General features: G+C 46.4%; 1 protein-coding gene across 1 annotated transcript; it reads left to right on the forward strand.

Annotated features, from left to right (window-relative positions):
• The first annotated feature begins 27,043 nt into the window (after window positions 1–27,043).
• On the forward strand, window positions 27,044–113,959 carry BAALC (BAALC binder of MAP3K1 and KLF4). Its single transcript, XM_043601520.1, has 3 exons — window positions 27,044–27,262; window positions 98,865–99,031; window positions 112,831–113,959. Exons 1-3 carry the CDS (start codon window positions 27,103–27,105, stop codon window positions 112,939–112,941), a joined length of 438 nt encoding a protein of 145 aa, XP_043457455.1. The 5' UTR covers window positions 27,044–27,102; the 3' UTR covers window positions 112,942–113,959.
• The last annotated feature ends 30,220 nt before the right edge of the window (window positions 113,960–144,179 follow it).

Below are 144,179 nucleotides of genomic sequence, written 5' to 3' on the forward strand. Positions count from 1 at the left end.
GGACTCTCTAAGCCATTATGAAATAAGCTTGTCACAGCTCCGGAGACCCCAGAAGAAGAGGCTCGGGGTGCAGCGTGAGATAGCGGACAGCAGCTCTCTAGGGCGGGAGCCGTTGCACTGTGAGGTGCCGCTTCTGCCCCTTTGCTTGTGACGGTCCCCAGCCCCTTCCCCACATTGAGCCTGGTGAGACTCTGAGGCTTGAGAGTGCCCACAGAAACCAGTCAGGTGCCCTCTGGAGTTGGGAGGGACAAAGGGACTGACCCTGAGCCACATTTCAAACCATGAATGCAGAGCCTGGATGGAGTGGCCCATGGTGGCAGGACGAGGAGAGAGCTCAGAGTGGGGGGCTTCTCATAGCTGCATGAGGACCCCATGGAAGGGAGCTGGCACTAAGGTACCTTTATTTTTTTAATGTCTATTTATTTTCAAAAGAGCGAGAGAGAGGCAGAGCGCTAGCAGGGAGAGGGGCAGAGAGAGAGAGGGAGACACAGAATCCAAAGCAGGCTCCGGGCTCCAGCACAGAGCCCGATGCGGGGCTCGAACTCACAAACCGCGAGATCATGACCTGAGCTGAAGGCCGACGCTTAACCGAAAGATCCCCCCAGGAGCTCCCTGAGTTACCTTTAAAGGGACTCTGCCTTGAAGGACCATCTGCAAGGCAAAGTGACCCCAGCAGAGTGACTCAGGATGGGGCAGAAGTCAGGGGCCAGGAGGGTAGTTATGAGTGGTCAGGTCAAGGAGCAAGCCCTGTGTCTAGTATTCCCTCACAGAGAGACCTCCGAGGAATCTGCAAAAGCTCCAGGTGGGAGAGAGTCAGCCTTGGGGCAGGTTGCACCCCTGAGTCCTGGTTCCTGGCACGGCCTGTGCTGGTCAAGTACCGTCCTGGGGCTTGCCGCCCTTACCGCTCTCCCCTCCCTGCTCCGAGTCTGGGGGAGGGGCAGGACAGTATTTGATGGAGGTGAGGAGTGGGGGAGAAGCCCACCATGCTCTTCCTCTTCTGTTTTGAGTTGTTTTTTTTTTTTAATTTTTGTTTTTAATGTTTATTTATTTTTTGAGACAGAGGGAGACAGAGCGTGTTTCGGGGAGGGGCAGAGAGAGAGGGAGACACAGAATCTGAAACAGGCTCCAGACTCTGAGCTGTCAGCACAGAGCCCAATGCGGGGCTCGAACCCACGAACCGTGAGATCATGACCTGAGCCGAAGTCGGACGCTCAACCGACTGAGCCACGCACGCGCCCCTGTTTTGAGTCTCTTAGCCTGAGTCGGTCCTGAACTTTAAATTGGTTGTGGGATTATAGCTTTGACAGTAGACTGAACTGGACTTTCCAATAGCTCAAGAAGGAGCCTATTCACTAATCAACAGAATGACTGGAAAAGCTGTGGGACTTTGCTTAGAATTCATCCAGGGACAGGGAGGAACAACTGGTCAGCAGTTGCTTAAAGAAGCAGTGGTCAGGAAGAATCGAGATCTTTTTCTGTTTGTACCATATTCCCTCCTACTCTTTTAACAGAAGTTGTAGTTAGATAAATGTTAACCTTGGAACCTCCTCTCCTGGAAATAAAACAGAGCCCACTCTCCTTATTGTAGCTAAGGGGCTATCTACATAAAGGGCATGTCATTAACTTTATTTAGGTTGAATCTCAAGTTAGCAATAAAAACATAGATTTCCGTTAAGGATTTCTTTTTGCATTGAAAGAAGAAGAGATGACTGTTCCTTCAACTGTACTTTGCACGATGTTTGTGAGATGACTGGATAAGATTACAATTAAGTGAGATAGGTTTTTAGGAATCTTGAAATGGGTAGGAATGCATTAAACCACAAAATAGCGTTACAACAGCCGTATAGTTTACAAAGAATCTAATGTATCTTGAGTACCGCAAATTCTATGCTGGAATCTGATGATGTTTTACTGCTGGTGTTAGTCAAGACTTCTTTGGTGGGGAGTGACAGAAACCCAACTCCGACGAGCTTAGCTGAAGGAGAATGCCTTGGTTCATATAGCTGGGCAGTCCAGGGGTGGGTCTGGCGTCACACATAGCTGGTGTAGGGCTGCTTCTCTCTCCCAGCTCTGCTAGTGACGCTTCACTTCATTCAACAAACTCTCCCCCGTATGACGGGCACAATGTCTCCCGGCCCCCTCCATCTCTCATGCTCAGCAACCACAGTAGAAAGTGCACTCGTGTCAGCTGTGTCCGCATAGCCATAAGCCCCCGAGACAACCCAGGTCACATCCTCCCGTGAATCGACCTCTTTGGCTAAGAGACGGGAAGCTCTGATTGGCCGGCTTGGGTCATGTGGCCATCTCTATAGAGAGAGGCTGCTGTATAGAAAGAGGTGGACAGTCCAGTAGGACCTCCCAGAAAGGTCAAGAAAGTACTAGCGGAAGGGGATGGAATAGCATGCTGTCTTGGCATACGGCAAGCTCCATTTTCTTCCTTATCCACAGAGACTATTCAGTTGGCATTTTCTAGGTCTGGAGTTGAAGTGACATCCCTTCACCCTGTGCCCCTGTTCTCTGACTCCACTCGGAGTCAGCCGACCCATCTGAGCCCAAGTCCTGCAAGTACTGGCCTGGGGAGAGGACCTATTTGGAATACGTATCAGACTTTCTCCTTCAGGTATCAGACTTTATTTTTTAAACCCACCTATCATTTATTTATACATTATTTGTACTCGTTTTGAGCTTTCTGCTAGAGCAACTCATGGAGTTTCTGTTTTCCTCATTGACGCCCAGTTGGTTGATACGCGTCCCTTTGGGACTGATTTCCATGTGTAGGGTTGGCTGTGAATGATGAGGTTTGTTCTTGGATCCGGGACACCTCCTTTCGGGGCTCTGACTCCCAGATGCTCCCTGCGACTATGCAATACCCCAGGCTGCACACCACCCTGCCAGCCTTCCATTCTTTCCTCTCGATCGCCCACACCCTTGGGGTTGCATTCCGATAGGTAGCAGGACCTGGTCACGGGTGTTGGGAAGATGGCCCAATCCCCTAGTATACTAGCTAGTTGAAGTGTTTCCCTCCCAGATAACCTGCTTCCTTGGTTTATATAAATATGCTTCTTAAGGTCTTTGGTGGGGGTGCCTGGGTGGCTCAGGAGGTTAAATGTCAGACTCATGGCTCGTGGGAGCTGAGAGCGTGGAGCCTGCTTGGGATTCGGTCTCTCGCTTTTTCCTCCCCTCCCCCACTCTCATGCACGCGCGCTCTCGCTCTCTCTCTCTCTCTCTCTCTCAAAATAAACAAACGTAAAAAAATTAAAAAAAAGAAGCCCTTTAGAGGATGTCAGAAGTGGAGGAAATCACAGTCCCAGGGGCTCACCAGTCATTTCCACGCACACAGGCATAGACATCTCCTCTGCCCATGCGTGAGGCAACATGAGGGTGCTCGTGCGTCCCTTCCTCCTTCGACACCTTCCCATTTAGGCCCGTGGGAAGGCTGGAGCACAATCAGGCTAATGCATGCTAGCATTGGTTACTATGACAAAGCAAGGCTTGCCAGAGCCTCAAAGACATTATGTGTTAGAAATAGAACAAATCATTTTTAGCGGGTGCAGATAAATTAGTTTAATTTTCTCCAGCAGTCAGTTTAAACAAAATTTGGTAAGCTTTGTTTTGAGTAATTGAATGCAATTTGAGCTGTGAGTGGTGTGTAACTGTTGTACATTTGATAATGAGCAACTATCCCCGTGTCCCCTTTCTGCGGAAAAGGATTTTACGTTCTGTGATTCTTGCAGATCCCCCATATCACGTCTATTTTCAGGCTCAGCTCCTAAATCTACAATTAATTCAACCAATCCAGTGCTTTAAAATATTTCTAGAGGGGCTTCTGACTGGCTCAGTCAGTTAAGCGTCCGACTTTTGATTTCTTAGGCTCATGTCATGACCTCCCAGTTCATGAGTTTGAGCCCCACATTGGGCTCTACGTTAGCAGTGTGGACCCTGCTTCGGATTCCCTCTCTCTCCCTCCCTCTCTGTCCCTCACCTGCTCACACACACTCTCTCTCTCTCTCAAAATAAATAAATAAACTTAAAAAAAAATCTTTCAAGAGGGTGCCTGGTGGTTCAGTCAGTTGAGCGTCTGACTTCTGCTTGGGTCATGATCTCATGATTCATGAGTTCAAGCCGCATGCTGGGCTCTGTGCTGACAGCTCCGAGCCTGGAGCCTGCTTTGGAATTTGTGTCTCCCTCTCTCTCTGCCCCTCCACTGCTCACGCTCTGTCTCTCTTTCTTAAAAATAAATAAACGTTAAAAAAAAATTTTTTTTTTAATCTTTCTAGATAGTATATGGAAGTCACAAAACACACAGCAGGTGCTCAATATACGGTAACTGTGATAATACTGTGTCAGACTGTTTTTTTCCAAAAATGGTCATAACAATCTTTCCCACACCACATATTCTTTTAGAACCTTGCCACCCCCCTATCAAAAGGTGAGGACTATGCTCCCTCCCCTTGAACCTGGATGGGCTTGTGTGACTGCCTTGACCAAAAAAGTATGGAGGAAGTGATGCCTTGAGACTTCTGATGCTACGTCAGGAAAGGTCAGGTCTCTGTGTCTGTGTCTGTGTCTCTGTCCACTTTCCCTAGAGCCCTGAGCCTCCATGTGAGAAGTCTGGCTACTTGAAACCACCATTCTGGAGAGTCCATAGAGCAAACATGTATATATCTCATGCTATAGAGACAGAGTGTGACGGTTGGGGAGCCATTCAACCATCAGTTATTTGTGTCTTCTTGGCCCCAGGTGCCAGACATATGGGAGAACCTTCAGGGCGGTTCTAGCCCCCTCACCATCTGACTGTTAGTACATGAGGGACCCTAAGGGAGAATCCCCAGATCTGCGAGGAAATAATAAATTATTGTTGTTTTAAGCCCCTAACTTTTGGGGCGCTTTGTCCTGTCACAATGACAGGATATTTAACATTTGGCAAGTACTGACTGAGTCAAGTACTGTGCTAGGTGCTTTGCAGGGATTACCTCATTTAATCTTGACTGTCCCTATGAGATGAGCATTTTTTTTTAAATTTTTTTTCAACGTTTTTTATTTATTTTGGGACAGAGAGAGACAGAGCATGAACGGGGGAGGGGCAGAGAGAGAGGGAGACACAGAATCGGAAGCAGGCTCCAGGCTCCGAGCCATCAGCCCAGAGCCCGACGCGGGGCTCGAACTCACGGACCGCGAGATCGTGACCTGGCTGAAGTCGGACGCTTAACCGACTGCACCACCCAGGCGCCCCTGAGATGAGCATTTTTTACTCACCCTCAGAGAAGTTGAGTGACCAAGGTCACACGACAGTGGATGACAGTCTGTTCTAGGGTCCAAACACCCAACCACTAAGAACTGCACATTCCCTTTACTCATGACTTTTCTGCTGGGTAGCAGCATCTCCTCTGACCTCGCACACACGTTGCTCTGTCACCCAGTAGCAGAGAAGATGAGTGTTAGCAGAGGAGGGGCCAGTGGGGCCTCAGAGACCCGAGATGATCCCTTCCAGCCAATGCCTAAACCCCAGTGTCACAGTTTTATTCCTTTAGCTTTAAGACCGTGCGTGGGGTTTTAAAAAATCCCCACTGGTGGTGGCAGTGGTGGGTGGAGACGTAATATGTCCTCTTAGTCATTTATGTTTAGGCTGAGTTTATTGGAAGCTTTCTTGTTGGAAGATTTTATTTTTCTTTTTAACGTTTTTATTTATTTTTGGGACAGAGAGAGACAGAGCATGAACGGGGTAGGGGCACAGAGAGAGGGAGACACAGAATCGGAAACAGGCTCCAGGCTCCGAGCCATCAGCCCAGAGCCCGACGCGGGGCTCGAACTCACGGACCGCGAGATCGTGACCTGGCTGAAGTCGGACGCTCAACCGACTGCGCCACCCAGGCGCCCCTCTTGTTGGAAGATTTTAATGGCAGCTGGGGGTAAGGGAGGGAAAGCGAAAGAAAGGAGGAAGGGAGAGGGGAGAGAAGAAGGAAGGGAAGAAAGGAAGGAAAGAAATAAAACAGTGAAAATGTGGGACAGATACCCAGAAGGGGTATCAGGGGTTTAGGGGCTGGAATGCCAGGGACCAAGATGCATTCCTGTATGAATGTATTCATTGTCATTAAAAAATTGTGTTGAATATCCACAACATACCAGACTGTACATTGAATGCGAGGCATCGGTACCTCCTACCCTCATCTCAGAGGAATAGAAATGCTTACAACGTATTCCTGGAAGCTTACAATGATTACAATGCGTACAATGCTTACTTCTCGATAGGCAGAAAGATCAGGGAAGTCTTCCTGGAGGAGGTGACAGCCGAGGCTTAAAAGACAGCGGTTAACCGGGCCAACAGGAGGTGGAAGGCATCAGGTAGAGGGAAGAGCGTGAGCAAGGGCATGGAATGGTGGATGTGGGGGCCATGTGCGGTTCTGAGGTGCTGGAAGGTCAAGCACAAGTCAGGTTGTGCTGAGGGATGAGCCTGGCTTGAAGGTCACTTACAGAGTTTGAATTTGGTCCTTGGAAGGTGGGTGTGGAGCCAGCAAAGTGTCTTCAGGGGGCTCCATGAAATCACTCTTGGCCAGCTCTCCCTCCTCACTTCTGACAAGCTCTGCCCAGCAGGATTTGTTGTTCAAATTCTACAAATTGAAGACGTCCCCTTAAAACCAAACTTGTTCAAATGCTAGTGGCAAAATCAGTGGGGAAAATGACCTAGCAGGGTGAGGAAAATGTCCCCACAGTGCCTGCAAGTCTTCATACGTGGGATCAGCCCTCCTGGCTGGGTGTTCTCCTGGAACAGACGGTGTTTTTACTACCACCAGCATGTGTCTCAGGGCAGGACTTAATTCACTTTCACAGCATTCAAACACTTAGTTAGAAAACCAGAAGCAACAGTGAGATGAGGAAGGAAAAGTTGGCCCATGTCACGCTGGGTCCAGAGAATCAGCCACACACTGACCCTGGGAGGGCTGGGTAGAGGGAGGTAAGGCCCCAGCAGCGGGCCCTACGTGATCGGGGCAGGGTGGGGGGTGGGGGGGGTACCTGAGAGCTTTTCTCCTCCCAACTTCCGAGGTGGCCCCCATGGTCTAGGCCACATTCCTGCAGTGATCAGACATGTGGCCAATGGGATGGGCCTGCTGAAGAGGCAGGTGCTGCCCTCCAGTGAACTTGAACCTGGGAGGGAGTAAGGCAGGAGCTGCTCTAGCAGCAAGCTTCCGGTGCCAGAGCCTGTAATTCTATCTCCGCTGTAGTCAGTCCGAGCTGGATTTTCCAGAAAAACCAATAGAAGGGGCATCTGGGTGGCTCAGTCGGTTAAACGTCTGACTCTCGGTTTCGGCTCAGGTCTTGATCTCACGGTTTCTTGAGTTTGAGCCCCGGCATCGGGCTCCGTGCTGACAGTGTGGAGCCTGCTTGGGATTCTCTCTCTCTCTTTCTCTGCCCCTCTCCCACTCGTGCTGTCTCTTTCTCTCTCAAAATGAAATAATTTAAAACAATAGAAAATGTGAGAGAGGGGTGTTAGGGGATTATGTACAATCTACATGTCACAAACGTGTGTGTGTGTGTGTGTGTGTATGTGTGTGAAAACGAGAGAGAGCGATGGCTTCTGGGAAAAAGTGGTACCTGAACTGAATCTTGAAACACCGGTGGGAATCCACCCAAGCTGTTCAAGGCAGAGTGGCAATCTGCAATTACATCCCGCCTTCAGAGTAGGTGAAATTGCAGAAGGCTTTAGAGACTCTGCCCTGGATTACAGTGCTTCCCCAAACATCTGTGGACAGGAAACGTTTCTAGAAGATGTTACTAGATAGACGTGCAGAGAGAAAACTGTGAACAACATCGCTCTACTTTCTGCATTGCTGGATTTCTCTGGGGCTTTAATATGCTAATGAGCATCAAACAGCCAGATCCTTCTTCTGCTGAGCACAAATTGTGCTCTCTGCGCTGAATAGTTTTGGAAAATGTATAAAGTGCACTTTTCTATGAGGTGTGGAGCGATAAATCATTCAGCAACGCATCCTGCCATCCTGGGTGTAATTGGTGACCCGGTTGTAAAACCAAACTACATTGTGCCGAAGACAATATGAATGTGACCGAGTGGGTAAACGACAGCGTGTTAGATTACTGGACACTTGTCAGTAGTTCGTGCACAATGCAGTCTTTCTCTGTGTCGCATCTGAACGCCTCTCACCCAGGCTTTATTCTGTGTCACTGGACTGCAGTAGAGACGACCTGGCTTAGCAGCATGTGCCATGGACAGAGGATACTTATTGGCTCCATTCGTGGAAACCTCCAAGAGCTGAGCCTATTTTTTATTCATTATGCTACGGGCTGTTGCAGAGACCCAGCAAGAGGTGGCACGGAGGGACAGGCAGTGGCAGTCTCGGGGACTTGAGATTTCATCCTCAAGGTAGTAGGAAGCCTTCGGAGACCCTTAACCAGTGGCATGTGATGATCAGGTAGATTTCATTTTTACTTTGATTTCATTTATTTATTTATTTATTTATTTAGAGAGAGTGAGAGGGGGAGAGAGAGAGAGAGAGAGCACGAGGGAAGGGCAGAGAGAGGGAGAGAGAGAATCCCAAGCAGGCTCCACACTCGGTGTATAGCCGAACCGTGAGATCATGACCTGAGCCGGGACCAAGAGTCGGACGCTTACCTGACTGAGCCCCCCCCAGTCCCCCTCCCCGCTCGGGTATATTTTAGAAGGCTCATTCCCAGAGAGAGAGGATCTGAAGTGGGGGCTGATGCCGGAGACAGAGAAACTAGTTAGGAGGCTTTTTCAGTATCGGGGGAAGCCGTCATTTAGGGGCTGAACTGAGTGAGTGGTGATGGGAATGGAGAGAAGGCACGACCTCAGAGACCCTCAGGAGGCAGAATGGACTGATTTGGCTCTGGAGCAGCTGTGGGGCAGGGGCGGGGTGACGGAGAGGGAAGCACGAGTAAGAGGGCGCCCCACGACTTCTGGTTCATTCGTTCAACAGGATGGACAACCGTGGCCTGCAGTTCCCGGACAGCCTAATGTGGGAGCAATGCGCCACAGAGCTCAGTTTGAATCCCGGCTGTCAACGACTTAGAACTACGGCCCTGTGCCAGTAAGTTAGCATCTCTGTGCCTTGGCTTCTTCATCTGTAAAATGGGATCACGGTACCCCTGTCTTGCCAACATACAATGGCACATGGTGTGCTTGAGCAAGGGAAGCTACTGCTACTGAGAAAGCACAGAGGAAGAGGGGACGCGGTTTAGGGAGAAAGACCTTGAGGTGACTTGGGCGGCTACGTGGGGGCGTCCGGTAGGATAGTAGATAGACGAGCATGGAACTCGGGAGGAAGGCCTGGGCTGGGCAGAGAAACCGGGGGCCATCGACCTTTCGGAATGAGATTAAGGCAAGGCAGTGAATGAGAACAACCCGCCCGAGCACAGAGAGGGAGGGGAGCGGGGGGCCTCCCAGAGAGAGCTGGGAGCACCGCCATTGGGGAATGGCAGAAACTCAAGTACAGGAGCCCCCCTTATCCGTGGTTTCAGTTCCCGCAGCCCGCCGTGTCCAGCTACAGACCACCCTCCTCATGCATCAACACAAGGTCAATGGTAGCCTCAGGCGGCATCACAACGGTTATGTCATTCCCGTGCCTTCATCTCGTCACGCACGCGTTTTATCATCTCCCGTCACCACAAGAAGCGTACGTACGGTAAGATATTCTGAGAGGGAGGAATACCGTGACTTTTATTACAGCGTATTGTTTTTTATTTTTAATTTTTTTTTAACGTTTATTTATTTTTGAGACAGAGAGAGACAGAGCATGAACAGGGGAAGGTCAGAGAGAGGGAGACACAGAATCTGAAACAGGCTCCAGGCTCTGAGCAGTTAGCACAGAGCCCGACGCGGGGCTCGAACTCACGGACCGCGAGATCATGACCTGAGCCGAAGTCGGCCGCTTAACCGACTGAGCCACCCAGGCGCCCCTATTACAGCGTATTGTTATAATTGCTCTATTTTACTATTGTTGTTAATCTCTTACTGTGCTTCATTTACAGGTCACATAGGTATGTCCGTCTAGGAAACAACGCGGTGTATGTAGGGGTCGGCACTATCCGTGGTTTCAGGTGGCATTGGGGGTCTTGCAGCGTGGGCCCCACTCATAAGCGAGGGGCTACTGTAGCGACGTGAGGAATCACAAGGAAGCACCAAGTGGAGTCACAGGGCCTGGATTTGAGTCTCAGCTCCATTGCCGACTGGCTGTGTGATCCCAGGTAACTCATACAACCTCTCGAGCCTCGGTTTTCCTCATGCATAAAATGGGAACGCTACTGATAATAGGCGCTTCAGGAGACTGTGGTGAACTAAGGTACGTGAGCTTGTTTTTTAAGCTAGAAAGCCTCACCAATGGTTGCCTGGGATCATTTTTCCCCCCAGACTGAAACAGCCTGGTTCTAAAAACCAGGTAACATTAAGAGAGCCTCTGACTCCGGCCTCACTTGCTTGGCTCACTCACTTAAATTGGTTCAGCTCACTTAAATTCCTCCCCGGCGGTTCTGAAATCGCTGGGCCCGAGGTACCGGCAGAGAGTCTGTTTTGCTCTGAGCAAGGAACTCCAAGCCTTTTCTGGGGACATGGCCCTTTATGCACAGGCTCTCCCATTTTCACCCACTTGACCCCACTACCTTTTCTACACCTGGTGGGACTAGGGGTGGAATGTGCTCCCAGGGTATCTGACGGGCCAACAGCTCCCCAAGCCTCCTCAGGCATCCACGTGCCGGAGACCCTGCCCCTCTCCTGTGCCGAAGTTTGGACTCCGGGGCACAAGATGGGAGAGGGAGGCTTGGGAGCAGAGTGAGGGTAGCTGATGGCACACCTCACCCCTGCCGGGGGCAGAGGTGCCCGGTGCCTGGGAGAAGCTGTTCTGCCTCCTGCTGTTCTCCAGCTGTGTTCAGTTCCCCTTCTTTCCGGCCTTCCCTGTAAACTCCCACTGGTTAGGGCAACCCGAAGTATTGCTGTGTCTCTCAGCTTAGAGGAGCCTGATTGCCATGGGAGGATCTCAAGGTCCCTCCAGAGGGAGTGGAGTTTGCTCAGAGTAAAGTGCATCAGCTACTCTATTTGGAAAATGGAAACACCTGTTAAGTCTACTGACCAGGGACTGGTAAACAGGACCTTGGCATCCACACCACAGTGAGATCCTACAGCTGGAAAATAGCACAAGGAGGCCCTTTAGGTACTGATACGGGGTGCTTGCTCCACAGGACATTTTCCTCTGCAAAAAAGTGTGAGGTTCAGAACAGTGTGTGTAATCTGCTGTCACTTGTGCAGCAGATCAAAGACTAAAATATCTCTGGAATATCACATATAATCTAACGGCACTAGCTGTCCGTGAGGAACGGAGCCGGGTGGCGGTGGTGAGGGAAGGAATTTTCACTGAACATCCTGCAGTGACTTTTCTAAATCGAGAACACTGAAATTTAATCACCTGCTTAAACAGTCCAATCAGAAAAAAAAAAGCTCAGAACTGTGGCTTGTGAGGTTGAGCAGTCCTGCGTTCAACTTTGGCTCCACGGTATATTGCCGTGCATTAGCGAACGAGTGGCTCAACCTGTCTGAACTCGGCTTTCTTATCCGTAAAATAATAACAGTAACGCCTGCCTGATAGGACTGTCATAATACTCTACCCTTCTTGGCCCATAGTAGCCATTCAACTTTGATTGGCTATTGTTGTCATTGCCAATTTCCTCACAAGGCACTTAACATTTCCCCTTAGCTTGCCCCCTGCTCCTTAAGATACACGATTTCAAGGCAGTGTTATGTTTTGTTTGCATTTTTTGTCCTTTTTCTTGGTTCGTTTTTGTCCAATACTTTCCCCAGGATAAGGGCCTTGCGGGTTGGGCCAAGTAAATTAGAATCAGCTTGTGTTGTACTCAAAATTAGTCCTCTATTTGAAATGAGCGCATTATTTGGACCCAGCCTATGCCTATCTTCCTTTGCAGTGAGTTCTCCCAGTCCCTCCTGTAGTCTCCTGACAGCCCACTGTGGATCTTCTAAGCACTTCTAAATGCCTGGTGAACACAGTCTACGTTAAGCTATGACATTGGTGGTTATTATGGTCCCCAATTCCCATCGTCTTCAATCACAGTATCGTATGCACTACAGTCATGGACATGTGACCAGGATTCCAGCACAGTGACGGCTCCAAGGGCTCAGGGGCTGGATAGACGAGGTCCCTGCTGCTTCTAACAGGAGAGAAACAGCATCCAGGCCAACTTGGTCCCTGTGCTGGCACTAGGGGGTGCTCTTTTGTTTAGCTATTTTCTTAAGTTTCCCTTTAGGTTTTTGAATGGATGGGCCTGCTGTGATCATTTCTTGATGAATGGGTGAACAATAAAAGCTGTAGGCATGTGATTGTGGAAAGGAAAGCCAGGTCTGCGTGTCTGGTTTTCTTTCTGTGGGGAGTGAGGGTTAATGCAGATTCCCAGGCTCAAGTGCCAGAAGCTCCGTGAGCCTGGAATGGGGCCCAGGAATGTGCATTGTAGTAAGAACTCAGCCGATTGTGGTATGCGTTCCGAAGGCCAAATGTGGGTAAGCAAGACAGGGTTTTGTTGTTTTTGTTGTTGTTGTTGTTTGTTTTAATCTCCTTTTCCTGTCTTTTCATGAAGATGTGCCTGCTGACTGTCACTCATGCTCATTGTCGCCCCTCCTTGGCCTGCCAATCTCTGCGTGTGTGTGTGTGTGTGTGTGTGTGTGTGTGCGCGCGCGCGCGCACGCGCGCGCTCACATTTGTTAGATCTTCATCTGTGGGAATCTTCCAGGTTTAAACAGGGCGGGGGCGGGGGTGCTCTCTTCTGGAAGGATTTGCTTCTGTTTCTGCTGAGCGCTGCTAACTTGGAACCACTCAGACCTCTTCCACAGTTGTGGCCTAATGGAAGAGTCCAAGGTTCGGCTCCCCCTCCAGGCTGCTGGCTCAAGGGTATCTGCATGGCGCCTCGGCTACCACCATTTGCTCTGGGGACAGTTCTGTTCTCCTGCCTGATCCCTGCTTGCAGCTCTAAGTTCCACTTATGGTTTGCTCTTTTTTTTTTTGCGGGGAAGGGGTCCCTCAGCAATTTCCCTGATTTCCTACAAGCCCAGTGTTGCATCAGTAAGTATGCTTTTATCTGGGATGTAGTCGTTTTGCAGCAGGAGGGTTTCCCCAGCCCCCCCACCCCCCGCCCCGGAAAATTGAATCCAGCACCTTACCAGTGGACATCTTTATTTTCAAAGGTAGACGTGCTTGTTCCTGTGAGATGAAAGGTTAATACATCCATTGTGGGAGAATTACTCATCGAGCAGAGGCAGTTTGGCATCCCACACCGTGGGAGGGTTGAAAGAACCAGGAACACGCCTGGAGATGCTGTGTGTGTTACTCCTCGGATAACTGCCAGTGTCTTGCATTGGGTTCCACTCTGGGTATCTTGTTGAGGCCTGACCAGGCAAGAGGCAGGGTCGCAACAAATTCTGCAATGTTATTTGTGTCTGCGTCTATCTTTTTGTTCCCTCTTATTCCAGGGAAGGAGGTGTTCCTCCCATATCAACACCTGTCCCCACCCTGTGGGCTTTGGATCCCATCCCTCTGATCTCCCCAGGGACTTCACTCCTTCTGGAATCCTCCCTCTGCTGCACCACCAGTCTCTCTCTTGGTAGACAAGTCTCATGCCAAATGTGCTCCCTGTCCCATCTTTAAAAAACCCACCCTTGACCCAAGCTACCTCACTTTTCTGTTCCCCTTTAGAACCAAATATCTCAAAACACTTGTCTACACATGCCACCATCACTTCTGCACTTTCTGTTTACCTTCATTTCTCTTTGTTTTCTGTTTTTGGTGGGATGGTCCACACAGGTTTTTTTAAAGAATCAAACGGGGTGCCTGGGTGGCGCAGTCGGTTAAGCGTCCGACTTCAGCCAGGTCACGATCTCGCGGTCCGTGAGTTCGAGCCCCGCGTCGGGCTCTGGGCTGATGGCTCAGAGCCTGGAGCCTGTTTCCGATTCTGTGTCTCCCTCTCTCTCTGCCCCTCCCCCGTTCATGCTCTGTCTCTCTCTGTCCCAAAAATAAAATAAAAAACGTTGAAAAAAAATTTTTAAAGAATCAAGCAGTTCCATAAGGCTTATGATGAAAAATAGTCCCCTGGTCTGCTTCCCGCATCAAAGACAGCTACTTATAACTCCTTTTGCTGATTCTTTCTTTCTTTCTTTCTTTCTTTCTTTCTTTCTTTCTTTCTTTCTTTCTTTCTTTCTTTCAAGTTTATTTATTTATTTTGAGAGAGAGAGATGGAGAGAGAGCAAGCACAACTGAGGGAGGGGCAGAGACGGAGAGAATCCCAAGCAGACGCCATGCTGTTGTTGTGGAGCCCAACGCAGGGCTCAGTCCCATGAACCTGAGATCATGACGTGAGCTGAAATCAGAGTCAGACACTTAACCAGCGGAGCCACCCAGGGGCCCTGCTGATTTTCTTTTTGGCATTTAACTCTCTGTTTTTTAAATAAAATGCTAGTATCATGCTACTTCTTGATCCCGCAATTTTAGGCACTTTTATCTACTTCCCTTAGAGAGAGTGAAGATATGACTCTCATTTTTTGCATCATCCCTTCCTCTTCCCTGCAGCACTCACATATACACTTACATCAGGGTGAGGGCATGGTGACATTATAGTTTTGCTTCGTTAAAAAATCAGTGTTTCTTTTATTATGATATTGAGAGCTGAGGCATGTCACAAATCTAGATGACTTTTTCTTTTTTATACACCCTTTAATTTTCCTGGGAATGCCTTTTTTCATTTACTTAGTTTTCCATGTACTCACCACCAGTTCCACTAAAGGCGGTCACTATTTAGCTCTCCTCTCAAAATGTTTAGATTCAGCTATCAAATTTGTTTATCCTCTTGAGGAAATCTCTTCCACAGCCTTCTGACCACCTTCCTCATGTAGATCGTCTCCAGTCTGTCTTCCTGAGCTGTTGTAGGTGGCACTGTCTCTTAGGAGGTTCCTTCACTATCAGCCTGGGATTCTCTTCATCTTTTTCTTCGATCCCAAGTCCAAACTCTTCTCCTTTCCTATTTTTGTGGGACATATCTTTCAGTCACTTCTTGAGAAGAGTGGATGGGTGGTAAATTAGGGGGGACCTTGCAAGTGAAACTGTCTGTCTTCTAAGCTTTTACTTAATAGATGGTTGGGCTAGGTATAAAAAGAATCTAGGTTGAAAATAACTCCTTCAGAATTTTGAAAGCAACATTGCCTTGTGATCTAGCCTCCAGTGTTATGATTGAAGAGTCCAAAGACATTCTTTTTTTTTATGTCTATGTATTTATTTTGAGAGAGAAAGCAAGCACAAGTGAGGGAGAGGCAGAGAGAGAGGGAGAATCCCAAGCAGGCTCCATACTGTTAGTGTAGAGCCCGATGCAGGGCTTGATCCCATGAGCTGTGAGACCGTGACCTGATTCAAAATCAAGAGCCAGGCGCTCAACTGACTGAGCCACCCAGGTGCCCCAATACATTCTGATTCTTAATCCTCTGAATGTCATCTATTTTCTCTAGGGAAGCCTGCAGTCTCCCCTCTTTGTCCCTAGTGTTCTGAAATTTTACAATGATGTGCTTGGGGGTAGGTTTACCTTCATCCATTTTGACAGTTCAACTCTAGAAAATTTTCTTAAATTATTTCATTGACGATTTCCTCCCCTCTGTGTTTTCTTATCTCTTTCTGGCATTCCTATTATTTGGGTACTGGAACTCCTAGACAGATCCTCTAATTTCCATATTTTTTTTTCCTATACTCCATTTTATTGTTTTTTTGTTTTTGTTTTTGGTTTTTCTGTGTTTTTTTTTTTTTTTTGCCAAAGTTTTATTTTTGTAGCCCTTCTACTGAGGCTTTCATTGCTGCCTTCATAAATTTAATTTCCAAGGTCTTTAGGTTGTTGTTTGTTCTCTGAGGGTCCTATTTTTACTTGCAATCTGTTCTTCTTTCCTGGTTGCACTATCTCTTCTAAAAGCTGTGAGGATACTAAATATATCATTTTCTGGAAGTTTTCTTCCTCTTGTATAGTCTTTATTTTCTCCAAGTGGCTTTCTTCAGATATCTTTTAATAGCTGCCTGCTTATGCTTGGTAGTGGGGGCAAAAAAAGCTGATTTGAAGCTTTGTTCACATGAATGGAGCTTGTCAACTGTGAGCTTCAGAGGAGGGCAGTCTGCCCTGGCTATTTCCTTGGGTAACCCTGATGCAGGTATCTTGCCTCTGGGCTGGGCAGTTTCCCAAGAGAATCTTCCCTGTCTGAGTTCTGGAAGGTGAGGAGGGGAGGAGTCTTGAGGAGTCTCAGCACACAAAAGCATACAGGCTCTTAATCTTCCTGCTTGGTACCCCAGTCTGGAGACTCATGGTCATATCTTTCCAGAGAATGAACCTGTCTTCTGCCAGGCCTGGGGAGAGCAGTAAAAAAGACCATTCAGGACGTGGTTGGTGGGGGGGGGAGGTGGTTGCAAGTATGATTACTTTTCAGACTGCTTTCAACCAGTTTCCGTTGCTCAAATGCCAATTCCCAGTCCTCTGACCTCACCTCTACTTTTAAAGTTTCCTGGTGCCACCATTCCCTGAGACTTTGAAAATGTAAATTGTGTTAGTTTGAGGCTTCCTCACTACTGACTCAGGATCTGGCTTCCTTCAGTCTGCTTAATCAGTTACAGCTCATCTGTGTGATTTTTAGCTTGCAAAACATTGTGGTTGTTGTGTGTTCGTCCCTTCTCACCATCCTTTTGGGTTTATGGTAAAGACGATCACATTATTGTTGTTTTTGTGGCGTTTCAAGAGGCAGTAAAGTTGAATGAGCATGTTCACTTGCTCATTAACCCACCCACTCTGGCTCCACCTCCACTGACATCTCTCTCACCAAGGTCACCATTGACTCCATGTTCCGAAACCCAACGCAATGTTCTTCATCCTTGACCTGCACAACTTCTCAGCAGCTTTTGTCAAAACTGACTGCTCTCTTGGCTGGTCCTCTTCTCTTGGCTTCTGGGATGCCACCTCCCACTTCTCTGATTTCCCCTTCTCCGTCCTCTTCTCAAGTTCATTTTCCTTTACCCGTCCTCTGAAGAGTGGTTTCTTCACGGTGGATCCCAGGCCACCCCTTCCCCTCTCCCTCTGCACTCACTTCTCTCTCCTTGCGGAATCCCACACTTTTGTTCGTGGCTGCAGCACTGACCTTCCTTTGATGTTCTGTCTTCTCTTAACTCCCAGACATGCTTAACTTTCAAGTGTCTAAAACAGAACTCCTGATTTTTTTCCTCTAAATTAATTTCTCAGCAAGTCTTCCTTACCCACCCTGCTAAGCAAGCAGAAATCAGAGTCATTCTTGTTTTCTCCCTCTTCCTTACCCTTGACACCCAAAACATCAGCCAGCCTTCCTGACTCTGCCTCCGTAATGTGCCTCCAGTCTATCCGTTTTTCCTCATCCTCCCTGCCACCTTCCTTTGTCTGTAAGCTGCTGTCATCTGTCTCTTGCCTTGATCATTGCAACAGGCTCAAAACTGGTCTCCCTACTTTTTCTCTTGGCTCCCTCAAGTCAGTTCTCTACACAAGTGCTCTTTAAAAAAAAAAACAAAACCCAAAAAGCAGATTAGTGTCTCTTCTGAGAAAAATACTTTGTGTTGCTCTTATAACAAAGTCCCGCTTGTTACCATGTCTCCACCAGATGTCTGGCTTTTCTACTGGGCACCCTTGTTATCTCCCTGGGGGTCTCCACGTCTCTTCTGGGTGCTGCAGTCTCCTGATAGGCATGGCAGAGCACATATCTCTCCTATTTTTCTATATGTTTCATTGCTGAGGGCAGTGCCAAAGGGGTGACATCTATGCCCTAATATCGGACAGCTTTAAAATTTTTTTAATCTTATTTATTGAGGTATAACTGACACGTAATATCACATCAGCTTCAGATGAACAGCACAGTGATTCTGTAATTGTACGCATCGTGAAATGCTCACCACAATAAGTCCACTTCACATCCATCTACTCTCTTAGCAATGTCCAAATATGCAATACAGTGTCGTTACCTGTAGTCACCATGCTGTCCCTGACACCCCCAGGACTTATTTATATTCTAACTGCAAGTTATACCTTTTGACCATCTTCACTCGTTTCGCCTACTCTCCACCCCAACCTCTGGCAAGCACCACAAACAGCTCTGAGTGGGAGTATTTTCTAGTTTTGCTTACAGCCTCCTCCTTTCTACAGGCTTTGGGTCCAACAGGTTCATAGAGGGGGAGGGTTTGGAGGACCAGGGGCATCAGCAGGGCAGGCGGTGAACTGAATAACCGCCATGAGGCTGCACTAAGAACCTTCTTTCTTTCTGACTGCTCAGACCTTGCTTTTTGAGCAAGCTTGATTTCCCCAAATCTTCTTCCCAGGAGGTTTCTCAGTCTCCGAGGCAAGTAGAGCTCTCCCCGGAGCTTTGACCAGAGAGGTTTAGATATTTAGCTTTAACTCATTCCTCATCATGACCACTGACTTTTCTTTCATTCTCTAATCACCCCCCACACCTTGTCCCCCTAAAATGTCCCCATACATTTTTGAGGACCCAAAAGAGATTCACTGTTCTTTCTGTATAAGGCTTATCCAGTAAGGTGGGGTTTGTCCTCTTTTCTTTCCCCCCCACAGTCCTAATGCTATTCTTATTTGAGATGCTTTGATAAGAATCAAACTGCCTGCTCTCTGGCCTGTGGTGGCAGCAATTCTGAGATTCCTCAGTGCGTTGCTTGCTGTTAGCTGAGAACTTGAAAGGCGCATCAGTTAATTCAACCTAATGAAAGAATCTGTCAGGAGGTAAAGTCAACAATGCGGATAATCAAAACATTCCACCGGCCCACACATAATTTTTACTAGCTCGTTTCCTCCCAGTGCTGCCAGGGTAACACCCTATGCAATGTAGATAATAAACATAAAAATCAAATCATTGTTCTTATATTCATGGCTTGTTCCTGGATTTGGTCACATGATTATTTATGAGGGAGTTCTAAAGTGTGGATGGAGTAATTTTTCACCCTATTTCCAGTAACCTCTATTTTTCTCAATTCCGAATAGGATTACTGACAGCATACACACGGCGTGGACCTGGAACATTTCTCCAGGCCCTTAATCTTCCCTTTTCCCCTTGTGAATAGTAGGAACACAGTGTAGCTTTTCCACAATGGGGTTGCCCTCGGAGAAGACCCCTCCCTAGATGCTTGCCCGGCCCCATGTGAACAGCTCTCAAACGGAAGACCGGCAACGTGACCAATGTGTGCACTTTGGTGTCACGTGAACCTGCATTGAAATCTTGGCTTTGGTGTCACGGTTGACATCGGACGAGTCGCTTAACCTCTGTAAGTCTTAGTGTCTCATTATGAAAATGGGGCTTTTAATAGCACCTACCTCCTCATGCTGCTGAGGACTAAATGAGCTAATCCATATGCAAAGTGCTTATTACACAGAGGCTGGGGCATAAAAGAGCTCCATAAAGTTAGCTACAATTAGTCATAGGAGCTGGGTGGAGGACCGCTGCCTCCCCCGCGCCCCCCCCTCCCCGGCCCCCGAGTGGACCTGTTCCAGTCTGGGAGGCCTGTCTGTGTGCACCGAAGGTCCATCTGATCCCCTGTTTATCAGAAAGGGCGTCTTGCAGGGATGGCCACCCTCCAGAGTCCCCAGTGGTTTCCATGGTCGCCTCTGGGTACAAAACTCAGCTGCACCTTTGCAGAAAGCTTGTGCTGCCTGTGAGCTCAGTCTCTCTGGCCAGAGGTGGAGACCCAAAGGGAGAGGGGCCTCCACACTTTTGGAGCCCCATTAGGGTTAACATAGCTTATTCTCACTCTGCCTTGCTCTGAGGATTCCAGGGCTTTAAGGATATGGTAGGAGAACATGTAAAGTCAGCCCAGCAATGTCAAAAGCAGGGTAGAAAGATGGGGCGCCTAGGTGGCTCAGTCAGATGAGTGTCCCAACTTCAGCTCAGGTCATGATCTCACAGCCCGTGTTGGGCTCTGTGTGGACAGCTTGGAGCCTGGAGCCTGCTTCCGATTCTGTGTCTCTTTCTTTCTCTGCTTTTCCCTTGTTTGTGCTCTCTCCCTCTGTCTCTCAAAAATAAATAAACGTTAAAAAAAATTAAAAAAAACAAACCAGGATAGAAAGAAGTCCCGGCTGTCCCAGTCAGTCAAGGAATAACAATAACACGAATAAATCATTTCTATTTTTTTTTATTTTGTAAATGTTTATTTTTATTTTTGAGAGAGCGTGAGTGGGAGAGGATCGGTTTCGGGGGGTGTGGTGGGAGACAGAGCATCTGAAGTGGGCTCTGTGTTGACAGAGGCCGGGACTCGAACTCACGAACCCTGAGATCATGACCTGAGCCGCAGTTGGACGCTCAATCCACCGAGCCACCCAGGTGCCCCAAGAATTAACATTTTTAAAGCTTGAAACAATAGCTAGCCTCTGTTGAACACTAGCCTCTATTGTTAAGACTTGTGTTCAGAACCTTCCATGCACTGTCCCCTCTTCTTGACAACCCTGTGAAGCAGGTACTGTGTTTACTTCCAACAGTGCCTCTGGTCTCACAATGAGTAAGCATCGGAGTCTGAATTTGAACACAGGTTTTTTTGGAGGGGGCGGGGAATGCGACGAACATTCTAAATCCTTGATTTCGTGACCCTCGAATTCAGGCAGAGTCAGATCACCCCCCTCGAATGGGTGGTGTATTGGGAGCTTCATGCATACGGACAACTTCTGCCTCCAAAATGCCCCACGGGCTGCCTCAGCTCCTTTTCCACCAGCTTCTGAGCTGCCGGCTCTCTCACGAGGCAACATTTTCGCCCGGTTCTTACCAATGAAAGGCCTGTGTCTGCCCTGCTCTTTTTTTCCCTTTCCTCTCTTTACTATAATCAGGAAGCCACGTTTTTCAGTTAGGATAAGGCAATTACTTTTCTGCTGACTGAAGACTAAGCAGAAGGTAAACCAAACCTCCTTTTCACGTTAATTTTCCGGGGACAGGATTGGGAGGTGGCCTGACTACCCTGCGTCTCACCCCTCTCTTATACCTACCCCTCATCTGATGAAGGCATCAGTCACAACAGCGACAACCAAAGTGGCATCGACAGTGTAACTGACTGTGGTCCTTTTCGCTCTCCTCTGGGAAACGATGAATAAAAGTCACCATCTGTTTCCCAGAGCTTTGCTGTGCTGGGGTCTAACTTTATACACAAGTACAGTTAACAGCCTGCCCCACCCTAAGGAACAATAGAATAAACATGAAAATTAATTTGTAATTTCTCACTTGCCTGGGATTCATTTTTTTTTTTAATTTTTTAATGTTTTTTATTTATTTTTGAGACAGAGAGAGACAGAGCATGAGCAGGGGAGGGGAAGAGGGAGGGAGGGAGACACAGAATCCGAAACAGGCTCCAGGCTCCGAGCTGTTAGCACAGAGCCCGATGCGAGGCTCAAACTCACAGACCGTGAGATCATGACCTGAGCCGAAGTCGGACGCTCAACTGACTGAGCTACCCAGGCGCCCCACCTGGGACTCATTTTTATTGACTCTGACAGGCGCCTGGGTGATGATCTTCCGGTCTGTGAGTTTGAGCCCCGCGTCGGGCTCTGTGCTGACAGCTCGGAGCCTGGAGCCTGCTTCAGATTCTGTGTCTCCCTCTCTCTCTTCCCCTCCTCCACTCACACCCTGTCTCTCTCTCCTTCAAAAATAAATAAACATTAAAAAAAAATTTATTGACTCTGACTAAGTAGGCAATGCACCTTTGGTAAAGGGAATTGAGTAAGATACCCCACGTTTCTTTAATGATTGGAGGTCCAGATTAACTGTTGCCGTTAAGCAAACAGCAAACAAAAAATTGTCTGTACGTGCCTTCTTTTCTTTCAGAGAAAGAATCTCAATTATCTGGGCTACTCTGAGCTACGTGAACATTGCTGAGAACAGTCAAGAGCCCCAAGAAACAGTTTGCCCCCCTGCTCCAGCCCACAGTCAGGGGTGAGGAGAACATTCTGTTCTTGTCCGTGAGCTTTGCCCTAAAAACCCGAACCCTGCACTCCTGAACTCCTGGCCTTGTGAACTAGCCATCCTCTGCCAGCAGCATCGGGCAGAATCTATTCCATCTAGTTGAGTCCTCTTTTCGTCCGATTATATTCTGACAGGTGCCTGCTGATTCTCAAACTACTTTTCAGATTCACATGCTGTCAAAATCTTCCTGGGTTCAAGGTGAAGTTTCAGTCAGGGAGACCTGATGCTTGGTCAGGTCTTAGTAAACACTGTAGATGGCACCATGCAAACCCATAGAAAATGCTCGTTCTCCAAACTCTGCCCTTCCTTTGCTGTAGAGAGAAGTAAGACTCCATGTGTAGGGACTAAGAGCTAGGCTCCAATCTTCCTCTTCCTGACATTTAGACCAACCTTTGGCAAATGTCTCAACCTTTCTTTGTTTCAGGTGAAGAGGAATTACAGAAACATTATTATTTCATCCAGTGTGACGTTAAAGGACATGGAGGGCTCTAAACGGCCTTAAGAACACGCAGTGCTGGGGCGCCTGGGTGGCTCAGTAGATTAGGCGTCTGACTTCGGCTCAGGTCAGGATCTTACAGTTGGTGGGTTTGAGCCCCGCATCAGGCTCTGTGCTGGCAGCTCAGAGCCTGGAGCCTGCTTCGGATTCTGTGTCTCCCTCTCTCTCTGCTCCTCCCCCTCTCATGCTGTTTCTGTCTCTGCCTCTCTCTCTCTCTCTCTCTCTCTCTCTCTCTCTCTCTCTCTCAAAGGAAAAAGGAAAAGAATATGTAGTACTATGTGGATGTTTTACCAAAACCTTCTCTGGGTTTTTGGAATTCTCTTTGGAATTAGTCCTGTGGGAATACGCCTCTGTGGATGTCTTCTCGCCTCTAATTCAGTCCCCTTTTCTTCAAGCTGTTACAGTCTACAATCTGAACTTCTGCCATTTTAAAAAATCACACAGCAGCCACCTCATCATCACCAGACTTTCCTCTCCAGGCCATTTTCTGGAGAATGTGGCTCATATTCCCTGGTGAGAGAACAAATCGGTTATTCATTACATCTTATCAATGAGCTAGGGCTACACAGAAAGGAAGTCTAATGAAATCAGAAACTTGGAAATACCAGCAACTGCTTTGTCCCGGGTTTTCATCTGGGGTGTAACAAAGTCCCACAGGACATTCCTCCAGGCTCAGAGATGAATGCTGAAGGCATTGAAAGCATTTGCTGAATCTCTTTAGAATTAACTCCGAGGAGCTGACCTGTCTTCTCCTGAGAATTATTTGGTTTAAATATTAATGGGGGAGAATTTACAATGTTTAGTTTTACACTTCTATATAAATGTTTTGTGGTAACATATGCAATTAATTATTTTCTTTTTTCCACATGTGCAAAATTTTCTCTTTCACTCTCTCTAACCTCTTAATCCAAGTCAAAAACTCATTTATCTTCTTGCTGTTGTAATATTTCAGTTTCTCTTTCTTGTTTTCACTCTGGTTGTCGTGTTTACCCGGCATCTGTGTATCACCTCAACACCAGGACCACAGATCTCCCCCGGGATGCATTCTTCAAAGGTGAGAGGTGAGTGAATGGGCCCATGTTCAATGACACCTGCTGACTTTTTCCCCCCCATCTGTGAAGAATGGAATTAGATTTTGTGCTTTGGGGTGCTAACTTTGAGCTCTTTTCCTTTACAACAAAATTACAATTTGTAGGTCAATGAGGATGTGTCAGCTAGTCAAGATTGGGGAACCGGAGGGATGCTCAGTGGAAACTACTTTAGAATCTTCCAGATGGAGGGCATGGGGGAGCCTACAGCTCTGGTTCGCTCACTGAATCTGGACTCAGGGGATCCTTGCTGAAGTTTGGCATTCAGGACTAAAGAGATTTACCTGGAATCTGCATCCTGTTGGCCAGAATTATTGCTGCTTTCGTTCCTCATTTGTGTGACTTTTTCACTTGGCAAATTCAAAACATATAAAGCAGTGAATCTGTCTGTATTCTTCTTTCAGATGACTGATCCTGAAGGCTTAGGGTCCTGCACAGCTTCTGTTCTGTCCTAGACTGTGACTGTCTCACTCAAGGTCTCCTTTCTTCAGCTCACTACACTTGGGCAGAGCCCTGTCATGCTTGGCCAGATAAATAAGATCTGTAGGTAGAAGGGCTTTGGTCCCTAAAGCCCTCTGCTCCAGTTTCCATAGAAACAAGGCAAGGGTGATACCCACCACAAGGGCTCTTAAAGCCACACATACTTTATTCTGAGAATCCCATCACGTTACAAATACCACTCAGCAATAGGTTTTATTTTTTATTATTTTTTTTTCAGCAATAGTTTTTAAAGGCATAATCTACTTCATTGCTCTGGATGGCTTTGACTAACTAAGGCTTTCAATTCCCTGTTGCAACCCTCCCTCCTTTAAAATAATTATTTTTTGTTGTTGCTTTTAAACTTGATGGAAAAAAAAAATGACCAGTTCATGCCAGTTGAGTTATAGATCCTGAACAGATGATTTAAGATAATTTATTACAGTTACATATTTACATTTAATTTATTAGATTTATTCCTAAAGTTTGGGGAGAAAATTTAGTACCAACTAAAGAGTTATAATTAAAAGAACACAGAGACAGGGTGCCTGGGTGGCTCGGTTGGTTAAGCATCCGACTCTTTTTTTTTTTTTTTTAATTTTTTTTTTCAACGTTTATTTATTTTTGGGACAGAGAGAGACAAAGCATGAACGGGGGAGGGGCAGAGAGAGAGGGAGACACAGAATCGGAAACAGGCTCCAGGTTCTGAGCCATCAGCCCAGAGCCCGAAGCATCCAACTCTTGATCTCAGTTCAGATCTTGATCTTAGGGTCTTGATCTCAGGGTCGTGAGTTCAAGCCCTATGTTAAAAGAGCACAGAGACAGAAGTCAGAGACCCCAAGCACTGATCGAAACTTTAGCTCTCTCAGAGATAACACTTTACTTTGTGACTTTGGGTGATACCACAAACCTCTCTGGCCATGATTTCCAGTTGGTAAAATCAAAGGACTGGATCAGCTGATCTCTAACTTTTTCTAGGTTCAAGAATTCTTTGCATTTGTGGTGTTATATAGTAGCAGAAGAGATTCCACGAAAAAAATAGAATGTTGCTCTGTCGACAATTATGTCAGAGTAATAAGCACTTTGTAGGAAGGTTGCTACTAACATCATAAAGGAAGGAAAAGGGAAGGAGGGAAAAGAAAAAATACCACTTACCAAACTTATGCTGTGTGCTAAGAAATTCAGAGACATTATCTCATGTGAAAATACATCATTTCAGAGATTTCCTCCTTAACGGACAGAGATGCCATTTCCGCTTCTGGCCCCAAATGTGCAGGATAGCTAACACTGAGTGAATGCTTTCCGTGTGCCAGGCACTTTTCCAGGCACTTCGTGCATACTTACACAATTTATTATCCCCATTCACAGATGAGGAAATCGAGGCACAGAGAGGTTAGGTAACTTGTCCAAGGTCATGGTTGGTAAATGGCAGAGCCAAGCTCCAAAGTCAGAGAGTTGGGCTCTAAATCTGTGCTCGTAACCATATCCCCATATTGTCTCTTTTCATTCATTCATTGAAGAAATATTTGATGAACACTGACTATTGGAAGTTAATGCCCTAGACTTCGTCTTATCTATTGGATGCTACATATTATAGACAATGGAGTCTACATTCTATATGTTATGTAGGATATGATGAATAACATGCCTATATTCTATATACTTTATAAGATGCATTAAGCTGTATACACTACTGTCTATATACAATGGGTAATATACACGATTTATTATATGTACCAGCAGTGTTTTGCCATAATAGGTATTTAATAAATATATGTTGAATTAATGAATACAATACTCATTCAACATCATGTTCTATTCTGGCAGAGCTGGGTCACTGAGGGTTTATTCTTCCAGTTCTTCCCCTATCCTAGCCCTCTCCTTTAAGGGCAGGTGTTCTGACACCTGGTGTTCTGACTTTTTACCAGGTGTTCTGACTTTTTGGGGACAGGTAAATTCATTGGTCCACCCAAGTCTGAGCTCTAGTTTGCAACAAGGAGTCGAGAGTACAATAGGAAATGAAGGAAGGGCTGACAGCTGGGCGGTGGACAAAGGAATGGCAGGGCTGCAGGTGGGCTTGGAGGGAAGCCAGGCATGCCTCCCAGCCCCATCCAGAGAGGGTTTCCCTCATGCTGTGAGATTCCTGGTCCTCTTTTGCTTTCTTGAAAACAAAGTTCAAGATGCAGAACTGGGAAGGTGTTAGTGATAAGCCTAGCCCAACTCTCTCAGAAATCATAGGCCCCACTCTCTACTCCCCAAACAAGGTAACAACCAGGCAAGGCCTCTGACTGTTCCTTAGCGCTAATTTTTAGTTGCAGTACTTTCTCCCCATTTTGGGGGTGGGGGGGGGAGCGGGTTGTCCTGAGCTCTGCTGCTTTTGAAACAAGCGGACAGACCGCTTGGGATCCCTTCCAAGTGCTTCAGTTCTCCCCAGGATGGATGGATGGACGGATGGATGGATGGATGGATGGATGGATGGAAGGAAGGGAGGGAGGGAGGGAGGGAGGAAGGAAGGGAGGGAGGAAATGAGGGAAAGAAAGGAGGGAGGGTGGGAGGGAAAGCAGGGTGAACGGATAAATGCATGAATAGATGAATGGATGAACAGAGGAGAGTGTGCATAGATGGATGCGCAGGACCCTGAGAGCTATAACGCCAGCCGGCCGGGCCGAAGCCCTCCTGAGACCCCCGCCCTCCTCCATTACTCTGGCCGCGGCTCCTGAGACCCCGGCCGGCCCCGGCCCTCCGAGGGAGGGAGTGGAGGACCAGGGCGAGGGGAGGGGAGCGGGGGAGGGGAGGGCCTTGGAGACCGAGAGGAGGGGCGCACGGGGAGAGGGCGCGGCGCGGGGGGCGGCGGGCGCCGCGGGGGCCGGGCGCCTGGCTGCGGCGCGGGCGGGCGCGGGCGAGCCCGGGGACGCGATGTCGCCGCCGCCGCCGCCGCCGCCTCCTCGCCGGCCCGGGCTGCGCCGCCGGGGCTGAGCCACCGCCGGAGCCGCGAGCCGAGCGGCCGCCGGGCGCGCCCGCAGCGCGGGAGGATGGGCTGTGGCGGGAGCCGGGCCGATGCCATCGAGCCGCGCTACTACGAGAGCTGGACCCGGGAGACCGAGTCCACCTGGCTCACCTACACCGACTCGGACGCGCCGCCCAGCGCCGCCGCCACCGACAGCGGCCCCGAGGCGGGCGGCCTGCACGCGGGTGAGCGAGCCGGAGCGCGCCGGCCCCAGGCGCCGGGAGGCCGGGGCCGACAGGGAAGCGGGAGGGATGCGGGGCGCCGGGGGAGGGGGGACGGGCGGGCAGCCAGCCAGAGATTTCTGTGCGGCAGGTGGGGGGGCTGGGAGGTGGTGGTGAGGAGGACAGACCGACAGGACCTGCGTGCTGACAGACCCACGGACCCAGGCCCAGGGAGCGGGGGGAGGGGGGGCAGCGCGAGCCCCTTGGAGAGGCTGAGCCCAGTCCCCGGGGCCACGGGGAACCCCGCGCTCTGCCTCCGCCCGCGCACACTCAGTGCGGGGACCGAAGCGTGGGGCTGGGAGGACACCCACCCGGCACGCACACCTGCGCGTCAGCCCACCCGCGCGCGGCGCGCCCTCCAGCCCCGCTCCCCGTGGACCCTCTCGGGCCGCGTCTGCCACCGCGGGCAGCCTGCCCCTCTCTGCCGTAATTTATAGACGAGGCGCCTGACCCAGATTGCCTGGGTGGAGTCTTCCTCGTCGCTTCCCCTTCGCTCCCGCAGGGCTTCGAAAACCAGAATCCCAGAACCACCCCCCCCCTCCCCCGCCCCATCACTAGTTATGCACTTAAGCTGACTTCTCAAGCAGCTGTTCCAGAGCGAGGACTTCCCTCCCTACCCCAAGGTGCCTCGGTGCTTTATGTGGATTAGAACTATAAATTAAATACGCTTACCATTTCCCCTCCGGCAGAAATCTAATAGAAGGATCTGCAAAGAAGTTTCTGGTCCAGTCGCAGATCAGATTTTTTTTTTTTTTTTTTTTTTAAAGCAGACACTAATAATTGTAGAGTAGAGATGAACATTGACTCTTGCCAGAGACCGAACCTTTAGTCATCAATGTGTTGGTGTAAAAGGAAGAAAACCTCACTACTTATTAAATGAATGTTGTCAAAAGCCAGATCGTTATCGTTAGTGGCATAAAAATGTTTTAACTATTTACTGACTCCTTTAGGTTGTTGGCATTTTTGAATAATGAACTCAAAGATAGAAAATGAGGTTAATTTGAAGCATAATATCTATTGTAAGGAGGAAAAAATGTGAAATGCTCTTAAAAATTCAATACTAAACTCCTGCTTCCTACATAAGAGCTGCCACTTTAATCTTAAGAATCAGTCTCTCCATCTTTTAGGACCAGAACTGTCTCATTTTTCACATGACCTTCGTGATTCCCTTTTTTTTTTTTTAATTTTACTTTTTAATGTTTGCTTATTTTTGAGAGAGGTGGGGGGAAGGGCAGAGAGAGAGGGGAGAGGACAGAGGATCTGAAGCAGGATCCAAGAGCAGAGAGCCCGATTGGGGGGGGGGGGGGGGGGGCTTGAACTCATGAACTATGAGATCATGACCTGAGCTGAAGTCAGACACTTAACCAACTGAGCCACCCAGGCACCCGAGTGATTCCCTTCTTTAAAAGGTAAGAACTGTGGGTACAAGACTTAAGGGCAGTATTTGTCTCTAATGTTTCTGACTCATTGTAGCAATCATAATGGTTACTTTGTGTTGCTGGTGCTTTCAGCAAGTTTCCAAATGATGTGTTGGCTAAATTCAGGGTCAGAATGAGGATAAGACATAAACTTTCAGAGGGACCTGGTAAATGTTGGATTTAATAGCATTTCCCAAGGAGGAGTGGTACTTCTCAGCAGAGTCAAAGGCCAGAGTTGCACTCCAAGGAAGAATGGTTTTCAAAGATCTAGTGTGAAAAAGAACAAAGTACAGTTTCAGGGAATGGTTGCCTTGGTGACTGGGAGTATGTAGTGCATGTGTGTGCATGCATATGGGTATGAGATGGTTATTATGGGATGGCTAAATATTCATTTCCAGTGCTTATTCCTTTATTAGTCTGCCATCCTGACTCATATCCCATTGTGCCTCATGAGATCAGGTCCCTGCAACAGGTGGGACCTAGGACAAACAAGTTTATTTATGATGCCTTGCCGAATGTCAGACAGCCTTGCCCGATGGTGGTCCTGAAGACCTTCATCATTCCAGGACAGGACCCTAAAATTGGCAAGACTCTTAAATGGGAAGGATCACTTTGATTCACTAGAAATTTCCATCAGCCTCAGGGGAAAGGGACATTTCTGAAGATCAAGATGAAATCAAGGCTTCCTTTGCAGTGCATTGGTATTCCCTAGGGCCTTTAGAAAAGTGGCTTGTTTCCTGTGAATTTTTCAGACTGGAAACTGGGCATCTGTAGTCAGAGTGGGTCATCCAAGGAAGCTACAAATCTCCTAAGTTTCAGCCACCCTGGGAGATTAGCCAGGACCCTTTATTCTTTTCATCCTCCCTGCTCCCCCTGCCTCACCCACCCCCTGCCGGCGTTCCACCCGTGAATTCAGTCCTAGGCTTCTGGAGGGCACCTTAATGCCCCACGGCGACTGTATTGTGATAGGAAGCCAGAAGGTACCGTTTCCTGTTTCTATCAATCTTTGTCTGATGGGGGACAAAAGGGAAGACTGGATTTAAGACAGTCCAGATTGTAAAATCAGAAAAATGTCTTCATTACTAGCATTCCGGAGCTGAAAAGGGTCTCTGGAGGCTGGCTACCTATTCATGGCAGATAGGATTCAATTAAATTGCCCCAGTTTGGACATTCTCTCAACGACTTCACAGCAATTATTTATCCCTTAGTCCTCAAGAGTCTTGTCTTTCTGTGCCCCTGGTCACTCTCCTTTAGCGTCAAGTTGAAGCCACCTTTCTTCTGGCCACCCCAACCTCAGGAGCCATGCGGGTGGGGAGTGGACTAATTCATCTTTATACCTTCGGGCTAGCACACTGTGGAGCACATGTGTGACCTCAGGTTGGGATATCACGCAGGTTTTCTGAATGAATAGGTACTTTGTCTAAAGGTACCCTGCATTCCTATCAGCTCTTTCTAGATTCCCTCCCTCCTCCTTCTCTCTTCTTTCAGCCCTTGCTACTGAAGTTTGCCCACTTGGATCCATTTAACCTAGATTCTTCAAAGTGTCTTTGTCATCCCACAGCTGCTCTTTAAAACAGCACCCTATTCCATGGAAACACCCAGCCCAGTTCAAAGATTCCATTTCTTCCATAGCACCCCCCCCCAACTCTACACCCATGTCTACTGAAAAGTCCCATTTAAGCATGTCTGCTTGTACATCTCACTTCAGTTTCTCTTAGTCTAATCCAGACTGAGGCCATATTCACATGATAGTGTTCAATAAATATTTGTTGGATCGATTCTGCATTTTACTGCAGGAAGTGGGGGGGGGGTGTTTTCTGCCAGTCCTGCAAAGGAAAGTTTCTTGCCTCCTCATTACTCAAAAAGTGGATCTGGAGCCTCTGGTTCCTATTTTTGGAGATCATCTCCAACAGCCAGCAAATTCAATTAGGTTTTTAGATTCTGCTATTAAGTAGCCTGGAATCGAAGACTTAGCCAAAACCACAGTATCTGATACCCATTGCTTCCCTGTGTCGCAGAAGCCTGTCTGTCTGTCACAGGAGGAAATTAAATTTATCTGACATGATTTAGTCTTCATAAAATCAGTTTGCTGGATTGATTTTTACTTCTGTTGTCTGAGAGGGTCTCTCAGAAAGGGAGTCTCTGAGGTTGCCTTGCCCCAGCCTGCTCAGCCATTCCATACGTAACGTCCTAGATTTACCTCCATCTGATCATAAGTCCCTTAATTGCCCCTTTTTGTACTGTTAGGTATTTTCCTGGTTTCTCTAGGGAGTAAAACATTTCAAATGTCTCAAAAGCCCTTCTACTTTCCAGTTTTAAATTACTATAATACTATAATAATTTAAATTACTATAATAATTACTTTAGTAAATGCAAGTAAATGGAGGATTACAAAATTAGAGACTCACAGCAAAACGGTTTACCTAAGTAAATTGATATAAGTAAAATAAAGTGAAGGGCACTTAATGCTACCATCCCCTAATGGATATTGATGACTCACCAAGGGCCAGGTGCTGTACTCAGCAGCACTTAATGTAAATCATCTCACTTAATCCTAACGGCCGAGAAGAGGTAGGAACTGTGACCCTGTTTCTTTTACTAGCAAAGGCATGTGGCATGGAGTGTGTGAATGACCTTTCCCGGTCCAGTACTGGGATCCAGCTCTGCTGAATCCCACAGCCCGTGCTCCTAAATACCGCTTTCTTGATTGATGGGAGATTCACTGCAGACTCGTTGCTTTTCCAGTTGATGGGACTCAAAGTCTAGTGTGATCTCTGGATATTCTAGTCTGGTCTCAGCACGGTTTTCTTCTGCAGCGTCCTTGAGGATGGGGTATGTCTTCCCTGGGCAAGGAGGCCTCCCCATACTTTTGTGGAGCAGTTCCCCTTGCAAGAAACTCTTCCTGCTGCCTTGTAAGTTCTACCTGGTGAGCTCCAGGCCCTTGTAACCAAGTCTTGTACAGGCAACTTGCAATATTTGAAGAAACCTGTTGCATCTCCTGTGGCCACTGATTCTGCGGCCCCCAAACACATGCGTATCTGTCAGTCATTTCTCAGACTTGTGGGGACCTGACCACATACCTCCAAAGACGTTGTCTGGCTTGTCAAAGTCCCTCCTGATATAAGAGACCCGTTGTTAGCTCCAAGCTTGTGGTGTTAGCTGAGCAGCGTGGGGCAACATGTGGACACTGAACCTCTCCTGATGCAGGTAAAATCAGGTTAGGATTTGTTTTCCTGCGGCTGTTGTTGCCTATTACCTTGATGACTCACATTAAACGTGTGATGAGTTAAAACCCTTAGGGCTTTCTTTCTAGTTAAATTTAAGTCCTGTGGCATCTAGTTAAATTTAAGTCCTGTGTCTGTGCTATATATCCAGCACCAACACCTGAACAGCGACTGGAACATAGGTGGCACTCAGTAAATGCTTGCTGAATGAATGGTTTATTTCTCCCATAAATCCTGCATTCATACTATTGATTTCAGGAACCCAAAGTTGGGATTTTAAAATTTATTCCTATTAAAGTATATCTCGTTAGTTTCAGTTTAATGCTTAAATGTGGTGACCTTGATTCATGTTGATAGTGCCATTAAGACAATATTCTAGGGGCACGGGGTGGCTCAGTCAGTTGAGTGACTCTTGATTTCGGCTTAGGTCATGATCTTAGGGTTGTGGGATCGAGGCCCACATGGGGCTCTGTTCTGACAGTGGAGTCTTCTTAAGATTCTGTTTCTTTCTCCCTCTGCCCCTCCCCCACCCCGCTTGCGCACGCTCCCCCTCTGCCCCCTGCCCGCTTTTCTCTCTCTCTCTCTCTCAAATAAATTTTTTTAAATTTTTTAATGTTTTATTATTTATTTTTGAGAGTGAGAGAGACAGAACACAAGTGGGAAAGGGACAGAGAGAGAGAGGGAGACACAGAATCCAAAGCAGGCTCCAGGCTCTGAGTTGTCAGCACAGAGCCTGACGTGGGGCTCAAACTCACCAACTGTGAGATCATAACCTGAGCCGAAGTCAGACTCCCAACCGACTGAGCCACCCAGGCACCCCTCTCTGAAATAAATTTTATTTAAAAAAAAATTTTTTTTTTCAACGTTTATTTATTTTTGGGACAGAGAGAGACAGAGCATGAACGGGGGAGGGGCAGAGAGAGAGGGAGACACAGAATCGGAAACAGGCTCCAGCCTCTGAGCCATCAGCCCAGAGCCTGACGCGGGGCTCGAACTCACGGACCGCGAGATCGTGACCTGGCTAAAGTCGGACGCTTAACCGACTGCGCCACCCAGGCGCCCCGAAATAAATTTTAAAAAGAAGACAGTGTCTTAGGTCTTTGTTTCCCTGTGTTGACAGACGAAAGATAAAAGACATTTATTTGCTCTCTCATTCGTTCAATATACATTAGGCACAAAGTTGATTAAGATTTGTTCCTTGAACCATAAGAAATAATATAGTGGAGACAGACACAGAGGTCACACACTTCAGGGCAGCATGGTCCATACTGGAATAGCATGGGGGAAAGATGCTGGAGGAGTACAGGGGGCTGAGTAGTTCGATCTGGGTGTGTGGTGGGGGGTACACAGTGTGTGGACAGAGCCCTAAGGGAGTGTGCATGGCAGACGAAGCAGGACTGTCCCTGCAGGACTTCACCACCAGGGAGGTGAAGGGAGCTTACCCTGCTTCCTTTGTCCAGAGCAGTACCAGTGGAGAGCCCATCTGGGGCTTTCTGATGGCTACGGCTCCTCCTTGCCCCCCAGCTCCCTCTGTCTACCTGTTACACCTGTGGTTATATTATTAATTAAAAAAATTTTTTTTAATGTTCATTTATTTTTAAGAGAAAGAGACAGAGTGCAAGCAGGGAGGGACAGAGAGAGAGAGGGAGACACAGAATCCGAAGCAGGTTCCTGGGTCTGAGCTGTCAGCACAGAGCCCCAATGCGGGGCTCGAACCCAGGAACCACGAGATCATGACCTGAGCTGAAGTCGGATACTTATCGACTGAGCCATTTAGATGCCCCACTTGTGGTTCTATTTTTGAATAATTTATTGATAAATGTCTGCCCCCTCAAGCATGATGAGCTTTACTAGTTAGGTAAGGGGTCTTTTTGCTGACCCCTGGATCCCTGTGCCTAACACCGTGCCTGGCTATAGTAGGGCCTCAAGTGATCTCTCTTTAATGACTAAATCTCCTAAAATGACTATGTGTTCATTTCTTTCTTCCGGTAGTACCCACAGATGATGTTTTCATTCCTCAGAAGTTCCATCCGCTCATCCTTCTTGGGTTCTCATCTACCTGATGAGTTGTATAGTAGGAAAAACACGCCCACCCTTTTCTGCCCCCTTTGCCAAACACCAGCCTCTTTGTTACAAGGGTTGTTTTGCAACAATCGCTACGAAAACAGGTGGGAGCAAACGCAGGCGGTTCATAAAGTTTAGGAAGTCTCACGTGCCCTGTCTCTTGGGCAGAGTTATATACATCCTGCCACAGGCTCTCCAGGGACCTTGTCCAGCCCCGTGATGGCACCAGCCACACTGCACTGCTGGAGCTTACTCATGCCTCTGTCGCTCCAGTCAGCCTGTGAGCTCTGCCAGGTTGGGCACTGCGTGATTGGTGGTTGCATGCCTGGCTCTAACAGTGAATAAAATGAATAGTTGGATGAATGATCCAGCTAAGCAAATGAAGTTTTGTCTTCCATCCTCTTTCCTGAGTCTGATCTTAGATGATTTTGTCTTAGAAATCAGTTACTGAACTGTGTCTGTGTTAGATACTAGACAATCAATTCTGACTCTAACCCGAGGTGAATTTAAGGTTCCAGACGTGGGCCCCGCTTGGAGGAAGATAGTCCCCTCTCAGCTGGCAAGGAGTCTTTTCCTGGCTTATCCTGTAACTCACCAGTCGACTCCTCAGGCTTAGACCACTAGTGGTCCTGCCTTTGCCTTGGGATCTATGTACCTGCAACACCTTCCTCCTGATGAGGCCGTTCTGTCCTTTAGTGCTGTTGGATATCTGAGCCTGTTCGTGGCTGATGGTACCTGGGCTTGCATCCCAGGAGCCTTTCTATATCAGCTTCTACCACCCTCAGAAGACCACTGACTTCTACTGCAAAATCCTATCCCTGCAGGGACTCCTACCGAGATTCTCTGGCTAGTCCGAACACCTCCTTGGCTTCCGTCTGGAGAGGAGACTAGATGGGTGTATCCCCAGCCTACATTATGATCTAGTCCCTTCCAGCTTAGCTGCCACCAACATTCACCTCCTTACATGCTCTCCTCCTTCTTTGCCCCCCAACCACCTCCATCTCTCTGTTACGGGCTCAACTATCTGTCCCCCAAATTTCTGTGCTGAACTCTGAACCCCCGGTATATCAAATGTGACCTTATATGGAGATAAGGTCTTTACAGAGGTTAAAGTGAGGTCATTAGGGGAGCCTGGGCGGCTCAGTCGGTTAAGCATCCAACTTTGGCTCAGGTCATGATCTCATGGTTTGTGAGTTCGAGCCTCGCGTCGGGCTCTGTGCTGGCAGCTCAGAGCTTGGAGCCCACTTTGGATTCTGTGTCTCCCTTTCTTTCTGCTCCTCCCCTGTTCACGCTCTGTCTCCCTCTCCTTCAAAAGTAAATAAACATTAAAAAAAAATTAAAAATGAGGTCGTTAATATGGGCCCTAATCCAATGTGATTGATGTCCTTATACAAAGGGAAATTTGGACACACTGACACACAGGGAGAATACCATGTGAAGATAAAGGCAGAGGTTAGGGTGATGCTTCTATAAACCAAGGAACACCCAAAATTGCCAGCAAGCCACCAGGAGCTAGGAGAGAGGCACGGAACAGATTCTCCCTCCCAGAAGGAGAAGGAAGCTTCCTGATCTCAGATTTCTAGTCTCAGACTCGTGAGACAATAAATTCCTGCGGCTTAAGCCACCAGTTTGTGGTACTTTCTTACAGCAGCCCTAGAAAACTAACATAAATGTATTGATGAGCTCTCCCATTGTGAACACTTGGAAATAAGGAGAGAGAGGGTTTCTATTGTCACTACCTCACTCTCCCTTCCGCGATTGGTTGATTGGGTCAATTACCTGGTCATTTAAATTCAAATAATTCCTGAGCATCTAACACACGTGAGAATTTTTCTTTGGGACGTTAGTTTACGTAACTCTCTAAAATAACCTCCTAAACCATTGTCATCCCCATTTACCAGATGAGGAACCTGGGGGTTCAGTGAGGTTGAGCAAGGTCACCCACCGGGAAGTAGGAAAGCCCACATCGGAATTCAGGGGTCCTGTTTTTTTTGTTTTTTTGTTTTCAACGTTTTTATTTATTTTTGGGACAGAGAGAGACAGAGCATGAACGGGGGAGGGGCAGAGAGAGAGGGAGACACAGAATTGGAAACAGGCTCCAGGCTCTGAGCCATCAGCCCAGAGCCTGACGCGGGGCTCGAACTCCCGGACCGCGAGATCGTGACCTGGCTGAAGTCGGATGCTTAACCGACTGCGCCACCCAGGCGCCCCCAGGGGTCCTGTTTTTAAATCCAGGGCTGCGTCTGTTATGCCATAGCTGCTCAGCATGGATTTAGTGTCCTCCTCCACCCCCTCTGCCTTGAGCTGTTTCGAAAAACTTCTTGGAGTGCCGGCCTCCTGCCAGCATTTACAAGGCCGAGGACACAAGTCCTTGAGGAGGGCTCCATTGCCCCCTCCCTGGGCTGAGCTCCCTGAGCAGGGCTGCAGAGAGGGCTCAGAAAAGCATCCATCATCTGATGGGCTCCTTAAAGATGAACGGTCTTTGGGCAGAATAATATACATGTTTTCAGCTTTCAAATGCAATGGATATTCCCTAAGAAACTTTAGGAAGTACAGAGAAGCACACAAGGAAATAGCGCCTCCGTCAGCATCTGGGTTTCACCCTCAGGTCCTATATCTGGGTTATGCAGGGCATCTTTGACCTTCTGTGCGGACCATGTTTAAAGTTTGGGGGTATAGGAACAATTCCTCAAATTTCTTGAAAGCTCAGAGGCCAAGAAAAAAAAGTTGTTTTGTTTTTCTTTGTGTTCAGGAAAATATTTGGAGGTAGTGGCAGCCAAAGTCTAGTTTGAATGGAGGAAGAGGTGAGGGTGGGGAAGGCCATGGGTAAGTGAGGGGATTTTTCTCCCTTTTTTTCTTTTAATACTAAGCAAATACAGTTGAATTCAGGTAAATTACATACAAGGCAAATGCATACTGTGACTCCACTGTTTGCCATTTACCTACATCCCTCTGCCGTCCCTCACAATTGGCTCGGGCAGAGTTTTATTTTTTTTTTTAATGTTTTATGATTTGCTTTTGAGAGTGAGAGAGACAGAGCACATGTGGGGGAGGAGCAGAGAGAAAGGGAGACACAGAATCGGAAGCAGGCTCCAGGCTCTGAGCTGTCAACACAGAGCTCGATGTGGAGCTTGAACTCATGAACCGCGAGATCATGAGTCAGATGCTTAACCAACTGAGCCACCCATGTGCCCCCCCTTAGATTTTTTTTTTTTTTAATTTAGCTCCATCTTGTTTACAAATAGGACCAATTTCTCCAAGATTCTGGGATTAGGTTGTCTGTTAGTCTTAATTTTGGGTGATTGTAAGTCTTGGTCTTTTTCTGTCTTCATAGGCATTTCAGTGGGCAGTTGGGCAAGATGGAGTGGGTAGCTCGTAGCCAGATGCCCTTCAGCCCCAAAGTCCAACCCAGAGCCTGTTGGCCTTCTCCTCTATGCCACTGCTCCAGCCTGTGATCCATTCTCACCCACGGGACTACCCAGCCTGATCTGCTGTCCATTGACCATTGCACATGCTTCCTCCTCTTCAGTGAGCCCACTTCTGACACCCATCATGACCTCCAGTCCCTGGACCTTTCTGGGCTCTCTTCTTTTTTTTTTTTTTTAATTTTTTTTTTTAACGTTTATTTATTTTTGAGACAGAGAGAGACAGAGCATGAACAGGGGAGGGTCAGAGAGAGAGGGAAACACAGAATCGGAAACAGGCTCCAGGCTCTGAGCCATCAGCACAGAGCCCGACGCGGGGCTGGAACTCACGGACCATGAGATCGTGACCTGAGCTGAAGTCGGACGCTCAACCGACTGAGCCACCCAGGCGCCCCTGGGCTCTCTTCTCTATCATCATCTTCCTTCTTATTTTGCTTGAAGGTTATAGTTCACTGGTTAAGGAATTCGACTTTGACAGCAGATATTTACCAGCTTTGTGACCTTGAGCAAGTTTCTTAGCTTGTCCAGATTGCAGTTTCCACGTTAGGGTGGGAATCATTGCTGAATGAATGTGTTCACAAACGTGAAGTGTGAAGTCTTTCAGTGCTGCCATTCTCGTATCCAGGTTCTCCCACCTCTTCAGTATTGCCCTGGGCTCGCCATGCCAGTTTCAAACCTGGGGTTTGCTCTTCCCCTGTGCTCCTTACATGCCTGTTTCTGAGCTGCCTGGCATCGCTGGAGCAAGTCGTGCGTACTGGTGATCGCACCCAAGGGCCATTCATTCTCTAGAGCCTCAGTGTTCTTGCCACTTGTTTGCAATTCTGTTAATTCCTTATTAACATGCTGTGACAGTCCCCGTGTGATAGCTCCTGACACAATCCTGTTCTTTCCCTCTGAACACTAAAAGAAAAAAAAAATCAAACACTTGCTACGAATTCTCCCATCTTTCCCTCGAATCACCTGCTGTATGTCCTTCCGGGCACCTCAGTATTTTAAAACCGTCTTTAGCCCCCTGTCCTCATCTCTGCCTGTTTGGATTCTAAAGTGCACTGACGAGGTTGTTCCTTGTCACTGTAGGTGAGGACATCACAGGCCATCCTGTTCTGCAGGGTGAAGGTCTACTGTGTGGTCCATCGGCCGTCCCTGAGTCCAGGCCACTATCCTGTTTTACTTGCACCTCAGCAATAGCCTGCTTCTGTTCTCGCCCTGGGCAAGTCATTATTCATGTTAGAGGGAGAACAATCTTCCAAAAACATGTATCAGGTCTTGTCACTCACTTGTGAGTGACCGCTCTGGTAGCTTCCCAATCTGTCATATGTAGAATAAAACCCCACTCCTTTCCTCAGCTTCCATGCCCCCGTCCCAAACAGCTTCTCCAGCTTTGCCTACGCTGCTCTCTCTCTCTCTCTCTCTCTCTCTCTCTGTGTGTGTGTCTCACCGTGTTCCAGCCATGCTGGCTTCCTCTTTGTTCTTTGAACACCCTCACCGCTTTCCTGGGGCGCTTGCTGGAATGTGCCCCCCCACCCCCTCTTTCCCCGGTTGACTCCACCTCACCCTTCAGCTCTCAGTTCAGATGTCACCTCCTCAGAGACACCAGCCTTCCTCAGTTACATCTGATTATTTGTTTCTTTTGGTCACCAAGCCTGCCATTGTCTTGTTCATTTACGGTCTGTTTCTTCTTTACTCCGTCACTCCAGGAGGTAAAGGGACTGCAGATCACATTCACCGCTGTAGCCCAAGTACTTAGCCCCCTGCCCAGCACAGAGTGGGCACTTCATGGATATTTGTTGAAGGGAGCCCTCCTCATCTTTTGTGTCAGTAAGGAATTGCATGTGGTGGCGCAAATAGAATCCAGTTTAGCAAGGAGAGGCTTTCTTTTTTGCCCTCCACAGAAGTCATGGGCAGCTGCACTGCTCAGGAATGCCATCAAGGACCTGGGCTCTGTAAGTTTACTGCTTTGCCATCTGCGGTGTGTGTGGATTTCTTTCTCATAGTTGCCAGGGGTTGTAGCATCTTACTTTAGATAGGAAGAAGGGGGAAAACCAGAAAGGCATGCTCTACCTGAGTCTACTTCTTTTTATCTGAAAAATGACAGCTTTCCCAGAACCCAGTAAGTTTTGCTTGAGTCTCATTGGCCGGAACTGTGTTATTACTTGGCTGTCCCTGGCTGTAAGACAGTCTAGGAGATCGGGACTTTCAGTTGGGCACGTACACCCTAAAGATATATCATGATCCTTTTGGCAAAGAAAAAAAGGAGGGGGAATGCATGTTGGGTAGGCTGCCTGCAGGGCAACTATGCCTTTCATCCTAAGGCTATGTGAGAGAGGAGAGAAGATTAGAAGGAGAAAGGGGAGGAGGAAAGAAAGGAAGGGGAAAGGGGTAAAGGGAAGTGAGGGGGGGGAGGTCAGCTAGAAACCAAAGCAGCATAATACTGGTATTAAGATTTTGCCAGACTGCTACTACAACTAAATGGTGTTTTTAGCATGTTTTACCATGTGCCAGGTGAGTTCACAAAGGTTGATACTTGCTGAGAAAATCACATGTGCTAATAATGAACTAATTCTAGAGCTAATACAAGAACTTAAAGCTTCCAGAATAGTCTTTTAACATCAAACTCTGTGTGGTGTACCTAAAATGGGCATTGGGCTTTCCTTTGTTTTCTGCTTCATTTTCCAGCAAAGTTAATGCCAGCCGGAAACTGATGTGCCAGCTGATGTTCTGTGGCACCAATTTCCAATCAGCGGGAACATTTGTGGAGGCTCGCTGTGCAGGGTCACACTGATGCTCAGGCTGGGGGCCTCTGTTAGAGAAGCAACGGACGGCCGGTTGGCTGATATAAAGACTTGGCGGTAAATCCTGCAGAAATCTAGAAAACCCACCCCACTATTGTCTCCAGGGCTTGTGGACTTTAGGGCCTGAGGAAACTGAAAGGATTTGAAGAAAACAGCAGGGCTGTTTGGGAAATTGGTCGTCATAACAACAGGGCACAGGCTACAGTGAAAGCGGCAATTGCCCGCACGCCCTTCATAAGGGGGGGGCGATTCAAGTTGAAGCACGAAACCAACGCCTCATTAAATGACTACATGCAAGAATTGCTTTTCAGGGACAGTCTTCGGAGCAGCCAGGCTCAGATTTGCTTGGCTGTGGTGATAAGTGATGGGTGTGCAAACACAAATGAACACAGCCACTGCCTCATGAGCATGGCTCCCATTAAGTGCGTGCCCAGCATGTGCCAGGCACTGCATATTTATTACCCAATTCTCTTACCCCTATTTTACAGATGGGAGAAGTCAGATTGGTGAGGGGACTTGCCCAAGGGCTTGAAGACTGTAAGTGGCCGAGTGAGGTTTGGAACCCAGCTCTGTCTTATTCTGAGCCCCGCACTCTTCCTCTGGGCCAACCCCCTAACTGATCACTAGCTCTGGTCCTCATTGCCTTTCAGCTGACATTTGCAACAGCCTTCTGACCTGTCCCCCGAGCCCCAGTCACTGCCACTCCAGTATCTTTCACATCATTGCCCGGTGAATGTTCCTGAAGCATAACTGGGATCATTATGGGGTTATTCTCCTGCTCAGAGCGTTTCATGATTTTTCATTGCCAAATGACACTGCAAATGTCTTAGCCTGGCATTTAAGGCTTTCTCTCCAGCCTGGTCTTCCACCAGCTGTTTGCAGGTCCTCTACACTTATCACGACTCAGAGCTGCCTTTTGCCTGCAGCACCTTATCCTGTTGCCCCCCCCCCCCATCCCTGAAAGCCCCACAGCCCCTGTGTGCCTGCCTCAGTCGTGTTCCCTTCTAGTGCACACGCAGTGCACTTATTCTGTTTTGCATCTTCTTATTTATGGCTATGACCCCTGTCTGATGTCATACCGCGTACTCTTACAGACTGTCGGGAAGTAGACTGAGATGGACTTTTACTGGGGAGAGCTTTAGGGAGGAACACCTGTGAGGGGTGAGGGAGGCGGGCCTGGGCTAAGGGCGAACTTGAGTTGCTGGGGGCTCTGGAGATATTGTAAGGAGAGGCGCTGTCACCCTATACCAGCCAAGTATCAGCTGCAGTCTGCCCCCAGCAAGGGGAAGTGACCTTGGGTAGGGCCACTTCCTTCCACAGAGGGCAGTTCCTCCAGAGGCGCTCAGCTGTGAGCCTTCAGTGGTCGCCTCTCCCGGCCGGCCGCTTGAGGATCTGGTGTCAGTCCTGCAGGGAGATCCTGGGAGGGACCACACTCCTTATTTCTCAGTTGGCTTCCCTGGTGGCTACACGTCACATTTACTTGAGGAACATAAACAAAACTCCCCACCCTGAGACTTTTGCTGAAAGCCAGCCGGTTTGACAAGTTCTCAGGGCAGAGTGAAATTCCCTTGGTCAACGTGGGGCCTAAGACTCTGCATTTCTAACAGGGGCCCAAGTGATGCTGATGCTGCTGGCCCATGGACCTCTCAGAGAAGCGGGTCCTAGATCACAGGTTGGCAAACGTTAGCTGTAAAGGGCCGAGTGGTAAACACTTTAGGCTTTGTGGGCCACGTGATCTTTGTTGCAGCTATTCGGCTTTGCTGGTTTTAGCACCAAAGCGGCCACGGGCAACACAGAAATGAATGACCGTGGCTCTGTGGCAGTGCCCATTCCTGTCCTAGGTGATTCCGAGGCTCAGCCAGCTTCAAGAGCCAGTGTCTTTAACCCTCAAGGCAGCGTGGAAGAGAGAAAAGGACTGGGCTTGCAGTAACTAGCTCCAGCCCTCAAATGCACCTCTGACTAGCTTAGCACATTCTGAGCCCTTAAACAGTGTCGGTGGAATGAGCAGATAAATGGGACTAAGTGGACTTCTTACCTTGAAGGCAATGTTTTAAGTATTTTATTTTTGAGAGAAAGGGCGTGAGTGGGGGGAGGGGCAGAGAGAGAGAGGAGAGAGAGAATCCCAAGCAGGCTCTGTGCTGTCTGCCCGCACAGAGCCCGAAGCGGGGCTCGCACTCACAAATCGTGAGATCGTGACCTGAGCCGAAACCAAGAGTTGGACACTTACCTCACTGAGCCACGCAGGTTCCTCTTACCTTGAAGGCAGTTTTTGAAGGTTGTTAAATTATCTCCGGTGACATTAGATCATTAGGATACTAGATATTTTATTATGCAAATCATGCTCTTGAGTTGAGTGGGGTCTGGGAAGCAGACCGTATCCTGGGGGAGTAAGGTGCCCGTTCTCTGGGGAGTTGCCCCTGCCTTGGGCTTCCAGGAACCGGGACTCTTCCATCCCTTCAGCACAGGTCACTGTTGGTTCAGTGTCGTGAGATGCCACCTCCAGGGATGCCTTTCCCAGCTGGCAATTCTTCTAAGAGAGTAGTGCTGCTTCCAGGAGGTGTGAGGAATAATCATCTCCCTGGGGTCTCTCTGAGCTTTACCTTCCTGTACTCTCCTTTTCCCTCAAAGGCTGTGACGCAGGAGCTGGGAGCGTTTAAAAAGTCGCCACACGTCTGGTTGGTTGTGAGTCTGGGCAGCTGATGAATGGGTTGTTTTTCTGAATCAGGTGCTCCCTTGTAGAGACACGGGCTTCTAGACATTACATAAGGCTGCAGAAAACATCCAGTGAACTTAGAGAAAAAGGATCATTTAAGTAGAAGCTGCCAAAAATGTTAACAAAGAGACCCGGGGAGAGTGTGTCCAACCCGGTTAGTTTTATTTTTTTCTTTTGCACAGGAATTCAAAATTCAAACACCGACTATTGTTGGAACCCCCGAATCCCACAGCCACAAGCAAAAAATCAGTGGGAAATGTAATAAAAATTTAAATAAGAAGGCGATTTAAAGATACGTGCCGTCTCACGCGCACACACACACACACACATACATAACACACAGACACACACAGACACACACACGCCTGCAATTATATCTTCAACTGAGCATTGTTCTCCCCAGTCATTGGTGTCCCCAGTGACACCAGAGGCTTGCAATTGCTCAGAACAATTCTGGAATCCCTTCGTTGTAGCCTCAGGCATTTTTTAAACACAATATTCAAACATATACAAAAGTTTAAGACCTTAACATGGCACACACATATTTCAAACATATATATACTTGAGAGAATGGTATAACGAGCTCCCATGTACCCATTACTCAGCTTCAACAATTCTTGGTGCCTGGCAGATTTGTTTCCTCTGTACTTCCATGCCCTTTCACCAGCTGGATTAGTGTGAAGTAGATTCCAGAAGTCATGTCACTTCGTTCATAAATACTTTCATATGGATCTCCAAAATATGAGGACTCTTTTAAAAAAGATATGTAAGTTTGGACCGTAGGAAATGGTCATTTCTTTAAGTCGAAATGGTGGAATATCGGCAATTTTATAGGCTTCGACCTTACAACCACAATACCATTATCACACCTAAAAATTAATGAAAATTCCTTAATTCTCTAATTTAACCAAAATTCACTCATATTCAAATTTTGCCAATGGTCTCGTAAGTGTTTTTTTTTTTTTCTACAACTGGTTTGTTTGAATCAGGGTACAAAAAAAATGCCCACCCATTCTATTTCACTCATCTTTTTCTTAAATTTCCATCAATTTATAGGTTTCCCATTTCCTCCTTCCCCCTTTCAGTTTTTATTTGTTGAGGAAACCTATTTTTTTGTTCTTTAGAGTCCCCCCCCCCTTTTTCTTTTGGATTTTGCTGATTGCACGCCTATGGTGTTAAAATGTATCCCCATATTCCCTGTAAAATAGTAATTAGAACTGCAGGCTTGGGGCGCCTGGGTGGCTCAGTCGGTTGGGCATCCCACTTAGGCTCAGGTCATGATCTCACAGTCCGTGAGTTTGAGCCCCGCGTCCGGCTCTGTGCTGTCAGTTCGGAGCCTGGAGCCTGCTTCGGATTCTGTGTCTCCCTCTCTCTCTGCCCCTCCCCTGCTCATGCTCTGTCTCTATCAAAAAATGAATAAACGTTAAAAAAAAAATAAAAAAAAAAGAACTGCAGGCTTGATGGGGTTCAGGGCCAATTTTGGGGGGACAAGAATTCCTCCTAAGTGATGGTGTACTCTTCCCGCTGTAACGCATCAGGAACGGCACAGCATCTGGTAAACTCTCATTGCTGTGAAGTCAAGACTAGCTGTGCCAACCTGATCCATCTATTATACAGTATTTCATCAGCTTCCTGTTGCTGATAATCATTCCCTACATCTGTTATTTTACTAGGAATCACAAAAACGGTAATATTCGAACATTTCTTCAACATTTATTAGCTGGAATCCTTGTAATAAAGGAGAACTTTTCCTTATTGCCCATTCGGTTTCCCTGAAAAGGTGGTGTAAGTGCCTGTTTCTTTCCCTTCAATGATTGGTTTTCAGGGTGTTCCCTAGTTTCTTCAAAGGTAATCAACGAGTATTTTAAAAAATATCATTATGGATTTATGGGTTTTAGCATACGTGATGAGTTTTACTTCATAATATTTGTTATTATTTTGTGTGTGTGCTCAAATTGTCCTATCTTTGAGTAGTGGGAGCCCCTCAGTTTGGTTCCTGACTTCTGCACTAGTCTTGAATGGTCCTTGCTCTGTAGCATGACTCCTTTTCCTAGGCTTAGCTTGTAGTTTTCCTATGCTAGACTTACGATTAGCCATTTTTCTGAAGCCCTGGTTTCTTTCATTAAAATAGGATATTTCGAGACTCCAGCCTGGGTACCTGGGATGCTCATTGCTACCGGGTTGGTTGTTTATAAACTTTTTTTGTAGCCATAATTAGGAGGTGGTTTTTGTTTGTTTGTTTGTTTGTTTTAGTAGTTTCACACCCAGCACAGAGCCCAGTGTGGGTCTTGAACTCCTGACCTTGAGATCAAGGAGTTGGATGCTTAACCTGAGCCACCCAGGCACCCCGGAGCTAGGAGTTGCTTTCTTTTTTAAAGAGACAGTACAGAGGCACGTGGGTAGCTCAGTTGGCTAGGTGTACAATTGTCGATTTAGGCTCAGGTCTTCATCTCAGGGTCATGAGATTAAGCCCCATGCTGGGCACTGACTGTGCTGAGTGTGGAGCCTGCTTGGGATTCTCTCCTTCTCCCTCTGCCCCTCAGCCACCCACCTCTGTGCCCACATGCTCTCTCTCTCTAAAAAAAAAAAAAAAAAAAAAAAAAGAAGAGAGAGACAGACAGTATATTTATATTTCTATTATTAATTCAAAATTTTTAATTGTAGTATTGTCCCTTAATTTTTATTTAGATGCTGAAAATTTTAGTTTCTAACAACAGTATAAGTCCTTATTTACTTTGTCTTATAATGCATCTAACAATGTGGTTACTGAAAATATTGTAATATTTTTGTGGGAGTTTTTTTGTCCTTAAAATATATCCCAACGGGATGTACAGTTAGATTGCTATATTTTAAAGTCACTTGAAATAATTTCTTCTGTGTGGTTAAGCCATCACCTCGCTGTATAGGGTATGTTTATTTGTTTTATTTTGCTTTTGCAGTAGAGTTGCTTTTTTTCATTTCAGTTAAATTTTATGTTATATTTAGGTAGAGAATTTATATGGTTCCAATAACAAATCTATAAAACAAGTTACAATTAAGAAGCCTAAGCTAACTTTCATCTCTGCCCTCTTTACTCTGTTCCCTTTGTCTTCCTGTAGATACTCATTTTATTAGATTTTTGGTTTATCTTCTCATTTAAAAAAAAAAGTATATACACACATATATTCACATACTCTCCCTTTTAAGGGTGGGGGGTAGCATACGGTACCCTTCGTTCTGTACCTTGGCCTTTTAACATATTCCAGAGATCACTTCAAAGCAGTATATAGATAAATTCCTCATTCTTTTTTATAACTACAATTGGGTAGTGTTAAATTGTGTGAATATGCCACAGTTTATTAAACCAGTCTCCTATTGATGGCCATTGGGATTGTTTCTAGGCTTTTGCTATACAAATAGTCCTATCCATGTGTGTTTTCATTTTGCCAGTGTCCTCTTTGGGTGGATTCTTAAAAGTGGGATGGCTAGGGCAAAGACTGAATGCAAGTGGAATTTTGCTCGATATTGCCAAATTTCCCTCCTCAGGCCTTGTACATTTTGCATTTTCACCATCAATGTATGAGAGTCCCAGCTTTTCCACACCCTTGCCAACACAGTATATTGTCAAGCTTAGGGGGCTCTGTCGCTTTAATAGGTAAGATATTGTAGCTCAGTTTTGCTGTGTATCTGTATGAATGACGTTGCTTTTTACCTGATTATGGCCGTGTTGCCTTTTTCCTCCTGTATACAATCTGTTCGTATCTCTAGGCCTGTTCTTTTGATCATATTTAGTAGTTGCAAATCTTGGTTCTTTGAAGATGACTGAGGGGTGCCTGGTGGCTCAGTCAGTTGAGCATCCAACTTCGGTTCAGGTCATGATTTCGCAGTTCGTGAGTTCAAGCCCCACGTCGGGCTCTGTGCTGACAGCACAGCGCCTGGAGCCTGCTTCAGATTGTGTCTCCCTGTCTCTCTGCCCCTCCCTGCTCACTCTCTCCCTCTTTCAAAAATAAATAAACTTAAAAAATTTTTAAATGAAGATGACCAAGATATTTTGAAAAGCAAAAAAGTCCCTAATGTTATTTGGTAAATAAAACTGTTGGGTTTTTGCCATCAGATGGAGCAACTGGGGACTGACTGGGCATCTCTCTCTCCTAGTACAGTCCCAGAGCTTCTCCATATGCTCTTTCTGCATGGGCTGGTTTGGGCTTCCTCACAGCATGGTGGCCTCAGGGCAGCTGGACTGTTTACATAACTGCTCTGAGATCCAGCACAGTCCCAGCTAAACAGCAGAAGCTGCATTGCCTCTTATGACCTAGCCTTGGAATCGCACAGTATCACTTCTTCATTCTTTTGATTATGAGTGATTCACAAGCCTGCCTAGATTAAAAAGGAGGGAAGTAGATGAAAGGATGGCAAGGTTCTCGAAAAAGCATAGCAGTTTTCAGAACTGTAAAGGGTCTGAGATTCTACATGACCGGTTAGCCTGTGACAGTTTCTTGGAAGCAAGTGAGACACGAGATTCCTGGGTCAGAAACAAAGGCACAGCAGGGCTCACAAGTGTCAGCATGTTTGCATCAGATCCCCTTTCCCCAAGTCTCCCAGGGGCCATGCAGATGGGTCCAGGTGGATGCCTGCACACGCAGGAGACTGCATTACAGATTTCTGTGCCTGCAAATCTGCTGAAGCTCTTACCGCAAGGAACTGTCTTACAAATGCAGTCGGCTCTTCCTGCGAGCTCTCGGCAGCTTTCAGCACCGTTGATCTGGCTCATCTCCTCTGCCCACACCCTCCCCCTCAGTTTGGAAATTGGCTTTTCCCCTCGGTTTTACCACCCGCCACCACTGGTGACTTTCTCTTCTGCCTCTGATCATGTCTTCTCTGCCTCCTTCTCCTTTCTTGGCCCCCTCCTTTCTGGTTCCCCCTCACCTCACATGGGGTCACGACTCTTCACACCTTCAGTCAGCATGGTCTCATCCACTCCTCTGACTTCAGTTTTCCCCTGGTGGTGGCTCCATGATTCTCTCTCCTGACTTCAGATCCTCATTTCCAGCCGCTCATAAGACATCTGGCTACAGTCAGCCAGGGACATCAACTTCAACTTGCCCCAGGCCTGATTGACCTCTTATGCCACGCATCTGCCCCTGCTACTGTGTATTCTCCTCTCAGTTCACCATGGGCCTCCTCCACCTGGCCAGGCGCAAGACTTCAGAGTTATTTCACGTACACCCCCAACTCTCTCTCCCTCTCTCTCTCTCTCTCACATCTGACGTGGCATCAAATCCCATAGACTGTCTCTGAAATGTGTCTTCTTGTGGTGAATCATTTCCATCTTTCTGGCCCCAGGAATACTACCCTAGTTCAAGCCCTCAGTAATACTCACCTTCTGTTGTCTCCTGTTGACATTTCTGGGTGTGGAACGTCTTGATGGCTAGGCAGGCATCCCCTCCTCTCTCATCACTCCTGCTTTCTCTCCCCAGACCCTAAGCTCAGTTTAATTTTATGCATTCCTCAGATAGAGAATCTCCTTCCCTTCCTTTCTTTCTTCAAATATTCTTCAGCATTGCAGTGTAGGGTGGACACTGTTTGAAATATTGTCGCAGTACGGGGTGCCTGGGTGGCTCAGTTGGTTAAGCATCTGACTTCGGCTCAGGTCACGATCTCATGGTTCATGAGTTTGAACCCCACGTCAGGCTCCATGCTGACAGCTCAGCGCCTGGAGCCTGCTTCGGATTCTGTGTCTCCCTCTCTCTGCCTCTCTGCTTCTCTTACTCTGTCTCTCTCTCAAAAATAAATAAACATAAAAAAAAAATTAAATACTGTAGCAGTAAAGAAGACAGCCAAGACTCTGCTCTTGGAGCTTACGTTCAGGTTGGGGGTAATGGTGATGGGCAGAGAAGTAAATAAGCTAGGTAATTTTAGATTGGTAAATTTAGCTAGGTAAATTTAGATTGGTAAATTTTAGCTAGGTAAATTTAGATTAAATTTAGATTGGTAAGTCCTATGGACACAAACCAAGATAATTAAATAGAGAGTAAAAAGGGTGGAGGAATTAGCAGATTGAGTGGTTAAGGAAGGCCTCTATGAGAAGTGGTATCTGGGCTAAACGGTGAGTGAAAAGCAGGGGTAGCCTTGTGACCATTAGGAGCCACAGTGCTTCAGGAGGAGCCACCAACAGTGCAAAGGCCCCGAGGCTGCAATGAGTTTGATGTGGTTGAGGCACAGAATGAAGCCAAAGTGATTGGAGGGAACTGAGAGGGAGGGTGTGATAGGAGAGGATCTATGTAAGGGATGGAATATGTGGGGCCCGTGGATGATGGGCAGGAGTTTGGGCTTCATTCCAGTGGTGGTGGAAAGCAGAGCTAGGATTAGGTGCCCTTGCTGGAACTCGAAATCTCTCATTTAGCTCTGACCTTGCCTCTCGCTGGTTATTCCTCACACTCCTGCCTGACCACAGATGTGATCCTGCCACTGTCCTGCCCAAAAATGTTTTATGACCCCTGTTTCTTCCTGAACACGTGATGAAATTTTCAGCATGGCCTTCTAGGCCCTTGGCCATCTGGCCTGAGCCTTCTGTCCCTCCCAGTTCCATGCTCTTGAGTCCTTAACGTTTCCTAGGCCTGCCCTTTCCTTTCTGTTCTGTTGTTAGTCTTAGAGTTTCTCCAGAGGGAACATTTTGCCTCACACTTGCTCACTGTACAAGTCCAACCCAAAGACCACCCCTTCTGTAAAACCTCCATAGGTTCTCCCCAGGTAGAATTAATCTGTTTCCCCATATCCCCGTTCTATCTTTTTTGTCCTTTTTATCGTTATTTCCACTGCCTTGTGTGCATGTGCACAGGCCCACCCTTCCATAGGAATGAGGGCTTCCTGGGAGCAAAAAATCTTGCCCATCATCTGTCCCCTATGAAGCCTTGCATGAAATAAGAGCTCCATTAATGTTTTCTGAGATTGACAAGATAGGCACACACCTACTTTGTTCTTCTGTCTTGCATTTGAAGATGATGATGGGCTGTTGCTTGGCTGTAAAACCGTGAGATCTCAGGCCTGGCTCCGTGGACGTAAAGCCGGGTGGTTGCACAGCTACGCAACTACATGCTCCGATGTCCACACCGTTGCTTTGCTGCACGGCTGTATAGTTGTGTGGCTGTTCAGCTGCACGAATGGATAGAAACACAGCTGTCTGGCTATAGTTCACATGGCCACGTGGCGGGGTGGCCACGTTATCGTGTGGCCGTGTGGCTGTGTATGCTTTTCTGTGAGTTATGTCATGATTTCCACCAACATTCTGTGGCTGGTTGTGTCTTTCCCATTGGCATTTGGGGTGGGACTGCTGCATGCATTGCTGGACATTTAGGATCCCTTGACCCTGCCACCAAATGGCAGCATGGCTCCCATGTCACCAAGACAACCAAAATGCCCTTGTACTTTTTTTAAAATAAATTTTGTAATGTTTATTCATTTTTGAGAGAGAGAGAGAGAGAGAGAGAGAGACAAACAGACAGAGTACAAGCAGGGGAGGAACAGAGAGAGAGGGAGACACAGAATGTGAAGCAGGCTCCAGGCTCTGAGCTGTCAGCACAGAGCCAGACGCAGGGCTCGAACCCACACTGGTGAGATCATGACCTGAGCCGCAGTCGGACGTTCAACTGACTGAGCCACCCAGGCGCTCCTCCTTGGACCTTTCTAAACTACACTCTCTCCACCTGAGACCCGAAATTATGAGCACGAGGGGAATAAAGTGAAGGAAAAGTTACAAAGAAATTGTGTTTAGCAGCAAAAGTTTATAGCTGAAATGGGTCCAAACAAATGCTGAAATTTTATGGGAGAGTCAAGACCTGGGAGCCTAGGGTCTTCCTGACAACCCCAGCTTGTCAACGGGATGTGGACTAGAATGTATTTTCTTGCCTGTGATCTGTAAATTGGGGATCTACTTGTTTTTATATAATAAATAGTTACATATTTTACTTACTTTGGGCCAGACACTGTTATAACACATAACAAAACTCACTGAATACTTACAGCAACCCTGTGAGGTCGTACCACCCACCCCTTGCAGATGAGGCCACACAGCACTTTATTTATTTTTTTAATAAATTTTTTAATGCTTATTTATTTTTGAGAGACAGAGACAGAGCAGGAGAGGGAAGGAGCAAAGAGAGAGAGGCAGACACCGAATCCGAAACAGGCTCCAGGCTCCAAGCTGTCAGCACAGAGCCCAGCGTGGGGCTCGAACCCACGAACCGCAGAGATCGTGACCTGAGCCGAAGTTGGATGCTTAACTGACTGGGCCACCCAGGCGCCCCCACACAGCACTTTCTTTATGACGTGGTTGTCTCACAATAGAACACACCCCTAGAACGTTGTGGGCAGATTGAATGGTGTAATGTACATCGAGGACTCAGCTCCCAGTACGTGCTCCATGCATGCTTGCCATCATTTGTTATGGCTGTGACTCTGTCTCCCTGTGCTCTTTCCAGTGTACTTCCCCCCTCTAGGCTATACAAGTGCAGCTCCTTCTAGATGTTTTAGGCCCAGCTGTCGGCCAAGTAGGGCCTCTGTTGTTTGATTTCCCTGAAACGACCACACATTATGGGTACAGATCTGTCTTGGGGAAAGGTCATCTGCACGCAAGGTTTTTTAGGGACCCTGAATTTAAACTTCTGCCTTTGTGTCATGCTTGATTCTTAGAATCCACTTGCTTCTGTAAGCACAGAAGCACTTGTTCCTGCCACTCTCTGCTCCTGAAATGCTGCAGGGCTACCCTTTGGTTGTTTTTGTTCCAGAGAGTGTGAGAACAAGAGGGAAGGGAGGCACATAAAAAAGGAGTTGCAGAAGCAAAATATTCATCATTGAAAAGCGAGCAGGAGAGAGCCCTGCTTTCCCAGACTTCTTTTTGCAGGCCTCAGGAATACTTTCTATGTTGCCAGGGACCTTCTTGGATCAGGGCTTGAAATGGAGATGTGTGCATGGGAAGGGGTGGATACATTTTTTGGAATGGGCAGGAATACTGGTAAGGAGACTCCTACAGCCGGCATGTTGGGGAGAAGCAGAGAGTGATTTACTGTCATCTAGAAATACCTGGTTTTATTTAAAAAAAAAAAAAAATCTCCAGAATGCTTAAATAAATATATTTGAATATCCCTGAGCTGTTGAATTTGTTCGAACCAATGAACACATTAACCATTAATGAGATGCTTGTGCCTTTTTGAAAGCCTGGTAATAATCCTCTTAAAGGGAAATCATACCCACTTAATCTCTCTCTTTGTGTGTAATGCTAAATACAGCATCTAAACTGGATTTATACTCCATGATGCCCCAAGTGACTTAGCTTGCCACAGTCACAAGGCACATTAGGATGCCTTAAATCTAAATGAACTCTGAAAATACATGTCTTAACAGTTAATTCTAATGATTAGTTCATAAAACTCACCAAGAACATAATTCTAGGAGCGGTAATCCTTTTGAAGTGTAATCTTTTTTGCCTTCGTGAGTCACTTACCTCCACTATTCTGCCTCAAATGGTGCCCAGAGTACTTACTTAGTTACCTAGGTTTTAATTTTCTTTGGTACAGGTTTTGCTGTTGGGATGGTACAGAAATAGATGTTATTGAAGAGTTGGAGACTAAGATAGATCAAATATCTGTATCTTTCCAGTTAGAGAAATGACTTTACTTTTTATTCTATATTAATGAATGACTTTATTTATTCGACAGTTACTTAGGGAGCACTTTCAAAGTCCTAGGCACTCAGGATAGATCCATGAAGAGCCCTGGGTGGCGTTTACAGTCTAGAGCAGTACTGTCCAATAGAACTTTCTGTGATAATGGAATGTTCTGCATCTGCACTGTCCAATACCCTAGCTGCAGCTACGGATCGCTTGAAATGCGGCTAGTGCAGCTGAATTTCTCATAGTCTTTCATGCCTATTTATTTATTTATTTATTTATTTTTCATGCTAATTTATTATTTTTTTTAAATATATGAAATTTGTTGTCAAATTGGTTTCCATACAACACCCAGTGCTCATCCCAAAAGATGCCCTCTTCAATACCCATCACCTACCCTCCCTTCCCTCCCACCCCCCATCAACCCTCAGTTTGTTCTCAGTTTTTAAGAGTCTCTTATGCTTTGGCTCTCTCCCACTCTAACCTCTTTTTTTTTTTTTCCTTCCCCTCCTCCATGGGTTTCTGTTGAGTTTCTCAGGATACACATAAGAGTGAAAACATATGGTATCTGTTTTTCTCTGTATGGCTTATTTCACTTAGCCTAACACTCTCCAGTTCCATCCACGTTGCTACAAAGGGCCATATTTCGTTCTTTCTCATTGCCACGTAGTACTCCATTGTGTATATAAACCACAATTTCCTTATCCATTCATCAGTTGATGGACATTTAGGCTCTTTCCATAATTTGGCTATTGTTGAGAGTTCTTTTCGTGCTAATTTAAATCTGCATAGCTCAGGCGTGCCTGGGTGGCTCAGTTGGTTAAGCATCTGACTTCAGCTCAGGTGATAATCTCACAGTTTGTGAGTTCGAGCCCTGCATCAGGATCCACACTGCCAGTGCGGAGCCTACTTGAGAGTCTTGCTCTCTCCTCTCTCTCTCATTCTCCCTCCTCCTCATTCTCCCTTCTCCCTCTCTCTCGCTCTCTCCCTCCCTTCTCATTCTCCCTCCTCCACTTGTGCTTTCTTTCTCTCAAAAATAAATAAATTTTTAAAAAGGTAAAGAAAATGCTCTTCCCTTAAAAATAAATAAATAAATGTACATAGCTCAAATGTAGCTAGTGGCTACCATATTGGACAAGGCAGGTAGAAGAGATAGACGACCCGATTCACACAATTAATTACAACTGTTGTAAGCACTACCGAAGAGAAGACAGGTATTATGACAAGATGAAACTGGGAAATGTAACCTAATCCAAGGATCACCCGAGACTGCTCTGAGGTATTGATGTTTGCCTTAAACACTGAAGGTTGGAGTTGGTGTGGGCGACATTTTTAGCAAAAGGAAGAGTATGTGTAAAAACCTTGGGGCTGGAAAAGCTTGGCACTCTCCAGCCAGTGTGATTGAGCCACTGGTACACGAGAGGAGGCAGGAAGAGGGCTGGGGAGTGGAGAACAGGTGGGGCTGGATCACTTTAGGACCCCATAGGTCCTAGGAAGGATCTTGGACGTCGTCCTAACAGCAGCGAGAAACCTTGGAAGGGTTTTGAGCAGGAAAGTAACTTGATCCAATCGTATATTTTTTAATGTTACATATTTTCCAGTTGTACGTGCACAGACTTTAGAGTCAAATAGTTTCTACAAGGCTTGCTACGAAAATCAACAAGTCCCCTGCTGTGCTCCCCAGTTTTCAGTTCCCTCAAGGTAACCACTTCCAGTTCTTTGGGCCAATTCTCTTGGTTTTTACTTCTATGTCTCTAAATAATAGGCAAGTGTTTTTCTTTGTCGATGTTTCAGTTTAAGACCTGGTCTACTGATTACCCACAAGGGAAGGTGAAGATGTCACTCTTTCACCCCCATCCCCCCACCGCTCCCAATAGAGTTGTAACATCATTTGGTTAGACGGATGGCCAATGTTCGTATTATTATGACTTTGTGAACACGGTTCACGGCTGACCCATATGATATACTGTGATTACTCCTCCTTTCACACAATACTTTATTTTTGCACTGAAAAATTTTTTTTAATTTGAACTCATCACGAATTCACATTAAACTATCCTCTGGTTGTGCTGATTTACTTTCAACATGTTAAGCACATTAGGAATTCTATCAGATTTTTTTGTTTTTGAAGAAATTGCCCTTGGAACTAACTTTCTGACCTGCTTTAGGCTGGGCTGCTTGCTTTCCAGGCTCGCTGCACAGCCCTTGGCTGGGAATCTATCGTCACCATTAACCTGAGGATCCTCTTGACCTCTCTCTTATGTTGGGTTGATACTGTATTTCCTGGATCCTGTGTCTTCTCTTTCTTGGTTGGTTCTTTTACTTGGCCAGGAACACGCTCAAGTAGCTTTCTGTGTAGGAGGTAACATTTTTGAGACCGTGCATTTAAAAAATTTTCTTTTCTTTTCTGCTTTCTTTCTTTTCTTTAAAATTAAAAAAAATTTTTTATGTTTATTTTTGAGAGAGGGTGGTGGGGGGGGGGAGAAAGGGCAGAGAGAGGAGACCCAAAATCTGAAGCAGGCTCCAGGCTCTGAGCTGTTAGCACAGAGCCTGACGTGGGGCTCAAACTTGAGAACCACAAGATCATGACCTGAGCCGAAGTTGGACGCTTAACCTATTGAGCCACCCAGGCGCCCCTGCTTTCTCTCCTTAGTTGACAACTTGGCTAGATGTAAAAGTCTAGTATGGAAAATCACATTCCTTAGAGGTCTGAAGGCATTACTCCATCCGTGTCTTCTAAGTTCCAGTGTTGCTGTTGAGAAAATGTTGTATTATATCTTCTTCCCCTTCCCTTTGTCCTTGTGGGTTTTTACCTTTAAAAGATCCCTTACGTTTGTTTTCTTGGGATTTGGGAGTGGGGCAGCGTTAAATACAGTTGCAATGATAAAATTCTTCATTTAAAAATTGGAATTCAATGAACCTGTTTTGGTGGCATTTTGTTTAAAACAAACAATAAACCAAAAACCTCAGTAATAGTACAGAAAATGGATGTGGTGGTTCCTTATGGTTTTGTATCACATGTAGTACTGGGGAGAATTTGTCCCCCAGAAAGATACGTTTCAAGTCCTAATTTCCAGTGCCTGTGAATGCCGCCTTATTTGGATATAGGTTCTTCGCAAGTGTTATCAAGTTCAGATAAGGTTATACTGGATTAATCCAGTGACTGATGTCCTTATAAGAGAAGGAGCTTTGGACACAGACACAGAGAGGAGAACATTATGTGAAGACAGAGACAGAGAATGGAGTGATGCATCTGTGAGCCAAGAAACGCCAAGGACTGCCAGCCACCCAAGCTAGGAGAGAGGCATGGAACAGATTTTCTCTCAGGGTCCCCAGAAGGAAGCAATGCTGCCAGCATTTTGATTTCAGACTTCCAGCCCCCAGAACTGTGAGGGAATAAATTCCTGTTGTGTTAAGCCACCCAGTTTGTGGTATTTTGTTATGGCAGCCCTGTGAAACTAATACGGTTGGGTATTAAATCATGCAATTTGGTGTTCTTAGAAATGGAAGGTGCTTGGAGAAACGTTCCATTTTCCTAGAAATTGAATGTGCCTTTGGAAATGGAAGGTGATTTTCCCTGAAATAGGAATGTGTTCTCTGTATCATTTATCTGGTAGTTTCATTAAGTAGATGTCTCAGGGCTCCCGAGTGGCTCAGTTGGTCGAGCATTCATCCGACTTTGGGTCAGGTCATGATCTCAAGGTTCATGAGTTCGAGCCCCACGTTGGGCTTGTTGCTGTGTGCTGCTGTCTGCACAGAGCCCACTTCGGATCCTCTGTCCCCCTCTTTCTCTGCCCTTTCCCTGCTCATGCTGCATCTCTCAAAAATACGTAAACAGTTTTTACAAGTATATGTCTTAACTTTTCTTGAACACTATAAAAATTGTCACAGTGTAGCACATATCTGTATGTATGTTATTTTTCTGGCTAGCTTTAAATTTTTTTTTTAACGTTTATTTATTTTTGAGACAGAGAGAGACAGAGCATGAACGGGGGAGGGTCAGAGAGAGAGGGAGACACAGAATCCGAAACAGGCTCCGGGCTCTGAGCTGTCAGCACAGAGCCCGACGCGGGGCTCGAAATCACGCAGCGCGAGATCATGACCTGAGCCGAGGTCGGCCACTTAACTGACTGAGCCACCCAGGCGCCCCATGGCTAGCTTTATAAATGCCTACCTGATTTCTTTGGAAAACCACCAAGCCAAACAGAGCCAGCTAAAGTTTAGGAAAGCCAATCAGAAAGAAGAAAAAGAGTCCGACTGTATCTCCATTCATCTTGATCCAAGAGTTAGGACCCCAACTCTTTCACGTAATCTAGATACTAGATCCCCCCACATGGATTTTTTTAAGGACCTGCTATTACTGACATCAGCTAACAATGCCACCATGACGAAGTCCTTTACGTGGGCTGGGGGCCATCACCAACCGGGATTTTTCAGTTGTATTGGGAGCACTCATTTTATTTTTGTAAATTTTAATTCCAATACAGTTAACGTATAGTATTATGTTAGTTTCAGGGGTACAATACGGTGATTCAGCACTTCCAGACAGCACTGGGTGCTCCTCAGAAGTGCATTCCTTAATCCCCACCACTGTTTAACCCATCCCCCCCCCCCCCCCCCCCCCCCCGTAACCATCAGTTTGTTCTCTCCAGTTGAGCGTCTGGTTTTTGGTTTGTCTCTTTTTTTCTTTGTCTGTTTGTTTTGTTTCTTGAATTCCACATATGAGTGAAGTCATATGGTATTTGCCTTTCTCTTATGGACTTACTTAAGCATCATACTCTCTAGGTCCATCCACATATTCATTACAAATGGCAACATTTCATTTTTTTTATGGCTGAATTATATTCTAATGTATATGTATGCCGTATCTTCTTTATCTACTCATCAGTAGGTGGACACTTGGGCCGCTTCCATGATTTGGCTGTTGCAAATAATAGGGGTGCATGTATTCCTTTGAACTAGTGTTTTTGTATTTTGTGGGTAAATACCCAGTAGTGTGCCAAGTAGATCATAGGGGAGTTCAATTTTTAAGGAACTTCCACACTGTTTTCCACAGTGCTCGTACAGCTTTCATTCCCACCAACAGTGGGAGCTCTCGTTTGGAAGGACGCCTTAGTGAATGCTGGGCAACCACAGGGACCCGTGGAGAGCAGAGAGCAGCACCAAGGAGAGAGGAGGAAAGATCTCACCAGAAATTTTGAGTGTCCCCCACCTCTGTTTCCCTCCCAGGTCCAAGTGAGGATCTGGCTGAACTCAGGAGATCCGGGCAAGAGAGGCTTCCCATCGCAAATCGAGAGTTCACACGAGAGAGGAATTGACTACCAGTCCAAAGGCCAATTCTCCACAAATCAATTTGCCAGTTAGGAAATCCACTGAATACCTGAGGGCTTTCACCCCATTGTGGTCCCACCTCAACTTTGCTGCAGCTGCTTTGTCTTGGACTGGTTAGTGCAGGATTATTTTAAGTACCAATAACTAGGCTTTTCCTTAAATCGTTTTTGCTGTCTGCACTCCCTCTTTGAATTTCTGCTCTGATCCTGTATCCAGTCCAACTCCTGCCCTTGCCCTGGTCTGCTCTCCTTCTGTGTAGGACCATATATAGTTCCAGAAAACTTTACTAGACTGCATTTAAAATTGTTGCCCGACAGGGGCATCTGGGTGGCTCAGTTGTTAAGCATCTGACTCTTTTTTTTTTTTTAATTTTTTTTTTAACATTTATTTATTTTTGAGACAGAGAGAGACAGAGCATGAGCAGGGGAGGGTCAGAGAGAGAGGGAGACACAGAATCCAAAACAGGCTCGAGGCTCTGAGCCGTCAGCCCAGAGCCTGATGCGGGGCTTGAACTCACAGACTGTGAGATCATGACCTGAGCCAAAGTCGGATGCCCAACCGACTGAGCCACCCAGGCGCCCCAGCATCTGACTCTTGGTTTCGGCTCAGGTCATGATCTCACAGGAGTTCGTGGCTTTGAGCCCCATGTTGAGCTCCACACTAAGCATGGAGCCTACTTGGGATTCTCTCTCTCCTTGTCTCTCTCTGCCTCTCTCCTCAGCTCTCTCTCTCTCTCTCTCTCAAAATAAGTAAATAAACTTAACATTATAAAATTGTTGTCTGATGGTGCTTGGGGTATTGATCATTTGGCTTTTCTTTTTCCCAGTGAAAAGAATATCTGATCAGTTAGCTTTTGGCAAATTGGTCTTTCAGTGAATTGGCTTTGGGTGAATTATTTTTTGACAAAATGACCCAGGGTCTGTCTTTTGCTTTAGGAAGTCAGTAGAAGGCGTTGAAGATGAGGTATCCGGATTCTGTTCTGGCTTGCTGCTGCTGCTTGTTCTTCTTCTTTAATACTTTGAAAATAATGAATTTTAAATTTTAAATTAGTTAATTTATTTTATTTTATTTTATTTTATTTTATTTTATTTTATTTTATTTTATTTTATTTTTATTTTTATTTTTGGGACAGAGAGAGACAGAGCATGAACGGGGGAGGGGCAGAGAGAGAGGGAGACACCGAATCGGAAACAGGCTCCAGGCTCCGAGCCATCAGCCCAGAGCCCGACGCGGGGCTCAAACTCATGGACCGCGAGATCGTGACCTGGCTGAAGTCGGATGCTTAACCGACTGTGCCACCCAGGCGCCCCAAAATTAGTTAATTAATTTTAGAGAGAGCATGTGTGTGAGCTGGGGAGAGGGGCAGAGGGAGAGAGAGAATCCTAGGCAGGCTCCACGCTTCGTGTGGAGCCCAACTCGGGGCTCTGTCTCACGACCCTGGGATCACGACCTGAGCTGAAATCAGGAGTCTGACGCTCAACTGACTGCACCATCCAGGCGCCCCTCCCCCCCCCCCCCCCCCCCCCCCCGGCTTCCTTCTTGTTCCTGAGGCAAATTTCTACATCACCTAAGCTCCAGTTTCCCTCTAAAATGGGGATAATAATGCCAACTTCCCAGGTGCAAAGATTAATTGACCCCGGAGATAATCTAAACAGATTTTTAAAAATTATAATCTACTTAAAAATGTACATATTGAATTAGGTAAAGCTACTCCTTACCACTCACAGTGGTAAAACAAAAAACAATTTACAAAAGCAAGACCTACAAACTAGAAAGGCAGTAACATTCTAATTTTTTTTTTTTTATGTTTATTCATTTTTGAAAGAGAGGGACAGCACAAGCAGGGGTGGGGCAGAGAGAGAGCGAGACCCAGAATCGGAAGCAGGCTCCGGGCTCTGAGCTGTCAACACAGAGCCCGATGTGGGGCTCGAACTCACGAACGGTGAGATCATGACCTGAGCTGAAGTCGGATGCTCAACCGACTGAGCCACCCAGGCACTCCTACAGCAACATTCTAAATAACAGCATTAATTTAGCAGATATTTTTTGTAGAAAATGAACTATGCTGTTGATTTTAGTGGTAGAAAGATATGTTTGCTTATTTTCTATTTCACTTCTGTCCATGTGACGCTTTTCATTTGGGAGCACAGCAGACCATCAGTTGAGTCATTATCATTATTGCAATTATTTCCCTTTCTAAAAGTGATGCCAGTTTCCATCAGCTGCTACCCTCACTGCAAGTTGGCACCTCTGGGGAGGGGAACTGTGGCCCACATCTGCTTACAATGGATGCCATCATGTCCAGCCCAGCACCCTGTGTTTCCTCCTGCTGCATGATTATTCAACTCTCCCACTCTCTTCTCTATTTAAGTGACTCAGAAGTCTTCATCTATGATGTCATTTCCCTTTTACGTATGTAGTACAGAGGTCTCATTTATGTATTTTCTTCACACCCCAAGACTGTTATAGGAGTGGGTGCCAAGACAGCCTTGAAAACAATACCAATGGGCGCACCAGAATCATGGAATTCTACCACATCCATCTGGATGATGGTAAATATCGGTATTCTAATTTTTTCCACAATCGGCACTCAAATGGAAGCACAAGAACATATCCTCAGCTCCTCTCAGAAGTTTGCTGATCCCCCACATTTTTAGGCACGCTGGCCACAATGTAGGAAAGCATCCGGCGTGTAGAAGGCACTTGGTAAAGGAAAATTTTTATGCAATTTACATCAGAACCACCTACCAGAGATTTCCGACCTGTGTATTTCCAACCAGCAGAAATCCAGTGGGATTTCAACGATTGCATGCCCCCCAAACATTAACAAGGTATCAGGAAGAATATTATTCAACTTAAACCTTGACAAAGTTGAATCTGAATCTAAAGTAACTGGCAATAGTTGTGCCAGAAGTGAGGAAAGTGACCTGAGGAACGCAAGCTTACGGCCCTTGCCCCCGCCGTCCTGCAGTTCTCAAAGGGACCGGGAGACCCTTGAGAAATTTCTTTTAAAAACCTAACACAGAAAGAAGGAACAGGCTGTGAAGAGGAGCACGGACTGTCCTTGTGGAGAACGCTTGATCCACAAGCAATCCAGAGAATGAAGAATACTCTGTGAGTACGCAGCACGGCTTTCACAGGATTGAAAGTCCAGAAGCTGCTGGCTAATTAGACTCTGAAAAGGGGGCTGGATCCTAATCTAGTCCTCCAGCCTTATCCCCCGGCTGGACTTTTCTGTTAGAAAGACTCGGTTCAGTCTACCTTTTGTGTCTCCTTTACTACTCACACGGAACACTTCAATCCTGACACTTCTGGTTACCAAATGTATGGGCATTGATAACAGTGTTGGAGATGAAGGCCTAGCTCTTCTGTGAGTTAAAAAGACAGCTCACTCTTTTTATTTCTCTCTCTCTCTCTCTCTCTTTTTAATTTAAATTTTAGCTAGTTGACATACAGTGCAATATTGGTTTCAGGGGCAGAATCAGTGATTCATCCCTTACGTACAACACCCAGTGCTCATCACCAGTGCCCTCTTTAATGCTCATCACCCACCTAGCCCATCCCCCCCCACCTCCCTCTGTCAACCCATAGTTTGTTCTCTGTCATTAAGAATCTCTTGTAGGGGCACCTGGGTGGCTCAGTGGGTTAAGTGTCCGACTTCGGCTCAGGTCATGATCTTGCACTTCATGAGTTCCAGCCCCGTGTTGGGCTCTGTGCTGACAGCTCAGAGCCTGGAGCCTGCTGCAGATTCTGTCTCCCTCTTTCTCTGCCCCTCCCCCACTGGTGCTCTGTCTCTCTCTAAAATAAATAAACATTGATTTCTTAAATTTTAAAATTCTTTTTAAAGTCCCTTGTGGTTTGTTTCCCTCTCTGCTCTACCCCCCCCTTCCCACATGTTCATCTGTTTTGTTTTGTAAATTCCACATATGAGTGAAATCATATGGTATTTGTCTTTCTCTGATTGACTTATTTTGCTTAGCACAGTACATTCTAGCTCCATCTATGTCATTGCAAATGGCAAGACTTCATTTTTTTGATGGCTGAGTAATATTCCATTGTATATATACACCACAGCTCCTTTATCCATTTATCAGCCGATGGACATTTGGGCTCCTTTCATAGTTCGGCTATTGTTGATAGTGCTGCTCTAAACATTGGGGTACACGTACCCCTTCAAATCTGTATTTTTGTATCCTTTGGGTAAATACCTAATAGTGCAATTGCTGGGTCGTAGGGTAGTTCTGTTTTTAGGTTCTTGAGGAAAGACAGCCCATTCTTGGTGGCTTGGTCTTTCTACCATGGCTAGACCCCGTGAGGCCAGGAAAAGAACATTGTTGGATTAGGTTCCTGGCATCCCATCTCCATGAAATCATGGCCAACTGGTTGAAAGAGACTGAGACGCTTCTAATTGGAAAAATATTAAATCACTTTTATCATGAACTGTGTTCGTCCCAGCGCACTTTTCGCCATTTGGAGTGCGAGGATTATTTTGTAATCTCAAAAATGTCAGTATTCAGTAGAATGTCCCAAACTTTCAGTATCTGACGTTTGAGGAAAACGGACCCAAAAATTTGGCAAAAAGCTGTTCTGGGTTCAGTAGTGTTTTTAAGCAAATTTTCTTCTTTGAGTCTGTATGTATTTGCAAAGTAGCAGTTAACATGTGAGACATAGCATTTATTCAACCTGGAGACAATGCTTAATGTATTTGAGTTTGCAGACCGTGTCCCTAACTCTACCTAAGCATTGGTCCCCAAACATGGCATGTGGGCCAGCACTCCAACCAAATGATCACTGGCTTGCCATAAACTGAGAAACAGAGCCAAGGTATGGAGATCTTCACAGAGTCACTGCAGTGTTAGTCCCACAAGGGCAGGGTCCATGCCTTCTGTATGTGTTTACTGCTATCTCCTCGGCCCTGGTACCGTGCCTGCCACTTTGGAAGTGCTCAATGGCTCCTGAGTAGATGAAAAAAAACCGGTTCAACTTAAAAGGCAATTCTTTCTTTTGATATTGCTTTCTTAGTGTGATAGTATATAGTAGTTTGATTTTTTGTGAAGCTTTATGTGACAAAAAGTCCACAACCCTGTGTTGTTTTCTGTGTCCGTTAGGATGGGGTTTAGCTGTGAAGAAGAAACCTCAAAAGCTGTGGTTTAAAATGAGATAGATGCCATTTTCCCTCCAGAGATGGGAGGGTGGCTCCAAAAGTTGTCAGGGACTCAGCCTTCTACCCCCACTGCTCTGGCCCCCCCCCCCCCCCACCGTGAGCTTACTGGTCTCCTCTGCTCCGGGGTGGGGGTGGGGGGTGGGGCTTTGAATTTACAGTCAGGTGTGAGATTACATTCCAGGATAGAGGAAGAGAATGACCTGCCTCCTGCCTTTAAGGAAACTTCCTGGTGTTGAATCACTATATTGTATTCCTGAAATGAATATCACACTGTATCCCAACTCACTGGAATTAAACACTTACAAAAAACCACCAGACTTTCTGGTAGCATCCAATATCACTTGCATCTCACTGGCCAGAATGTAGTCACATGACCACCCCTAGCTGCAAGGGAAGATGGGAGATGACTTTTAGCTAATGGACAACACGCAAGCTAAAACCAAGATTCTATGGCTAAGGCAAAGGCTTAACATCAGACGGCCGCTAGCAGCGTGAACACAGTCCCCCACACTTTTCTGAATCATTTAGAAAATATGGGAACCACAGCTGAAGGAGGCTTTCCCCCCATCCCTATTGCCTGGAATTCTGCTGGTTGATACCTACTCAGCATAACGCCGGGACAGAGGCCATCAGTGTGGCAGAACTGCTTCACCCCCTTCAGTCATTCACCGTGCCCTCCCTCCCCTGAACACTGGAAAACCCAGAGACTTCTCTCTCTCTCTCTCTCTCTCTCTCTCTCTCTCTCTGCTTTGACTCAGTTCTTTTTCAAGCCTAAGTGGTTCTTTCTCACCTCTGCCTCCACCTTCCCTCTGTTCCCACAACCCATGGTTTACTCATTTTCTTTTATTAACCTAATTCTCCAATAACATGAACTCCAACAAAAGGCAAGGTTATGCTTGAATGGAAGCAAAACATAAAAAATGAAAAATGTGTGCAAATCAAATTGCTGTGAAATAATTCCTGTTTTCTTGCTTACTTCTGGTCTAATTTCAGGATTGTTTTGTCATCGCTTCTGAAAAATATCCTTGTGGCAGTGGTTCCTGACCCGATTCCTCTGTTTCCTTGTGATACTGAGGAAAGGAATTCATGTGTTAATCTATTAATTTATAAAGGTCGCAGAAGTCCCCACCTCATGCAAATAGATTCCAGCAATTTGGAAATGGTACCTTAAAGCCTTTTGATTTTTTTCATTCATATTTATAGCAAAGGGACTGAATACTAAGTTAAGATTAGCTCCTTTAAATGCCAAGAAACTGCCTTTGGGTGGCCTTTGTCTGGCGTCGTCCCAGGGGCCAGTCTGCATACCTGGAGCACAGAGTGCAAACCCCCGGAGGGCTTCCGAGAAGGCCTGCTTCAGCTGACCACAGTGCTGACCGTCATTTATTCATTGAACTAAACTTACTCTTACTAGTCTCTGCTTTATGTATATCATCCTCTCCACTACTAGTCCCGTTTTGTAGGCGATGAAATGGAGGCTTAAAGATAGAAAGGAATTTGCCCAAGATCATGCAGCTGGTGGAGCCAATTCAAACCAAGCCTGCCTTCCTCCAGAACCCTGCCCTGAGGCCATACGAGTCTCAGACTTTTAGGGGCACCTGAGTGGCTCAGTCGGTTAGGCATCCAACTCTTGATTTCTGCTCAGGTCATGATCTCACGGTTCTTGAGATCGAGCCCCATGTTGGGCTCTACCCTGGCAGCATGGAGCCTGCTTGGGATTCTCTCTCTCCCTTCCTCTCTACCCCTCCCCGGCTCACACACTCTCTCTCTCAAAATAAGTAAAAACAAAAAAATAAAGAGTCTCAGACTTTTAGAATTCATGGGCCAGTAAAGTAAAAAAAAAAAAAAAAATTAAAAAAAGATGTGTGCATATACATGCTAAGATAGAGTAGCTAATTTTTTATTTTGCCATCAGGGCATGGAAAGTGCCTGTCATTTATTATTATTACCATTTTATTGGAAAGAATCTCTCTGTCTGTCTGTCTCTCTCTCTGTCTCTCACACACATACACACACACACACACAAGAAAACATTACTAAATTAATTCAACGAGTACTTATTGGGCATCCGTTATATGCCAGGCACTGTTCTAGGCACTGAAGAATATGGTGGTGACAAAAATAAACATTTCTCCCTCATGCTTAAGTTCTAAGTAAGGCATGATGCAATTTTTAAAAAAGCCAGAAAGCACATAGTCTGTCAGAAATGAGTGCCATAGGGGAAAAATAAGGCAGAGAAGCAGGATATGAGTGTGTCGGGGAGGAAGGCCTTGCTTGCTGAAGGTGAGGGAGCATCCCACTCTTGCTGAGAGAGGACGTGCACAGTCCTGGCTCACACACATACCCACTACATTATGTCATCTCTCTACCACACGCTGGAGAACGTCCCTCCGGTACCTGATATTTGGAACCCCCTACCCTGTCCCGTCCTAGCTCCGCAGAACTGGAGGGAGATGGGAGGCCCTGCTGAGGGTGGTTCAGGCTCGGCTTCCGGTTCATGCGTCCCCAGACTTCTCTGACTGTGGGCTTTCGACTCGTAGGCTGTTGATTGGCTGGGGTTTTGTCTTGCCTCAGACACGATCCAGGAAGTTTTTCATTATGCCTCAGAGCAAATCAATATTACCAAGAAAGAACTATGAGTCAAAGACTTTTGCTTCTGGAGGACAGAGATTCTGGGGCCCCCTCCTGCCCTTCCGCTGTGCTGCCTTCCCTTTGCTAGACTTGCTAAGTGAGTTTGAGCTGTTGAGTGCTGGTGTTTTCTCCCCATGTGTTTCCAGCTTCCTGTGGGAAGAAAGTTTAGGAAGATATCCTTTCACTCTTGTTAGGAAGGCTTTCCTTTGGGTTTTGCCATTGGAGTTTTTGTTCAAAGGGATATTTCCCAAACTCTAGAAATGAAATGGTAGAGGCATTTGGATCTGAGAAGTTCAGTTTCTCTTTGTAGCCACCCATCCCATGCAAAGTTTCCCACCTTCTCAGTGGCCTGTGTTCCTCTAGAACATGAGTTTCTATTTTTTTGCTCTGAGTAGAGTTGCACCAGATTCTCATGAAGTGCGTAGGGCAACATGGCACTTAGAATCCTAGAGCCCAGGGGCGCCTGGGTGGCGCAGTCGGTTAAGCGTCCGACTTCAGCCAGGTCACGATCTCACGGTCCGTGAGTTCGAGCCCCGCGTCGGGCTCTGGGCTGATGGCTCAGAGCCTGGAGCCTGCTTCCGATTCTGTGTCTCCCTCTCTCTCTGCCCCTCCCCCGTTCATGCTCTGTCTCTCTCTGTCCCAAAAATAAATAAACGTTGAAAAAAAAAATTTTTAGAATCCTAGAGCCCAGTGTTCTAATCCTAGCTCTGCCTCTGACTAGGTTGAGACCTTGGGGAAGTGACTTGAACTTTCTGAACCCTGGTTTTCTTATCTGTTGTACTGAGATATAAAAGTATCTACCTCATAGGGTTGTTGTGGGCATTCGGTGAGAGCACATACAGTAACTAAAGTTTATCGAGAATACGCTATGTGCCGCACACTGTTCTAAGCGCTTTGTATGTGTTAACTAGTTGAATTCTCCACGAACCCCTTCAAATAGGAGCCATTATTGTCCCCATTTTACAGAAGATGGAGCTGAATCACAGAGAAGTTAAGTAGCCTTCTCAAGGTCACTCTGTGTTCCTCACACAAAGAGTGATGGTTTTCATTAATATCGTCTCTGGTGAAGAAATTAGGAACCATCTGGTCTGTGCTTGTCTTCAGAGCTCAGCCTGGAGCTGCTACTTAATAGGGTAATTTCATCAATGGTGAAGAAATATATCAAGGCATGCTTCTCAAAATGTTAAAAACTTAATTCTGATACAGCTAGTGAGCAGGTATCACTATCTATTTAACTCATTAATGAGGGTCACAGCAGGATGATAAAGCCAGGTCCAAAGGGAGGGTGAGGGTGTGGTTATTAAAAAGGCAAGATGGGAGCTTCTTGTAGTGCTTGTAGCGATGGAACTGTTCTTTTTAAATTTATTTTATTATTTTTTTAAGTTTATTTATTTATTTTGAGAGGGAGAGAGAGAGCACGAGCAAGCAAGGGAGGGGCAGAGAGAGAGGTAGAATCCCAAGCGAGCCCCATGCTGTCAGCGCTGAGCCAGACACGTCGCTCGAACTCACGAACCGTGCGATCAAGACCTGAGACAAAATCGACAAGTCGATTGCTTAACCGACAGAGTCACCCGGGCGCCCTGATGGAACTGTTCTGTATCTTGAAGTGATGAAATAGTATAGGACTAAATACAAATACACAAAGGAGTCCAAGTAAAGTTTGGGAAATCTGAGAAGATGGGTGGATTGTATAATGTCAACGTCCTGGATGTCGTCTTATACAGTAGTTCTGGGGGAAACTGGTAGAGGGCATACAGATCTCTGTGAGTTATTTCTTACAACTAATCTCAAACAAAAGGCTAATTTAAAAACAAAACAAAATAAATAGCTCGGAAAAAAGAGAATATGAGAAACTGAGTTTTGGTTTGTTTTTTAAATTTTTTTTTTAATGTTTATTTTATTTTTGAGACAGGGAGAGACAGAGCATGAACGGGGGAGGGTCAGAGAGAGGGGGAGACACAGAATCCAAAGCAGGCTCCAGGCTCTGAGCTGTCAGCACAGAGCCCGATGCCGGGCTCGAACTCACAGACCGCGAGATCATGACCTGAGCTGAAGTCGGATGCTTAACCGACCGCGCCACCCAGGCGCCCCTTGGTTTGTTTTTTAAACAGACTACGGAAAGAAGGAAAGCTGAGATAAGATGGTTGAATTAAGTGCAAAACTTGTAATATTTTATGGGGCATAAAAGACAGGCCAGGGTCTTTGGGTTTATCATCTCTAGTGGGTGGAAAAGAAACTCATCACACACTATCAGTTCATGGAATTGTGGCACACTTGGGTCACGATCAAATGTGCAAACAAAGTTGCACACTCTAGAGCAGGGTTTGTCCACCTCAGCACTGTTACATTTTGGGTCTGGAAAATTCTGTGTTGTGGGAGGCTGTCCCACGCATTGTAGGATGTTTAGTGGCATCCACTAGATGCCAGTAGCTGCTTCCCAGTCAGTGACCAAAATGTGTCCGGATGTCTCCTGGGGGTGATGCCATCCTGGTTGTGAACCACTATGCCAGGCTCTTAGGGCCCACAGAGCCAGAAGACCTTGGGTGAGCTCGTTAGGAAGTGCTCCTGGCATGCCATGAGTCATCTTTTGGCATCATTCCCAAGTTTTGGATAAATGTTCGCAAATAAAACCACCAGTGACGGGGTCGCTGTGCTGGACAGAAACACAACGCGCTGTGTCGGGAGTCACAGGCATTTAGCGCAACAGGAGCCTTAGAGATTCCCTAGGCTTGGTCCAACCTCCTCATCTTACAGCTAAGGGATGTGAGTGGAGATGGCTTCCCGAAAGGCAAATAACTCTTCCCTCGTGGCAGAGCGTGTTCAGTTAAACCCTCTCTTGTTCCAAAATGGATTTGAGGCAGTTACAGAGTCACTAAAGCTTTGTGAGCGGTTATGTGGCAGCTGCTGTACTAGGCTCGGTGCTTGGAGGATGACTAACACTGGGTCTTGGGCGCAAGGTGCTGGTGGTCTTACTGGGGACGGGGGGCTGTGGGCAAATCATTACGGTGAGAGTTGGAAATGGTATTGAGAGCCCCAACGGGGACCGGTAGAGTGTCATGATGGCCTTAGGGCTTAAGGCGTCAGGGCTTAGGGAAGTCTAATGAGAACTAGAATTCCCAGATCCTGATCAAGGAGGGATGGTTGTATCCACCACAGGAGCCCAAAGCTGTCACTCCCGGCCCTGGGGGGGAATGTGAGGCCTGAGAGTGTCCTGCCCACAGGGCAGTCCTGGGCTGGGTTCTGGGGTGACTGGGAGCCTGGGGAAGAATGCTAAGAGAGGGGGTGCAGAAGTAGGAGCTGTGAAGAACAAGGGGGCGAAAGGAGCAGATTTACAGCCAGGACATAAGGTCAAAGATGGGATGGGGCGGGCTGGTGGGAGGGGTGCAATCTCCAGACGGAGACGGAAGGCAGATGGAGTCAAGGAAGAAGGAAAACGGCGTCAAACCACACGGCGTTTAGAGTATGGCGGTGCCCGTGGCGGGCAGTTACTGGCCATGATGGATTCGCCTCTGCCCACCCTGCGTCTGGGGCTTCCATGCCGGCTGCACCCGGCGGGGCTCACGCGGTGACCACAGGTGGAAGCAGCCTCTGGAACTGGGACTCGGATGCTGACCTCGGAACGAAGACCTGGCGAAGCGGGAGTCCAGGCCTCAAGCTCTCACACTGTAGCGGTTGAAGGAAGGAGGCTACCACCTTCGAACCTTTGCCTCCTTCCTCGTGATTCGCTGCAGGGTCAGGGAGAGGTGAACTGGAAAATAGGTACCTGTGGGATTTCGGGAGGGGGGCCAGACAAAATCAGGGGGCGGGAGAGGCGGCGGGTGGGGTGCTGCCCGGGAGTTCTCTGGAGTGCAGCGAGCCTTCCTGGGGGAAAACCCTTTCCGGAAAGGAGGCAAATATGCTGCCGGTAACTGCAGTGATTATAGGAAGATAAAGGTAGCCCTGAAAACCAACTGAGACCGAGGTTCTTCCGGTCCCCAGATTTTATCAATCCACCTTCTTTAAGGCTCTGGCTGACCAAACATCTACGTGATGACCTTTCTACTTTCTTTTCCTTTCTGGGTAATTAGATTAGAAAACCCTGCTAAACGTCAGTCACAGCAAACCCCCCAAAACAAAGCATGATAGGGGAAAAGGGAAGAAGAGGGTTGATTTTCCTCTCCTTGGGCCAGAAGGCGGGGAGTTTAGGCTGTCCTTTCAGGGTCCCTCCCTGCCACTCCCCTTGTCTTACGGAGGTGGGATGGTGATGCTGTGGGGGTGGAAGAGGCAGGAAATGGCTGGGGGGAGGTTGTAATTTTTGAGCATTAATCCTTGCAAAATTTCCCTGGGCAGGTCAGGCCGTGACTGGGGAGTCGTGTGAGTGGTTTGTGATACCTCTGTGCTGCTAACTAATAAAATTCCCCATACGCCGTAGCTAAATGGTATCTGTCTTCGTGTGTATCGATTTCCCAGGACCTAGGAGTCACAGTTACAGTGGACTTGGACCTCATAGCCTTAACAGAGTACATGAGGATTTGGTTGCTGGTTGCTGGTACAAATACTAACATTTCTGGCACTTTCTGTGGGCCAGGCATGCTGCATGCATTTTTTCATTGGATTCTCACAGCCATACGATGAGGGAGGTGCTATCATATACTCATTTTATAGATGAGAAAACTAAGGGTTAGCAAGAATAAGCAAGTTGCCAAATGGTCCCACAGAGTAGCTGAAGGAGCCCAAATTCAGACCCTTTAGGAATGGTGCTTTTAGGAATGGGAGAGGTCACGCTTATCTCTTGCTTTGTCCCACTGCCGTGTGGCTTGGCCCACCAGGCCAGGAGGAACCTGTTCAGACATGGCTCTGTGCTGCTGCCCACTGTCACAGGTCCCCGCTGTGGTGTCAGGTTGGAAGTTGCATTCCTCTGACCTGGGACTTTGCAACCAAGGAAGCTGAGAACCTCCAAACCTGCTTGTAAAATAAACGTTGTTTGCTAGATGTGAATACATGTAACCGTACTTTATACACTGGCCAGATTTTGCAGTGTCATTCTGGGGCCGACTCCTGATCCCCCCCCGCACAAAGATTTGGGGTGAAGCACTTAGCTGGAAGTGAAACATGAAGTTTTCTTTTTGCTTTGCCCAGAGACTTTTGTCCCTTCATCCTCTTCTGCATCCTTTGCGATCTCATATCCTATCCCTGGCTTGCCACAGAATTAGTTAACGTTCAAACTCCCCATTCCTTCATCTGCAATCGTGCAACATCCACACTCCAAGCACATTTTCCGAGGGTATCTTGTGAGGCTCCAGTCGGCTCCCTCCCCGACATGCTATTGTTTAGATCCACGAAATGCTAGAACGTCTGACGGTTTATACTCCCCTTTGAGGCGAACTAGGCAAAGTGCCTGTGCCTGCTTCAGCCACTGTTTTGCGCGTGTGGCTTTTCTTGTCCTCTACCTCATTCTGGGGTGTAAAGAGGAATACAGAGGCTCAGCTGGTGATCATGATATGGGCCTCCTGGGCTTCTAAGAGCACACACTTGCCATCAGAAAATCAGTGTTCTCTAGTTGGACTGAAATGTGAATCTGGGGAGGAGGCACTGGACAGTGATACAAGGACCAGGTGATCCGTACCTTGGGAGAGCCGCCCTGGCCCACGGGTCACCAGGCATGTGGTGGACATGTAGGCTTCAGTATGGCTGCCACAGAATTGCTAGCTGTTCTTTTCCAACACAGAGGTTGGGATGAGCAACCATACAGCCTCACTACCCTGACTCCATATTGCCCAACTATGGAGGCATCTAATCACCCAGAATGGTCCCAGGCACAGAAGTCATGGTGGTCATTGGAATACCTAGGTTTGCAAAGCAGGTCGGGAAAACTCCCATGATGCCGGGTGTACTAGTTTCCTGTTACTTTGGTAACAACTCACCACAAATGTAGCGGACTAAACAACACCCTTTATTCTCTTCCAGTTGCGTAGTTGAGAAGCCTGACTCCTCCCTGGGCTAAGGTGTGGGCAGGGCTGTGCTCCTCCCTGGATGCTCTGGGGAGAATTAATTCCTTGTCCTGCCCAACTTCCAGAGGCTGCCCACATTTCTTGGTTTATGGCCTTTTCCTCCATCCTCAAAGCCTGTGACATTGCACCTCTCTGTGTCTCTCTTTCATAGCCACATTGCCCTTTACTTCTCACTCTTCTGCCTTCCTCGTCCACTCTTAGGGACTCTTGGGATTACCCTGGACCCACCTGGATAATTGAGGATAGTCTATTTAATTTTTTAAATTTTATTTATTAAAAATTTTTTAACGTTTGTTTATTTATTTATTTATTTATTTATTTATTTATTTTTTGAGAGAGAGACAGAGAACGAGTAGGGAGGGGCAGAGAGAGAGAGGGAGACACAGAATCCGAAGCAGACTCCAGGATCTGAGCTGTCAGCACAGACCCGATGCAGGGCTCGAACTCATGAGCTATGAGATCACGACCTGAGCTGAAGGCGGACGCTTACCTGACTGAGCCACCCAGGGGTCAGTTTAAAATAACTACCTCAATTGGATTATCAACCTTAATTCCACATGCAATCTTAATTCCCCTTTGCCAAGTAACCTAATATATTCACACGTTCTGGGGATTAAGAGTAGACTTTGGTACAGGGTGGGAAGAGGGGATTGCAGCAGTAGGGGCATTATTCTGCATATCACGCCATGTCCCTAGTCAGAGCTGTGGTCAAACAGACCTGTGGAGGAAGAGGTCGCCATTTATGAAGTGCCTACTACGTGTCAGACAGTAACCTGGGTGCTTTATAGATTCTCATTTAATCTCCCAACATTCAGTCCCTCATTTACAAGTGAGAAAATGCTGGCTCAGAGAGGTTTAGTGACTTATCCAAAGTCCATGGCCGGCTACTGTGGAATTCTGTCTGTATGTACTCCAATCCATGCTGCCTTCTGTTACCCTCGGCTCCCCGCCCCCCCCTCCCCCCAGTAGGCCCAGAGGCTTCCAAACGTATGTGAACACATGCGTGTATGTGTGTGTGTGTGTGTGTGTGTGTGTGTGTGTGTGAGGCAGATGGGCAAAAACAGTAAGAAGTCACCTTCTGCACTTGAAGCCAAGGAGAATCAACTTAAAATAGGTGAGGACAGCAACCAGATGCAGTGACTCATCCGACAGAAACTGTTGGCTCTTCAGCTGCCGACAACAGAGGGCCATCAGGGTGCAGGCTCAGGAGACCCATCTGGACTAAAGCCCAGAGAGCGGTCGTTTACTCAGCGGGTTTGTAACTTGCCTGATGCAGGGGTACCTGTGGAGTACGATCAGGGCAAGGTCTGAGTTACAAGAATGTCTCCGCGTCTCATCCAGTCCTCTGTAAAGGGAGGTCACAGGTGTCAGGGAGTAGAACTGTTTTTCTGTCCTTGGCTTCACCATGCCCAAGCCCGGGTGGAACAGTCTCAGAACCTCTGTATCTGTTCTCGGATTCTGTACTCACCGCCCAGCCGTGGGCCTGATTTACTGTTCTAGCTGATCAGCTCTCCCTCAAAACCAGGATTTTAAACCTCACCGGCCCTGGTGACTGCAAGTCAATCATGTAACTCTGTCTCTGCTGGCCTCTTCTCTAGTTTCTTCCCCTTAACCACTGTGAGGCCTCAGTGCCTGTGCCTGCGGGCCTCCACTCCCCGCACTCAGGGGGCCCTGCATCTCTGCGCTTCTGCTGAGAGATGCAAGGATGGAATTCTCTGAGCTTTCTCCTCCCAGCTTTTCTATTGCTTTCCCTGTTTTCTGTTTTTTTCCTCATTTCTGACGTTTTCTCCCAGATCTAGTTTGGAAATTTCACATTCTCTTTCTCTTCTTGTGGTTACCCTAAAGTTTTCACACACATACCTCATTTATCACAGTCTAACGTTTATCCATACTTTCCTACTCTGATGTTGGCTTCCTCCCTCCCTAGAATGAAAGACAGTGATGCTTGGGGAGCCTGGGTGGCTCAGTCCATTGAGCTTCTGACTTTGGCTCAGGTCGTGATCTCACACTTTGTGAGTTCGAGCCCCGCATCGGGCTCTGTGCTGACAGCTCAGAGCCTGGAGCCTGCTTCCGATTCTGGGTCACGCTCTCTCTCCCCACCCCCCCCCCCCCATGCTCTGTCTGTCTCTCTTAAAAATAAACATTTAAAAAAATAATAAAAAGACACTGGTGTTGGAGGGCAACACATGGGGCTGTGCTCCAGGCCTCAGAGGGATATGATGCCAATAGGCCGTGGCCAGAGATGCCTCAGTGTGTGATCTGGGGGGATTGGAGGGATGGACCAAGAAAGGATTCAGTCACCGCCACCACTGCTGATTCCTGCTAGTCTGTTGCCTTTGGCTACTAAGTGCATTAGTTTCTGGGGCTGCTCTAATGAAGTGCCACGGAGTGGGGAGCTTAAAGCAACAGGAATTTGTTCCCTCCCAGTTCTGGAGGCTGGATGTCTGAGATCATGGTATCGACAGGGTTGATTCCTTCCATGGGCTGTGAGGGAGAGCCTGTTCCATGCCTCTCTCCTAGCTCTGGTGGTTTGCTGACAATCTTTAGGGCTTTTTAGTTTGTAGCAGCATCACCCCAATCTCTGCCTTCATATCGTTTCTCCCTATGTGCATGCGTCTGGGTCCAGACCCTTTTTTAATAAAGGACACCAGTTGTCCTGAAATAGGGCTCACCCTAATGATCTCGTCTTAACCAAGTTAACTGCTTTCGTCTGCAACGGTCTCCACATCAGGTCACATTCTGAGATCCTGGGGATTAGTTCTAAAACATTCGGATTTTGAGGAGACATAATCCATTATACTAGTATATTAAGTACAATAAGTATATTGATGCGTTCTAATGCGTTTATGAAAAAGATTAACAGTGTGTCTGAAAGGCACTTTTGAACCTAAGGGTTTGACCTCAGTGTTACTAATAAAACATTATAATTTATTTTTTCCCCAGCTTTATTGAGATAGAATTCATACACCACTGTGTAAGTTTAAGGTGTAAAACATTATGTTTAACATACATATCTATTGCAGAATGATTACCACAGTAAGATTAGTTCACACCTCCAGCACCTCATATAGTTATCCTCTTTGTGTTGAGAACTTTTATGATCTACTCTTTTAGTAAATTTCAAGTGTTCAAGATAGTATCTATCGTGATGTGTAGTCACCAAGCTGTACATTAGGTCCTCAGAACTTACTCATCTTATACTGGAAATTTGACCACATTCACCCCCCCCCCCCCCGGTTCTGTGAGTTCCTTTTTTTTTTTTTTTTTAGATTCCACATATAGGTGAGATCATACAGTATTTGTCTTTATGTAACTTATTTAACATAATGCTCTCAGGATTCATCCATGTTATTGAAAATGGTAAGATTTCTTTCTTTTTGTGGCTACTATTCCATTGTGTGTATACGTACCATATCTTCTTTATCCATTCATCCATCGATGGACACTTAGGTTGTTTCTGTGTCTGGCTATTGTAAATAATGCTATAATGAACAAGGAGTGCAGATAACTCTTCAAGATCGCGATTTCCATTCCTTCAAATACCTACCCAGAAGTGGAATTGCTGGATCATATGGTAGCTCTGGTTTTAATTAAAAAAAATTTTTTTTTAATGTGTATCTTTGGGAGAGAGAGCGAGTGAGCAGGGGAGAGGCAGAGAGAGACAGAGACCGGGAATTTGAAGCAGGCCGCAGGCTCCATGCTATCAACACAGAGCCCGACTCTGGCTCAAACTCAAGAGCCCTGAGATCATGACCTGAGCCAAAATCGGTTGCTTAATGACTGAGCCACCCAGGCGCCCCTGATTGTTTGAGGAACCTCCATACCATTCTCTGTAGTGGCTGCACCAATTTACATTCCCAGGGTTCCCTTTTTTCTACATCATTGCCAATACTTGTTATCTCTTACCTTTCTGATGATAGCCATTCCAAAAGGTGTGAAGTGATATCTCTTTGTGGTTTTGATTTGCATTTCCCTGATAATGAGTGATGTTGAACATCCTTTCCCGTACCTGTCCGCCATCTGTGTGTCTTCTTTGGGAAAATGTCTATTTAGGTCCTTTGCCTATTTAAAAAAATTTTTTTTACTGCTATTGAATTGTAGGAGTTCCTTATATACTTCGGATATTAGCCCCTTATCAGATACATGATTAGCAAGTATTTTTTCTCACTTTCCATAGTATGCCTTTTCATTGTGTTGATGTCTTCCTTTGCTGTGCAGAAGCCTTTTAGCATGATGTAGTCTCAGTTACTTGTTTTTGCTTTTATTGCTTGTGCTTTGGGTGACAAGTCTAAAAATCCATTGCCAAGATTCACGGCAAGGAGCTTCTCCATTATGTTTTCTCGCAGGAGTTCATGGTTTCAGGTCTTACACTGAAGTCCTCGATCCATTTCGAGTTAATGTGTGTGAGTGGTGGTAGACAGGGGTCCAGTGTCATTCTTTAGCCTGTGAATTTCCAGCTTTACCAAAACCATTTATCGAAGACTGTCTTTTCCCCTAAAGCATTACACTTTATGCCAACCTCTTCCCACCCAGCTGGCCTGCATTGTGGTCTCCTAGGTGGCTTGGGAGGACAGACCAGCACAGCCTCCGTCAAGGGCCAGGTGTACACCCTACCCCTGCTGGGGTTCTGTTCTGGAAGGGTCAGCTGCATTTATATGGAAGATGTCTTACCTCCAGGGAGTACTTAGGTGTTGCAATTCCATAGGTTTCATATGTGCTCACTGAGAGGTCTCTTTTAGGTGCACCTGCCTTGAATTTGTGTTTGTTTCTTTTGCCTTCCCAAATACATCTATGGAAGTATCTTTCTTAGAAATGGCTGAATGATGGGGCATTTCAATCCATGAGTTTTCTTGTTCACTACAACTAGAATGGAAACCCATCCCTCATCTCTAAGGGGAGGAGAGGAGACCAGGGGTAGTTTAAACATCACTCCATGCCTGCATTGTTTAGTTAGCCAGAAAACACCCTTCCTCAATTCTAAGAACTCTGTTGGTTGTGAGATCATTTCAATAATGGCTTTTAAAGAGGAAAAAACACTAAGACTAAATATGCACGTCAATTTTTAAATATACCATAATTTCAGAAACAAAAATGTGTTATTTGGAATTTAAGATACACGCTGTTTCAGAGTATCTTCTAAGTGCTAGTGCTAAGAGCAATGCAATGGAGAAGAAAGTCAGACACAGTCCTTACCGTCACAGGGCTTATCCTGTTACACTGGAGACAAACATTAACCAAAGTCATTAATAAGATAGTCACAAATGTGCTGAGGGCTTTGAACTTGAAATACAAAGCACTGGGGCAGTGGACGCCATGGGAACCTTGGATTCACTAATTCACCTCCTTACCCATTTAGTACATGCCTGCAGAATGGGGCCCATTTTCCATTTCTTTTTTTTTTTTCCTGCCTTTTTTTTTTCTTTTTTTTTGTATGAGACCTCTTTTCTTTACTGCATTTGTCTTCACTGTAGCCCACACGCCCAGTTCTATATTTGCACACAATTTAAATGTTTGTTCAATGAGATTGAAGAAGGATACGTCAAGCTCCCTCAGCCCAGGGGCCGAGACTCATTCATCTGTGATTCCCCGCCCCCACCCCAGGGCCCACCAAATAACAGCACCCATGATCTCTGTGCACTGAGCGAATGTCCCAGAGTCACTCCCTGCTTCCCTTTATGGAAGGGCACCTACTAGATGTCACAAATAAGACCAGCCAGCTGCTGTTCTGCTACCAGGGGGTTCTCTCTTTGCTTTTTGTTTTTTGACTTTCTGCTTTAGAGACTGCCTCCTTCCTCACTGTCCCTCCTCCCTCCCCTTCCCCACACCCAGCGCACTGGCATATCTTTGAGGCACATTTATCTTTGTGGCTGGACATCACTGCCACTTCCAGTGGGCACTGAAGTCCCCTCTTAGTGCCACAACCACTAATATGCTAAAGCAGTCCCTCTCAACGGGGCAGCTTTGCTCCCTACGGGACATTTGGCAAGGTGGGGAGACATTTTGGGTTATCACAACTGCGGGGCAGGTGCTATTGGCATCTAGTGGGTGGAGATCACGGGCTCTGCCAAACACCCCGCAATGCTCAGGACAGTCCCCTACGGCAAAGAATGATCTGTCCCTCCCAAATGCGTAGTGCTGAGGTTGAGAAACCCTGTTCCAGGGCCGGGATATTCAGAATAAGTAGTTATAAAGAAGAAGAGAAAACTTTGCTTCCCATTTTGTGTTATGCTATAATTCCAGAAGGTGCCCCAAGTAGCGTTGCTTGTACCCTGTGTCTTAGATAATTTTTTTGAAAAGCAGCTTTCTGAATTTTTGCTCATGGCCCACATTCTCTCCCTGGGGTCGGGTTGTGGCCAGCAGACAGTCCCAGAGACAAGCATTGATTCTCTTTAACATTGTTCCTCCCTTCCAACCTTGAAGCTTGGCCCTTTTTACAGGGGAAGGCCTGCTGGGCCTGGCTCCTCTTGCCTTAGGGCAAGTTATTTTCCGGAGGCTCCTTGGGCCCTAATGCAAATATGCTGCAAGTTCCCACCAGTTGGTCCTGCTGTGACAGAACTCCAGTGCGGATTCCAGCTTAAGCTCAAAGGAGAGGATTTTTTTCGAGTTGATGCCCAGGTGCTGCAGAACTTGCATGTGCATAGCTGAGGGATAGCTTGTGGTTTACTCTCTGTGTCAGTTAGGACTCTTGCTGGCAAGTAATAAATCAACATCCACCAAAACAAAACCCTAAACAAAAACAAGGGACCATATTGGTTTGGGGTGAGGCTGGGTTCAAGGCTCACCTGGTGCCTGGAACCCCATGTCTCCCTCTCCTTGTCTCAAACCCCTTCTTCTGTGTGGTCCATTCTTGGAAAGGGCTTCTCCTTGCAGCGGTCAGACCACTGCCACAGACCCACCACAGAGCGTCTAGACCCAAGTCCACTGGGAAAGAGACAGACTCTCTACAAGAACGCCTGCAAAGGTCTTGAGAGTTAGTGACTGGGGTCATGCGATGTCCCCGAACAATCACAAGGCCCCTGAGAATACAGTGTGGTGATTGGTTTTGCTGTTGGTCACATGCTTCAACCCAGACCACCAGGTCTGAAAGTGGGAAGATGGAGTTACTGAAAAAAAGATACCCAATGATGTGGAGCAAGCCCACTACATGGGGTTTAGCATGTTAGGGTCTATCAAACGAGCTGTGGGATTGATTATTAGAGAGATCAGGAAAAGACTCTCTCTCTCTCTCTCTTTTTTTAATATTTTATTTATTTTTGAGACAGAAAGAGAGAGCACGAGCAAGGGAGGGGCAGAGAGAGAGGGGGACACAGAATTCAAGGGAGGCTCCAGGCTCAGAGCTGTCCAGGCACAGAGCCTGACTTGGGGCTTGAACTCACAAACTGCGAGATCACGACCTGAGCCGAAGTTAAAAAATTTTTTTTTTCAACGTTTATTTATTTTTGGGACAGAGAGAGACAGAGCATGAACGGGGGAGGGGCAGAGAGAGAGGGAGACACAGAATCGGAAACAGGCTCCAGGCTCTGAGCCATCAGCCCAGAGCCCGACGAGGGGCTCAAACTCAACGGACCGCGAGATCGTGACCTGGCTGAAGTCGGACGCTTAACCAAAGTTTAATGCTTAAACGCTTCACAGACTAAGCCACCCAGGTGCCCCAGGAAAAGACTCTTTAAGAAAGAACAGAGCCTCTTAAAATGAGAAAGGATTGATAATGTTATGTTTAAGCAAATTGGAATGCGCGGCAGAGGGAGCTGGGGCTAGCAAGGTGTAGGGAGCTCTAAAGGAACCTTACGTTACCTGTATGTTCCTCCAGTTATGGTTTTTAAAGCCCCATAATTTGGTGTCTTTTTCCCTTCATCAACCTTCAGTACATGAAATTTATAAACACTTTGATTTTTTCTTGATACTATGCCAAGATATATTCAACTGTGATGAGTATTTATATTTCTCTATTTCTTGATTTATTCATGTTTTCGATTTTTTCTAAAACTGCTTGTGAAATCTCACAGCTTTATTTCAATAGGCAACTTTCTAAAACAATGTTTCATTATTTTCTTTGTAAAGTCAAAAATGTGGCAATTAAGTACTTTTAATTTCCATTAGACTTCAAAGTGCATTTCTTCAACTTCAAATCCAAGTACTATTTTTAAGCATAATTTTTAAATAAAAACCAACTTTTAAGAAAAAAAAGTCTTTGTACCCAACTCAGGAGAGGAGAGTGAGGCACCTAATTCAGTGCCTGACATATGGTGGGGTCTCCACAAGTAGAAACTCCCTTTTGTCCGTTTTTAGTAACATTAAGATCTCTGATGAAAAAGAAAAAGGAATATATTCACTACAGTTTGTAGAGATGGTGATGTTCATGTTTACCAAGAGGTTGTAAGACTTGAACGTGCATTATAGTTTCACTTTAAATATACCATTTAATCGGGGCACCTGGATGGCTCAGTCGGTTAATAAGCGTTTGACTTCGGCTCAGGTCAGGATCTCACGGTTGGTGGGTTGGAGCCCTTCGTCAGGCTCTGTGCTGACAGCTCAGAGCCTGGAGCCTGCTTCAGATTCTGCGTCTCCCTCTTTCTCTCTGCCCCTCCCCCACAAACGCTGTCTCTCTCTCTCTCTCTCTCTCTCTCTCTCTCTCAAAAATGAATAAATGTTTAAAAGTAAGTGTATCATGTAATAATTAAAAATGAATTAGAGAGCAAATTGTAAGAATTGATCAAAAATTACTGCTATATTTCTCACACTCCATTTGAGAATAATATAATGTAAATGAGAGCAGAAACCAAAATGCCAACCTCCCTGGAGGTCTTTCTCCTTCCCAGGTTAGTAGAAGTAGCTAGGCAGAGTAATAGATTTTGTTTCTGAATAAATGAATAGCCTTGCTGGGGAGAGAAAACCGGGGCACCTGGGACAAGCAAGGAATCATTTAGTGCTACATTGTGTGACGTTGACTGCCGATGACTAGGTCGTAGAGCCAACACTGATCAGTGTTGCCCCTCACCACGTTGGAAAGGTAAAGGAAGGAGGAAGAACATTGTGGGTAGGAGGTCATCCTGAGCAATAACACAAGGTGGGTTTGAGCCTGGCACTTATGGGGCACAAAGGACACCATCTGCCTGGAGGATAAGGTATGTGATTAGAACGAAGCCCAGATCATTACAGTGAGCCCATTCGGTGAATCTCTTGAGCGCTGGGCAGAGGTTGTCTGGATCTGATGCAGTGAGGAAGAAGGCCATGCTTTGGGAAGATTCATCTTCCTGCCATGACATGGATGTGCTAGACAGTGGAGAGACACTGGGATCAAGGAGGCCATTGTGTTACTGTAATAAGCTAGCGGTGCGCTGGACCTCTCCAGTGGGAACGTAAGTGGAGAGCAAGGAGCTATGGGAAGGTGTGTCAAAGGAAGAGATGACAGGGCTTAGTGCTAGACTTGACTGTAGGGATGGAGAAGAGAAAGGAAATAACTTACGTGTTTTTAAAGCCAGAGGCTAGAAAATTGGTGGCATGACCGACCTAGATGAGAGAGTCACGAAGGGGCGCGAGATCGAAGGTGATACGTTCAGTTTGGACATATTGAGTCTAAAGTGACTGGAGGGACTTCCAAATGGAAAAATGAGACCACAGCTCGGTCTGCAGGACTGTCCGCATCTCTGCCTGAATCGATTCCTCTCTTCTCCCTGTCTCTTGAACACACCCTGTTCTCCCTACCCCCACCCCATCGTTCAAGTTGAGGCCCTCATCACCTCTTGCCTCCAGAGAGTGTGGTAGTCCTCACCAATTTTCTTCTTCCAGTCTCATCCTCTTTAATCCATCATCTTCCACGTCTTTTAAGTTTTTATCTTATTTCCATTATGCCCATAATTTCGTGTTCCAGATTGCGCGTTTGGTATTTATCTAGGGATATTAGAAATTGTTGTAGTGAATTGTGAATGGAACTCCCTTAGCTCATCTCTAAGAAGAGCAAGTAGTAAGTAAAACAGATTACTTTCCAATAACTTATCGGTGTTGAACATTGTTTTCTTCAGTGTAATGCCATTCTGAGACTGGATTACCACAAGGATAAATCGATTTGTAAGGACTGCGTTGATCTCTGTTTCTGACTCTTACCAGATGTGAGTGCCTGCCGGGTGAAGACCGTAACTTAGGCCTCTGTCACCAGAGCCTAGTGAAATGTCTGGCGTGTGTCGGGGTTCAGCAAATACTGGTTGAGGTGAACTGAAGGGAGCAGAGAGCTGGGTATCCAATGTGGGCCACACTAGTGAAGATGGATCTGGTCTCTGAGAGACGAATGCATTAGAACAGAGAGTAGGGAACAGGGTTCATGGGTAAGTGGCCATCTTCTCAGTGATGCATGACCACCATGTACTGGCTTCTCTGAACAGAAGCTACAAAGCCATGAGCCAGTGGTCTGGAGCCTGAGTAAGCCAGTCCCAGTACTGCATCCGTGGTGTCCCTATGTGAACCTTGGATTCATGAACTTTTTTTTTTTTTAATTAATTAATTTATTTTGAGAGAGGGAGAGAAAGTGAGAGCACAAGCCAGGGAGGGTCAGAGAGAGAGAGAGAGAGAGAGAGAGAGAGAGAGAGAGAGAGAGAATCCCAAGCAGGCTCTGTACTGACAGCGTGGAGCCCAGTGCCAGGCTCGAACTCAGACTGTGAGATCATGACCTGAGCTGAAACCAAGAGTGGACACTTAACGGACTGAGCCACCCAGGCGCCCTGGATTCATGAACTTTGCCACAGGGCCAGCTACCTTCTTGTACACCCCTGAAGTCTGATTCAGATGTTTTGACTGGGAAAGCTGAAGAAAAATCAGTTTTGCTATTGTTTTACACTGAAAGAAAACTGCCTTAGAAGAAAATCCTGGAAGGCATTTTGATTTGTCTCAGGCTTCACATCCCCTGGCTCTAGGATGCTAAACTAAGCAAAACTGTTTCAGAATGGAATGTGTGCATTTAGGGTGGCATCAGCTCACACAAACAGGTGACTGACTCTGTACATGATGTGGTCCAAACATTTTCGTTGGAAAAACTGCCTCCTTCTGTAAATACCAAGAATGGTAATAGGATTTAAAGCAAAGCCAACTGCACCTACTCCTAGAACCTTGCAGGAACTTGTCAAAGGTGGGGAGCTTGAACTTGACTTCTTAGGAGAAAAAAGTAACCTCAAACCTGCTTTTATCCAGGGAGAATTGCAGAGACAGGAACTAGGGATTTAAGAGCCAGTAATTGCATTTCAGAAATACAAGATCAGATTGGCCCATTTGGGGTTTTGATTAAAAAAAAATTTTTTTTTAATGTTTTTATTTATTTTTGAGACAGAGAGAGACAGAGCATGAGCAGGGGAAGGGCAGAGAGAGAGGGAGACACAGAATCCGAAGCAGGCTCCAGGCTCTGAGCTGTCAGCACAGAGCCCGACGCAGGGCTCGAACTCACAGACTGTGAGATCATGACCTGAGCCGAGGCTGGACGCTCAACCGACTGAGCTACCCAGGTGCCCCCTCCCACCCCCCCATTTGGGGTTTTTAAATGTATGCTTCCTATAGAAAACCCGCAACATCTCTGTCTTATGTGGCTGCTACAGAAGAGATTTTGGATATTACTGACATCTTAAACATTAATACAGTGAGCTACATAGTAAATAAGTTGTCACACTTAATCCTGTTCCTTCTGGCTGTGTCCTTTAGAAATTGTTACAGAAAACCTTTTTATCAAGATTGTGGTTACAGATGATTATCCTAATTAATTTACTATTGTTTTTCTCTTTTTTCTCTCTTTCTTTCCAAATACTCCATTGCACTTGTCAGATGTGTATTTTGGCAAAAGCCATCTTTCTGAACTGGCATTATTACCAGTCACAGCCTTCTGAGAGTGGTTTCCAGTTTGGTGAGTCCAGCTGGGAAGATAATCATCCCCCCAAAATGCATTCAGATGGCCAAGGGAAGCTCTAGAAAGAGGCAGGCCCCCAAAGGCAAGGCTCTTCTCACCATACTCCCTGCCTCTAGACTTGAGCCCTTCACACAGACCACCCACACTGTTCCTAGGTTGCCATTGCCCACACATCGTTCAATGCCATTGCCACTGGACACCATCCAGACTCCTTAACGAGGTGCACAGAGCCACTCGTGATTTGGCCTCTGCCTCTCTTTGGCCTGTTTTATACTTTGCCACTAGCAGTACCCCTTGGACATTTCTCTTCCCCACATCCCAAATATCACTCGAAGGACAAAGACAAAAGTGTCTCTCCTTCACTGCTGCATTCCCAGCCCTAGAACAGGGCCTGGCATGTGGAAAAGGTACAGGAAATATGTATGGCTGCCCAGACCGCTCCCCTATGGTCTGTTTTCCACCTGGCTTTGTCCATTTCTGTTCAGCCCAAATGATCTATCCTTCTGCGAAGGTGAGGCACAGTGAGGGCTTGCGAATAGTATGCTTTATCTTTTATCTCTGTCACACGTGTCACATAGGAGCCCTCCGACAGTATGCAGTGAACAGAGCCCGAGGTGACAGCAGTCTGCTCTGCAACACAAGACTTCCACTTTAGTGCCACCTCTGTCCTCTTGACTGGCTTCGGAGGGGGACCCCTGAGCTCCGGGTCTTGGACCCATTAGAGGTTGCTACGCTTCGACGAGATCTGGGACAATATCGTTAATGTGACAAGTTGATCTTTGATGATGCTCTCTTGTCCCTATGCCTTTTCTCCATTTTCTTTCACCCACCCCGTGCCCGGCCTCACCCTCCAGGAAGGATCTGAAATCAGCCTCTGCACTTCACTGTGCCTGGGGGTGATGAGTTGTAAAATCAACCTGAACGTATGCCAGGCTCACCTACTCCGTTCTTTGCTCACCGCTCTTTGATGCAGGTGTCAGAATTCTCATTCTATACCCAAGGAAAGTGAGGCTTAGTGATGCTAAGTAGTGGGGCAGTGACAGAGGCAGCAGATGGGAACATGGTGTCTTTAGAGTCCTGTAGATCCGAGTATTTGAGTCCTGGCTCCACCAATGGCTATTCGTTCCTCTTTGAGCAAGTTAGTTGGCCTCTCTCTACGGCAATATCCCAGTCTGCGAAATGGGAGTGACCAGAGTAGAGAGTTTGCTGCTCGGTAGCCACAAACAAATGGTAAATGTTATGATTTTGTCACTTCAGCCAAGGTCCCACGTCTTGCAAGGGGCACAGCTGAGATTTGAACCCAGGCCTGCCTGGCTCCAAAGGCAGTGCCTGCCCTCACTGCAGCCACCAGGGATACGTGTTAAATGAACACGAATAAGTCATTCAACCCACAGATTCTCAGGGCCCCAAGAGGTTCAGTGTCAAAAGGGAGTCAGGTTCAGGGATGTAGAGATGTAGATGAAGAAAGAAGAGTTCAAATCTTGTGTCTCACAAAAAAAAGTATCACAAGGGAAAGGGTTTGTTTTTTCAGCTTTATTGAATTGTTAAGATATTCAGTTGACAGAATTGTAGGATATTTAAACTGTTCAATGTGATCTGACATACCCTGTGAAAGGATTCCTGCCGTTGAATTAATGAACATCCATGAGCTCAAAGATTTACCTTTTGTCTGTGTGCGAGAGACAGGACTCTTAGATTCTGCTGTCTTAGCTAATTGCAATTAATTATACAACACAGTGTTATTAACTACAGTCACCACATTATACATTAGATCCTCAGACCTTACCTTACAGCTGAAAGTCTGTGTCCTTGACCAACCACATCCTATTTCTCCCACTCCACAGGCCCTGGCAACCTCTTTTCTCTCCTTCTTTTCTTTCTTTCTTTTCTTTCTTTCTTCCTTTCTTTTGGCAGCCACTTTTCTAGTCTCTATGGATCCAACTTTTTCTTTTCTTTCCTTTTCTTTCTCTGTCTGGTGTATTTCATTTAGCATAATGCCCTCCAATTTCATCCATGTTGTCACAAATGGCACGATTTTGGAAAGGGTTTGTTTATTTTTTAATGTTTATTTATTTTTGAGAGAGAGAGAGAGAGCACACACAGGAGAGGGGCAGAAGGAGAGGGGGGCAGAGGATCTGAAGGAGGCTCTGTGCTGACAGCAGAGAGCCCGATGCGGGGCTTGAACTCACAGACCGTGAGACCATGACCTGAGCCGATGTCAGATGCTTCACCCACTGAGACACCCAGGCGCCCAGAGAAGAGTTTACTTTTGATGTACAGCAAAACCTCTTTGAAATCTTCTAACTCTTAGACATTTTTGTTTTTTACAAACCAGGCGCCGGCTCCTCTCACTCCAGATCTCTCTCCTTTCCCCTTCTGTTCCTGACAACCACTCTTCTGCTTCCTGTTCCTTCTCCATCTAAACCCTGTGGAATCCACAGGCCACTATCCCATCTCTGTTTCACAGCCTCTCTCATCCCCTTAATTGGATCATTGAATGTCTGCAGCGCTCTGGTTTTTTGGGCAGGTAGTCGTGACCCTGCCTGGAGTAGAGGTTGCCCAAGGCCAACAGGCGGCGCCCTTGAAATGGGAGGTGTTGAATGCAGAGAACAAGCCCGGCAGTGGCTTCTGAGTATTGGAGGAGGAGGTGACCCAGAGGGCTGAGCACCTGGCAGAACAACAATTTCAGGGTTCTGAGGGGTAGAAAATGCACCCAGGTAGTTTCATGAAATACGCTCACCTTCCCACTATTTGTACTTCCGTGGGACCCACTCGATTCTCCCGGCAAGTTCGTTGGATTCTCAGTATTCTCAAGCCCGGCTGCTCCCTGAGGAGTAAGACCTCTGAGCTGTGGATTATCTTTAAAACAACAAACAGAAAGTCTTTCATTTGTTTTGATGATATCATACTTCTCCTCCTTAACCTCCTTAATGCCCAGCCCTGAAGAGGGAGAACATGATTCATTGTAGTTTTCTTTTCTTTTCTTTTCTTTTCTTTTCTTTTCTTTTCTTTTCTTTTCTTTTCTTTTCTTTTCTTTTCTTTTCTTTTCTTTTCAATTATGTGAGTAAACCCAAATGCATTGAAAGTAAAGGTTTTAGAGTCTGACAGACCTGGGGTGACAGCCTGGCTCAGACCCCCGCTGCAGGACCTCAGGCAGATTACTTCACCTCCATGAGCCTCAGTGCCCTCTTCTGAAAAAATAAGGGATCATGACCCTGACTTACACAGTTGGCGTGACAATGAAGTAGAGTTGGGAGCCAAATTCCAGTGCCTCGCTCTTAGCGACCAGTCATTTCAGGAGTCTTCCCGTCTTTATTTCCTCAGCTCTGAGCACGGGCTGGTGCTCAACGGGAGCCTAGAAATGTGAGTCTCATTTCATTTCTTCTATTATCTTCGTGTCAACAACACCCTGTCTTTCCTTTTAAACACTGCCCAAGAATCCTCTCCTCCGTGAAGACTAACCGTGCCTGATTTTAGTCATGTGAGTAATCCCCAGGTTCTAACCAACCAGTATAATTAGTTCCATCCACACTCACTGTTAGGATGCCCCGGTGAGTTGTCGGACTGCCCTACAGAGAGTCAGACATCTCATCCTTTGATTTCAAAATGGCTGAGCTTTCTTTGTAGAATGGGCCCATAGCGATGGGTTCATGCTTGTGTGCCATTCTTGTTCTTGAGTGCCGATGTATTTGATGACTATTTTTGATAGCATATTTGATGATGCAATGTAATCTAATAACCAAGAAATAAATAGCTAAATAAATACTCTAGGTGGGTCCAATGCCATTATGAATGAGAAAAGGCAGAATATGACGTAGCTCTGTATTTGAATAAATATATCACTTATTTCAGAAGTGATACTGAAATATCATTTGGGGATTACTCACATGCCTGAAATCAGGCACGGTTAGTCCTCACGGAGGAGAGGATTCTTGGGCAGTGTTTAAAAGGAAAGACTGGGTGTTGTTGACACGAAGATAATAGAAGAAATGAAATGAGACTCACATTTCTAGGCTCCCGTTGAGCACCAGCCCGTGCTCATTCCTGTGCAAAAAATATAACTTATATAACATAGTTTTTCCCTATATAAAAGCTGTCATTTTTACATATTTACCCTCTGTTTGCTTTATTCCACTTGTTATATATTGGATTTTTATCTGTGTAAGTCTTCATACTTTTTTTTTTTTTTTAAATTTTTTTTTTTCAACGTTTATTTATTTTTGGGACAGAGAGAGACAGAGCATGAACGGGGGAGGGGCAGAGAGAGAGGGAGACACAGAATCGGAAACAGGCTCCAGGCTCTGAGCCATCAGCCCAGAGCCTGACGCGGGGCTCGAACTCAAGGACCGCGAGATCGTGACCTGGCTGAAGTCGGACGCTTAACTGACTGCGCCACCCAGGCGCCCCAGTCTTCATACTTTTAAACTGTATGGAATTGTGTCGTAGAGGTAAAATACAGTTTATTTAGTAATTACCCATCTGGTGAATGGCCACGTTGGCTACAGTTTTCACTGTTCCAGTATGAAGAATGTCTTCAACAGGCCTCTTCATGCAGTGGTAAGAGGTTTCCTACAGTAGACACTGAGGAGCAAAATTGTGGAGTCATAATGGTGTGCACATTTTAGACTTGAATAGACTCTGCTCATTGTCCTCCAAAATAGCTTTATTTGCACTCCTGCCAGCAACATACGAGAGAACCCATTAAACCACACCCTTTAAACACCGAATATTATCAGACTTTTGACATTCCGATAGGTAAGAAATGATATTTTGTTTTTTAAATTTTGCATGGCTCTACTTCTTAGTAATTTAAAAAAACAATTTTTTTAAAGGTTTATTCGTTTTCCAGAGACAGAGAGAGACAGAGCGTGAGGGGGGAAGGGGCAGCGAGAGAGGGAGACACAGACTCTGAAGCAGGCTCCAGGCTCTGAGCTGTCAGCACAGAGCTCGACCGCGGGGCTCGAACTCACAGACTGTGAGATCATGGCCTTGGGTGAAGTTGGATGCTTAACCAACTGAGCCACCTAGGCGCCCCTCTCAGTAATTTTTAAATAAACTGCTAAGTTTCCAATTAAATTAAAGAAGCATAAAGAATTCAGATAGGGCAAGTGTTTTATATCCGCTAATAACAGCCCTGTGCTACACAGTGTAGGCACTCATAGATGCTAGAGGATTGATTGATTGCTTTGGATGACTTTAAAATTTCAAGAATTAAAATAATGCAATTGACTTAAATCCCCTAAGTCTGATTGACCCAGATATACTTCTTATATCTGTTAAGGATATATCACCTCATTTCTAATGTCTACCTAACGGGACAGTTTAGTGCCAGCTACCGCCAGCCTGGAAGAGACCCTGCTAAAGAAGCTGGTTGTACTAACCCAGAAAGTGTTAAGGAGTTAAAACAACAACAACAACCAGGAAGTAAGCTGACACTTCCTTAAAGGGCTAACCATCCCAAAGGTGAATGAACCAAGGAGTAAAAGAAAACAGTGAGGAAAATTTCACTGGAAGACTGTTTCTCTAATGAAGCATTTCACTACGTAAAAGGGTCTAAAGGGCAGGCCATGAATTCTAGCCTGGTGGGGCCAGGCACCTTGGGAGCGATGTGAGGGTGCAACCCTGGGGTGTTTTCAAGTGTCTGACTGATTAGATCTGCTGACTGTGGAAAGCAGCCAGGCCACAAGCAAGGTGCTTTGCCTGCACACATAAGGAAGTGGGGTAGAAATAAAAGATCAAAGTAAGCCTCCCCATTCAAACAGAAACGGGGCCATGATGGGCAGGGCCATGGCCAAGGATTGCACCAGACACCGGAGGGGCCTCCTGGGACTCCACCCTACTCCTAGGACTTTCTTTCCCGCCATCAGTTGGTCACCCTAGGAGAGTGTTCCATGGCAAGGGCACCACTTTTCAGGTTGGCTGGGGTTGCTCAGGTAAACAGTTCCCTGGACAGGCAGTTTCAGCCTGACTAAGAAGGTGGGATCCGGACTGGGCCGCATGGGAGAGGAAGAGGAAGTTAGACACGTGGATGGATATGATGCGTCGTCTTCTAAATGTTTGCTTGTCTTGCCCTCCATCTGCCACGGATAATTTTGTCAACACCAGTTCAGATTCTCGTCTTCCCTTTTCCCCCTTCCAGTGGAAATTCAGCCTTTACCATCCATCTCCCATTATCCTCTCTGGCGAGGAACTGGAGGACTTGGTACAGACTGACAGAGGGAGGAAGAGAGGGAAGGTGGGTGGAGGGAAGATGGAGCTGAGAGACGGCAGTCCTACTACGCTGTTAACCTCCGGTGTAACCCCGGCCTCCGGCAGAGTGCCTGGCACTTAGTAGGCACGGAACAAATGTTTTTCAAATGACTGCCTTATTCAAAGTCACAGGATAAAGGAACAAACAAGTGATCTATGATGAGGAAGAAGCGGATGGAGGAGGGGCTCAAAGGGAGAGAAGGGAAGGTTAGACTGACAGATTCTGACAGTACCAGCAGAGAAGGAAAGTGAGATTTTGAGCGTTCCTTTTGGCTGCCTCCTAGCGCGTTAGCTTGTTCGTCGTCCTTGGGCGTCTCTTTGGGGAGAGAATTCAGGCCTGAATTCACCGAGGACAGACGGGCTCCCTTGCTTCTTCTCAAGATCCTTTTAGTTCCAGCTGATGCCCTCAGCAGGCGTCCTTCTTGCATGCTGCTGGGACTGGGGAAAGCCGTTTCCACCATCAATCCCCATGGCCAAGGGCAGATGTGACAGGCTGGCAGCCCATCTCAGGGAACAGGAGCCGTCCGACACCCTCCTAGTCAGGACCCCGTGGCCTTTGGCAGCTGTCAGGCTAGTACTGCCGTTATCCCTGTAGACTGCAAGTTTACCGTCAGGCTCTCCCTGGCCACTGCTGCTCAGATCCAAATGTGCTTCTTTGTTTTCTTTAGTCAATATAACGTCCCCAAATGTGCTGCTCACAGTTTCTCAAGTTACAGCTTTATCGAGCTAAAATGCACATGTTATACAACTGACCTATTTAAAACGTACAGTTAAATGGTTTTGAGTCTATTCTCGGAGTTGTGCACAATTTTAGAACATTTTCATCACCTGAAAAAGAAGTCCTCTGTCTGTTAATAGTCACTCCTCATTTCCCCCCAACAACCCCAGCCCCAGGCAAGCACTCATCTATTTTTCCCTAGAGATTTACCTATTTGTGGACATTCATAATAAATGGAGTAGGACACTGTGTGACCTACGACTGGCTTCTTTCACTTAGCGTAATGTTTTCAAGGTTTATCAGTGTTGTAGCATTTACTAGTATTTCCTTTTGTTTATTGCCAGATAATATTCCATTGTGTGTCTATACCATACTTTATTCTTCCATCTGTCGTTGTTGGCTATTTGGGGTGTGTCTACCTTGGGGCCGCTATGAATAATGCTGCTTTGAATACTCTTCTACAAGTCTTTGTGTAAATGTGGGTTCTCATTTCTCTTGGGTATATACCTAGGAGTGGAATTTCTGGATCACATGTCTGGCCTTTGGAGGAGCTACCAGACTGATTTCTAAAGTGGCTGCACTCTTTTACCAGCAGCGTTTAAAGGTTCCGAATTCTCCACATCTTCGCCAACACTTGTTATTATCTGCCTTTCTCTTTTTCTTTTCTTCTTTTTATCTGCCTTTTTCTGTGATAGCCATTCCGGTGGGTATGAGGGGGTAGCTCATGGTTTTGATTTGTATTTCCCTGATAGCTGGCCATGTTGAACATCTTTTCACGTGCTTATTGGCCATTTGCATACCTTTTTTGGAGAAATACCTATTCACATCCTTTACATGTGTTTTTATTTGGTTATTTGTCCCTTATCAGATATAAATTCGCAAAACTTTCCTCCGGTTTTGTGAACTGTCTTTTCGCTTTCTTTATGATGCCCTTTGAAGCACAGATGTTTTAAATTTTATGACGTCCAATTTATCTATTTTTTTGTTGTTGTTATTGTTGCTTGTGCTTCTGGGATCATTTTTAAGAGACCGTTGCTTAATCCAAAGTCATGAAGATTTATGCCTATGTTTTCTTTTAAGAGTTTTATAGTTTTAGCAATTACATTTAGATTTTTTATTCATTTTGGGATAACTTTTGTACATGGTATGAGGTAGGTGTCCAATTTCATTCTTTCAAATGTAGATATCCAGATGTCACCACACACCAGTTGATAAAACTGTTTCCCCGTTAAATAGTCTTGACAGCCTTCTTCAAAATCAGTTGACAATAAATGTAACAGTCGCTCATCATTTTAAAGGATTTCCTTGTATTGGCCTTACAAAAAGCCACATGTCAATGTCTTACATGCAGCGTGTACCCAAAAATTACTCATCAGATTGAAGAAATGACAAACACCTCTCCATTTTGGTTCATTTCGAAGAACAAGGAGACAAATTCTGAGTGGCTGGATAGTTTTAGTTTATTTAATACATACCTCAGTTCAGACAAAATTATCATCAGCCATGCGTTCACGGCCTGAGCCCAGGCAGTGTTTGATGAGCCAGAATTTCATCTGATGTGACTTTAGGAGATTCTTCCCAAATAGACTAGGAGTGTCTTGCTTTGGTTTTTAGTCATCTAGGAGATGACTCGCAGGTGATTCCAATGACTTTGGACCCTGTGATCACCTTCACCAAAGAAAGCCAGGTGCTTGGGTTAAAGAGGAGTTGCCCCTTGTCCTGTTCTCCGCATGGCTTCCAGCTATCATTTTAATTTCTATGTGCCACCTCCCTCCCAGATTCACTTCTCAAATAGCATGAAACTGGCAGGAAGTCCTTGGTTGGAATTTGTCAGCAAGCTTTGGACACAGCTGTTTCCCATCTTTTGGCAAAATTGGTGATTTGGCTTGTCTTCTGGATGGAATGAAAATTTTGTGAAGGATGTGAAAAAAAAGACATACCCTAGGGGCACACAGATGTCCCTCAATTTGCTACTGTAGAGCTCACAGGGGAAATATAGATGGGCATTTTGCTTGTAACCCTCAAGACTGGCATGAGCATCAATCTCCACGTCAGGAGGCTAAAAGTGCAGTCTTAGAACTCCAGGTCTCAGCGCCACTGGCAATGGGCAGAGTGGAGGGAACTTGTTAAAATGCATATGCCTGGGCCCCTGCTGAATCAGAACTTCTGGAGGTTAGACGTAGGGATCTGCATTTTAACAGACGCCTCGGGTGGGTCTCATGCCCAGTAAAATTTGAGAACTGCTTACTTGGGGGGTTTTCTTAGAAGGATATGTGAATACTTGCTCAGATCACAAGCTTGGGAAATATACAGAACCTGTGTTAAGCTTCAGTTTCCTTTGCCATAAAATAAGAGTCACTCTCCCATCTTTCGGGCTTGAGAGGGCTGGCATGGAGTAGGGCAGCTCAGGGTCTACTACAGTAGCAGCTTTCACAACAATGTCCCCCTGCTTGGGACACTTGGCACCCAATAGGGTTGCCAGATAAAATTCAGGACACCCAATTAAACTTGAATTTCAGAAAAACAACAGTAATTTTTTTTTAGTATAAGTGTGGCAGCAATGCTGAGGCCAGTTTCCAGGGTATAGGGCTTGGTAGGACAAGCTCCATGGAGAGATGTGGGACATTGTGCCTGGATAGATAGCCTCTGGGCCTCAACCTCCAACCCTCCCGGAAAGTCTGAGAGCCTCTCAGATCATTTACATGAATCACTTTCCTACTTTAATTCACTGGAGTCCATTTCTGTTGCTTGTAGCTGAGAACCCCGACTGAGGCAGCATCTGTAACTTCCTACTCAACAACTTGCCATCTGTCCTCTGTTCCCACCACTCTTAGCCTTCCCTGAAGTCATCAAGAACCTCCTGCTGGCACAGTCTCTCTGGCTTTTTTTGGTTCTGTACCTTTTCCTGGTGGAGGAGTGTAATAAAGGACACAGTGCACCCATGGCTACCCTACGTAGGGCATCTAGGGGAACAAACACCCGACCTCAGTGTGTTGCTGCAGACCCCCTCCACTCAGTAGCTAGCGGTGCCCATTGGCAAACCCCACTAGAAGCCAGTGGACAAGGGAGCCTGTTGATGTGGTTCATTCAGGACAGTGTCCTGGGACATGGAACAGGGAGGGGAGGAGGGGAGAGTGAGGGTGGAAGGGCAGAAGGAATGTATCCAGCATGCAGGGCATGTCCACTGTCCTAGGTTCTCTAGAAGCAGAGCCTGAGATGGGAACTTTATGCAAGTGACTCCTGGAGACACTGCTCGAAGGAGAACCGTGTGAGGGAGAGAACAAGAGAAAAAGGATGGGCCAGGGGAAGGAGCTGGGCAGAGATGTGGTTTCAGGATTAGTCGAGTCTCAACCTGATCCAATGGGTTGCTTTGGAGCAAAGGGACAGAAATTGTCCAGCTCAGAGGCAAGGGGGCTGGACTGTTGTACCCACACACACACTGACGAACACTTTTAGTTGATTATTGGCCGTGGAATTTACCTGATATAACTGGCCAGGCCTCTCCTGGTAAGGGGGCTTGGTCAAGGGGGCTTGGTCCTTCGGTCAAGGACAAGCCTTAGGAGAAGAGGGCAGCCATGAGCCGTTAGCCACCAACATCCACCACAGCTAGGGGATGGATGCAGGGACCGGGTGGGTGGACCTGGGTGGGCACCAATAGCATCTGCCAGAAGGATATGTATCACCTTGTTAACAGGGGATAGCTCTCGGTGATGGGATGAAAATCATTCTTCCTTTGTGCTTTTCTGTAGTTTACAAATTTTCCAACATTGATTCTGTTATTTTTGGAACTAGAAAATACACGTTAAATTAAATTCGTGCAGCAAAATCACCCGGGTTATTGCAGGCAAAAGTAACAGTGAATGGCCCCATATTCCTGCGGTGACATCTTGACCACACCAGGCAGATGATCCCTGCTCACTATTAGCAATGCAGTCCTAAAGCCTCGCCCTGTTTTTCTACTTGTCATCAGAGCTTCTCTGCTTAGTTACCAGGCTCAGTGGGCCAGTCCTTTAGCGCTTAACAGGTGCCAGTTGTATGGCTCATAATCAAGTATGTCATTAATGTGGCTAACGGAGAGGGGCACCAGGAGGAGACAAGACAGCTGGGGTTGGACCATGAATAATAATAAGTACAATGTATGTGCCAAACATGTGGGAACCTTTGTATATGTTATCTTATTTCATCCTTACAACAGCCTATGAAGTAGGAGTTGTTATTCCTATTTAATCAATGAGGAAGTCCTTGAATTGGGGATTAAGAAACCGGAGTTCTAATTTTTGATCAGCCATCAATAAAAACTGCAAACACTGGACCAAATGAATGGTTTTCGAGCCTCTGCTGAGATGCCCAGGGAGTGGGGGAGCTGCTGAGAGGGAAGGAGTGGCCGTTTGTATCTCAACCACAGCAGCTCTGCCTTGATCTTTAAGTATTGGCAGGACCGGCTTCAGGGTCTGCCGAGCTCAGAAGGGATTCTGTGCTTAGGATTTAATGCTCTTCAGCGTTCTGGAAATTTGTAATAATTTTATCTTTTATTCTGTGGTTTGTAAGTGAAATCCTATAGAACAGTGGAGCTCGTGCCAGGGGCTTGGAGCTCTGACTCATGCTTGGGTCCACTTCCTGTCGCCTATCTGCCTCCCTGGGATGTGTTCTCCACCACCTGCTCTTGGCCCCTGGTGCCCTCAGCCTCCTTTTTCTGCCTTCACCTCCTCCTCCTGGGTTAGCAACTGGGTTGCATTGTCGGGGGGAGAAGGAAGGGAGCCATGTTCCAGGGCCTCTAAGTCCCACAGGGGCCTGACCAGGAGTATGGGGTCAGAAACATGTCCTGAAGGTGTTAGATAAGAGGGTGGCCATCCCCACACAGGCTGGAAGCACCATACTGCATTCAATGGATGCTCTTATGTACCCTCAACCCAGATACCAGGTCATGAACAACATAGAAAATGGTAACATTTTTAAAAATTTTTTTAAGTTTACTTATTTTTGAGAGAGAGAAACAGAGAGAGAGAGAGAGAGAGAGAGAGAGAGAGAGAGAGAGAGAGAGAACATGAGCAGGGGTATGGCAGAAAGAGGGAGACACAGAATCTGAAGCAGGCTTCAGGCTCTGAGCTATCAGCACAGAGCCCGATGCTGGGCTCGAGCCCACAGACCATGAGATCATGACCTGAGTCGAAGTCGGATGCTTGACTGAGCCACCCAGGCCCCCCAAAAATGGTAACATTTGTATATCCCACTGTCGTAAACAGTCAAGGTAGTACTGGCTAGCCTTGAGTCCCACTCAGGAGCCTCAAGAGCTGAAGGCAGTTCCACCCTAGACTTAGGTAGATGGGGTCTCTGCCTTGGTCTTGTGTTCCCTTTTCTGCCCCATCCCACTTGGCCCCACTCTTTCCTAGATAACAGGGTAAGTTATCCAGGGGCCAAGGGGACATACCTTCCAAAGCCCGCAGCCCTTCTTCAGCATCCGTTGCTTCCCCCCCCCCCCCAGTCCAATGCAAACAAATGTGTGGTCTCACTGTGCATGACTAATACATAGCTCACACCACTTGGGACTCACCGTCTGAATCTGACAGCCCTAGAACTGGTCCATCCGCCATTAAGTCAGAGAAGTTCAGTCACCGTCAGATGTTCCCAGCAACAGAAATTTCTAAATGCTTACATTCAGTTTATATACTTAAGGCACAGCAGACCAGTAACAACAGTTTGGTCCCTGGATCACACGAAGAAGCTCTGTTCTAGATTTTTCTGTGGGTGCTGAGACTCTGGGATTACCAGCCCAAATCACACCAAGCCTGCTTCCAGGTTTTCATGGGCCTCTTCTCCTGATTCATTCACTCCCCTGGGCCAAGGGGCAGCTGTTCACAGAGAGCAGTAGAGATGGAGATTGAATACGTGTGCTGGGATGTCCGTACGCATGCGTCTGAGGCCCTTTTGGTATAGGATGGAAGGGGGTATGGAAAGAGAAGGGGAATAGGCTGCCAGCTGATGGAGGAAGGGGCCACAAGGATTTGGGGCAAGAATCCATTTCTCCGCACGTCTGGAACACATCCACAGGGCCCCCTCGTTCTACAGCCTGCCAGTCAGGAAACTCTAGCAACCATTTTCTATTGTGACTTTCAATGTTTTGAATTCTGACTTCTATCCCATGGCCACAGCTGAGGGCCTCTTAGGTTTTTGTAGAGCAAATGGGTGACATGTGGATGTATGTATGTGTTCTTTGGATCACTGCTTCCTCAGGTTTGATGGGACTGTGGCCTCATCAGCTCTGCCTAGTCAACCAGCCCTCCCTCTCACTGTGTACCAAATAAACTGTGCTTCTGACGTGTGCTTCTTGGCAAATAATTTCTCAACAATCTAGGAAAGGATTTTTTTTCTGTTTTCCTTAAGTGTGATTACAAGCGAACCCAGGCTAACACCCCAAAGGAAGATAGGCAAATGACTTGACAATTAAAACACACACACACACACACACACACACACAATTAGCCAATAGGCACACAAATAAATATGGTATCTCTACTAAATCAAGAAGTGTGGATCCAAGCAATGAGATACTTTATTTTGCCTCTTAAGTTGGCAAAGATGAGAAAAAAAAAAGAATGAAAATAATCAGTGTTTTGTGGGGGTTTGAGTAATATCGCCATTTCATATACTGTTGGCAGAGGGCAGTAGGGTAATTAGAGAAAAATTCATAGAGGTAAATCTGGCAATGCGTCACAAAAGACTTTAAAATGTGCAAATCCTTTGAAATCTTGAAGACACCGGTTATATTTTCTTACATCCACTGGTAGTTGATAGTAAGTCTAATGTTGGGGCGCCTGGGTGGCTCAGTTGGTTTAAGCATCCAACTTTTGATTTCTACTCGGGTCGTAATCTCGCGGTTTGTGGGTTCGAGCCCCACACCAGGTCCCACACTAACAGGCTTTCTCTCCCTCTTTCTCTGCCCCTCCCCTCCCAAAATAAATAAATAAACTTCCAAAAAAAAAAAAAGCGTAATGTTAATCTCATTCTTGTTTCGTTTTATTCATTTTTTTCCCCCTCTTCTGAAGCTTTTCTCATTAATAATGGTGTTTGAAGTTTCGCTCAGCTCTGTCTGGGTTGGGTTTTTCTTTGTATTTGTCTTGCCACATGTTTGGTAGGCTGTTTCAGTTTGGAGTTCCGAGCGCCTAGTCAAGATTAGATCTTTCTGGCAAGCAGCCCCTATCCTGAAGCTGTCAAGGGGACCTCCAAGAGTTGCTTCATTAGAACAGATGGTGCTCCTATCTCCTGTCACTCACAGAATTCCAAGGGATCTAGGAGCTCTGTGTCATGAACTGGGGCAAAGACCCAATGTTGTGACAAAAGATCCTCCTGTCACCCCTGGCACGCAGGAGATTACCAGGGTTTTAGGAGCTCAATGCCAGGAACTGGGGAGAAAGACCACATGTGTATTTCTTATTATATCCCAATATCCCACCTCACGGCCTGCTCCGTCATCGCTGACTGGCCTCGGCTGGTTGCCGCTGGCCTTTCTGTGGCTGTTACAGAGCCTCTCCTGGCCTCTTGTCTCCCACCTGGTATCTCTCCCTCGTGCTTCCTGGACCACCTTTTCTCTTTTCAATCAGATACTCTCCATCCATGAATTCCTCGATGTAGCCCTCTTGCTTTTCAGTGAGGCTATTTATTTAAACCTCGCTCTATCATTTCTTGGCATTTGTCACGGAAGGAACACATGCTCAGTCCAACGTCTTGAGATGGAATTAAGTTAAAAAAAAAAACAAAACTCGGTATAACCAGTAATTCCACTTGTAGGATTTATACTAAGGAAATAATTAAGAATAAAGCTTTAACCCCAAGGAATTTCAACCACAGTAACATTTATTGTGAAAACAAATAACCAAACTAGAGGGGATTGAATAAATGGTGATACAGGGGCACCTGGCTGGCTCAGTTGGTTGATGGTCCGGACTCTTGATCTTGGGGTCATGAGTTCAAGCCCCATGTTGGGCATAGCGCTTTCTTAAAACAAATAAATAAGTGCATACATACATACATACATGAAAACACATCCACACGATGGCAGACTAAGTGTGTGAAAAATACAATGGCGGAATACTTAATTGCATGGAAGAATGTGATTGATGGATTGTTAAGTAAACGTTTCAGGTTACAAAATTATTTTAAAGTCTCGTTTTTGCTAACACGCACACACATATTCTTTCAGAAAAGGGTAGCTCTGCCTGGTGGGATTCTGAGGACTTATTTTCTTCTTTGCGGCTTTCTTCCCCCCACGCTCTTGGGGCCTGTTTACAGCAGCTGTCACGGGTCATCCTCTGCTTCTCTCCCCAAGGTGTGCTGGAAGATGGACTCTCCTCCAACGGCGTGCCCCGATCGACAGCCCCAGGTGGAATATCCAACCCAGAGAAGAGGATGAGCTGTGGGACCCAGTGCCCGAATCCCCAGAGCCTCACCTCAGGCCCTCTGACCCAGAAACAGAATGGCCTGCGGACCACGGAGGTAGGTGACAGCCACAGAACCCACTTGGGACCGGAGAAAGGGGAGAAGCTTGCTTCAGGCCTGGGCCACGCTGAGATGGTACCCCGGGAAGGAGCAGTGACGGCTCGCCTTGCTAGTGGAAATTCTCCATGCCCCCCACGCCCCCGTGTGAATATTGTTGCAAAGAAAATAGCAGGACCCACTCCACCCCACTCCCTGCCTTGAGGGTTGCTGTGGTTTTTTTGAATCAGGGGAAATGGGCCCTTGCTAGCTGCACTCTCAAGAAAAAAACGTGTGTTTAAATACAGCTTTGCTCGGGATCTCCTCTTCACCACAGCTCTCACCGTGTTGACACTGAGGGCTGTACTGGTTCCTGTAACCAGTCTTAGGCCAGGCAGTTGGCAGGGCTCAAGGTAGACAGGGAAGGAGAGAGAAAACCGGTGTGGTAGGAGGCGAGCCAGACATTTTACCGCACACCCTTTCACCAGGCAGGCAGTGGGAGCGTCCCCAAGGGGGTCTGTCACTGCAGAATGTGGTGGCGGCATTACCCGCAGACTATTAGTGTCTGACTATGGCATCCCTGAGCCAGCTGGCATCCTTTGGATTCTTCCCTTGCCTCCAGAGCTCTTGTTGGGACGTGCTCCCCCTGCTGGCACTAGCTCCTCCCAGGGGAAAGAATGCCCTTAAAAGGCCCACGGCAGGCTCCAGGGTCGGGGAGCGGGGTGGAGGGAGTGGGGGGGGGGGGGCTTCTCCTCTTACTCCCTGCCTCCCTCGCCCCCTCCTCCTCCCCATGCCCCACCCTCCTCAGAGTCCACTGCTCACCGGATGCTGATTTTCCAAACCCAATCCCACCTCCCCCCTCCGCCTCCCCTGTCAAAACGTATTGGTCCTAGCCCTCAGACTGGTGCCACCTGTTTTCTGAGGCTGCAGCCGGTCCTCTGATGATAGAATTCTTGCCTACACGAGTGAGTTACCTCTTTAACCCTTGGTTAGAAAACCTGTTGCAAGTTCAGCTCTGATGCTCATTAACTAAGTGGCCTGGCAGGAACCACTTAATCTCTCAGAGTCTCGGGTTCCTTATCCACACAACAGAAATAATTCCAAAACGAGAGAACAGCGGGGCCTGCCCTTTGTAAACTGAGAAGTGCCGTAAGGAAGGCAGCAAGGCTTAGCAGGGGATGGCTAGGCACACAGCACTGCAACCTGGTGGAATGAAACACCAATGGTGGCTCTTCAGACACTGTAGAAAGACACGGGTGGGGGAGGTAGACTTGAGGTTGACCTTCCTGTGTTCCTGTTTTGCCTACTTGGCCTGTGCATGAGCTGGCCTTCTAATAGCATTTTTTTTTTAAGTTTATTTATTTTGAGAGAGAGCAAGAGAGCGCACTCAAGTGTGGGAGGGGCAGAGAGAGAGAGAGAGAGAGAGAGAGAGACAGGATCCCAAGCAGGCTCCACACTGTCAGCACAGAGTCCCATGTGGGGCTTGGATCTCACGAACAGTGAGATCATGACCTGAGCTGAAATCCAGAGTCAGATGCTTAACCAACTGAGCAACCCAGGCGCCCTGTGAGCTGGTCTGCCAGAGACCTAATAACCAGTGCCTCCCCCAAGGGGAGGCCCCACAGAAGCTCGGTGACTGCTCTGGTGCTGGCCCTGACTTTGGTTCCCTAGCTTCCTCCCAGCGCATGTGCCTTCGCCCTTTGAGTCCAGACGGTCGCGGCAGGCGGGAAGCAGCTTTGCCTGGTGTGTGGCGTGATCCACACGCTTGGTTCCTGGCCCCAGAATTCGTCACTTTAAAATTGTGCTCTGCAGTTTGCAAAGTGCTTTTAGGTCTGCTGGTGCATTAAATCCTCCCAAGAGCACCGTAAAGTAAGCATCATCCCCAGTTTACAGAAAAGGAAACAGCTCATTTGACTTAGGACATAAATAGTTCATATACGTGCTGGAGGTGGGTGCCAGGGACTTTAAATTAAAACAGGTGACTATTATAAAGATGGAGCATAGAGATGGCAAAGGACTTTTTTATTGAAGAATAAGGTGTCAGTCAGCTATTGCCACAGTAATGCTGCACATCAGTGCATATCAGTGTCCAGGAGCTTCAGACGATAATTTTTTTCCTCTTGCATGCAACTTGAATGGCTAGGCCTCACTTCAGGCTCCAGGCTCCGGGTATAGCTTAATCTGTTCCATGTATGTATAATTTTGGGAATCAGGCCACAAATGCAGCAGCTCTCTGAGCTATATCTTCTCATGACTATGGGAGGAAACCGAGAGGGCAAAACCAAACTTCTGGAACACTTTTCCTGTCTCTGCTCATATCACGCCACCTAATCTCCTATTGGCCCAAACAGGTCACATGGACAAGCCCAACATCAATAGGGCAAGGAAGTATACACTGTCCCTAGGGGAGAGACAGCAAAGGATTAAGGAATATAATGCTATCTACCACGTGTCACATACATCAGAAAACGCCCAAGTCAGTCATAAGCGCAATGAACTTTTATAAGATGCCACACCCGTGTACCATCATCCATATGAAAACATAGAACATTATCGCTACCCCAGAAATCTCCCTTGCACTCGTCACCATGGTGACTGGGATGTGCCAATCACTGTTCACCCCTGCAACCTAACCACTCTTCTGACATCTAGCCTTATAGACCAGTTTTGTTTATCTTTTAGACTTTTATAAATGGAATCATACGGTCCCTGCTCTTTTGGGTCTGGCTTCTTTTGTTCAACACTATGCTAGTGAGTGTCATCTATGGTATTGTGAGTTACAAAGACTTCCTCATTTTCACTGTTATGTCTATTCCATTCTATGAATGTAACCACTGTGCTTGAAGGACATCAGAGTTGTTTCCGGTTTGGCGCTATTGTGAACGATACAGCTACTAACATTCTCGTGCATGCCTTTGGGTGGACATTCCTTTCTTTTCAGTATATACCTAGGAGTAGAATTGCTGGCTCATAGGATGGGGATATATTCGACTTTTATCGATACTGACAAATAGTTTTCCAAAGTGGTCATACCATTTTGCATGCCAACCAGCAGCGGTGAGTTCCGGTCACGGAACATAAGAATTTAAAGCCGTTACGTTGTGCTTAGTCTTCCTTAGGCCTGTGATAGCAACCTTGCAGGCAGGCATAGGATACTAAGCACTTTGTTATACTATTTCACTTAATCCTCACAATGACTCTAAAATCTTGACACTGTCTCCAGTTTACAGATGAGAACGGAGACTCTGAGATAGCCAAGGGAAACAGTTCCCACACCACACACACACACACACACACACACACACACACACACACCGTGGAGCCCACCCTGGGTGTGGAGGGAGTGAGGACCTATACACACACCTGACCAGCACAGCTCCGGGGACAGGTGGCACCCATGGCTAAGTCATCCGCGGGGGATTGTTGTCACAATTCAGTGAGCAATGGCTATGTTGTAACTACTTCCCAAGTGAGATCAGGGAGCAGACAGCTTCACTTCTGAGTGTTCGGACAGTTGCTGAAGTGCATCAGTGGTCTCTGTGTCCCGAGGCCTCACCAGCCACCGGACATCTTGAGTTCCTCGAAAGCCGGGGCAAAGGTTTTCTATCTGCAATGTGAGTTTACAAGTTTACCTCTGGTTGAAGTTTCTGTCCGCAGAGCTATCTCATACCAACATAGCTCTCAGCTGTGAATCTGCTCAATGATCATCGTTTCTTCCTAAACCCTCCACGGCCTTCGACATACTACCTCTTCTAGCTGGTCTTACTCCGGGCTGAACTTCCTGCATTTTCAGTATCTTGCTCAGGCAGTATCCACTCGCCTCTTCCCTCTTCCTCTACGCTCCCGGCTGCCACAGGGATGACCTATTATCATTTCACAGCATTCCCCTGTATATCATCAGGCCACCTGGCTAATGGTTTTTTGGCGCTTTTTAAAAGCTTTCTTTCTCCAGAAGAACCTGTTCATGAAGCGTGCATCTCTATGCACCTGCTTACCGCAGTATCCCCATTCAGATTTACAAAACAAGTTTGAGTGTTAAAAGCAATCCTTGCTAGGCCTGGAAAATGTCCTCCTCAGTTCCTAAAAGCATTCTTTCGATTCATTCATGTAGTGTTCTTCCACTGAGTGCCATCTGTGTGCCAGGTGGTGTTCTGATGCCAAGGGTCCGGGAGTGGAAAGGGCACAGGTGCCCTTTGCTCTGAAGCAGTTGCCAGTTCTAATGGGCTGAGGCTGGGGAGTCAGACAATACAGAATAAACGAACAAAGGCTTTATCGATTTGAAATAGTGCTGTTTATTTCAAGCAAATAGAAGGCCACTAGGAGGGGATAGCAACCCCTCTGTTTAACACAGATGCCACCCCACGGTTCAGATTGCTTTCCGAAGGGTGATGGGGACAGCTAGTGGTGCTAATGGCTGTGAGCAACGGCATCTCATGTTCCGGGCCGCTCTCCACTTCTGTCCATCAACAAAGCCATAGCTTTCATATTTCCATTCCTTCCGATCCCTGTCTTGTGCCTGGTGTTAACAGGTGCTAACTTGCAAAAAAGAATGTGACAAAAACGGTCTTTTGCAAATGAGAACAGTCTCCATAGAGAGCTCTTTCTCTTTCTCTATTGCACCTTGACTTCCTCCAGTCCCTTGGGACCTTTGTGACATCGCAGCATCTTAGTAACCATCGCCTGGGTCTCCTTCCCCCAGCTCCTTCCCTGAGCTCAATAAGAACATCAGAGGAAGTTCTTAGCTGCTGTTCTCTCCTGCTAATTAATTGTTCGGGAACTCTGGGCTGCCTCCAAACCTTTGCTCTCGAATGTGCCATTTCCTCAGGCTTAGGATTCGTCTTTTGCTCCCCCAGAACTATCTCCTCAAGTATTTAGCTAAGGTAGAAATGTGTATGTGGATACAGCTCTGAGCAGATGAAGCTTGGGTGTGTGGCTGGCCTCCCAATGAGCCTTCGAGTCTTCAGAAGCTGCGTCGTTTTGAGTTGCTTTATTGTTCTTGGCAAAGTGGCCAGACTGTGCTGAAGAACTTCGCCGGCGTCCGGACTGATTCTCAGCTGAGGAGCTCCCTCCTCGAGCCCTCTCCTTCTGCTCCCCCGCCCCTACACCCAGTGACTGACTGTTGGCAAGGCTCGGTCCAGTCCAGGGACGATGGGTGAAGCCTCGCAGAAATGGCTGTGGCCAGAGAGGGAAGCCTGACCCAGAAAGGAGGGTGGGACAAGCCCAGAATTCCTCCTGCATGGCGGCAATATGAAATACAGGAGAAGAGTTTGGAAAGCAAACAGGAGTTTCTCTTAGGAAAACAAAAACGTGTCATCAAGAGGAAGGAGGGGACAAGAGAAACATTGAGGGAAACCAGGGAGGGAGAGCTGTGAGAGGGGCACTTTGATGCACATTCTAGTTGAAGCCCGGGTAAAGGAGATAATTTAGCAGTATGGGGATATTGAGGGTGTGTGTGTATGTGTAGGTGTGCATGCCCCTGCTTGTGTGTGTCTGTGTCCGTGTGTGTGTGTGTGTGTGTGTGTGTGTGTGTGTGTGTAGTGACTTCCACTACCTCTATATATGCATCCATATACTGGCTACTACCTTACATAGATGAAGAATTACAAGACTAACTGTTCACCTAAGGGTCTGCAGAAGAACCCATTCGATTAGAAGACTCTCAGGGCAGAGACCGCCTTATTCTTTGCCCCCCTGAGCCTACTTCAGGGTTATGCACCTAGTATGTGCTTCCTGAGTACCTGTTGATGGAATGAGACTGGCCTAGTACTTCACGAGAATCAGAAAGGTTTCCCACAGCCCCACTCGCACCCAGCCGCCCTCCGGCGCCACCGTCCTGTGATTGATGGCTGTTCTGTGGGATCCTGTGCTTTTTCTCAAGCAGGTTCTGCTGCTTCCCTAGTGTTTGATCTACCTGAGGATCAAGTTGAAGAGCGACACCCCTTTTGGCACTCGCTACCTGTTAGGTACAATCCCCTACGATGAGTAGCCTAAGTGAGTACCTTGTGTGGGGCTGTGGTCTGCACAGGATTTGCTGCAGGTCTGGAGAGTTCTGAAGAGTTTTGCCTGAGGGGTGATCTGACCCCTGCCTTTGGAGGCTAGCGTCCTGGCCCTCGGTGGAGTTGCTGAGATCAAATGTTTCCTGATGGGGGCGCCTGGGTGGCTCAGGTGGTTAAGTGTCTGACTTTCGATTTCAGCTCAGGTCATGATCTCACAGTTTGTGAGTTTGAGCCCCACGTTGGGCTCTGTGCTGACAGTGTGGAGCCTGCTTGGGATCCTCTCTCTCACTCTCTCTCTGCCCCTCCCCTGCTTGCATGCATGCTCTCTCTCTCAAAAAAATGAATAAATAAACTGTTAAAAAAAAAAGTGTACTGATGACCTCAAATTAATGCCATGAAGCAGCAAATAAAATCCCAGAATTTGGGAACAGCTAGATGTTACTGTCTGTCTCCCTTTAATGGAGCTTCACTGAAAAGAAGAAAAAGGTCTTGAGTTGTAGCTGACAAGCCTTGGTCTTGTATCTTTTGGGAAGGAGAAGAGGGAGCTGATATTTTCAGAGTGTCTGCAGTGGTCCACACACACCGCATATGGCATCATCTTACCCCTCACCCAGGGGGAAGCGGCAGCATTTCCCTCTAGGGAAAACAGGCTCAGAAAGGTTAGGTACTTGGCCAGCATGGCACGGGGAAGAGTGATTTGTCTGTGTTGGACCTCAAACCCAGGTCTGTCTGCCTCCAAATCCCATGTTCTTCATTCCCATTACCAAAAACAAAATGGTGGAGAATCCAGAGTAATTTTTAGCAGAGTTGTAGGAGGCTGGATGCGGGACCCAGGACTATCGTCTTCAGTTCAACCCACCCCCTATACTGACATTGGCCTTGGGCAGATCACGTTGGCTTAAGTGACTTCTGCTGCCTCATCAGGAAAGGAAGCACAGTACCATTTCTGGCTGTCTCTCAGGGATGGTGCGAGAAGTAATCAATTGTATGGGGCGCCTGGGTGGCGCAGTCGGTTAAGCGTCCGACTTCAGCCAGGTCACGATCTCGCAGTCCGGGAGTTCGAGCCCCGCGTCAGGCTCTGGGCTGATGGCTCGGAGCCTGGAGCCTGTTTCGGATTCTGTGTCTCCCTCTCTCTCTGCCCCTCCCCCGTTCATGCTCTGTCTCTCTCTGTCCCAAAAATAAATAAACGTTGAAAAAAAAAATTAAAAAAAAAAAAAAGAAGTAATCAATTGTAAGCATAATGCAAACACTGTAGGAAAGTTCTAGGGCAGGGCAGTACAAACAAGTGCTGTTCCCAGGACATTTTTTCTCTTTCTTTCGGAAGATTTCTTTTCATACGCGTGTTCATCAAGTTATTTGTTGGGTGTCTATTATGTGACAGGCACTAAATTTTATTCTGGGGATACCACGGTGAACACAACAGATTGGGTCCCTACCTTCTTGAAGTTTATTATCTGATGAAGATATAGAAAACACATAAGTAAACAAGCAAATATGTAATCCAAGCCGCGGTTAAAGGCCAGGAGGGAAGTAAAGAACCCTGGGAGAGAGAATAGGAAGGCCCTCAGCTCGTATATGCTTCGAAAAGCCCTGAAAGTTTCCACAAGAAATCCTTAGCTGTGGTTACCCCTGGTGAAAGCACAAACATGGCCGGAGGGTGGGAGCGATGTTACTTTTCATTGTACCCTTCTCTACTCTTTGAATTTCTTTTACCATAATTATGGATGGCTTTTATAAATAAAAAATACAGTTATACTGAAAAATTGGTGTCTGAAAAATCATAATCTTGGTAAGCCTTGCTTTTCTTCATTGTGTGTGAGGAAATGCGGAAAGGTTTGTGCAGTATCCTGCGGGGTATAGATATATTTGTGGAGTCAAAGGAAAGTTGAGAACACCCGTATTCCCATTTGGGGGGAAAGTGAGAAGAAAGGGCTGAGCAGACTCAGCCGCACCCCTGAGTCCAGGCCTCCCGGAACAACCACGCAGCCCCCGCTTTCACGGGGAATGTCGTTGTCTTCTAAACCCCTAGAGAAACAGTCCATCTGGGTTTGAGGCTGCCAGGAAGTTATCACAGTCAATCTGGTTACCCTTGAGAAATGGCAGCCAATAAATTACTTTTAATTAAAGAGGCAGTACCAAGAGGACTAAAATCCATGATTCACAGAGTTCTACACCTGCAGAAATTAAAATGAGGCAGAGGGAAGAACAGAAAAGCTGTAAAACTGAGTGAGAATCAAGAGGTGGCCCATTAACAAGAGTCAGTGGTGATAAAACTCACAAAAAAAGAATTTTAGAAGTGGAGGAAGGATTGCATTAGCAGACAGCCACAAAAGAAAAAGGTGCCAAATAGGTTTCTCTCATCACTGAGTTGGGAACCAGAAGATTTTTTTTTTTTTAAGTCAGTAATTGCAATTGGGACATGTTTTCTTTTCCTTTAGTTAAATAAAGGGAGTGGGATGTTAAATAAAAAGGTTTGGCTGGCTGAGAACCACATCAGAGAGAAAAATATCTATAATACAAAATGTCAGAGGTTCTTTTTTAAATGCTTGTTTATTTTTGAGAGAGACGGAGGCAGAGTGCGAGTAGGTAGGGACAGAGAGAAAGGGAGACACAGAATCCGAAGCAGGCTCCAGGCTCCGAGCTGTCAGCACAGAGGCTGACACAGGGCTCGAACCCACGAACCACGAGGTCATGACCTGAGCCGAAGTCTGATGCTTAACCGACTGAGCCACCCAGCGCCCCTAAAATGTCAAGAGGTTCTGAGGACCAAAATGGGACAATTGTCCCACGTATCCACATAGCTCTTCTCTTGTAGAAGGGCAAAGTAACTTCTCAGGGCTTCTAGAGAAAATAATCTGGCATTGTAGCCCTCTTTCTCATCTTCTTTCTCCCTCTCCTTCAGGCTTGAAATCTGAGATTTCCAACTTGTAACTAGATTACAGCAACGACCGACCTCCTGAATGTCTGTGCTGCTGTGAAAGGGGTGGGCGCCTTTCTGCTGATGCCTCAGACTTGAAAGCTTCTCTTTTATAAAACGCTTCCAAGAGAATGTACTGTTGTTCTAATGTTTAATTACCAATACAGCGTAATTGCTTGAAAGGGACTTGTTTGTGGCTTCGAACCTGTATCCGTCATTGGAGTAAAGAACTCCAGTGCCTTTTATCCAAATGTATAACCTTGCGGAGGTATTGTCCTTGTTGTTTGGACACAGGAGTAGCAAGAGCCATAGTTTAGGTAGAATAAGAAGGCTTTCCATTTAAATTTAGTATGTTCGACATCACCGTTTTGCAAATAGAATTTTAATGTTAGCTATAACTGGGGTGACTGTTCTGGTTTGCAGCGGCCTGAGTAAGCTCCCAGAATGTAGGACTTTCAGTCAATTTGGGGCAAACCAGGGGAAGTTGGTCACCCTATTAATGCTAAGTGACATGCTTAATTCTCTCAAAAAGCCTCACAGAGAATCAGGCATTATCTCCCCATCTTTCAGGTAAGGGAACTGAGGCTCAGAGGTTAAAGCAACATGTCTTGTGACAACTAACTGGTGACAAAGCCTTGCCCTAAGTCCAGGTCTGTCTGGCCCCAAAGCCCGTGCTCTGAACGCCACCGCTAGGGCAGGCTTCTCTGGATATACAGATTTAAGAAGTTGCAAAAAGCAGGGGCGCCTGGATGGCTCAGTCGGTTGAGCAGCCAACTTGGGCTCGGGACATGATCTCACAGTTTGTGGGTTCGAGCCCTGTGTCGGGGCTTGCTGCTATCAGCACAGAGCCCGTTATCACAGATCCCAATTTGGATCCTCTGTCCCTTTCTCTCTCTCTGCCCCTCCCCTGCTCTCTCTCAAAAATAAATAAACATTTAAAGGAGGAGGAAGAGGAGGAGGAGGAGGAGGAGGAGGAGAAGGAGAAGGAGAAGAAGAAGAAGAAGAAGAAGAAGAAGAAATTGCAAAAAGAAAAAAAAGAAATTGCCCCATTGTGCTTGAGATTAAAATCATATAGGGGCACCTGGGTGGCTCAGTCCATTAAGCATCTGACTTCGGCTCAGGTCATGATCTCGTGGTTTGTGGGTTCGAGCCCTGCACTGGGCTCTGTGCTGACAGTTCAGAGGCTGGAGCCTGCTTCCGATTCTGTGTCTCCCTCTCTCTCTGCCCCTTCCCCGTTCATGCTCTGTCTCTCTCTGTCCCAAAAATAAATTAAAAAAAAAAAAAAAAAAAGTCATACATAGGGGCGCCTGGGTGGCGCAGTCGGTTAAGCGTCCGACTTCAGCCAGGTCACGATCTCGCGGTCCGTGAGTTCGAGCCCCGCGTCAGGCTCTGGGCTGATGGCTCGGAGCCTGGAGCCTGTTTCCGATTCTGTGTCTCCCTCTCTCTCTGCCCCTCCCCCGTTCATGCTCTGTCTCTCTCTGTCCCAAAATAAATAAAAACGTTGAAAAAAATTAAAAAAAAAAGTCATACATAGTCTGTAGTTGTTCTGGGAATGACTACTTTGTAGCCTTGGACTCTCTACTTAACCAGGCTAGGAAATTAAGAATCATCCAACTATTAAATTTTTGCTTATATTTTTAAGCTTAGAGAAGCAGACTGAAATACAGAGCAGAGCATTTTCTGGGTATAATCTTTAATAACCTTTTGTGAAATCTTGCCAGTAACTCTAGAGGAAAGCAGTTGTACCGTTTGGAAAGTTTACATTTCCGTTCTGGAAAGCTCTCTGACTGCCCACCAGTTTGAGAGGAATGCTGCTGTCACCTTGGCTCCTTTCAAATACAGCCTCTGTGTCTCTATTCCATGCCCCAGTCCTCAAAGCTTGTGTGCAATTGCACCCCAAATGGAAATCAGATGGAATCAGCCTCAGGATTGCCACACTTTTCTTTAGGAGAAACCAAATTGGGGGTGGGACTTTATGGGTTCTCTGCTTTTAGCAAGAAATAAACCCATCAAAGTCAGTGCTAGCCCTGGTGCCAGTTCAGGCTTTGGAAGAGCTGAGTTGTAAGACTGAATCCTTAAAAAGCATTGACTTCGGGTCGTTAAAGCAAGGGCACATTGACAAATGCAGTATGTTCATTCATTCATTCACCCACTAATTCAGCCAAACCTAAACTGAGAACCTGTTCTGTCTCAGATGGTAATAGGCACTGGGAACATGAAGAGGAAAACAGTAAAATCCTAGCTCGTGAAATCAATGGGTAAGACTCAAATTGCATATGGTCAATATTATCCCTTAAATACCTCTCAAATCACCCATAAAGTATTCTTAGGTCAAGTTCCCTAGAAGCAGAACCTACGATGAGGATTCTTGTGCAAGCAATTGATTGAAAGAGTACTCTCAGGGTGCCTGAGTGGCTCGGTCGGTTAAGCGTCCCAATTCTTGATTTCAGCTCAGGTCATGATCTCACGTTTCACGAGATTGAGCCCATGTCAGGCTCTGCACTGACAGCACAGAGCCTACTTGGGATTCTCTCTCCCTCTCTGTCTACCCCCCCCCACCTCTCTCAAAATAAATAAACATCAAGAAAAAAGTACTGTCAGGTGAAGCCCATATGGTAATAAGGGAAGCAGGATGGGGCAGAGGACCCAGTTCAGCAAATATGTGAGCTCTGCTGACTCCCTCAGGGAGCCTGGTCCCACAGGGGACTCTGGAGCATGAAGACATCATAGATTTATATCCCCTTGAGGCAACATGGCCAGCCTTTTTTATCCCCAACCATCAGACATGGGCTTTGGGCTGTCTCCAGGAATTAGTGTGTGACCTCTGTGGCATTTCTGAGCAAGGTGGCTCTGATCAGATGAGATGTCATCTGATCAGACGATTCTCAAAAACTGGGTGCTGCTGTGGGCAGTTGGCAGACAAAACTCACAGCATCTGGGGGTATGGATGCACCAGGCACGTAAAGAGAATCTGGAGGGGGCGTCTCCAGCAGCTACCACGCAGGATGTATGCGACATGGTACAAACCACCTATCATTTGTTAGTAAATTAACCAGGCCAATTTATTTTTCTCCAGTGGTGCACTAGTCCACCATTTCTTTGGACGCCCTACAGCTGAAGTAGTTGGCTTGTATTCGGGGGCCATATTGTATTAAAAACACACATCCGTCTGCATCCACGCCCAGCGGGGAGACTTCTCACGCCCTGGGAGATGCTTCCTCAGATCTGAGGCTGACTGTGTTTTCCAGGAAGCAGATGCTGCGATGTCATTATACAGGATGCTCATTGGGAAGTGCCCTGTCAACCCCTGCGGAGGGGAGGGCCGGAAGCAGGAGTGGGCAGAGGAGAAGGTGAGCCAGAGGCAGGCCTAGCAGTAGCCACAGCCCAGCCCGCCCCACAGGGAGCTCTGGAGCTAAGTGGCTTCTCAGAGCCGGCCTGCTTTGTACCAAAATGGCTAGGCCTTCATACCCCGCATTGGGCCACCCTGGCAAAGGCATGACCCGGGGTGAGGGGGCTTTCTGCAGCTGAGACACCCCAAGGGGACGGCTGGAAGTGATTCACTGACTGCACTCCCAGTGCTAGGCAGCAGGGCTCCCTGGACTGGGATTGGGCAGCACATATCTCTGTCTACTACGGAGACGACTCAACAGGACCCCTCTCGCGCTCGCTGCAAGCATACAGTTGAGCGGAATGGACACAAAATCACTCCCCACTAAGTTAAAGTTTACTCTTGAGGTGGGGCACATAGGGTACAAGAGCCTACAGTTTAGTCAATGTTTTAGTATTTATTTTTTTTTTCAACGTTTATTTATTTTTGGGACAGAGAGAGACAGAGCATGAACGGGGGAGGGGCAGAGAGAGGGGGAGACACAGAATCGGAAACAGGCTCCAGGCTCCGAGCCATCAGCCCAGAGCCTGACGCGGGGCTCGAACTCACGGACCGCGAGATCGTGACCTGGCTGAAGTCGGACACTTAACCGACTGCGCCATCCAGGCGCCCCAATGTTTTAGTATTTAATATGAATTCTGGACTTTGATCATTTTATCTTCACTTAGAAGCAAATAATTTATCTTCCTTTTTACTTATACTTACTGAATCTTTTTTGTGTGTGTGTCGGTTTTATTTAGCAATAGGCATTATATTGAGAACCTTAATTTATGACCTTATTTAATCCTTACAATAATCTTGTGAGGTAGGTCCTGTTGTTATCCCCCATTTTACAGGTGAGAAAACTGAGGGTTAGGTTAGACAAAACTTGCTCAGGGGCGCCAGGAGGGCTCAGTTGGTTAAGCATCTGACTCTTGGTTTCGGCTCAGGTCATGATCTCACGGCTCTGTGGGTTTGAGCCCCACATCAGGCTCTATGCTGACAGTGCGGAACCTGCTTGGGATTCTCTCTCCCTCCCTCTCTCTCTGCCCCTTCCCCACTTGTGCTGTCTCTCTTAAACGTAAATAAATAAACTTAAAAAAAAAGAGAGAGAGAGAGAGAGAGAGAGAGAAAAGAAAGATTCTATGATGAAAAAGAAATATTTAAAAAAGAAAAAACTCGCACATAGTGAAATTATCTAGTCGGTCTTTCACTACAAGCCCGTCTGGCTCCAAAGCTCAACTCCTTAACTGCTTTACTAAAGCCGGCTGTGAAACCTTTCACACTACCCCTTGATGGACCTTCGCTAATTAATGCATTCATTCAACAGTGTTTTACTGAGCATGCCTGATGCCAGGCTCTGTGCTAGGTCAACATGAGAGTTTCAACAGAGAAAGCTTTGAAAAGGAGGACATGTGCGTGTGTTCCTGTGGGTCGTTCTTGCCTGTGTGTGTGCGCGTGTGTGTAGCGAACTCAGGAGATTAATGCAAACCGGGATGTGTTCTACTAACTCAGTTCATGATGTTAACCTTTCTAACAGGCTAAAAGAGACGCTAAGCGAACGTCTGCAAAAGAAGTCACCATTAATGTTACAGACAGTATCCGACAGGCGGACAGAAGTCGAAGAATCTCGAAGAACTGTGTTAACTAGCAGGAGCGTTCGGCTGGCAGCGCCGATGGACAACTCTGGTGCCCTCCACCTACTGGAGCCCATCAAGGAGCCTGAAGAAGCGGGTGGCCCCTGCTGAACGTGAGCGCTGCTGAGTGCCCTGAGGGACCGTCTTACCAGGCAGCGAGCGGCTGCCTGGGCTGCGGGGACGTTCTCGGCACCCTCCTCACCACAGAGCTGTACTGGCACAGTGCTTGCATATGGTGATACGCTGCAGTGACCGTGCCTGTCTGCAGCCCCTGCGATGCGGTCTGACGTGGCCGTAGTGAGCGAGAGCCACGGACGGGTTTGTGACACGGAGAAAAGTGGACGTTTCCTGGGAGAATGACGCGCACGTGGGCTCTCAGCCCCGCTGGCCGTGGCGGTGTGCGCTCTTGCGGGTCGGCCTGTTCTTTCTCTCTGTCTTTCAGAAGGAAGCCCGCCGTCGGAAAGCTTACCGTGTTCACTTAACAGTCGTCTTCCGCCCACCTGTAAACCCAGATGTAGGAGAGACCGAGAAACAGGGAAAACCCCTGTGACACCCGTCTCCTGAGCTCAGTCCGAGACAGATTCAGAGATCCAGTGTCACACAAACTAACCCCGCCCGCGCTCACAGCATGTTTGGGGAGGTCTCTGTGATGCAGTCACACCTGTCTCTCATCTGCCTTCAGCCCCCCCCCCCATACAGGTGTCCGTGTCTGCCCACGTACTGCAATATCGTGGTCACCGTGGTCAACACATCCGACCAGGACGGCCCTCAGGGCTTAGCCAGACATTGCATTTCAGAGCGTCCCAGTTCTCTTCGCTTGTGCTCTTGAGTGTCTGTTCTCTCCCGTTGGGTCATTTGCAATTGTTAATCAAAGCGTAGACACTGCTCGCAAGAGGCAGATAATCCAGAACATACTGGCAGCACATAGCCTCCCGTACACAGCACCAGGCCTAGGGCTACGTCGTGTGCTGTCCGTGAAGGAATCGCTTTATTTATTTTTATTTTTATTTTTTAACATTTATTTATTTTTGAGACAGAGAGCATGAACGGGGGAGGGGCAGAGAGAGAGGGAGACACAGAACCGGAAGCAGACTCCAGGCTCTGAGCTGTCAGCCCAGAGCCCGACGCAGGGCTGGAACCCACGGTCGGCGAGATGGTGACCTGAGTTGAAGTCGGACGCTTAACCGACTGAGCCACCCAGGCGCCCGAAGGAATCGCTTTAGAAAGGCAGTGCTGAGTTGATGTGCCATCACATTGACCGACGTGCACTGTGTTAGAAATCAGAGGCAGTAAAAAAAAATATTTTGATAGATTAAAATTATCTAACATTTCTTTACACGTGTTAAGGTGGAAGCATCTTCCTCCAAAGTAATGTAGCATAATTTTAAACGATTGTTAACATGCCTGGACTGGGAAAGGTAGGACTAAAGTTGTACCAAATGATACCAATAAACTCCATGTTTAGCAGAAATGGGCAGCCTGATGGTGTGTGTTTATGTAATACGGTCCAGAGAAGTGACATGTAGGTTAACATTTAGAAACTTGGCCTCATTACTTGTTAATTTTGTTATTCCTCAAACACAAGCACGGCCTCCCTCCCTTCCTTCCTCCCTTCCTCCCTCCCTCCCTTCCTTCCTCCCTCCCTTCCTTCCTCCCTTCCTTCCTTCCTTCCTTCCTTTTCTCCTTCTCTCCTTCCTCCCTCCCTCCCTCCCTTTGGTAGACTGTGTATTTATTCATTAAACATTGAATACCAGCCCTGCATCAGGCACCTTGCAGATGCTAAGAGATTTTGAGTCTGGCCAGTCACCCTTGTATATTCTGAATCTGACAGTGGACTTCATAACTAGGGGACTAACTTAGACCCTAAAGTGTAGGGTATGTTGTGAATTCTCACTTTTACATTCAGGGTAGCTTTCTCTCCTAGACCGGATCTGGGTGTTCTCCTAATCACTGCACAAGCCTTTTTACCATACACAAAGCTACAGTTTTCCCAAACCTCTATCATTTTGATTCTTTGAGAAAGGGCTTTTAAAGAACTTCATGTTCTGAAAATTAAATAATAATAATACAATACAAGCAACATCTGTGGCTCCGATGTCCCCACTGGCGTTACTCAGCAGGAGCCCCCAGCTGCCAAAGGTTGACAACAATCCTGCAAGTTCAAGGGCTCGTTCTCCTAGGCACATGTGTCGTGTCTCTGTGTGGGGTGTTTCTTCCCCAGCATGCCCCTGTCCGTGGGTCGTGGACTACACCAGTTTCTCTCTTCAGCCTCGTTTGTGCTTCATGTAACTGTTGCACCTTGCGGTGGAATGCATTAACTGGAGAGGGTATCTCTGTTTTCTATAGAAACAATGTCTCACTTCTGGGGGAGAGAGGAATGAGGGGCATATATGATCTGCGCCTCCCTGGCACAATCTGGATTTCACAAAAAGGTAGTGATCAGAAGTTAAACCGTGTTACTGGAAATTCACCTGCAGTTTTTTCCTGTGTGTATGATACAAGAACTGATTCTCACGATTCTCTTAACATAACACTTTCTATTGCAAAGTTTGTGTCAATAAAGTCATCAATGTCAAACATATAGACGATACAGAGAGTCTTTACTGGAACCTTCCATTTATATTTAGAGCTATTTAGATTTTTTCTTCTTTGATACAAAGGTCATATATATATATATATATACATATATATATATATGATCTCTGTGAACCCTTCATAAAGCTTAATGAAGTAGGTAAGGAGAACTCTATTCTCCAGTTTACAGTTCTTAAAGTATTTATAGTCACTTAACTAGTAAGCCATGCAGAAAGGATTCAAGGGAGGGAAGTCTGCCTGCAAACTCAGTGGTTTTTCCAACATGTGGGGTGGTGTCTTTCCTGCCAACAAGGTCTGACGTGCCTGGGAGACCGAGCTATTCTGAGGGGAATCATCACTGAGCCTGAGAGGAAGTGAAGCCCCAGTCTGAGAGGGTAGCAGCAGTGACCGAAGAGGGCGGGAGAGGGCTTGGGGAATTCGGATCTAACTCGGGCTTCCTTATCCCTCCAGAGAGGGTGACCCTGACCTAGTGTGAGAGAGCACTTTCAGTGAAGGTCAGAAAGAAAAGAGACCTCACCATCGAGAGGAGATTGGAATTGCAGCCATCAGAAGAGCTAAGACCTCAAGGTGAGAGAAGCTACAGCAGCCAAGGACCTCCCTGATCTGCCCAGGCCCCACGCACTCCTTGGGAGCACAGGCCAAGGACCGTATCTCCTCACCCTTTCCCGCTGCCACCTCCACAGTGCCCCCCCTCCCCCCAGGCCACCTGAACACACTCCTGTCTGGATTCCCTGTCCAAGCCCTGTTTATGACCCTCACCACCCCCACTCACCGACTAGCCCAGCCTGCCACAGAAATGTATCGCATCCGTATTTGCTCCCCTAAGCAGGGTTCACAAAACCACCGGGGTTCACAAAACCTCTCCGCTGAACCAAATGGCAGACATGCTTCATTTGTCTGTCATGGTGTTAAAACCCGAGGATTTCACAGAAAAGGCCAGCTCTGGCGGAGACTTGTCGTTGAGAACTCCAATATCCATTCTCCCCTTCTTTCTTAGCTGGCCACGTGTCCACTCAGAAGAAAGATTATACTTTCCGGCCTCCTTTGCAGCGAGGAGTAGCTGTATGATTTAGTTCTGGCCAATGAAATGAAATAATAGGCCACGAAGCTTCCGGGGAATCTTATAAAAGAATGGTCAGGTTCTTTCTTTTCTCCTTTTCCTTCCTGCTGCCTGGAATGAGGAGTAATGGCTGGAGCCACAGCAGTCCACTGGGTCATGAGGGAACCTTGGAAATGGAAACCATGCTGAGCGGGGCAGTAGTAAATTAGAAGTTTAGGTCCCTCATTCCACTGAGCCTCTGTGAGTCCAGGACTAAACGTCCCAGACCTCTTTTTTGTGAGAGAGAAATACACGTCTACCTCACTTAGGCTACTCTTTCAGGTCAGTACTCCCAGCCGAACCCAATTCTAGCTGATACAGAAACTTTCCATCTTCTTTTGAAAGCTCGGGAGATGTGACACCCCTGGGCTCTTGTTGCCATTCAGACACAGTTGGCTGGAGCTGATAAGGCCACATTAGTCGAAGTTATGGGGGTCTCTAGATGGTCATGGCCCCCGCCACTCATTGTGGCTTACACACAGCTTACAGCCTCCAGATTGGTGGTACCTGCCTGAGCCCTTTGGCATTTGCAACCCCTGCGCCAGACTGTGTTCGCATGTTCCTTTCAGGAGTCGTCAAAATACAGAAGGTCCTTTTCCCCATCCCACCAGTCTGGGAAGCCAGTCTCATGAGAACTTTCTGAGGAGGCAAGTTACAAATGTGACTTCATGTTTAAAGTTGTGTATTCACTCACCCTTTCGTTTCCTTCCCATGTATTTATCAAGAAGCTTCGAGATGTCAGAAGTTGTGGTACAGTGAGGAATAAGACAGACCTGGCCCCTGCCCGATGGAGCTGACATTCTAGTAAAGGAAACAGGCAGTCAAAACAAACTAAAAGAAATAAATTATCGCCATAATTGAAGATGGTGATGACTGCTACGAGAACATTAACAGGAGAATGGACTGGAAGGAGGCCAGAATGCAAGCAGGAGACCACTTAAGAGATTCCTGCAGTGGCCCTGGTGGGGACACGTTAGTGGCAAGGAATAGGGGAGTGATTGTGAAGATGGACAGAAGTTTCTATTTTAGAAATGGAAACATGAAGATTTACTGATGGAATGGGTGTAGGAAATGAAGAGAAGAGAGAAATCAGGATGATTCTTAAGTTTCTGGTTTGTTCAACATGGTTCTTGGGTAAAACAGGGTATGACAGGGTGAGAGAAATGTTACTGTTTGCCCCACCCGGGCTCTCTTTCCCAGGTTCTCATGCAGTGAGCTCCTAAACTATTTCAGCAGTATTTATGTCTCCTTAACTCACTTCAGATTGTGAGGCGCCTGAGTGGCTCAGTCAGTTAAGCGTCCAACTCTTGGTTTCGGCTCAGGTCATGATCTCATACTTTCGTGAGTTTGAGCCCCACATCGGGCTCCATGCTGACAGGGCAGAGCCTGCTTGGGATTCTCTGTCTCTCTCTCTCTGTCTCTCTCTCTGCCCCTCCTCTACTCACACTGTCTCTGTCTCTCTCAAAATAGAGAAGCAAATAAACTTAAAAAAAATTTCTTTAGATTGTTCTCCCAAACCATCCCCCATGGAAGACCGTAAAAACCAATATCAGAAGGAATGTATCCTTAATTCTCTAGGAATAGGGGAACTGTCAGAAGACCCAGACATGATCAGGCAATGGATCACCCAGATTTTTTTTTTTAATGTTTATTTATTTTTGAGAGATGAGAGAAACCAAGCACAAGCAGGGAAGGGGCAGAGAGAGAGGGAGACACAGAATCTGAAACAGGCTCCAGGCTCTGAGCTGTCAGCACAGAGCCTGACATGGGGCTCGAACCCACGAACCGCAAGATCATGACCTGAGCCGAAGTCACTTGCTCAACCGACAGAGCCACCCAGGCGCCCCATCACCCAGATTTTTTAACCCAGCAGAGAGCTATGTCTGGGCACTTCCTGCCAGGCTGAGCTTGGCAGTTTTAGTTTCTTAGCCAGGACTTTTCCAGGTAGAACTCCATTTTATTTAAAAAAAATTTTTTTTTTTTGGTAACGTTTATTAATTTTTGAGAGACAGAGACAGAGCACAAGCAGGGGTGGGGCAGAGAGAGAGGGAGACACAGAATCCAAAGCAGGCTCCAGGCTCTGTGAGCTGTCAGCACAGATCCCAACGCGGGGCTGGAACTCATAGACTGTGAGATCGTGACCTGGGCCAAAGTCAGAGGCTTGACCGACTGAGCCACGGAGGTGCCCCAAGAACTCCACTTTAAAAGAAAAAAAAAAATGGATGCATAACATTGCCCCTTCTGCTCTGAATAACCTTTTTCGTCACTTCACCGTGTGCCGGGGAGATAGCCCCAAATTTTTGTTTGCCTTTTTATTTTACTCCATCATCCACAGACGATGTCCTTCTAAAAGATAAACCAGCCATGGGATGGCCTCTGAATCAAGGGGTGGCAGCCAGACAGCCAGGAAAAACAGAGAACCCGGGCCTCCGGTGCAGGAGACAGCCCTTACCCTGGCATTTTACAACTGCGTACCCAGGAGCACACGGTGGAGCCTGTGAGGGGCTCACTTCCCTTCAGTGGGAATAACAGCATCTTTGGGAGGGTCCGTTGTGAGGATTAAGTGAGACCACAAATGTAGATAACGTGGCGTCTGTCACATAATGATAATTACAGCCCTGGGCCACGTACGGCGCTGGGTGCCTCGCACTCTCTCTGATCAGTGAAGCAATCCTGCCAGTGAGCCTTGCAGCCCCGTGAAGGGCAGAGACGTGAAGGCGGGTTGCCACAGCTAGCGGACAGCGGAGCTGGGGCGTGAACCCATGTCTGCCTGTCTGTGGAAACCGCGCCCCGTCCACCGCACCATGAATGTGAGTGTGAATTTCCTCCCCGTCACAATGGATGGCAAGTGACTTCACAGCCCTTTTCAGAGCATCAGTGTCTCAGCGCTTCCAAGCTGTTGGCGCTAACGCCAGGATCGACGATAGCACCCTAGCTGCAAATCTGTGAAATTTCACCTTTGTTTCTTTTAGCTTTCTCTCCCTTTTTTTCTCAACAGCAACAAAGGCAATGGCCACCTTCTGAATTCTGCTATAATGTTAAAATTCCTTTCAAGGTAATATTAATACATTTGGGGGATCTTTCTAAAATGTATTGCAAACCTAAGTGTTATAGATCTACCATAGTAAGCACTCCTGCTTTGTTCCAGAATAGGAAAATTATGGCCTCAGATAGCGGGGTCCTCCAGGAGAAAGGACATGCCATGCAGACAGTAGCACCGGGCCACAGTGGCTGCTCAACCGCTGCTTATGGAAAAGAATGAAATGGAATAGAATTTTTTTCTAGTTAAAAAAAAATTAGCAGGTGGAACGAATTATTAGGGTTGCTTAGCACGGATGGCTGCACATTGGAGTCACCTGGAGAGCTTTAAAAACTATTTATGCCCAGGTCCCAGCCCTGGAGATTCTGGTTTCATTGGTCTAGGGTGCAACCTGGATGGGAAGAGTTTCCAGGGGTGCCTGGATGGCGCGGTCGATTAAGTGTCTGACTCGTGATCTCAGCTCAGGTCATGATCTCATAGTTTGTGAGTTCAAGCCCCGGATCAGGCTCTGCACTGATGGTGTGGAGCTTGCTTGGGATTCTCTGTCTCCCTCTCTCTCTCTGTCCCTCCCCTGCTTGCGTGGGCGCGCTCTCTCTCTCTCAAAATAAATAAGTAAACTTAAAAAGCATGGCGCTAATAGTATCCCAAGGGAGCAGGGGGATTTAGTAAGAATGTATCTGTAAAGCACTTAGCACCGGTGTCCAGCACAGGAAGATAAACACAAGGTTGTTAATTACTGTTGCACTGTGATACAACCCTGAAATTCCCAGGACATGGGCAAGGTCTGGCATATAACACTCGGCTCAAGGGGGCACCTGGGCAGCTTCCGACCTAGGCCCAGGCCATGATCTCGTGGCTCATGAATTGGAGCCCCGCATGGGGCTTTCTGCTGACAGCTTGGAGCCTGGAGCCTGCTTCGGATTCTGTCTCTCTCTCTCTCTCTCTCTCTCTCTCCGACCCTCCCCTGCTCACACACTCTCTCTCCCTTTCAAAAATAAACACTAAAAGATGTTTTTAATAACAAAAAATTAAAAATAAAACTCAGATCAAGGGTAAATATACTAGGGAGCCAGGTCCTTATTTTTTAAGGAGGTTGTATCTTCTAATTCACCACAAAAGCACCTTCTTTCAAGATAAGCACTTCTTACTGTAAAGGAGATTTCAAAATGGAGCCTAGCTGCGAGAGTCCCTTTCAAGTAGGGCCACGAGGCCACAAGGGGCAGGAGGAATGTATGGACCTCCTCAGCGGAGAAACTGTGAACTTTTTGCCAGCTGCAAGCGCTCAGCCAGGACCTAACTCCCTCCTCACCATGACACCTGAGTCATTCACATTCCTCGCTCTGAAAAGAACCCACGTGCTCTGACAAGTTTCATTTCCTCATTTGCGTATTAGCCCAACCGATCCCACTTTCCTTCGTTTCAATCCTGGTTTCCGTAGGGGACCAAAGAGATCTGCCCTCATGACCTCTGTCTTTCTAACTCTGCCCCCTCTTTGTCTTCCTCGGAACAGGAGTCCTATTTCTCCCCGAAGCTGGGTCTCCTGAACTGCAATTCTAACTACCCAGATAAGTGCCCATTTACTTAAATTTTCAGGGAATTCCTTGTTGGTCAACGTTATTCAATACAAAAATATGCCTTGGGCACCCTGGGAAGACAAGAGCCGCCACCCTCAGGAAATCTTCAAGGGAACACATGCTCCGTTCTGGGCAGAAGCACTGACTCACAATAATGCAGAAGAAGAAAACTTGCTTCCTTGGTTTTTAGGCTATGGAGACTTGGTGTTTCCCGTTAAAGCTCCATTTGCATGGTTAAATTGGCAAGTTCTAGTTAAATTGGTAACTAGCAAGGGAGACATGATTTTAGGCGTAAAGGAGTCCCTCGTGAGGAGCTGTCTGGCAGCGGGCTGGGATTTTCACAGATCTGTTTTGCACCGATAGATTGTCCAGAACCAGGAGCCAAACGTGCAATGCCCTTCTCTGGGAAGGGAGAACGCTCAGCTCCAGCGTGTGTGACCAAGTGACTGAGAGTAGGCTCGTTTGGTTCTCCTCGTCTGTTTCTTGCTGGCTGTCAAAACCAGGGAAAAACCAAGTAACTATGTATATTCCAAAATATCATCTATGTGGACACAGGAAAATAATTTTTTTTAAAGATCCTTCTAAAACAGCTTTATTTGAAATCCCTGAAAGACAAAGAATAGTGACAATTCACCTACTAATTCTTGAGTAAAATCGAGGCTAATTTTTTTAACTTTATTTTTTAAAATATAATTTATCGTCAAATTGGTTTCCATACAACACTCAGTGCTCATCCCAATAAGTGCCCTCCTCTCTGCCCATCACCCACTTTGAGGCTAATTTTTGAGACACAGAAAAGCCTCTGGACAAAGAAGACAGAGTGGAGGAGATTCGGGTAACCCTTCACTTGCTGCTGTAGCCTTGATTACATTTTACAGACTCCAAAGGCCTGGAATTCAGACAGACCCTGGCTTAGCTCCAAGCTGGGCTGCTTGTCAGTGGAAGGTAGGACTGCTCGCGGGATGCGATCACAATATGGCTTTATTTTTGCCTCTAACTGTCTCTTAAACATGTATCCTAAAAGGGAAGGTTTTCCCCTGCCGCCTACAGCAGCCCTAAGGTTTTTCTGGGCATTCTTAGGTAACAGAAAGCCCTACAGTTGCAGAAAGTCCAAACATGGTCTCAATTCAGAAATCAGAGTGGCAAGTCCCAGGAAAGATCATCCCTGCCTCGTGCCTGCAGAGAGGAGCGGCAGACCTGCCTCAGGGCAGAAGTCCAGGTTAGCTCCTGTCCCTTATTTCCTCATCTCCTCTCCCCTCCATTCCGCAGTTTGCCAAAGGATGAGGGGAAGGGAATCGAGCGTTCTTATTTCCCGGTTAGAAGCTTGCTTCCGGCCCTCAAGTTCTTCTAATACTTAAAGCTCTTATTATTTGCTTCTTTGGTGTTTTTGTTTTGTTTTACTTTGTTTCTCTGGGGATTTTCTGTGTTCTCATAGACTCCCTTGCTGGGTCTCTCCAGCTGTACCTCCTGGGCTTGGGGGCCATGCTATCGTTCCCGCCCTGTCCTGATTGGGGGGGTCCACTCCATACAGTCTCACTGTATGGAAGCCCTTCTCCCCGCCAAGCTGTCCTCCCGGGCAGGGGTCCACATGGCTCGGGCCCAGCTCATGCTCTCCTGAGCAGCATCGGCCTGGGCACAGGGTGGGTGGTCAGAGCAGGCCTGTGTAGGGGGGACATTTGAGCCAAGACCGGAGTGACTAGAAGGAGCCAGCTGCACAAAACTGCCATCCGGGCAGACAGGAGTCCGGGCCTAGTGACAAAGGAGTGCGAAGTCTCTGCAGCTGGGGATCGGGAAAGGCCAGTGTGGCTGGACCCGAGGGAGAGAGGGGTGAGGGGTGGGGTGAGATGGGACAGCAAAGCAGAGGCTGGATCCAGAGGGCCTCCTGGGCCGTAGCAAGGAGCTGGGGTTTTATTCTTATAAGGTCCTCTGGCTACTGTTTGGTTGGAGAAGTAGATGTATTGGGGATACATTTTAGAGGTTGAGCTCACAGAACTTGCTTTTTGGCCTAGAATCGAGACAGAGGACAAGTAAGGAAATCAAAGATGATTCCTAGGTTTTTGACTCAAGCAATTGGCTGGCTGGTGGTGTCATTTACTAAGAGAAGCTACGGAAGAAACCTGGGGAGAACAGGTTTGGGGAGAAACTCAAGAGTTCTGTTTGAGCCTCGAGGGTGTCTTCGGGCTACTGGACGGTGAAGGTGCTGAGTAGGCGGTTGGAAATTCAAGGGTGTAGCTTGAGGGTGAGAGGGGATGGTCAGACCTGGAGATACAAAATTTGGAGTCATTGGATCCAATATGTGGGGGTTTTTTTCATACCACCAGGCAAGTCTTCGACACCAGTTGGGCATCCCACAAACCAATTCTGACGCTATCCACCTGAAGAATTCAGGTAAATTCAGTCCCACAAGACTGCCCCCCCCCACTTCAGATGCTAATCAAGAGTCCAGGTTGTCACCTGTGCTATATAGACCAGAGGTTCCCGTGACCCAGTCCTTGGGTTCCATTCACTTGCTAGAACAGCTCACAGAACTCAGGGAAACATCTTACTATATTACTGGCTTATTACAAAAGAACAGCAACCAGGAAGATCCAGGTGGAAGAAATACATAGGTCAAGGTATGGGGAAAGGGCAGAGAGCCCCCATGCCTCTTCAAGTGTGCCACTCTCCCCAAATCTCCACATTTTTACCAACCTGGAAGCTCCCTAAACCTGTCCTTTGGGTTCTTATGGAGGGTTCATTACATAGGCATGATCCTTTAAATTATTGGCCATTGGTGATTGAACTCAATCTCCAGCTCCTCACCCTTCCCCGAGGTAGGGGTGAGGGGTGTGGAGGTGAGACTCCAACCCTCTGATCACGTGGTTGGTTTCTCTGGCAACCAGCCCCCATTTTTAAGCTACCTAAGGACTTTCCAAAAGTCATCTCATGAACATAACAGAAGACACCTTTAGGGCTTGCAGCACTTAAATTCCAAGGGTTTTAGGAGCTTTGTACAGAAACCAAATGTATAGTTCATATTATAAATCACAATATCACCTGATATTTAAATTCATGGGACTGAATGAACTCCCCTCAGGGAAAATGTAAAAAGGGAAGCCCTTCCTCTCGTGTTATGGATGAGAAAACTCTGCTCAGAAAAGCTGTGTTCCAGGTTTTCACAACCAATCAGTAATAGAATCGGGATTAGGATCTAAGTCTAATTTCCGGATAGGGTGATACTGAAGGATTCTGGGATGTGAGACTCTCCCTGATAAAACCATGGAAGTCCCAGGCAACCCAGGACAGCTTGATCACCCTCTTCCTAGACCAATGATCTTCTGGCCATTTTCTCCTTTGGCAACAGCAGTTGAGACAGAAGTGGTTGTGGTCAGTGACTTTGTTTATGCTTGTCTTGGAAGGAAGATTGTTTCCAGTCTGTTCCATTTTTGTTCTATGTCAACGAAATACTGTGCTCATTTTGCAGGACTTTTAGCTTTTCCTGAGAGGAAATCACGAGTGGTAATTACCATGTTTTCCTGTTCCTCCTGGAATAATCAGAGCAGGAAAGAGACTCTTTCTGAATGGTACCGCGCGATTAAGCCTCCGGACAATTTGGAAATGTAAGCTGGTGGGAAAGGCATGGGACGAACGAAGTTTCCCAGAGCTCAGCCTCTTCCCCAACTCAGCCACTCCTGACTCTTCTGCTTATGTTTTGGTCATGTCCTTTCTCTCCTACCCTTTGCCTTTATCTTTCCCTTCCTAATGCCACTTCCGAGCTTTGTAAATGTGTCCTCATCAATGTGCCTTGCAGCTCATAGTCAGTGGCCCTCCTATCCACCAAACTGCTCAAAACAGAAACTCTGGAGTCACCTTTGACTCTCCCCTCCCCCTCTGTAAAGGAACCGTGTCTCAAACGCTTGGCAACTGTCTCTCCCGCCTGTCTTTTCCACCCGTTCCTGCCAGCCACCAACCTCGCCCGAGCCACCACGCCTCTTGGATTTCTGCAGACCTCTCCTTACCTCTCTGCCTCCCAGTTTACCCCTTGAATCCAGACTCCACAACTGCTGACAAAATTCCCTTTCTAAAATGCAAATCTGATCACAGCACTCACTCCCCTCAAGGTCCAGACTCAGTAAGACTGGCTTACTGAATATTTGCTTCAAAATCTGGGGGCCCCTGGGTGGCTCAGTCAGCTGAGCATCCCACTTCAGCTCAGGTCATGATCTCATGGTCTGTCCGTGAGTTCGATCCCCACGTCAGGCTCTGTGCCGCCAGCTCAGAGCCCAGAGCCTGCTTCGGATTCTGTGTCTCCCTCTCTCTCTGACCCTCCCCCATTCATGCTCTGTCTATCTCTGTCTCAAAAATAAATAAACATTAAAAAAACAAAAACAAGAAACAAAATCTGGCTCCGTCTACCATCTTTAGTCAGTTTCTACGTTCAGATTCGCAAAACCTTTTTGCATCTTCTCTGGGAAAATAGGAGACCATCTTATGTTTGAGATCACACTGTGTGGGGCAGGGATTCACTGCAGGAATGTAAAGGAAATGGCAGTCACTTCCTCTCGGCTGGCTTCCCTGGCTTCGGTCCCCCTCCCTCCAGCCCAGCCTACCCTGCTGCACAGCAGATCTTCCGAAGCAATGGCTCCGGTGTGGTGGGAATGTCAAGGGACCTCTGTAGATTTCCTTGCCTGCCACTCGGCAATCTGGGCAAGTCATTTAATCTGTCTGAAACTCACCCGCCTAATCTGTAAAATGAAGACACTCAACCAACCTTAATTACAGTAGTCTTCCCTTATCTGTGGTTTCACTTTCCACCAGTTCAGTTATCCACAGTCAGCTGCGGTCTGGAAGCAGATAATCCTTTTGACAAACCCTCAGAACGTTAGTAGGAGCCTAACGCTAAGTCACAGTGCCTGAGCCATTTGTCATTCACATGGATTCATCTCATCATGGGGGCATTTTACCATCTCACATCATCACAAGGAGGACGGTGAGTTGTACAGTAAGGTATTCTGAGAGGGAGACCACGTTCATATAACTTTTATTACAGTATATTATTATAGTTATTCTATTTTCTCCTCATTGTTAATTTCTTACCGTACCTAATTTATAAATTAAACATCTCATAGGTACATATGTATAGGAAAAACCCTAGCGTATATAGGGTTCGTACTTTCCACGGTGTCAGGCATCCATTGGGGGTTTGGGAACATATCCCCCAGGGATAAGGGGAAACTACTATAAATCTAAAACTTCTCTGCTCTAAATTTTCAGGACCTCTCATTGCCTGACTCAAGAACCAATTTTCAGAGGCGCCTGGGTGGCTCAGTCGGTTGGGGGTCCGACTTCGGCTCAGGTCATGATCTGACAGTTTGTGAGTTCGGGCCCGCGTTGGGCTCTGTGCTGACAGCTCAGAGCCTGGAGCCTGCTTTGGGTTCTGTGTCTCCCTCTCTCTCTCTGCCCTTCCCCTGCTCTCTCTCTCTCTCTCTCTCTCTCAAAAATAGATGAGCCTGGAGCCTGGTTTGAGCCTGGAGCCTGGTTTGGGTTCTGTGTCTCCCTCTCTCTCTGCCCTTCCCGTCCCCCCCCCCCTCAAAAATAGATAAACAGTAAAAAAAAAAAAAAAAAAAAAGGAAACAATTTTTCAGTCTGGCTAGCTTTCAAAGCCTTCCTTGTCTTTGCAGCTCTAACCGACTTGCACATATTTTGTGCTTCAAACCAGGCTACTTGCAGCCCTCTGAACGCCCGTCTCACATTCTGCCTTTGGCTCAAACTTCCCCGGGAGCATCTTCTCTCCACTGCTGTTGGAATCTTACTCATCTTCCGAGGTTCACTTCCAGTGATAACTCATTCTTCAATGAAGATTTCTTAATCCTCTTAGCCAAATGTAATCACTCTTTCCCCTGAATGCCCCAGCATGCTGTCTCTAGCTTCTCGCACTGCTTTATCCTTGTTATAGATGTTCTTATGCTTGACTATAAAGTGATTAGGATACTTCACTTTCTTGTAAGGGCCTCGGCTCCTTAGGAGATACTATGTTGAGCATTCCATATGCTCAGCAAATGTTTATTCGCTTGAAAGCACTCGTGGGACGTAGGCATTAGCAGAGTGCATGGCCTAAATGCTTACTGAGGAACTCATGAATTCATTTGTCATCTATCAAGCATTTACTGAGTGCTTTTAAGTCCTGTGGGTATAGAGAGAATTTTAAACAGAGATCCAACTCTGCGTGATCTCATAGGCTAATCAGACAGCTAAAATAGAATATGATAGACACATAATAAGAAATCAGATGATAAATAAACACAAGTATAAAGACTTTGTTATTGCTGACTATTATGTTATTGCTGACTATAATGAAACTCCTCAAAAGATTCTATTTTAGTCTTTGTAAAATCCTAACATTTAGATATATAAACCCAGCCGTAGTAGCTTAGAAAAAGGAGCAAAGAATTAGTACTTCCAAATGCCTACTAAGTGCTATGCGGTATATAGACATTCTCTCATTGTCCGAGATATTGCGGGATATTATTAGCATCTCCGTTTTATAGGTGAGGAAACTTATTTTAAGATTTGTTGTGCAACTTGGGGAAGGTTGTACAATTAGAAGTTCTTAAGCCGGTTTTTAAACCCAGGACTCTCTGATATCAGCCGGCCTGTGCTATTACTTTCTAGGCAAAGATCAGACAGCTACCCGAAGGCCTGCAAATGGCCAACCGTGGTGCAGGTGTCTGTCCTAGGTACTGGAACTAGCGACACGGAGCTGTGGGAATTTGCCCCTTGGCCGGAAAACCTAGACGTCAGAGGAACGAGGGTTATTTGGCCCGGAGACAATTAGACCTAGAGGAATTATTGTACTAAGAAAGGTAAGCTATTTCAGGTGACAACTCAAGAAAGAATGGTCCTTTTGAGGTCTGAACACAAAGTGCCTCTCTGAAGTCCTGCCTTTGAAAAGGGGCCTCAGAAAGATGCCAAGGCCTGTTCCTGGTCTACTTTTTTTATCCACTAACCTCAGCTTGCCCCGGACTATTTGAACAAGATAATGCAGGGAAACTCAAAGCACAGGATGAGGCTGTATGGAGTCCCCTTGAGAGGAGCACCATGCTGTGATTGTACAGAATTTAGGAAGAGAAAGAGAAGCTAAACATTCTTGAGATTTAGTGGACAGATTATGAAGTTACCTTTCAGGAAATGTAACGTAATAACCCCCTAAAACAGATGTTTTTACCATAAGGTAGAAATAAATGATACGATGTGAAAATGTTTTTACATTTGTGTCCAAAAAGCGAGGAGGTAAAGAGCAGACTTTATATTTTCCTGTCTTTGCGGAAAAGGCCTTCAAATTCCATTAAAGGTATGCCTGCCATTGCGAGGAGGGCAAAATTGAGGCAGGACGGGCTCGTCTGAGTTCACGTGGAATTACTCCTTTGGTTTAGAAGGCCTGAGTTGGAAGCCCTGCAGACAAGGGAACCAGGGTGCTTCCAGACTGTTCTCTATTCTTTCAGACGGTCTTTTCTCCTCCCTCTTCCGCCTAGTAATTCCTCTTCTAATTTTTTTTTTCAACGTTTTTTATTTATTCTTGGGACAGAGAGAGACAGAGCATGAACGGGGGAGGGGCAGAGAGCGAGGGAGACACAGAATCGGAAACAGGCTCCAGGCTCTGAGCCATCAGCCCAGAGCCTGACGCGGGGCTCGAACTCACGGACCGCGAGATCGTGACCTGGCTGAAGTCGGACGCTTAACCGACTGCGCCACCCAGGCGCCCCTAGTAATTCCTCTTCTAAGCACTCATTGCCTGGTGTCTCCGTGCTACGGACGGAGCTCTGACACCTTTGGGAGATCCTGAAAGAGAAAGATGACAGATGAGAAACGTCAGGTCTCCCTACCACCGAGGACTCGTGAGGGGCATGATGGATTTTTGGCAACCAGCCTTCAACCCTATGAATGGAAAGTTGGTAGAACTTGTTAGCTCTTGCTTCTGTCTTGGTAAGTTCTAGCTACCAGCTGGGACATCACTTCCATAGCTTTTATGAAGTCTTTCAGAAATATGGGTGTTGAAACGCAGGGCTGAAGACGCTTTCTACTTTTCACTGGGAAGCAACGTCTGGCTGGCGGCAGTTTCGGGATGTGTTTGCCCCTGGTGCTTCAGAATCGGTTCGCTGGACCATACTGGGCAGCAGTCAGCAGAAGCAATAGGGCTCCAGGGATTGCGCAAAACGCCTAAAATTTTCTTTTTCTCCCGCCAGGTTCTCCATTTACCACGGAGGCAAACTGGAGGAAGTAGCCTGAGACTCTGGGCTCATTTTCCTCCCCTGGGTTCAAGTTGGAGAAAACAATGCTAATTACATTTCTAACAGCAGCAAATAAGTTTGAAAGTAAAACTCTTTTGGTATGTCAAAGTAAGTTTTTGTCATACTTAAGGAGCGTGTCACACGCTAGTCACACACAAGATCTGGATCTGTAATAATTCAAGTGGGAGTGGGACCGAGGTGTTGGTATATATTTTTTATTTATTTATTCATTTTGAGAGAAACAGAGAGACAGAGAGACAGCATCCCAAGCAGGCTCCGCACCATCAGTGCGGAGCCCAACGCGGGGCTCGAACTCACGAACCCGAGAGATCATGACCTGAGCTGAAATCAAGGATGCTTAACCGACTGAGCCACCCAGGTGCTCCAGTGCGTGGGTCTATCTGAAAAAGCTCCCCAGATGACGCTGGTCTGTAGCCCGGGTTGAGAACTGTTCATAAAGGGGAAAGGACACAGGCTGTGGAGTTGGACAGACTTTGGCTCAAACCCTGGGTCTGCATTTACTGGTTGTGTGACTTAATGTGGATTAGTTGGTGATTTTAAGCCTCAATTTTCTCCTTTCTCAAGGAAGATGAAGTAGAGCTTAATGGGCTCGCATTAAAGATTAAATGAGATAACTAGCATGCATAATATATGAAGTTACCTGGCACACAAAGGAATATGTTATAAATATGTACGCCCTTCTTCCCTTTCATATGTAATCATTTGTAACCGATTCAAGTGATAATACTTTACAGAAAAGGGGGCATATCCCATTGACCTTCTGTCGAGAATGGAAGAGAGCCCATTGGTAAGGATCCAGGTAGATAAAGGGAGGCTGAGTCCAACCCGATTTCACTCTGCGATGGATAATCACACAAGGGTTACAAATCACAGCTCTCAGAATATTCTGTTGTTGTTGTTTTTCAACTAAATCTTGTAGCACCATACTACAGAATTTATCTTTTTAAATTAAACACCTGACAAACTTTTTCTGAGGTATTTTTAGATATCAAGAATTACTTGGATTTTCTGCCCCACTTAACTCTATTTGCTTGTTCTCCAGTGGCGGCTATCGGTGGGGAGTTCCCAACATTAAAGAGCAAAACAATACTTGAAAACACCCAGTAGCACAAGATAAGTTTATTCAGTTATAAATCGGGTGATGTGGAACACAGCCCGGCCAGCTGGTTTTGAATAACCTTGTGGGAACTGTTGGAAGTCGACTGAGCAGAGGGTCAAACGATTTGGTGATTCTGGCTCAGATCTTTTCCCTCTCAACGCCAAAGAGCGGGGAGTCACCTGGCCCAGGGAATGACTCAGTCTCTCAGTTCATTGCTCTCCCTTCTCCTTGTGAGAGGATATTATGGGTGTCCGTTACTGCGATGAAAACAAAAAAAAATCACGTGGCCACGAGAGAATCTGGGTCATTCAGTCCAGACTTTGTCTCTCAGCAGAGCAATGCTCACCTCCTAACAAAGAAGTCCCCAATTCATATTTTTTCTTAAGAGAAAAGAGGTGAAGTGTTCTTATAAAAGCTACGTACATACAAGTATATGTTATAGAGCGCAGTCTAAGCGCTTGAGCTCAGCGGGACGGATATCTATCAAATCCCAGCTCCCCGGTTACTAGCCATGTAGCTTTCATGCTAAGCCTCAGGGGTCTCATCTATGGAATTAGAATCATAGTAGGGCACATCTATATAAGAGATCTGTGAGGATCTCACCAGTGCTGGTGCTGGACCCAAAGTAGTCACTCCAAGTGAGCTATTGATACTAAAAATATGGGGAAAATTACGTATTTGGGATTTATGGTCTGCAAAGCACATAAAACAGTGCCTGGTGTGGTGCTGATTAAGCCTCAACCATTATCATCTGTGTCCTCGCCCTCCTTATCACCAGGATTTCGTTACCTGAGATGATACTTAGTTCCAAGGTTGGGTTTTTTTTGGTGATGCATTTCTTCTGTTCCTTCTAACTGACCATGAATTTCTGCTAATATGTATGACATTTATCCCAGTATTTCCCAAAGTGACTCATAAAAGTGTTACTCAGCTCCCCACGACCATGAGACAATATTGGACTCATGGTAAATATTCACCGTACGTATCTGGTAGTCTTTCAAAATGTTATTTCTATCTATAATTAGCCATTCTATCCATGGTCTGACAGCGGGACAGAATATTTACAGAATTGAGACTTCTCCCAATCACCCTGTCTACATTCTGTGATACAGAAATTCATTGTACTCGACTAAGCTCTGTTACTGAAATTGCTTCCCAATCAGGGTCTGGCCTGGGAACCCCCTGCAGGTCTCCACTTAGAGATGGAATGGGTCTGACCTCAGAGAGAATCCTGCTAGGTTCCTGCTAGGATGCCAGCTTTCCTCCTGCTCATCCGCTTTCTAGAGCATCTCCTCTCTGCCTGTACTCCAGAGCCTTATAGGAGTGGATTGCATTACGTCTCATCTTATGCTTCTGCGAAGCCCCACTGAGAAAAGGGACGTTTACTCGTCATTGAAGAACACACAATTCTCCTGGAGGTACTCTAAATACTAGTATCATGCTGAACCGAAGGCTATCCATTAAAATTACATTAAAATAATATTTATATTATTACATGTTATATATATGTTATATGGCATATGTATATAGTATATATATGTTAATATTTATATAGTATAACAATATATGAAAATAATTGATGTTTTTTGACCGCTAACCAATACTAGGCACTACGTAAGCACATTCATTATCTCATTCAGTATCTCACTTAATTCTCAAAATACTTCTTTGAGGAAGTTTCTCTTACTAACCCCTATGGCTGACACTGGATTGGCTACTCAGAAGTAGTTTACATCCCTCTTTCTCATGACTGACACTTGATGTGAGGAATGAGGCTCCAGCAGCCATTTTGCAACCATGGGACAGCAAGCACGAAGACAGATGCCTCCATGCTAAGGATGGCAAAGCAGAAAGGCTCTGGACCAGACGACATTCACGAACAGTTTCATAGGCCCTGAATGGCGCATCTGTGGATTTATTAGATCAGAAAAATAAACCCTTAAGTGACTCTGACAGATTTTTTTGTTCCTTGGGGCCAGGGCCTTCCTAATTAACGCACTTCATTTTATGAATGAGGAAACTAAAGCCCAGCGAGTTTGGGTAACTTTTTCAAAGTCATGCAGCTGGTAGGTGTTAGAGACGAGATTTGTACCCAAATCTGCCCAGTAACACACACATGCTATTAACCACAAAAACAGCTGCATGGTCCTCTCATTATTGTATTTCCATCAGTTGATCATGGCTCATTGTTTCCAAACTGTGTGTCACAGAATTCAGAGATTATTCGTAGGTGAACCTCAGAAGAAGACTTCTGTGGTGAAATAACAAACCGCCACGTGGATCGATGGATTGATTTAAGCTACAATGCACATCCGCTTCTGAAAAACTCTGCCACAAAGAACCCTGACTGACTGGTTAACTCAGAGGTTCCCAAACTTACTTGAGTATGGGACACATTTCTTTTTTTTTTTTAAGTGACAATCCTATGAACTTCCTTCAAAACATTGTTGCCTGGCACACCAGTCTGGGAGGTCATTCACCGAATTTCATTTAAGAGTTATTTCCTTAGCTTTGGTTTAAAGCAAAAGAAATGAGTCCCAAACAGCTTGGTACTTTGTGAATATCCTTGAGGATTTTGTCCACTGTATAACCCAGGGCTCCCTGTAAAGACCCAAACAATAAATTTCTTTGGAGTATTTGGTGCCAGGACAATATAAGCCCCTCCTGAGGAAATTGTCTGCTTCCTTTTTTCTAATGAGAATTCTGTGACTAAGTGCGTCTTCTCTTTTGCTTTGCTTTCCGGTGGTTCAGAGACGAACGGGAAACAATTGCTGGCTCGGATTCCTGGGTTTTCCGTACTTATGTTTTCTTTGATCTGCTCTTGATTTTCCTTGGTCCTGATTTCTGTGCTTGAGTTTTATTGGTATGACTGCGTATGTTCTTGTGAGTGACATTACATTCTTCGTGGAATGGGGTGGAGTATAAACAAAGTAAGCAAAAATCAAGACTGTCTTGAAAAAATCTAAGTCCCGTGGCCTCCTTGCCAATGTGGTCATGCCTGTGACGCCTGATCAAAGAAGCAAGTGAAGTCATTTAATTGGCTACTATAAAACTTGAAATTATGTCTTATGAGTAGCTAATAAAAGGAGGGAGGTAAATCTTCAAAGGGGACATGTATTCTTAGAAATGAAACGTAAATACCTTTTCTTTTGTTCGACTATATTCTGCTATAAATTGAACTTTTCTTGGAATTAATTCTACTTCTCTAGATTGCTAAGCTAACTCGACATCCATACCACCAAAGTAGGTAACCGAATTAATCTCAACTGTAGGGGAGGAAAACTTTTCCCTTCTTCCCTTCTAGGGCCTAATAATTAAGTTGACATAAGAGAGATTCACGAGAGAAAAGCACATTAAATTCTGTACATTGGGGAGCCTCAAAGATATGAGGCTCAAAAAAGTAACCAAAGCAGGCAGCTTTTATACCTTTTAGACAAAGGAACAACACACTTGTGCAGAATTGACAAACCAATGGGGTTTGGGCTTGGGTAGCACATTAGTGAAGAAGTAACAAGGTTTGTTCGTACAACCCTCTTGGCCTTGAATTCCCTGTCTCTGGCCATAAGGATGCCTCTACCCTCCTGGTATAGGGAGGATAGCCTCACGTGGGACATTTATTTCCTGTTGTCAGGGGTCAAAGGAGGGTCGGTGTCCTTGCACCAGCCATTCCTCAAGGAACTTTAGTTTAAAATCGTCAGTGTACCAAAGCGGTACATTTTAGGGCGGCATGCTGACCTTCCCTTCACAACCTCGCATAAAAAGAAGATCAACAAGGCAGACACGCCCTGTGATATATAGCTGAGGAAACTTAATTTAGCCAACCGTGGTGGACGGACCATTACTTCTTTGAGAAGGAATAGAATTTGCTGTAACTCTCAACCCAGAGGAACGGTAAGTTATTCATGAGGCTGATTGCTTGTACCATTCATTAAAGGGGCCATCTGACAAGCCCCAGATCAACAAGCAAATGTTGATTAAGGGCATCCTGTGAAATTCAGTAGGCGATACAAAGAAATACGATACAGGGGCGCCTGGGTGGCTCAGTCGGTTAAGCATCGACTTCGGCTCAGGTCGTGATCTCATGGTTCATGGGTTCGAGCCCCGCATCGGGCTCTGGGCTGTCAGCTCGGAGCCTGGAGCCTGCTTTGTATTCTGTGTCTCCCTGTCTCTCTGCCTTCCCCATCCCCCCCACTCTGTCTCTTTCTGTCTCAAAATAAATAAAAAACGTTAATTTAAAAAAATTAAAAAAAAATATGATAAAGACGTTGATTCAACTGTTGAGGGCAGACTGCTCAGGTGTTGAGTAGCAGCTGGGAGAGCGAGTTCAGAGTATGTTACATGCAGCCACTATTTTCAAGCTCCTGTGGAGCTGCTTTCAGACATCATTAAATTTATGGACAACTTTTCATTTCTTCTCATAGCTTCTCTCGGATTTTTAAAAACAACTTTTTTTTTTAATGTTTATTTATTCTTGAGACAGAGAGAGACAGACAGAATGTGAGTGGGGGAGGGGCAGAGGGAGAGGGAGACACAGAATCTGAAACAGGCTCCAGGCTCCGAGCTGTCGGCACAGAGCCCGACGTGGGGCTCGAACTCACAAACCGCGAGATCATGATCTGAGCCCAAGTCAGACGCTTTACCGACTGAGCCACTCAGGCGCCCGCTTCTCTTGGGTTTTTTAAAGCTCTAAACTCCAGGCTTTAATCTGTGGCCTGGTGGCTGGTTGGATAAATTTCATGTGTGAAGATATAATATTTTTAAATATTAATATTTGCTTCTTCCTGTTCTTTCAGACGGCAAGAAGATAGGCCCTTGTGGTTTTCAGAAAAGGATTGCTACAACATAAGCTCAAAGAAACAAAAAAGAGTTCGGTTTTAGCCTTTGGGTTTCAATAGATCTTATAAACACATGACAGAGAAAATGGCTTGAGGAAAAAGGGTTTTCAGGAACACCTTTGTCAACTTTGTTAAAGTTAGACTATGTGAGACAGAAAATGCACAGGCTTAAATATAGAAGTTCATTTCTCTTTCTTGTAAAAGAAGTCTGGTAGTGTAGACCTGACACTGTCATCAGATACTCAGATTCCATCTGTATTTCAGTTTCCCCCTAATACTGGTTTGCAGCCCCGAGATTACTTCCTGGTACAATATGGTTGCCAGAGCTCCAGCCATTGTATCCCATCTGAGACAACAGGAACTAGGGAAAGGCAAAGGGTGTTCCTTCCTGCTGAGTCAGATCACTTAAGAGATCCCACACAACACTCATGCTTGTATTTCATTCACCAGAATTTAGTCACCTGGCTATGCTTAGCGACAAGGGAGCCCAGAAAACGTAATCTTTTGTAGGGCGTACACACCACAAAGAAAATCAGCGCTCTGTTACTGAAGTTTCTGAAGTGACTAAAGTAGAAAGAGAAATGGAGATAGGGTCACAAATGGCAGTTTCTGCCTCAACCCTGAAGAACTTGAGGTGTAAAGTTGATACCATAAATACAAATTGAGCGTAGACCTTGATTATGCAAGAGTATGTTTGCTCACTTGGGATGACATAGCCATCCTTTGGACTGGGCGATGGGGGGAGGAACAGAAAGGAGGTGAGAAGAAAATGAAGGATCCTGAGCAGGGTCCTATGCCCAGAGATTCATGACTGAACCTTCCAAAGAAAACTCAGATTGGAGGACACGAAAGCAGAGGTTCTGTGCCTTGCTCCCAGGTGAAAACCCAGGAGGTGACAAGCCTCATGGAATTGCCCAGACCTCTGTGTTGAGTTATCCATAATAGAAATGGCAGCCTGACACATCTAAGCAGGTAGAGCCGGAGAGGACTATTCTAGATCGCCTCTGACCCTCGGATAGCGTGGGAGAACATCTAAATGTTTGCCCTGAAGCCCTTCGGCTCCATTATGAGGGGCTCAAAAGTAGCTGGGAGAGGCCAGCAGGCGTGAAGATACTTTGAGATTGAGATAAGAGGGAGGCAGGGTGACCTTCCTGGAACTACTATCAGAGACCAGATGGAGAACCCAGATGTCCTAGAAATTTCCAGCGGGGATGATGCACATCTCCAGAGATGCCGGCTGGGACACACGCCTCCCCATCCTCCAACACTGAGGCTCTGTGAAAGCTCCCCAAATTTAGCCATAACCCACAGAATGGGGTGGAGAGGGTGGTGAAAATCCTGAACTGACTGAGAAAATTCTGGATCTGAATGGAAAAAAACTCTGATTTGACTGGATTTTCTCTAAAATGGCTGCGTTTAAGTTATGCTACCAGACAGAGTGGGGGCTCGAGATTCAAATTAAGTTCAGCTCTTGGAAAAAAAAAATTTTTTTTTTTGTACCACTGAGTGTATGGCATGTGAAAATGCCTCCGTGGTACAGGCTTCCTCAGTTTGTCATCTCTCGCTCTCAAAAGTCATTCAGCTCAGAACGTTGCCACCTTCCTTCTTCAGCGGCAAATGAAAAGTAGTGACACATGAGCATTTTGCTACTTCGACTGAAGTTATTTTGAGTGAGCAGAATTTCACTGTCACGTTGCTTCAATAACATTGTAGCTCATATCTGTGACTCACACACTCCCCACTCCCCGCCGACAAGCGCCTACACAGGGTCACCTGGGCGGCTCAGTGGGTGGAGTGTCCAACTCTTGGTTTCGGCTCAGGTCATGATCTCACGGTCCCTGAGTTCAAGCCCCGCGTTGGGCTCTGGGCTGACAGGGTAGAGCCTGCTTGGGATTCTCTCTTTCCCTCTCTCTCTCTCTCTCTCTCTGCCCCTCCCCTGCTTGCTCTTCCTCTCGCTCTCAAAATAAATAAATAAACTTAAAAACAAAAACAAGCACGTACACAGACGGCCCAAGATGTATTTCCCAAACTTTTGCCGCATCTGAAGTGACCGCCTGGGCCCGTCCTCGTCAGGGCTTTTCAGGTTTTAGCAACAGAAGTGCTGTCCCCCAGGAATCTCTTCAACGGTTCTGGCAAACCAGGACGGTCGGTCACCCTTGCTGTGTCACAGCTCGGGGCTTCTGCACAGATCCCGAAGCCCTACCCTCAGAGCTTCTAATTCAGCAGGGGTGGGGGGTGGAAGCCCAAGACCGTGCATTTGCTCACAAGCTCCGGGGCGATTTGATCCTGCAGGTCTGTGGACCATGTTGTACGGGCCTAAGAGACGGGTCAGTTTTTTCCCATAATAGAGCAGTGATGTGGATCCAAATATTTCATGAATGACACACTTGTGGCACAAACTTTGACCAAGATCTTTCAGTTTCTCTTCTCTTCTTTTATAGCAATTCCCTCGCCAGGCCTGCTCTTTGGGGCTGCGTTAGCGTTCATTGCTGGGGGCTTAGCCTAGAACCTGTCTCTCCCTCCAGCCCCTCTAGAAGTTCTATAAGCACCTAATTTTTTAAATTTAATTTAATTTTTTATTTTTTTATTTTTATTTTTTAAATTTACATCCAAATTAGCTAGCATATAGCGCAACAATGATTTCGGGAGTGGATTCCTTAGTGCCCCCTTCCCCATTTAGCCCATCCCGCCTCCCACACCCCCTCCATAATTGTTTTTATTTTAAATCATTTTCTCCTAAAACCAGCAGAAGAGTGTTCTGTTATCTATGACTGACTCCTGACTGATAAATCATGGAACACAGTTTGAGAAGCGGTAAAGGAAAGGGGAAAGGAATCGGTGTCCATTTCAGGGACGCAGGAAGAAGGAAACGCAGAGATTTCCCGTGAGGGCCAAAGCTTGTCGAGACAAAGCTGCATCTGCACACCTCGGCCATTGACAAGCAAAACACTTACAAAGCCAGCTATAGAAAACCATATCAATACATTCCCAAACAATGACTGCAGTCAGCAAAGAAGTGACATCATCCCTCCTCTCAGTCAGAACAATAAGCCTACTCTAACCCCATAGACAACAAAAGCAAAAATCTGTTTGTCTAACAGATGGCAGTGAACAGGCTTGAAGGTCATGGTCTAACCAGCCTCTCCCAGTACAGAATCTTACCCTAGCAGATTACAAATCTGAACCCAACTGGGCACGGTAAAATCGCCTGAACCCAGGTCCTGCCTTGCTAAGAGGGGTAAGCACAATCTAGAAGAAAGGGGTCCCCAAAACCTCAAACCTCTCCCAGGAAGTCAACCTCATAGCCATTCCTTTTGATTTTTTATTTAAGCCTTAGAACTTCACTCATCATGTAAGGTAGAAAGGAAAAAAGAAATGACAGACATACTCTCAACTACAAGGTCACTAGTCTCTTGAATCAAGCATGGTGGGGGATAAAGTAAATTATGAAATCTCAATGTAGACAGTCCTTAACGTGAACTCAAACTTGCCATTAAATTCTTGAAATTGGGTTATGTATGTGTAAGGACTCAGCATTAGATATTAACATTAATATTTCAGGGTGCCTGGGTCGCTCAGTCAATTGAGCATCCCACTCTTGATTTCGGCTCAGGTCATGATCCCAAGGTCACGAGATCAAGCCCCACGTCAGGCTCCACGCTGAGTGTGGAGCCTGCTTAAGATTCTCCCTCTCCCACTCACTCACTCTCTCTTAAAAAGATTAATATTTCCCCTGATGAAGCAGCACGCTGCCAAGTCTCGGCGAGTTGGTCTACGTGCATTGGTAGCCTGTCCAGCAGCAGTGACATTGACAAACGTAGGGAAGTACTGTACATTTTTTTTCTGCTTTATTTTCCGGCCTTCTTGAGATACAGTCAGTACATAAAGTTGTGTAAATTTAAGGCGTGCAACCTGGTGATTTGATACACGTGTATATTGCAAAGTGATTACCTCAATAAGGTTAGTTAACACCTCCATCACCTCACGTAATTACCGTGTGTGTGTGTGTGTGTGTGCGTGTGATGAGAACATTTAAGAACTTAAGATCTACTCTTTGAGCAAATTTCAAGCATATAGTACAGTACCGGCCACTATGGTCACCATGCTGTGTGTTAGAGCCTGGAAGTACAGCACGTTGCATCAGCCTGATTCTCCGATGCCTTTGCAGGCACCTTACACCGCCATCTTTGACTCATTGTAAAAATCCTTTTCTGACTTGCAAAAGACATTTTGCAACAGACACTTTTGTGTAAACTTGGTTACTATTCAGCGAGGGCCCATTCTTACAAGGCAAAAGAATCGACACAGTCCTCTTTTTTACCCTCTCAACATTTGGCTTCTTATGTCAATAGAAGCTTTTGAACCATTGGGCTTTTTAAACGGTATAAAATAGGGGCCCCTGGGTGGCTCAGTTGGTTAAGGGTCCGACGTCAGCTGAGGTCATGATCTCGTGGTCGTGAGCTCCAGGGTGTCCCACGTCAGACTCTGTGTTATCCAAGCCTGCTTCGGATCCTCTGTCCCTCTCTCTCTCTCTCTCTCTCTCTGCCCCTCCCCCATGCAGTCTTTCTCTCTCAAAAATAAATATTTAAAAGAAATAAATAGGGGCACCTGGGTGGCTCAGTCGGTTAAGCGTCTGACTTCGGTTCAGGTTATGATCTCATGGTTCATGAGTTCGAGCCCTGCACCAGGCTCTGTGCTGACAGCTCAGAGCTGGAGCCTGCCTCGGATTCTGTGTCTCCCTCTCTTTCTGCCCCTCCCCATCTCACACTCTGTCTCTCTCTGTCTCTCCAAAATGAATAAACGTTAAAAAAAAAAATTGAACAACCAGGCAGAAAAACAATCAGGAAAGAGAATTGAACAACACAATAAACCAACCGGACCTGACAGACATGAATGAATCTTAAAAATACTGTGCTAAGACAATATTAGCCCCAAAATACACACATTGAATGATCCCATTTATAGAAACTGTTCAGAATGGGCATGTTCATAGAGATAGAACAGTACAGCACGTTGTACTGTTTAAAGTGTATTAGTGCTTTCTAGAAGATGTCAGGAGGAAACTTGACTGTGTCTAGCTGGGAGGGGAGAGGAAAGGTAGATATTCCTGTCTGGGACCCTAGTCTCAGATAATTCTGTGCGCTTAGAAATGACTTTTAACCTAAGTACTTCCTTGTAATTTTCTAAGTGAAACCAACATTAATCACCATTCATGCGTCACTGGAATTTTGCTAAGATTTATGACATATTAAGCCTGAGCTGGTCAAGCTGGGAAGGGCTCCTCATGGGGCCCAAGAGGAGGCATGAGGAATGGGAACGGACAGGAGGAGAGCCAGTGTCTTCCCCCACATTATAGGGCTCCTGCAAGCATCAAAGAATGCTGTGTCTATGCAAGTGCTTTGCATCCATAGTACACCCTCTAAATGAAAGGAATCATTACTGTTCAATGAACCAGAAGAGTAGCTCGCTAAATTATTAGTGTCTGAGTTACTATTGCTCAGTTCTCATGCGTAGGATCGTGCCAAAATTTTCTACGGAAAGTTTTGGTCTTTGAAAGAATGATGCGTCACAAATACAAACTAATGACACGGTCACTAAGAGTCATACATTGTCCTGCTACCTGTGACTAAAGGACATGTCAACGAAATTCTAAAATGCATAATAGAATTTTCTCAGTCCATTGACAGAATCTGAGACAGAACTGAGACAGGGATATGAATGTATTTTGTTACCTGAAAAAATGCTAAACAAATGCCAGGTATTTTTATCATCTGAGCTAGGTAAGTTTTATTCATCTTGCTTTTTTTTTTTTTTTTTTAAGTCCACGTCGAAAAATATCAACCAATTTCCAATTGGCTCCTATGACAATATTTATTGGTGCCATCTGCTGGAAGTTCCTGAAAACTTGATGAGGTTAAGGTGAAGCAAACAGTAAACAGCACAGGACATGGTATTTTAAGTACCTGTATCCCTCACGTAATTAAAATTAAAATCAAAATTAATATTAAAATTAAATGGCATGCATTTCGTGTATTAAAGTCATCTATGTAGAACATGTTGATGCTGAATAAAGGAATATGTTTCAGAAATTGTAATTTTCTTTCATTCCACCACTAGATTTTGAGCTCTTGGGGTCTGCCCGGCCCTGTAGTAAGAATTAGGGAGCTGTGCCCGCTTGCAAGCGGTCAGGGTCCTCCATTTAGGGGGGAGATGCCTGATCCGTGAACAACCAAGTGTGACACAATGGGGTAAGCAACGACCCCACGGGGGAAACTGAGAAGGGGACCTTCCCAATCCAGGAAGTGTCGGTCTTTTCCCCAAAATTTTGAAATCGACCATCTTTGCAGGGATGGAGGAGAGAAGGAAGAATTACAGAAGAAAAATCAAACTTGAGAAAGCGAAGCTATCAGGCAAGTAGAGGTAGGAATTAAAAAAAAAAACAAACCCCGTGAAACAGGTCACGTGGTCTCCGTGAACAATGAGCTCAATTTAAATGAATGTAGCCTTTCGTCAATGAAATGCACCGCGGATTTCAATATAGACAGTCTGCATTCCCCAGACTAATATATTTATCATCAAACCCCAGCGTAACTCGCCCTACAGTGAATTCAGACACAGCATGAACCTTCCTGCTCTCCAGCAGGCTCACCTCAATCCATCCATTAATCCCACAATAACACAACCCCACATTTTACACAGCTGAAAGTTTTGGCCCCCACTTGCAGAACCTTAGGAGGATTTACAGGCTTGAGTAATGAACGTCGGCTTTACACCAGTGGTCCTCAAACTTCAGGGTGCATCGCAATCACCTGGAGGGAGGGCTTCTTAAACTACGGAGTTTCTCCTTCTGGAGGTCCTGGGCAAGGCCTGATGATTTGCATTTCTGACAAGTTGCTAGGTGATGCTGCTGCTGCGGCAGGGACAGCTCTTTGGGAACCGCTGCTGTGGACTTTAATAGCATAAGTTTAAGAGAAAGAAAGGCAGCCTTTCTGTCCCAGGGCAGCCATCAGCTCAAAGGTCAGCCAAGATGGGTGCTTACAAGTACGTCCAGGAGCTGTGGTGGAAGAAGCAGTCCGTGGGTGTCTTCTTCTCAGGGCGCCCTCCCCCAGCCCTCTGCACTCCATAGCCCCTCCCCCCCCCCAGCCCAGCTGATAAAGAGCACAAACCGGGATAGAGCAAGGTTATGTCACCTATCGGATTTGTGTGCATGGTGGTGGCTGTAAACTCCCCATTCCTAAGGGTGCAACCAAGGGCAAGCCTGTCCATCACGGTGTCCACCAGCTGAAGTTTGCCGGAAGCCTTCAGTCTGCTGCGGAGGAGTGAGTTGGATGCCCGTATGGGGCGCTGAGAACCCTGGAATCTTCTTACTGGGTGGGTGAAGTTTCTACATACAAACTCTTTGAGGTCATCTTCTTTGATCCATTCCATAAAGCATCAGAAGAAATCCTGACACCCAGAGGATCACCAAAGTAGTCCACCAGCACAGGGGGATGCCAGGGCTGACACGTGCAGGCTGCAAGAGCCATGCAAAAGCCTTCCATGGGCCTTGGACGGGGCCCCAAGTTCCACCACATTATTGGTCCTCCTGTGCAGCTTGGAGAAGAGGCAACACTCCCCAGCTCCCCGTTACTGGTAGGGTGAGTAATGTTTGTAAAAGTCTTAGGTAATAAACAATTTAGGTCATGTCTGCTTCTAGGAGTTCTTTACTTTGTCTGTTAAACTAGTTATCTGCAGATTGTCCCATGAACGCCCTATCAAATTATGAAAGTTAAGAGTGCAGTGATGTTTGAAGACTATACGTGATGGTGTTTCTTATTTCTAATAAGATAAACTCTTTTGTCTTTCATATTAGAGAGTTTATGTGGTCAGTGTTTAAAATGCTGTTTGACTTAGGGGCTTCTGGGTATCTCATTCGGTTGAGGGACTGACTCTTGATTTCGGTTCAGGTCATGATCTCATGGTTTGTGAGCTCGAGCCCCACGTCGGGTGCTAAGAGTGCGGAGCCTGTTTAGGATGCCTCTCCTCTCGCTCTGCCCCTCCCCACTGCATGTGCACTCTCTTTCTCCCTCTCAATAATAGGTAAATAAATGAATGAACTTTAAAAAATGCTGTTTGGGGCGCCTGGGTGGCGCAGTCAGTTAAGCGTCCGACTTCAGCCAGGTCACGATCTCGCGGTCCGTGAGTTCGAGCCCCGCGTCAGGCTCTGGGCTGATGGCTCAGAGCCTGGAGCCAGTTTCCGATTCTGTGTCTCCCTCTCTCTCTGCCCCTCCCCCGTTCATGCTCTGTCTCTCTCTGTCCCAAAAATAAATAAACGTTGAAAAAAAAATTTAAAAAAAGTAAAAATAAAAAAAATAAAAATAAAAAATGCTGTTTGATATAATAGGTGTAAAATAAATTCTGTAAAAGTGGAATGCAAAAAAAAAGGCAAAGTATTCATCAGTTTTTATAAGCATTTAAAAATCACTTACAATGATTTATTTGAAAAGTAATGCAGGGCACGTTGAAAAATAGAATTAATATTACTAGAAGAAATCTACATCACTTAAAATCTCAAACCCAGAAATAAAAATCATAAACATTTGATATCTTTCCTCCACATCTCTTTTGATATGTATGTGCACATATGTACATGTAATTGAAATAATTTGAGATATACAATTTTGTTTCTGATTTTTTTTTCTTCTGGTATTCTATTTTGACCATTTTCTATATTATTTCAAAA

Source organism: Prionailurus bengalensis, chromosome F2, assembly GCF_016509475.1.
Source record: "Prionailurus bengalensis isolate Pbe53 chromosome F2, Fcat_Pben_1.1_paternal_pri, whole genome shotgun sequence".
Classification (NCBI taxonomy): Eukaryota; Metazoa; Chordata; class Mammalia; order Carnivora; family Felidae; genus Prionailurus; species Prionailurus bengalensis.

Excerpts from the sequence above, each read along its gene's own strand:
- BAALC (XM_043601520.1), top strand. The coding sequence starts at position 27,103 with ATGGGCTGTGGCGGGAGCCGGGCCGATGCCATCGAGCCGCGCTACTAC. Across the intron at positions 27,263-98,864 it reads GGCGGGCGGCCTGCACGCGG|GTGTGCTGGAAGATGGACTC; the intron begins GTGAGCGAGCCG and ends TCTCTCCCCAAG. Across the intron at positions 99,032-112,830 it reads ATGGCCTGCGGACCACGGAG|GCTAAAAGAGACGCTAAGCG; the intron begins GTAGGTGACAGC and ends CCTTTCTAACAG.